Raw genomic sequence first — 144,179 nt, 5'->3', positions numbered from 1 at the left:
TAGCAACACCCATTTGGCGGCTGGGATTGGACCCTGACCAGACGTTTATTAAGCAGCCTCATAAGCTGTGGTCTCCAGAAGAACAATACCAAACTGATCAAATGCTAATAGCTTCAATCTGTTCCTCCTCCCAGCACTCCCGCCCCACCCCCCCCCACTCTGGTCTTTGCCTTTCTGCTTCCCCGGCCTCAGCTGAAAACCACCTCTGCTGCTAGCCAGCCCAGAGCTCCAGTTCAAGTCCAGATCATGAGGTGACTTAGGCAGGTCAACCAGGGAGAGACCCTGAGGGTCCAAAGAGGTGAGCCGGCTCCAGGATCGTCTGATCCAGTCGTTCTCAAAGTGGCCGCCCTTGAGAATTACCTGGGGATCATGTTTCTGAAAAAAGGCAATGTGTGGATGCCACCCTAGTCCAGTTAAATCTGAATCTCTAGGGGGTGGTCATTTGGATTTTGTAAAACCCTCTAGTGAATTCTCATATGCAGTCAGGGTTCAGAGTCCCTGAATTACTCTGACCGCGCCCCCCCCCCCCACTGTAGAGGTAGGAGTGGGGGAGCCCAGAAAGAGAGAGGGACTGGCCCAAGGCCCAGGGCTGGGGACACACCAGTCTTAGAACAGAGCCCAGACATCCTCCTGCCAGCTTAGCTGTCTGTCCACTTGCCTGGGCTACAGCATTCTGTGTGAGTCTGAAAAATGTGTCTCTCCCCTTGACTCACCATGAATCCTGCTCTTTTCTGCCTGGAGCTGGAAAGTTGGGGGGTGGGGTGCAGTACAGGGAGGGGAGGGATAAAATATATCCAAGGAGGATGCAAGGAAATGTAATTTTAACAAAAATATGGGGACCGGACATCCCCAACAGCCACACTAATTGATTTCCAGTGTCTGCCACGGTCACACAGAATTTATCCACCAAGTGACCTTCACCCAGACACCCAAGTCCCAAGCCCAAACCCTAGGAGACAACTTCAACTCACTGCCACTGCCACCTGTCACTGCCACCTGCAGTTGGCCTCCAAGCCATGAAGAGTTGACCTTGAAAGGCTACAGCCCGCACAGTCCAATTCCCTGGCTGATGCCCAAGTTCATGCCACCTCCAAAGCCCAAAGGCCTCCTAAGCAGTCTCCCTAAATAGGTGTATGTTCTCCAAGCCATCTTCACAGAGCCTTTTAAGTCCTGGAAGATGCTCTGTGTTTAGCCTTTGGATTTCAGAAGAGTAACCAACCATCCCAGTCCCAGTATACCCAGGACCGAGGGGTTTCCCAGGATGCAGCATTTGCAGGGCTAAGATCTGGGGGATGATGAAGAGGAGTGGCTGAGGATGGTTTCCCAGGTCTCTGACCTGCACTGCCCGTGTGCTTTGGAGCCACAACTTGGAGGGACTGGGATAGGAGGGAGGGTAATAAATTCAGTTGTTGAGCTTGGGAAGTTAGGGCAGTATTCAAGTGGAGATGTTGATAGCTAGGCTCCTGGTTCTACGGTCTGAAGCTAGAGGTCTTCACAGAAAGATGGAGATTTGGGAGCTATCAGCATAGAAATAGCCATTGAATTGTGGGAGTGGATAAGGTGCCCAAGGATAAAATTAAAGACAGCTCACAGGAGGACTGACATTCCAGCCTTGAGGAGTTACAGTGTTTAAAAATCTGATAGGCATGAGTGAAACCCACCAGAAGGAACAGGAAGAGCAGCCACCATGGCAGGAGGAAAACCAAGAGCCTGTGATGTCTCAAAGCCTGAGAAGTACAGGAGTCCAGAAGGACAGAGTGGTCTGTCGTGGCCAGTGCTGCAGAAAAGTCAAACCAAATGGCAGGGAAATGCCTACTGACTCAGGAACATAGAGGAAATGATGACCTTCTCAGAAGTGTTGCAATGAGGGTAGAAGCATCAATAGATCAGGCGTGAGTGGAGAGAAGGGAATGGAGGCGATAGACACAGCATAGGAAACCGATGTGGGGAATTGGCTGGGAAGGAAATTGATGGGGCAGGAGCTAGAGGGAGACATGAGGTGGATGGAGAGTTTGCTCTAAGGTGAGCGATCTGATTGTGGCTAAACACTGATGGAGAGGATGCAGGAGAAGGGCTATCACCACGTCTCACCTCCGGCTGCACCTGCCCCACCAAGGACTCCCTGCTGTCGAGCTGTGGGGTACTTTCTTTTGTCCATATCAAAAGTGACCCCACGAGGCCTTCCCCGCTCTGTGTTTACGCAGCCCAGTAAGCCCATGCACACCTCCACCTCTGTACTCAAAGTCGGGTGGTTTCCATGTCGTTGGTTCTCCAAAGACAAGACACTCATCTCAATTCTTAGCCCACAGCATTGGCTGCCTAGAGGATGTGCTCAGAAAACATTTGTGGAATGAATAAACAAACGAGCGCTGTTAGGAATGAATAATGATGAACTTCAGGGTGCACATGGGTGACCCTGAGGACAGTCTGGGCTGGCACGCGGAGGGGTCTCTGTTCTCCAAGAAGTGCAGCCTTGAGAGAATCCAGTTCCCAAGGTCCCTGCTAGGGGCGGGGAGGCTGGGTGGAGTGGACCCCTCACTGGGCCTGCCTTCCTCCCATCCATTGTTCCTGACAGCTGCATGTGGAAAGTACAGCATCCACCAGGGCCCATGTGTTCCCCCTCCTCCCCGCTCTCAGCAGGAAGGGAACAGATGGGCGTAATTTATGCCCGAGCCCTTCCCTTGGAGCCCTGGCACTGGGGAGAGGGGCTGCAGGGGCCGAGATCCACCCAGGTTCCACAAACTTCTCTCAGAATCTAGACAAGAGGACCTCAGAGGGGGCCAGATGGGGTGGGGTGCAGGAGAGGGCAGGCAGTGGACGAGGAGGGGAGAAAGAAAGGGGACCTTCATTGTGTGTGACCTTGGCATTCCCGCGCAGGAGCCACCAGGGTGCACGCGTCGCCTCAGAACAATTCTGCAACAAATGGACTCTTGCACCTGCTTCAACGGTGAGGAAACTGAGGCTCATTAGAGGAGCAGGAAGAGGTCCAAGTTCACCCAGCTGGAAACTGGCTTCATTGCCAGGATTCCAAAAATGTCAGTCAGTTTGCAAACGCTGTCCTTGCCACCAGACTCCATGCCTTCAGGCCTCCCTTCACCCTCCCTCTCGTGGGCCATCTGGGGTGACAGGCGAAAGGGACCTGGAGACAGAGGCTCCTGTACCAAAGGGATAACAGACACTGTAGAAATCACACAGATGAGCAGAAGACCAGCCTGGAAACATGAAGGGGCACCTAGAGGGTCAAGTAGCAAGCCCTTTTGGGATGGGCATTCCTTTGGCTGGCCTTTGAGGTCAGTCCGCTGCAGGGGGCTGTCCTGCAGCCAACCCTCACGGCTAGGTTGGGGCAGAGGTGAGAGTATGAGGGCTTTTGAGCTCTGAGTCCCCAAAACAAACCTCCCAAGCAGCCCCCCCTTGCCTCCTCACTCGATTCCACCTGAGTCGTCTGCCATAGAACCCACAAGTGTGGGGGTCAGTAAACATGGGTTCAGATCCCACATGCCAGCCATGTGCCCGGGGACAAACACGCCACCTCCCTGACTCTCAGTTTCTCTTTTCATAGCATGCACTTGTGAGGAGACGTTGGCAGAACCCAACCTCCAATTAGTCCATTTGGCTATTTTGGTGTTATTTGATTCCTTTTGCTCTATTGTATCAGTGGTTACTTGTAAAAAAATGAGAGACTGTCCCTCAAAGTACAAATTTCCAACCTCTTGAACTAATCAGAATGCCTGCAACTTGGGCCTGCATGGCCCATGGCCACAATTTAGAGAGACATGCACGCCTGAGTTTTCCACTGTGCCCACCATCCCATCTCATGTGCCAGTGGGATGGGGCATTTGCTACCCTTGCTGTCAAAACCATTTGCCAGAGCTCTGAAACTCTTAGCATCTGGACGACTTAGTGTCCCGCCAATTATAGTTCATCCGTATCCCCTGGAGCCCAGCACAAGGCCAGCAGATCGCTCAGCCGTTCGTTTGCTTAACAAATACCTATGTGTTGAGTTCCTGCTCTGTGCCAGCACCTCATGCAGGGCTGAACCTTGAGCAACACACAAGCCAGATACGAGTCGCATCTCACAAGAATCCATAAGACCAGCTCTGTCGTCATCTCCTCCACACAGATGAGAGAGGGAAACTGAGGCACCGAGAAAGGTAGAAACTCACACAAGATTTCATGAAAAAAATGAGGCAGAGGGAGGATTCAAGCTCGGTTCAGTGGATTCAATTTCTGAACCAGGTCTCTGCAAACTACAGCTTCTGAGCCAAATCTTGCACATCACCTGTTTTTTGTTGTTGTGGCTATTATTCTGGTTTACTTTTTGGCTGTGCTGGAAAGTCTTTGCTGTGTGGGGGCTTCCTCTGGTTGCGGTAAGTGGGGGTAACTCTCCCTTGCAGCGTGCAGGCTTCTCACTGCTGCGGCTTCTCTTGTTGCAGCGCACTGGCTCGAGCACACACAGCTTCAGTGGTTGTGATGCATGGCCTTAGTTGCCCCTCAGCATGTGAAGTCTTCCTGGACCAGCGATCTAACCCGTGCCCCCTGCATTGGCGGAAGGATTCTTATCCACTGGACCACCAGGGAAGTCCCCACCTGTTTTTATCAATAAAGTTTTGCTGGAGCACAACCAGGCCCTTTGGATTCCCTTGTCTGTAGCTGCTTTCCCAGGATAATGGCAGAGTTGAGCAGGGTGATATGGCTCCTCAAAGTCTAAGATATTCACTATCTTTGTTCAGTCACTCAGTCATGTCTGACTCTTTGCAACTCCATGGACTGCAGCACTCCAGGCTTCCCTGTCCTTCACAGTCTCCCAGAGTTCACTATCTAGCCCTTCACAAAACAAGTTTGCCAGTCCCTGCTCTGGGCCACTATTCTAAGCATCCTGCCTTGGTAACAGGGTTGTTGTTCTCATAAAATTATACTGGGGATGGGAGTGGGCATGTCAAATAATTTTTTAAAAATATATTTAAATGGCACATGCTAAATAACAAGGTCCTACTGTATAGCACAGGAACTATATTCAATATCCAGGGATAAACCCTAATGCAAAAGAATAGACTAAAGAATGCAGATATATGTACAACTGAGTCATTTGCTGTACGGCAGAAATTAACACGACAGTATAAATCAACTCGACTTGGATAAAAATAAGTAAATAAATGGAAAGGCATGGGCTGTGGTTGAGCAGGGCTCGGCAGCGCCTGTATCGAGTACCAGGGTAGGCCTTTGAATAAAGGTCGTGGGGCTGGGATCTGAGTGATGGGGAGCCAGTCACACAGAGAAAGGGGAGAAGAGCCTTGCAGGCAGGGATAAGAGCCAAGCAGAGGTTCCAGGGCCTGAACAAGTGTGGAAGGCTCCAGGAACACCGGGAAAGCCAGCACACCAGAGCCCAGAGGGTGAGGAAGAGGGCACATGGGTAGAAAAGGGTCTGGCCCAAAGGACGTCCTAAAAGTGCGTGAACACATGAGCTAAGCAGGGCCTGGAGGAGCCCAGAAAGCCCCATCTGACATGCGCTGGCTTTTTGCTTCCAGATCCTCCCTTTAAACTGGCAGGACCTCCTCTCCCTGGGCTGTAAAATGAGTTCTCACTCTGAGCCGCCCTTCTGGGACTGGTGTGGGCCAGAGGCAATTAAGACATGACGGAAAAGCCCTCAGCAACCACGCAGGGCTGCCCTGAGACCTGACGGCTGCCCCTGCCCCTGACGTGTGTGCTGAAGCGTGCTGGGACACCCTCCCGACCCCCGAGAGCTGCAGACCCAGAGACCCAGCCTTGTCCCTTCCCAGCCAGGCTGACTTGCAGTATAGCCTTGACCGACCACCTCCCCTTGACCCCGCCCTCAGCTAAAGAGGAAGGTTTGTAAAAAAGAGAGGGGGCCATTGGAGGGGGCCAAAATGGGGGTGCATGATAATATGTGACCAGAGCAAATGGAGATCTCTGTCGTTTACCTAGCTCCTGGGTTTTTGCTGGAAAAGGTACTGCTAAGCACCCATTTCAATGACTGACTTGACAAATCTATGAGTAATTAAACACTGATGAATAACATGAATGATGTCCTGTTAAAAGCCAGTTTGCCACCTCTTAGCTGTGTGACTTGCAGAAAAATCACATCCCATAATTAGAGCCTCAGTCTCCTCACCTGTCAAATGGGAATACCACCTTCTTGAAAGGGTTGTTTTGAGGGTTAACAGGAATTGGAGTGATTGTGTGAAGCAGCCGGCAAAGCGCTGGCTTCACCGTAGCTCTCCAAAATGTCAGCAACTGTCCTTCTCCTCTTAGACGCCAGGATCTGGCCACACACCTGGCACAGCTGGGTGGGGAGATCCTGAAGAGTGAGAGACAGGGCTGGGCTTCTGAAGCTCCTGTGTGTCTGACAAATGCAGAATGGGCTGGTTCTCTGGGACACATGGATGAGAGTCCTGAGAAAGTCCAGGGTAACAAATGGCCCTGTGATATTGCTTCATTCATTCACTCACTCATTAGTAACAACAAAAAAATTGTATTAAAGTATAGTTGATTTACAGTGCTTACCTGGCAGGGGCGATATCATGATTTGAAGGTGATTTTCCCAAGGCAAGGCTTATTGATTTCACTCAACAAAAACTGACAGGGCATGCCCTCTGTGCCAGACCCTGTAGGAAGACCGGGCATACAGAAGAGGAAGAGAAGAGGTGTCAAGAAGCTATTAGACCTCCAAGCTGAAGAAGGATAAATGGCACGCAGTGGGCACACGAGTTGAAAGCAATGAGTCATGGCCATTCCCAGTGTTTTCTGGGTGCTGATGTAGCTCAAACAGACAGAGTGGTCTTTCCTGCTCGTGGGAAAACATCACGTCAATCAAAAAGCAGGATAAGGGAACGACTCAGCTTTTACCCTCCAGACAGGTCTAGATTCAAATGCCAGCTCCTCTAACATTCCACTCTGTGACCTGGGCAAGCCATTCACTTTCTGAACCTCTGATTCCTTAAGAACTCAACTTTAAATAAGACCTTCCCTGGCCCAGAGGCTGGGAAGGGTGGAACAGGAGGAAGGGAAGCTTGCATTTGTGCATCGGACTCTAGTTATCTTCCACTATCGACTCCCTTCTCCTCTCTCAATAACAGAACCCCTTGACGCTGGCTGAGGACATGGATACCCAGAATAAATTTCAGCCTCTCTTGCTGCTATATTTGGCCAACTGACTAAGCTCTGATCAGTGGAATATAATTGGAAATGTTTTCTACAGCTTCCAGGAAGTATGCTGTCCTAATCTCTATCTTTCTTCCTCCCTGCTTTCTGGAATGCAGGTATAAGGGCTGGGGCTACAGCTGGCATCTTGCATCAGGTGGTGATCTTGAGAACAGCAACAAGACGAGGAGCCTGAGCCCCTAACAGCGTCACACGCTGAGGGCTTTGGAGGAAGGGCAATGTTTCAAACCTTCCAACTGAATGCAGTTCTTACTAACGAATCACATTCAGGGGGTCAATGCACTCATGTTCTCATGACTAGTGAGCTCTCAAAGGGTCAGCGCTACTCTGTAGGTGGTGGTCTCCATTTCCTCCTGGCTGAGGATCCATCGGCCTGGCACTGAAGTGCCTTCCATGAGCCCCTCCCTTGCTCCCAGTTCTCCTTCAGTGAGATCATAGGCCTCACAGGATGCCCTTCCCAGCTAACAATGGCTCTACTGCAGAGGTCAAGTGGTTGCAAGATTAAAAATACGGGCACATGTTTATAAATGCACCCAGATGAGAGTATATCCAAAAGTGGGGTCCAAATTCCTACACAGACCAAGGCCAGCCGGGTGATTCAGCACCAGCAGCCTACAAAGCACTTGTTCAGTGTGTACCAGGGAATGCCTTCTCCAGCCGAGGCACCATGCCAGGCCCTGCAGGCGCAGGGAAGGAGAGGCCCCATCCCCAAGAACCAGGAGCCAATGGCCAAATGAGGACCTAATATGTTCACACAACACAGTTCATTCATCCCATTCAGTCACTCATTTATTCAGGGACTGTTTCTTGAGCACTTACTATGTACCAGGAAAGGGGCCAAGGAGAAAATAGATACAGAAGGGAATCAGGAATCCAGCCTGGGGCTGCCCATTGAACATGAAAACATACATCCTCACCATCTCTGTCCCACAGAAGCCACATACGCCCCTACACTCCCTCATTTTTGAAGTTCAAATATTTCTAACAATGAAAAGGGCCATGGGGCTTAACAAACAGACTTGAGTTTTCAGGAGCTGACCATGGATAGGCAGGGGTCAGAAGTGCTGGGAAAGGACCAGTGATTTTCCACAAGGCCAGAATTGATCTGCATCGTGGATCAGCTGCTGCCTCAGGCGGTAAGACCCTCCCTCACCAGCCTCAGTGTGCTCATCTGTACAATGGGATGGTAATAAAGAGACAGCCCTGTCACTGGGCACAACCAAGATGGAATCTTGGTTTAGCCACCACCCAGCCATAAGCTGTGTCACCCTGGTGGATTTGTTCAGTGTTTCTCGGGACTTCCCTGGCAGTCCAGTGGTTAGGCCTCTGAGCTTCCACTGCAGGAGTCAGAGGTTTGATCCCTGGTTTGGGAACTAAGATCCCACAAGCTGTGAGGCATGATCAAAAAAAAACAAAAAAAAAGTTAATGTTTCTATAAAATGGGAACAATATGCTACCCACCTCATTTGGTACTAAGAGGATAAACTGCTCTCTGTTTATGGAAAAAAATGAAGGAGCAGGAGCCGGCAGGAGTAGGGAGGGGGTTGGGGGGTGGGAAGAGTCTAAGAGCTCCCACCCAGCATAAAGCTGTGTCCTATGTGTTATCTATTCATGTTTTAAATCTTTTTAAAAATTACTTTTGTAAAGTATGTGTCATATGCAAGCTCCCTCCCCTCTGGGCCTCAGTCTCCCCATTCAGAAAGTGAAGGGGCTAGCCTAGAAGGAGGAGAAGGCAATGGCACCCCACTCCAGTACTCTTGCCTGGAAAATCCTATGGATGGAGGAGCCTGGTAGGCTGCAGTCCATGGGGTCGCTAAGAGTCAGACACGACTGAGCGACTTCACTTTCACTTTTCACTTTCATGCATTGGAGAAGGAAATAGCAACCCACTCCAGTATTCTTGCCTGGAGAATCCCAGGGATGGGGGAGCCTGCTGGGCTGCCTTCTATGGGGTCGCACAGAGTCGGACACGACTGAAGCGACTTAGCAGCAGCAGCAGCAGCAGCCTAGAAGGATTCTGCTGTCTGGCCTCTGTTCAGGAGAAGCCGCCTGGAACATTAAACTGTAGGGTTTTCTGGACTTTCCCCTAGTGTAACTTCACAGCAGAGTTTTATATTTGCAGGGCATTTAACAGTCAGTCATCTCGAAGCAACGTCAGGTAAACATTTCAGCAGGAAGTAAAAGGAGGGGTGGGCAGGGGGCACGTGACCCAGCCGGGATGTGACAGGCATGGAGCACAGTGTGGCAAGCACGCTGGAGGCTGCATTCCAGCCCTGCTCACCAGACCAGCCAATCGGAGGGCTCCCACTCTATCCAGAAGTCTCGTTAAGTCCATTTTATAAGTCTTTTTTGACAAGTGAGGCCTTTAAAACATGTTCCTCATTGTGCAGAGGGTGAAGTTCAGTCTAAACATTTGTCTGCAGGAGACACTGGGAGGACCCAACTGCCTGGGGACCATCATAAAATCTGCTCACACTCTGGGGCCCCAGGAAGGAGGAGCTTCTTCAAGACACCCTGTCAGGGGCTCTGCAAAGAAGAATTAAATACAAAGAATAAAAAAATTGGTGCCTAAACACCTCCCAGCTAGCTATACTTTCTATGATCTTTAACCTTTAACAGGTATTTTTATCCTAGTTTATCATCCATAGTCACACAGCTGGAGACGGGCTAAGCCAGCATCCAAATTCTGGTACCCTTGGTACCAAAGTCTTAACTCTGTGTTTCCCACCATCCACTTGCCAGGACACAAGGGAGACACACTGCATGCTGGGAGTGGATTCCCTAACAGCCCAGCCTTTCATGAAGAGTCCTGCAGGAGCCTAAATCATTACACTTTGTGTCGGGCCCCAAAGGAAGACCACTCCCCAACGTGGCCAGTCTGTTGCGTATGGAGAGCAAGGCTGAGTCAAGGTCAAATTCAGCATCCATAGGATGGGGCAGCCCTGCTGGAAGGAGATGCACCTCATAGCAGTTGGGGACCAGATTTCAAAGGTCTTGCCTGGGAAGTTTCTTGGGGCAGATCAGGTGCGACGGGCCCCTCGGTGACTCCTGAAAACCATTAGAGTCACAGACACACACTTGTTAAGAGAAGGTCAAGGTGGGGAAGTTCGACCCTGAGGGATCCAGGGGACAGGACAGTGGAGGGAAAGCCCACTTTCCAAGAGCCAAGAACTGCCTGGAGAGAGACTTCTCACACCCACCAGGGCAAGTCCCCAGTGCCTGCTTTAGAGGTCAAAGTCCGGCTGCCTAGCGCAAGACACACAAGTCCTTCATGGACTGGCCTCTCCTCCCAGGCAGCTGCCTTCTGCTCACTCCCCGCCATCTGTACAGGGCCATTGCTCAGCCCATTGCTCAGAAAGGTCGAGCACCTCTGATGCTTCAGGCTCTCCTCAGCTTCACACTGAATGTTTCCAAAGTCAACTCCACCCCTGACCGACCTCTGCTCATCCCTCGAGGCCAATCCAATGGGCAAATTCAAGGGAGGTCTTTCTAAGTCCCTGGTCGCTCCTGTTACCCAGCGCTGTCTGCTCCTGTGTAAACTCTTAGGCGAGTTGATGGCTCAGTTCCCACCTTTGTAAATCAGGAATAAAAAAATAATAATAACAATTTATCCCTGGGTTGATGTGAAGATTCATGACATGAAATTCATGACATGAAATAAACCCAATGATGAGACACGGCCTGGCCAGCCTCAGTGCTGATCCATCGGCACTGCCGCTCTGGTACCAAGGGAACTGGTAGGGAACTTTCTAACAGGAGCTGCAACCTCAGAAGCAACCCCTTCAGCCTTTGCCTTTGGTGGGGACTCCTTGTTTCTATCAGAGCTCAAATTAAGCTTCTGGACTGCAAAGGCATCCTTAGCCATCCTAGCAGAGAAGCCCTCACCTGTCTGAGGTTCCCATTCAGGTGTGTTTATGCCACTGTGAAGCCCCCAGGCTCCTGTACAGCAACATCTGTTTCCATGCCTCTCTCCCATTACACTGAGATGGGGACTGTTTCTGAATCCAAATGCTCACTGTTTCCATGATGAAAGAATGCCAACAGGAGGACTGTTTTTTTCACACACCCCTGGAGAAATTCCCTATAGGCAAAACACAAGTCCGGTTAGAGAGGAGCAGCAGCAGGTAAACATTTTCTCAGGAAGGAAAAGGAGGGGTGGGCAGGGGGCACAAATAAAATCTGCAATTTTTGCCATAAGCTGTTGTCTGTGGAAGCGGGAACGAGGCAAGGATTTTGTACACACATTTACTTCACTTTGATCCCAGACTTTCAGAGATTTGCAGCATCATATTTTGGCAAAAAAACTGAAAGACTCCCATTGGAGGTTTAAATACCATTCCAAGAGCGTACCTCCAGTGACCGGGTACTCGCTACCTATCAAAATAATCCATTCCACATTTGATATCTCTGACTACTGTAGTTTCCTTTAATGTTGATCTACAGCTTTTTCCATTAGTCATCCATCTGCCCCTTGAGCCCTGTAGAATCCGTCTGCTTCCTCTTCCCAGGACAGACCTTTCAAGGCAGGGCTCCTATACCCCCAGCCCCATCCTTCCTCCAAAGCAACACCCCAGTTTCCTCTGCCAAGGCTTCAGAGCCCTCCCCAACCTGGTCATCTACTTCCACTTCAATGGATCGCCACCAATTGGCCCCGCTCACAATGCAGAACCCAGAGCTGAGGGCAGAACTTGTGGTTGACTCCAAACAGCTCAAAACAACAATTTTGACTCTCAGAACCAGAGGGCCTTAAAGATCATCCCAGAAAGTCCAGCTCCCCTACCTTACAGATGAGACCGAAGGCTATAGACATGCAGGAATTTACCCCAGGGTGCTGATATCCGAGGAGAACAATGGAATCACCTCTGTCAACAATAAACAATATCATCATTGTTGTTGTTTTCTTTGGCAGCCACATCACAGGATGAACTCATATTGGACTTCAGTCTCAGAATTGTGATGTTTTCTTCAATGATGTTAACATTAATCTTGCAATTCCTTCTAGTAAACAAATCAGTAAAAAAAATAATAATAATAAATAAATCATAGATAGGTAGAGGGACAGATAGAGGAAATCATTAGAAACAGGAAGTAGATTAGTGGTTGCTGGAGAGCTGCAAGGAGAGGATGGGGAGGGATTGCTAATTGGTACAAACTCTCTTTGGGGGGTGATTAAAACGTTCTGAAATCTGATAGGAGATGGTTACACAACTCAGAACGTACCAAAAGTCTGAATTATGCACTTAGAAAGGGCGAATCTTACGATATGTGACTTTTTTCTCACAAAAGCTGTGATCATCTGGGAAAATATAGGAATAGTTGATGTCGACTTTCTTCAGCCTTTCCGTAGAGCCCTTAGTCAACAGATCCTCAAAGGATCCCAGAGATTCAGATGACTGATATCACCAGTCAGAACAAACCTTGGAAATTCCTTCTTGGATGTTTTTTAAACTTCTGGTTCCAAGTCAGCATTCCAAGAAATGGTCTCGACCACAGTCTGTTTGGGTCTCAGATGTGAAATGCCAGCGTCCAAGTTACGAATACTCCCTGTGTGTTGAAAGCCTTAAATAATCATCTTGCTTAGTCTTCCCAGAAGTCTCTATAGGCAGTGGTTCTCAGACTTGCGAGTGCATCAGAAATGCCCAGAGGGCCTGTTGAAATACAGACTGTTGCTCTCCACCTCAGAGTTTCTGATTCAGTAGGTCCAGGGTGGGACTCAAGTTTCCAGGTGATGCCGTTGCTTCTGGTGTGGGAATCACACACGACACTTAATTCTCCTGTTTTACAAATGAGGAAATGGAAGCTCACGGAGAGTCAGTAAGGTGCCCAGAATCACAGGATGTGGCAGAGACTATGGTGAGCTGCCCCAAGAACGTTTCTCACATCTCTCCCCTCTTGCTGTTCTCAAGAAACAGTTTGAGGACGTCCCTGGTGGTCCAGTGGTTAAGACTGCACTCTCAATGCAGCGGACACAGGTTCGATCCCTGGTTGGAGAACTAAGATCCCACATGCTATAGGGCATGGCCTAAAAAGTAATTAATCAATTAATTTTAAAAAAGAATAGAGGTTGAGAGTGTTCATTATCCTTTTCCAACATTTCTTGCAGCTGGAGTTGACTAGGTGACATGATTCCAACCAGGGTCCCTCCTTCCTGTACCAAATCCTAGCAGGATGCTGGGAGATTTGTTTTCATGTCATGCTAGAGACATTGAGCAGGAGGACAAAATATCCCCAGGTTCTTGAATATTGGCAGCTGGCCCAACAATCCCAACACTACTGTACACTTTTTGCTACGTATGAAAAATAAACCCCAATTGGTTAAGCCACTATTAGTCATACATTCCATTATTTATAGCTATCATCCCTAAAGATACACGACAATGATCAATATGGGGGCGAGGATGTAAGCCCATCAACCGCTGACTTATTCATTCCATTCTCCATTCTGCCACTAGAAATGGAATTTTTTGGCTCTGAAGTACTCAACATACCTAAGAAATATCTTCACTTCCATCTAGTAATGTTCATCAAAGGGAAGTGGCTTGAGGAATTTGCCTCAATTCTGAAGCAAAGGAATTGGATGTGGTTTGAATCTAACCAATGTCTCATAACTGACCCGAGTAAGGGTGCCTTTAGAACCTTATACTCAAAGTGTGGTCCACCCACCACCAGCAGCAGCATCACCTTGGTGACAGAAGCCAAATTTCTGCCCCAATCCCAGTCATGGGAATCAAAATCTGCATGTTATCAAGATCCCCAGGAGATTCATATGCTCACTGAAGACTGAGAAGTAGAGTACTGGCTCAATGGTTCCCAAGACTGAGGGTTAGAATCACCCGGAAATCTACAACCAAATATACAAAGCAAAAAAACTGAGTCCCAGACCTCACCCCAGACCTGCTGAATCAAAATTCCGCTTCGGTAGGAACCAGAAGCTGCATGACTAGTTCTTGATACTATTTTGTTCAGGGACCTTTTTGAGAAATTCATTAAAGCTGTACTCTTTCTTGCAGAGAACTGAATGACTACATATATGCATTCTACTTCCAATTTCAGGAATTCAGTGAAGTCCACCCAGAGTCTTCCTAGGACATGTGAACTGCAAAAAAAAAAGGAAATCTCTTTACATGTCCAGGCAGTTACAGAAGTGCAAGAAGTGCATTTAGGATCCTAATAAGAAGAGGCAGCCTTGCTCCTGTCAGCTGGACCAGCCCGGTTAGTTCTCACCTGAAGATGGTTTATGTAACCAGCAAGAGCCCAAGGTCACCATTCAGTTAGCAGCTTCTGCAGCGAGCACAGCTTTGTGCTGCCTGGGCTTTCCCATCACTGCAGATTACAGAGCTTTTCATTTCATTTTCACCCAATTAACCTAATTCACATGGAGGATGACTTCCTGCTCAACCACGGCCCATGAGGATGCCATAGAGGCAGGTGCCTTGTTCAATTAAGAGGAGAGTTTGAAAAACACATGCACAACACACTCTTCAAAACAAGGTCTTCAACAGGCAGGGGCAGAGCGCCTCAGCCTCCCCCAGCCAACTGGCAGCGCCATCTCCCTCCACCCACACATTTCTACTGCCACCCTTATTTCCGCATTTTCTCATGTAATTGATTACCGGTTTTTTCAGACCTCAGGCTCCTGGAGGCAAATGATGACTTTTCATCACTCATCATTTATATAGTATATAGTAGTATATATCTAGACCTGGTAAAAGTAGGCACTGAAAAGATGATGATTGGGTGGATGGGTAAATAGAGAGATGGAAAGATGGAGGTGCTGATCTTTAAGTATAGTAAAATGAAAAGAACAGGAAGAGTCTAGAAAACTCAAAGACAGGCTCTCCTTTGCTCCAGATAGCCATGAAGTCTCAGTCAATGCATTTAGCCTTGAGTCTTGGTTTAATCCCCTGCTTCATGGATCACTGCCTTGTCATGGCAAAGGAGCTTGCTATGAACCATGCAGTGCAGGACCACCCAAGACGGACGGGTCATAGTGGAGAGTTCTGACAAAACGTGGCCCACTGGAGGAGGGAACGGCAAACCACTCCAGTATTCTTGCCACGAGAATCCCATGAACAGTATACAAAGGCAGAAAGATATGACACCAGAAGATGAGCTCCCCAGGTCGGAAGGTATACAGCATGCTACTGGGGAAGAGAGGAGGGCAATTACTAATGGCTCCAGGCTTGGGTGAACTCCAGGAGATAGTGAGGGACAGGGAGGCCTGGGGTGCTGCCATCCATGGGGTCGCAAACAGTCGGACACAATTAGCAACTGAACAACAACATCTTGGTTTACCCTCTACAAGATGGATGGAGTCACTAAGAACACACAACTGGATTTCTGTTTACTGTGACAACTGAATTAGAGAATACATGTAAACACGTTTTGGAGAGAGCAGCCCTCAGACTAGGACGTAGAAAGGGATGGGTCCCAAACTCTAGCAGAGCTGGGCTCCAGGTCTGGCTTTACCATTGCCGGGTATTTGACCTTGGGCAAGCAGTCTTAAACTCTCTGCGCTTGCTTCCTGTTTTGAGTAATGAGGATGGCAGTGATGCCCTCCCTGGGGCTCTGAAGGAGGCACTAAGACGTGGGCAGACTGCGGTGCTGGCCAAACACACATCCCCATCACTTAAGCCCCATCACTTTATGCCACGTTGCTGGATGGCATCTATGGTCTTGGAGTTGCCAATGAGATGCCAGTGGGATGTGGTTGGATAAGAAAAATTGCCATTTCAATAAATGTGATCAAGTTGTGTGGGAAAGCATAATCCAACAAGCAGATCTTTAATTAGAGGTGGGGAGGGAACAGGCTGTGCTAGAAGAATTCTCACCATGCAGGACTCACAGCTCAGCACTCTACAAAACATAAAGCTTTCAAAGCCAAGTTTCACAATTTTCCACCACATGAGCAAACTTCATTTGCCTCGATGAGGCAATAACTTCACGCTTTTATGTATTTCCCTTTTCTCCCCTTTGCCTGGCCTCCTCACTCACCCACTGCTTTCTTCACAGCCCCCTGCTTCATTCTGTTTCCCTCCCAGCCCCCGAGGTGGCCAAGCTGCTCAGCGATTTGGGGCCGGAGTCCTGGGTTCAAATCCGCGTGCATGACCTCCCATTTCAGTTCACCTCCCCGGACCTCAGTTCCCTTCATATCCAGGATCATCCACTCAGCCTCAGGGGCGGGGGCTGCTGTCAGCGGTTAGCAAAATATCACAGCTGCTATGGGGGGTGCTGGCAGACCATAGTTTCTCTCCTCTGTGTGTGTGTGTGTGTGTGTGTGTGTGTACACAGGGATCCAGCTAGAAGAAGCTCCAGTGGATCTGATTCATTTGCTCAGGAAGAAGGGGAAGTGAGAAATCCCCAGACTCAAACCAGTCTTGGATGGAAGCTCTTTGCTGCAAAAGCCTATAGAAACATCCTGGTATTTTACAAGCCTCTGGCGCCTTCCACCAGGGCTGGGAGGCTGATTCGGCCGGAAGGGCTAGCAGATCTCCTCTTGACTGCCCTGGGATTCTGCCTCTCTCTCTGCCCAGCTTCTGTCTGTCCACAGGCAGTTAGGCATCAGCCCAGGAAGGGATATTCTTGGCTCAGAATGATCCTCCCCAAACACCCAACTCAAGAACCCAGACCATGGGCAAGCTTGTGTTTAGGAAGAGCTCTCACAGCAGAAGAGCAGCGAGGAGGCTTGTGAAGGGGCAAGCCTGCGAAGCCCTGTTCTGTGGGACAGTGGTCAGCTGCCCATCCACATTGCCTGAGTTCCCGTCATCCCGGCGCGGCACTCGTCAAGACCAGGCTCACACGTATGCGGCTCTGGGAAGTGCCTGCTATCGTCTCCAGCCCCATCAGTTCTCGCAACAGGGAGAGGAGGAGAAACTGCTAAGTAGCCCTGGGAGCCTGAGCTGCTCAGTTCTCCACCTACTACACGCTGGGCTCTTTCGTAGGCACCTCAAGTCACCTCCAGTGTCCTTTCCACTCCCCAGGACATGTCAGACACCCGCATCCTATAATTTTTCAGACTTTCCACCCAAGTTTCTGGTGGCTGCAAGGCCCAGCTTGAAGGACAAGCGGAAGAAGGCACAAGGTGCCACACAGCAGAATACGCACGCTGGGGGGTGAATCGGGGCTTTCCTTCTGCACAGTCACGGGGCAGGAAGACCCAGCCTTCGCCTGTAGTAGCGCTGACCACGGCTCCGGAAGTCACCCCTGAGCAGAGTGGGGCACAGAAAGTCCGATCAGTGCCTGGAATACCCCAAAGTTCCGGAGTTCACAAGCTGTCAAGTCTGTAGCCTCCGGCCTACAAAATACTCTTCACACAGCCAACTTGGGCCAAACTAGCACCTCTCAAAGGCTGCACTTATAGCAGGGCAGAATGACGGACTGAGCAAATGTGGTTTGGACCTATAGGCTAAGACTCCAATGGTAAATAACAAGCCGGGGGGAGAAAACAATTTATCAGTAGAATGATAGGAAGCCCATGGGTAAAACCAGAACTGCACTTTCTCACCGTGCAGAGTGGATGTGAAATTTCCCCCCATTTCTCTGTAAATAAGGGGCTGGCGCTATCGGTGAAATAATTTACAACCCAGTGTGTTCCATTGTAAATGGCTGCTCTGTTTACCGGCTGTAAAAACATCTCTGAACACACTGACCTTCAGCAGGTGAGCCCTGGAGTTTATAGCACTGAGGAATTGTTTTACTGCTCTCGCGCTGGCCACGGTCATGCTGGACACCTGTTAGGGGTCAGAGGTGGGTGACATGGGCCTCCAGAATCTCAGAAAGACAAAACCCACAGAGGAGCAAGATGCCCTCACGCAAACCAACCAGATAAAACAAACCACCGGTGCCCGGCCAGAGCCTGGCCATGGGCAGGCATCCAAGTCCAGCATGAGCCAGTTAAACTGACCTAAGTGGGAATTCCCTGGTGATCCACGGGTTAGGACATGGCACATTCACTGCTAAGGGCCCAGGTTCAATCCCTGGTCGGGAAACTGAGATCCCACAGGGCACGTGGCATGGCCAAATAAACAAGTAAATAAATAGACAGACCTAGGCTAAGGAGTGTGGCCTGGTGGGCACGGCTAGAGTTGGAAGATCCTGTCAAAGGTTTCCCAGGTGGTGCTGGTGGTAAAGAACCCACCTACCAATTCAGGAAATGCAAAAGAGATGTGGGTTCAATCCCTGGGTCGCAAAGATCCCCTGGAGGAGGGCATGACCACCCACTCTAGTATTCTTGCTTGGAGGATCCCATGGAGAGAGGAACCTGATGGGTTGCAGTCCATAGGGTTGCAAAGAATCTGACAGAACTAAAGCAGCTTAGCACGCAGGCATGTCAGAGGTCAAGAGAATGGAATCCTAGACAAGTCCTGAGGGAATGCCATGGGCCAAGCTGGGATAATCTAAGTAAATTGATAATTATGAGGAGCAGGAGCAAAAGAAAGCTTAAAGGTGGTGTATTAGGGTTTCCAGAGAAATAGAGCCAATAGGATGTGTGTGTGTGTGTGTGTGTGTGTGTGTGTGTGTGTGTGTGTATACACCGCCAGGCTCCTCTGTCCATGGAATTTCCTATCACAGGGGATCTTCCTGACCCAGGGTTTGAACCCACATCTCTTGCGTCTCCTGCATTAGCAGGTGGATTCTTTACCACTGAGCCACTTCAGAAGCCCATATATGTATATAATGATATTTATAAAAGGAGATTTATCCTAGGAATTGGGTCATGAAGTTATGGAGGCCGAAAGTTCCACAATCTGCCGCCAGCAAACCAGATAACCTCTGTCAGAGGTGCTGAATGCCTGACACCCGGGAACACTGAGGTCCAAGGGCAGAAGATGGATGCTTTAGCTTAGGTAGAGAAAGAACTTGTCCCTCCCCCTGCCCCCGCCATTTTGTTCTGTTCAGGCCCCAGGGGATTGGGTGATGCTCACCAGCACTGATGAGGATGACCTTTACTCAGGCTACCCATTCAAATGCTCAGCTCTCCTAAAGACACCCTCACAGATACACCCAGAAATCAGGCATTACCAGGCATCTGGGCATCCCTTAGCCTAGTCAAGTTGACACATCAAATTAACCATCACAGATAGGGGAATTCCCTGGTGGTCCAGCGGTTAGGACGCTACCCTTCCACTGCAGGGGGCACAGGTTCGACCCCTAGTTGGAGAACTAAGATCTCACAAGATGCATGGTGCAGTCAAAAAAAAACAGAAAAACCATCACAGATGGGAACTACAGCCTGACAGTGAATGAATCTAGATTAGACGCCAACTGAGAAAAGTTTTAGAAAGTATTTATGAGTCAAAGAAGCAGATATGATGCATGGGTGAACTGAACTGACAGAAAAGAGCAGGTTCAGGGCAAATAAATATACGTTTTCTTCTTGACCTTTAAACTTGCTCTGAGAAGGTTTCCTTTTTGCCTATCAATGCCTCCATATGGAGATTTCAGAGGGGCCTCAATGTGGAGCTCACATCCCCAGAACCAATAGCCAGACTCCGGGAAGGTGACAAGTACCAGCCTCAGCTGGGCGGATATTCTTGAAGTCTTCACCAGAAAGCTAAGGCAACATTTGGCCAAACCTCTAGAGTTTCACACCATGTTGTCAGGCACAGACCCTTTGAGAACAGATAGATTATACCAGAGACTGAAGACGGCCCAGCTAAAAGCACATTGAAGGGTTCCGAGCCCTTAAAGGCGGTGATGCAACCGAGGACTGTGTACGGTTTGTCCACATGAAGAGTCCTGGAAGAAGTCTTCCCACTCCACAAGCATCCTGGCCAAATGAGGAAGAGTTGAAAGGGTTGGCTTGCAGTTGCCCAATACTCCGGGCCTCTGGGGAGAAAGAAGGCGGAAGCGGGCCATTGTGTCCAGACCAAGTTATAAAGCTAGCGGCTCCCATTCCTGGTGTTTTTAATACTGTGCCTTTGAAGGGAATTTTCATTTTTTAATTGAAAAACAAAAATTATGGTTGATGACCTGCCAGTTCTTCACACATGCAACTATCATCGAAAGCCAGAGGCCTCCAGCTTTCTGTAAATAAACAGGTAGAACAATGTCTGAGAAGACTTGCAGCTTGAGGTTGGTGGGGTTGACGGGGAGTCCTTCATTCCGGCTCTCCCGGTATGCATATCACATGTGCACTCATGTGCATGAGCATACACAGACACACACACATGCACACACTTACACACATGTGACTCCTCAAGCAAGGCTTCTGCACCATCATAACCCAGCAGTGAGCACTGGGGCTAGGCTAGTATGGCGACATAACTAATTGGCAAATAAATTATTTAATAAATAAAGGTATAAATGAGAGCTAGAAAACAGACTATGAGGAAGAGGGAGAGGAGAGAATACCAAGCAGATGTAGGTTGAAATCTTCTACCCAGAGTGCTCGGCAGTCTATTGGCAAGAGCAAAATTGCATAACACTTTCAAGACTACAAAGCCCCTCCACAGCCCACATCTCTCAATTCTCATCCCCCTGCAAGAGGTAAGGTCTTTGTGCTGATGTTATAGAAGAGGAAGCTAAAGTCCAGGAAGGTCTGCCGGTTTGTCCGAGGTGGAAAAGAACAGAGCAAGGAACTGAAACTTCTGAAGTCAAAGCTCTGGTGGCCCCTGGTCTTCAGGCTCGGAACCCCTGGATTAAATCTACACAGTGTTAAGCCTGTGACTCCATCACAGTCTAGGAAGACAGGAGAAACTAACAATGTCCATCTATTCACTCATTCCTTTGCTCAACGCTTTTGTAATGGGCACTTGATATATTCCAGGTTGTTTGAGGAGCTAGAGTCACAATAAATAGGATGGTCCCTGTCCTCCCCAAAGACCAAAGGGTGAAAAAGATAAACAAGATAATTAGAGACTGGGAGGAGTACCGTTAAAGAGAGAAACAAGGTGATGGAATAGAAAGTAATTGTGGGACTTCCCTGGTGGTCCAGTGGTTAAGACTCTGCCTTGCAATGAGGGGACACAGGTTCAATTCCTGGTCAGGGAACTAAGATCACACGTGCCAAGGGCCGGCTAAGCCCCTGCATCACAACTACTGAGCCTGCACACTCTGTAAGATCCCACATGTCACAACTAAGACCCAGCAGAGCCAAAATAAATAATAAATATATAATATTTTAAAGCTAAAGAAGGTATATTCTATTTTTTTTAAAAGAAAAGAAAAAAGTAATTGTGGGAGTCCATTTGGATGGGTAGCTCTAGAAGCTTCGGAGAAATGTTCATATGAACCAAGAGCTAAAGGGTGAGAATGAGCCAGTCTTGCTGAGAGCATTCCCGGCAGAGGGAGGGAGCATGTGTCAAGGGCTGGAGGCAGTAACGAGTCCGTAGAGTCCTAGATGAGGAAGGAGGCCAATGTGACAGGAATATGACTCAGGAAAAAGAGTCTTCCATGGATGTAAATGTCAGTATAGACTTGGATATTGATGGAGACCATTTGGTTTTGCCTGCCCAACTTCCCACTCCCTTCTTCTGGCTTCAGAATATCATTTTCCTTTGAATAATTATTCTTCCACTATTCTCATGCCATGAGGTTGGGTGGGTTGACCCTGCTCCCAGCACCAGAAGTGAGCAGGAAAAGCATGCTTGGATCATGGTTCCCTGCCTCCATCTACCCCGCATCATCCCACCAACTATCCCACCCATCTACCCCACCAGCCTGGACACCACGTTACTCACCTAGGCCAATAAACAAGACTTCCGCCAGAACTTCTGGTAAAGATGTAAGCATGAGTTGTGACTGGGGACCATCACACCACAACAGGAGGACATGCCTTAGAATAAACCACCCCAGAGCACAGCAGAGCTGAGAACGAGTCCTGCAGCTATTGTCTGAGCCCCAGAATCCAGCTGTACCTAAATATTTTGCCTATGTGAGTCATTAGATCCATTTTTTTTCTCAACCAAGTTTGAGACAGAGTTTCTCCAACTTACAACTCATGCATGATCCACCCTTACACAGCCATGCTGACTGCCAGGTGGCAAACTAACCAAGAAGGGACAAAGTAGACCCCTCGGGAGGCCATCTGGGCATCAGGAGAGCAGGATCCAAACTTCCACCCAACAGCATCCAGATTTTTGGAGCAATTGATTACACTGAAATGTTTGGCCATCTGTATACTGCATCCCGCTCACAGGTCAGGTTCACCCGATGGATAGAGGCACCCACACTTCACGTGTGTTCCCTCCATCAGCCTGGATCACTCTCATATTCTAGGTCTCAGTTCAAAGGACCCTTTCTCAGACTGGCGTCTACCCAAGTGGATGCTACCACTTCTTTATTTAAAAAATAAATATTTATTTATTTATTTTGGCTGTACCAGGTCTTAGTTGCAGCACGGAAACTCTTAGTTTCAGCATGTGGGAGCTAGTTCCCTGACCAGGGATCGAACCTGGGTTCCCTGCATTGGGAGCACAGAGTCTTAGCTGCTGGACCACCCGGGAAGTCCCCTCACTGGTTCTTTTCCATCCCATCAGTTGGCTCATGGGTTCACAGCATATCGCCGTGGTCCATAATTATCTTGCTTACTTATTTGTTTGTCCCTTTGGTCTGTCTCTCCCAGGGGAATGAAGGCAAGCTTGAGGAAGACAGGGACATGTCTCTGCTATTCAGCTCCCCTAGCTATTGCATCTCTTGCGCCTAAACACAGTCGGAATACAGCAGGTGCTCAATAAATACAGTCTGTCCACCCTTTGACCCCAGACCTACTCTCCTGACAATTATTCCAAAAAGGCTACTCAAAAGAAAACCATTTAATAGAAACACAGATAGTCCTTGCAAACAAAACTGTTTCAAAATCAAGGTCCTTAGGTGAATAATGCCATAGCCACAAAGTGGTTACTGCAGTCTGAGAGAATTCAAAAGATTTAGAAAAATGTCCTCAAATAATATCAAGTGATAAAGGAAGGACTAAAACATTATCTGGATTGTGCTTGTATTTATTTATTATTTGTGTGTGTGTGTGTGTGTGCTTGTATTTAAAGACAAACACCTACCAGTAATCAAAATCTAAACACATGTGGATAAGTACAGGAAGGGAGGGGAGGTCCAAAAATAAACAGCTGATGTGGAGGGTGTGTGGATCCAGGTCTTTTTTTTTTTTAACAGTACTGTTTATCTCCTTGCAAGTGGATTTAACAGTAAATGGGCAACATGGAATTGTGCAAAACGATCAGATTCAGGATAAAATTACAGCCCCATGTAAGACATGGGGCTGTAGGAATAGTGTCAACCACAGAACTCTTGTGAAGTTTACATGGGATCCTGGATTTAGAAGTACCCAGTCCAGGTCTGGTATAAATGTTTGTTCCATAAAATTTAGTAATAAAAGAACTACAATAAAAGCATAATGCTGATAAGCATCATTATCTGAAGGTAGGAGGATGGGCTCCACTCCTACCTGTGTGACCTTGGGGAAAATATTTAACATCTAGAAGCCTCCCTGTCCCCAGGTGTAAAAGGAGATGATGACAGTATCTACCTCGTCCAGTTCTTTTGAAGCTTCCTTGGATCTGGCAAGAACCCAGAAGAGATCACCACCATCACCGTCAGCACTGAGCAGTAAGAGTCGTGGGGAACAAAGTTTCAATCAGGCCTCTATTATTCCGTTCCTTGATCTAGCCGAGGCCCGCAATCCCTTTACTGTTGTTAACTGGGTGCAGAGTAAAAGGCTTCAATGGACACAGACGTGTAGAAAGAAATGAATCACTGACCCTTCAAGAGAGGGGATTTTTTTTTTATATTATTCCTATGTCACATCAAAAGGGTACTTGACTCTTGTAAAATGCTTTGCAATCACTTATTCACTGCTCTCTTGGAGTCAAGTGGGGGAAGCCTAAGTCATCTGCCCTCTCTTCTGCAGGCCTGCTTTACTCCTGAGCTCTGAGATCAGGCGAAGAAGCAGATGCTGTCCATGCCCAAGAGGAGCTGTCTCCCAAGATACAGAGACACATTAGGAACCACTGAAGGGGCAGGACCGCTTTGCACACGGTCTATCACTCTCTTGAGAAGCAGACAGAGAACTAATCCATCCCGTGTGCCAATGATTCGTCCTCTTAGCGTTGCTCCTAGCTGTCTCTGGCTTTCCCTGTCCTCATCCCAAGCACCTTAGAGCAGTCTCTGGGCCTCCCTGACCTCGTTGGAGGAACAGGTTTACAGTCAAACTGCATCTCTATTTAAATTCTAGCTCCGCCTCTTCCTAGCCGTGACTCTGGGCAAGTTATTTCAACTCCCCAAGGCCGTTCTCTGCTGAGACTATTACAAGGATTAAATAAGATTTGGGGATGATGCCTAGCACAAGTTCTGGACATAGAATGTGTTCGAAAAGTGACAGTTATTAGTAGCAGCAGTAGCAGTAGTACAAAGACTCGAGAGAGGATATCAGAAGCCAGTTAGGAAGTCATTAAAAATGAGAGGACAAAAGAAAGGAAGGGAGAGAAGGGCGGGGGAGGTGGGGAATGTGACCACAAGCTTCCCCAGCATAAACCCAGCCGGTCAACCCCCTTCATTTGCAGGATGAAGTCCATTCTCTTGACATGCCCCACATGAGGGGCTCCAGGGTCCAACCTGAGCCTTCCTCCCAGGATCCCCTCTTGCTGCTCTCAGCACTTGGACACTCTGCTCCAGCTGCACTGAGCCCCTGGATGCTCTTCCAAAGCATCATGATCTCTCATGGCTGGGCTAGGGGGCCTCATCTCTTGTTCCCTCAGAGCCTGTATATAGCGCTCAGGAGACACTTAGACACTAAGCTTTCGGGGGACGCCTAGCTGTCAGTCTACCCGATGAGTTCCTTGAGTCCCCTCTTGCAGACTCTCATCTGATTGATTTCCCTCTCCCATGTATCTCTCACTGAGCTCAGCCTGCCTTGGATTGAATGGATATATGACAAACTGCGCACTGTGCAGCAGAAACAATTCTGGTGGCTTCTCTGGTGGCTCAGAGGTAAAGAATCCGTCTCCTGCAATGCAGCAGACGCCAGAGATGCAGGTTCAATCTCTGGGTAGGGAAGATCCCTAGAGGAGGAAATGGCAACCCACTCCAGTATTCTTGCCTGGGAAATCCCATGGACAGAGGAGCCTGGCGGGCTACAGTCCATGAGGTCACAAAGAGTTGGACGTGACTGAGCGACTGAATACACACACAAGGAGAGAGTAAACAATTGTCAAGGAGACCCCGGTTCAACTGCTGGGTCAGGAAGACCCCCGGAGGAGGGATAGGCCACCCACTCCAGTATTCTTGGGCTTTCCTGGTGGCTCAGCTGGTAAAGAATCCACCTGCAATGCGGGAAATCTGGGTTCAATCCCTGGGTTGGAAAGATCCCCTGGAGAAGAGAAAGGCTACCCACTCCAGTATTCTGGCCTGGAGAATTCCACGGACTGTATAGTCCATATGGTAGCAAAGAGCGGGACACGACCAATCAACTTTCACTCACTCACTTGAGCAAAGGCTCTGCATTTACCAAGGAGCCTTGTTCCTTACAACTGGCCCCAGCTCTGCCCAACAGGGTGAATCAGGTCATCTGCCTTCCACCCTCGTGGGTTCCCACAAGGAGCACGCACAGGCCTCAAGTCACTGCTCTACCCTGCTGATTTTCTTCACCTGAGCTTGAAGGAAAGCAGAATGAACAGCATGTCTGCACATGCTAAAGGTCAGAATCACCACTCCCCATGCTCCAGAGGTCCTTCAATCACTTTTTTCTTTTTCCCAGCCACTCTTTCTGGGGCTCAGGGACAGAGGAAGGGGATGAAAAAGAAGGAAAGTGAAAGTGAAAGTCGCTCAGTTGTGTCCAGCTCTTTGCAACACAATGGACTATACTGTCCTTGGAATTCTCTAGGCCAGAATAATGGAGTGAGTAGCCTTTCCCTTCTCCAGGGGATCTTCCCAACCCAGGTATCGAACCCAGGTCTCCCGCATTGCAGGTGGATTCTTTACCAGCTGAGCCACCAGGAAAGCCCAAGAATACTGGAGTGGGTAGCCTATTCCTTCTCCAGCGGATCTTCCCAACCCAGGAATCAAACCGGGGTCTCCAGCATTGAAGGAGGATTCTTTACCAACTGAGCTATCAGAGAAAGAAGGACCAGATATTAAAGGGGCACGCCTCTGAGAAGCAAAAACACAAGTTCTAGAGAGTTGGAATCGAAGACCCGTGTCCTGAGAATTACACTATCACAAGAATGCTATTCGCTAGCTCATGACAAAAAAGCAGATTTATTCCCCCAATTCACATCTTCATTTCTCCCCAGAAATTGATCACAAGCTCAAATCCTTCAGGGCTTGATATGATTATCCCTATCCACCTGCAAAGAAAGATATTTTCCTGAAGATTAGATTTATTGTTATCTTCTATAAATACAGTGCTTTGCAGATAATGAGGTAGGAGCCAGTTAAAGTACACTAGAACATGTACAGCAGAACTGAAGATTATCACCACTGTTCCTGGGCTGGGTCATAAAGCTGAACAGATGCCCAAATGAACGCCAATAATCACTATGCATAAATGATCATATATGCCTATTTTATACCTCAATGTAAATGTTTTTTTTAACTATGTAAAGGACAAGATGTGGCCGTTAACATTTCCCACTGTGACCAACTCAGTGGACATATCTATTGAAAGCAATGCCATATAAACCTAGATTTTCTAATGACAGTTGGAATAAATCTCTCCTTCCCTGACACATCTCAGAAGACTTGAAAATACTGATGTGACACATGTGTGGTTGCTGAGGTTTTGAGATTCCTATAAGGGAGTTTGTGCATATAGAGCAGCCACAGTGTTGGTCAATTAGAACATGACTCCTCAGAGTCATGCCTCAGAGGCAGCCTCCCCACCACCCATTGTGTTCCCAGGGGCTGGCATATGGGAGGGAGGTGACAGGTTCGGATGAATGAATGAATGAATGAGTAGGTGGAGTAGACCATTTCAAACATGAGCCTGCTTATCTCTAGGATTCACTGTGAAAACGTAAAGTTGAATTTTAAAAACATATCCTTTCCTGTCCCTAATCCTAGGGTTGCCCCTACACCCATTGGTCAAGCAGTCACAGTTTAAAGAACATATATTAATTAGGGTGTTTTCAACAGCAAACGATAAGCCACCCAATTTAAAGTGGCTTAAAGAATTAGAACAAGTATGGGCATCCCTGGTGGCTCAGTGGTAAAGAATCCACCCACAGTACAGGGCACATGGGTTCATTCCCTGGGTTGGGAAGATGCCCTGGAGAAAGAAATGGCAACCCGCTCCAGTACTCTTGCCTGGGAAATCTCATGGATAGAGGAGCCTGGTGAGCTAAAGTCCATGGGATCGCAAAGAGTTGGACAAGACTTACTGACTAAACAACAAATGATCTCAAATACACCAACTACTGGGGCTTCAAAGGTTGTTACAGAAGAGGCCCTTCCCACCCCCACACACTATTAAGCATGAGTGCCCATTAAAGTAAGTTTTCAGTTTCATTATCCAAAGGTAGAGAATCTTATTGAACTCAGAGTAACCACAGTTACTCAGAGTAACCACACAAGGCAGGTGTAGATCAGAGCATGTGTCTTAGTGAGGCTCCCCTGAACTTACACAGCGGTGTCACTGACTTTTCTTATTCATGGCTTGTGTCACTAGACTAGAGGAATTTACATCTATGGCTTCTGTTCCAAGGGCGTATTCAAACCAATCACGAGTGAGTCCATTTCCTCACCTGCAGAAGAAAGCAGCATGTGCTCAGGAGTCCTCAAACATCACTCTGCCTTCAGTATCACAGGACACCAGAAAACCCATTTTCTCCTATTTTATTTGGGAATTTTGATACAGAATACTAGCCCACTGAAGGCAAACCCATTTTTTCCAGTTGAGAGAACATGAAGATGAAAGGCACAGGGTGAGTTTGAGGTTGATTTGACAACTTCATCAAGGATCCAGAATTTTCCCACGTCGAGTACATCAACTTTGTTCCTAGACGGACTCCCTTCATGGTCACAAAATGGATGCCAGGCACCACAGGAACAGAGAAATATCCAGAGAACAGAGACTGAATCTTCTAGTTTCCCCTTTTGAAGAGTTGAAGAAACCTTTCCAGGGAGCCTCCAGCAGCTCCCCCTTTATTCTATCTCTTAGGCCATAGTAGATGATACACCTGCCCTAAAATCCATTGCTGAAGAAGCAAAGGGTGATTATGGCAACTACGTAAATGAATGACGATTCACGTGAGGTAGATACCTTCCACTACCAAACTGAGATCCTGTTAGAAAGGGGGAGTAGGCAAAGTCCGGGCAAGCAATAGGACCTGTACAAAAGGTTCCCCATGAACTGGGGCCTTTCCGATTTGAAGCTGCCTGGGTTCTAGGCACCTCTTCAGGCAGGGAGGCTACGGCAGGGAAGGGCTTAGGCACTTGGGTCACCCATGTTGTCTGCTTCTGGCTCCTCTAAGGGCCTCAGCCAAGTCTGTGGTGGAGAGTGGAGGGGAGCGCTGGTGTGACGATTTCTGGCAGTGTGGCCACTACCGGTTGTTCACCTGTTTACACCACTTCCCCAGGCTTCCGCATCTCACAGGATATGTTAGGAAAAAATATAGTCAGGGTACAAGAGCAAAGGGAGCCACTTTATTGTACCTCCGGGACACACGGCACTTTTTTACACACCGAATCATTTAATTCTCACAGTAACTGCCAGCTAAGCTGTCACCAGCACTCTGTCATAAATGAGGAAGCTGAGGCATTATTAAACAGCTGCCAACATCCCACAGCTAGAAAGCGGCAGAGCCAGGCCTCAAGCCGCCTGACTCTAAAACCTGCAGCCTCTGAGTGCAGGCGTGTTACCCTCCAGTGGGGGACGGAGTACCACGCCGCCAATGATGAGAAAGAGACACACACAGAAACTGTGAAGTCAGTGTAGGAACATTGCCTGAAAAGCTGAAGGAAGAGTTAACAATGTTCAGGAACCCAGAGTTGGCATCACATTATGACCCCATAAATAGATCATACACACACAAGGGCCAACAAGGCACCCTGCACCCCCAAAGCCGCATCCATGGGTCATCACGAGTGGATTTCATAAGACCCCCTAAACCAGTGTCACTCAGAGAATGGTCCACGGACCCACGATGGGTCATAAACTGTTTGTTTCCAACTCAAGATAAATACAGAAAGGAAAGCGAGTAGAAACCTTTATAATGCTTTGACACAGCTGTGATGCTGAAGCCTATAATTAACAGACTCTCATGGAACGGGGTCTGTTTGAGTACTGAACGCAGGTTGCATCTCCCACAGGCTACATTCTAGCACTGGCGTGTGATGAATTTTTTAAGCGTTTACTGAAAGTAAATCAATAAATTTTTTTAAACTCCACTTCTTTACCACAGACCACTGGAAAAGCACCGCCCTAATGTTCTCTGGGTAGACATAATTACTCCCATTTTACAGGCGAAAATAATGAAACTCAAAGAGACTGAGTCACTTGCCCAAGGTCAACACCAAGAAGCAGGAAAGACAAACTCTCTCATTCAACCAACAAATGAGAACCATGAGATCTCTCAGCTCCTAACAACAGAAAGAGTGTTGGCAAAAGGAGCTGTTAAAAGGTAAAAAGGTGGGGGCTTATTTAAAAAAAAAAATTTCCTCTACCTCTTCCTTTGCCAAAAGTCCAGCTAAGATGCCTCAGGGAAGAACTGTCTATAGAACAAAAGGGAAATGAATGGCTTCATTCCTGACAAAGACCAGTCTTTTGCATCCCGATGTACAGATGGGCTTACTAATTGTTACCGCAATTGCACTTCCACACATCAGGAAGGACTCCTGAAAATCTTCCCAAGCTGGCTCTAGAACTCACCAGCCCCATTACTGACCCTAGGACCAATCTGACTTGGCCCTTCCTAGAATGTTCTACCATGACCTCTTCCTGGTCCCTAATTGGAAAAACTCTGCTCTGCCTGAAAGCATTTTTTAAAATAGATTATTGTTAAAGCAACACTCTGGGTTTCAAGAACTAGAAGCCTTCAAGGTCATTTTCCTTTTTTATATCTTTTAACTATTAATTTTTACAGATACTATATTTATTGAAAAAAAATTCACATATCAGGTAAACTTGTGTAGTTCAAACCTGTGTTGTTCAAGGATCAAATGTATTTGTGTGTATGTATAATATATATAATATACTTTTATTTATAGATCAATAAAATTAAATCTCTATTTATATATATATATTTGCTCTTGTTAAAAACTCTCAATTCCTATTTTCTTGAGTATTTTTATCTTCCATGAATGTTGTTTTTATTGAAGACCTTTTCAGCATCTATCAAATTCTCTTAGATTTTAAAATATTTTTTCTCATGGATTTTTTTTTTATTAAAGTATAGTTGATGTACAGTGTTTCAGGCGTACAGCAAAGTGATTCAATACTCCCTGATAGCTCAGTCGGTAAAGATCCGCCTGTAATGCAGGAGACCCTGGTTCGATCCCTGGGTTGGGAAGATCCACTGGAGAAGGGATAGGCTACCCGCTCAGTGTTTGGGGGCTTCCCTTGTGGTTCAGCTGGTGAAGAATCCACCTGCAATGCAGGACACCTGGGTTCTATCCCTGGGTTGGGAAGATCCCCTGGAGAAGGGAAAGGCTACCCACTCCAGTTATCTGGCCAGGAGAATTCCATGGACTGTATAGCCCATGGGGTCGCAAAGAGTCAAACATGATTGAGCAACTTTCACTTCATTTTACTTCATAACATATATATAAATCAGATTGGTTTTCATTATTCAAATTCATTTTAAAAGAGGGTATAAATAGTGGGGCTGCTCAGAGGTCTCCTAAAGATACCCCAAGACAGGGGCAAAAGTAGAGGACCACACTGGGGACTGGAAAACTGTTGCCACCCAGGTACCTCTTGCTCCCTCTCTCGTGGAAACCACCAAGAGAAGGCAGAGTCCCAGGCTTCTTTCCACCTGTCTGCCCCAGTCTCCTTTTTCTCCCATGATCTCTGCTTATCTATTATTTTCCTGCCAATCAGAGTCCTCTCCCAATCTCAACTCTACCTTGTAACTTTGTAAATGCAGTACCAGTGCCAACCAGATTCATCTCTATTTCCAAGTCAAACTTCCTGGAGAAGGCAATGGCACCCCACTCCAGTACTCTTGCCTGGAAAATCCCATGGACGGAGGAGCCTGGTAGGCTGCAGTCCATGGGGTCACGAAGAGTCCAACATGACTGAGCGACTTCACTTTCACTTTTCACTTTCATGCATTGGAGAAGGAAATGGCAACCCACTCCAGTGTTCTTGACTGGAGAATCCCAGGGACGGTGGAGCCTGGTGGGCTGCCGTCTATGGGGTCGCACAGAGTCGGACACGACTGAAGCGACTTAGCAGCAGCAGCAGCAGCAGCAACTTCCTGGAAAAGGACTCTGGTTGGCTGAGCACATCTTTGTAAGCTGGGTTGCTAATCAGTGGTCACCGGCCTACCTGAGAATCAGCTGTCCTGGGATCCAAGGTCAATTTCTGATCTCAACAGCCATTGACAATAAAGGCCAGGTGTGTGATATGGAGAATGTCTGCTTCTGTGAAGGAAGCTTTAAGAAGACAAGCCAGCACTGCTAACATGGTCTATGTCGGAATAAATGAGAAAGAAATGCATTCCTATTCATCCTTCACATCCCAACGCTGGTGACACCTCCTCTGGGAGGTCTTCCATGATTTCTCCAGGTTGGCTTTTACTCCTTACGTTCTAGCAATTCAGTGTGAATCCCTCTATAGGAACACTCTCCTTGTTAACTAGAAACTGCTTTCCTGGGGCTCTGCCTTCTCCACCAGACAATGAGGACTCTAAAGATTTGGACCATAACCTGTGTTTCCTCAGTGTGCGGCATGGCGTCTGGTGCTGGGTGAAGAAGGAGCTCAATAAATGAGCTGGGAGTAAATGAATAAATGAACACCCGAGTCAGCACCTGACTGAAAGGCTAGACAGCAAATCATGCTATTCAACTCGACAAATTTAAGTCCCTCTGCGTCTACTCTAGATAAGGGGGTGAAGGAAGAGAGGAGGAATTAAGAGGTCGGGGGATTCTACCAGGACAGGTAAAAAGAAAAGAAGTGATTAAGAAGTAGGTAAACCGCTGGCTGTGTTGCACCATCTTATTTCCAGGCGCTTCATTTCAGGGTTGTTCGATTCCTTGAAATAGCACTTGAGAGCAAAGGATTAAGGCTTGGATTCAGCTTTCCCATCTATAAAATGGAGCTAACAGTAGCTGCTTTGATGGGTGGCTGAGAGGGTAAAAATGAGGCAACAGGTGAAAAGTGCCCAGCAGATGACCTGGGGGCAGGTATAAAGTGCTCCTGGGTTCTGGGAAGGGTTTTAGATCTGCTGGGCACATCCGGGCAGTCTCTTAATGGCAGATGCTAGCTTGTACGGGGATTCTCACACGGAAGCACTGAATCCTGATGAAATTGTTCTTCACCACAGGGCTTAGGGCACCGGGGAGCTGACAGCAGGGTGTGCTGCCCAATGACAGCAGGAGGCTGGCGCAGGCCAATAACAGTGTTACGATGTTAATCATTAAAATGCTCTGTCTGTTTTTGTCTGGGGACCAGTCATGTCGATCTTTGTTCTCCCTCTATTAAGATGAAAGGTGAGGTGGTACCAAAGGTGGCGACTCTAAGCTGAGCCAAGAGGGTGGCAGGCCTGCCTGGCCACCTGCAGGGCAAGGCTCTGTCTCCCTCAGTCCCCAGCATTCTTGGGGTCCTTGGAAAAGACAGCCGAGTAGGGAGGAAAGGGAGGGAAGGCAGGTTAGTTTCTCCTCCCAAGAGGCCCAGCTCCACCCAATCAAATGAGAGTCCTCCTTGGCTAGCTAGCAGAAGACAGTTAAAAAGCAAGAATCAAAAAATTTTAAATAATGTTAAAAATTAAAATAAATTTTACAATTTTTAATTTTAAAAGACAAAAAAAAATTTTTTTGTTAAAAAAAATTAAAAGCAGGGTGAAGATTTATACCCAGGAGAAGTGAACCATATCTTCACGCAGAAACTTGTACACAAACTTTCACAGCAGTATTATTCACAAGAGCCAAAATGTGGAAACAGGCCAAATGCCCATCGACCAATGCATGGATGATCAAAATATAGCATATCCACACGGTGAGGTATTATTCAACAATGAAAGGAATGGAATACTAACACTACAAAGGTGAAGTTTGAAAATATAACACCAAGTGCAAGAAGTCAGTCCCCTCTCCCCGCAAAACACTCCACATATGCTATGATTCCATTTATATGAAACGCCCAGAATCAGCCAATCTATAGAGAGAGAATGAAGATTAGACTTGCCAGGGCTAGGAGACAGGGGACTGGGGAGCAGACCCTAATGGGTACATTAGGGCCCTTGTCAGGCACCTGGTGATTGCTGCTCCCTAGAGGCTCTGCTGCGGCCTTCTCCTCTCTTTAAGGGCCTTCCAGCTGGCTCTGAGCCCTGTTTGGCACTGATCTGAGTCGGAAGCTTGGTGAAGGAAGAAAACATGAGCAAAGGCTTTAGACTCAAGCATATCTGGATTCCAGGCAAACTTACTTCTACTTCTTCCTGGCTAAGTGCCCTGGGGATGGGGCTTCTCACCTCTAAACTCCATTGTTACCCTTTCACAGAAGAGTAATCTGAGGCTCAGACAATTAAAGTCAAGTGCCCATACTGCTAGTTGATGGAAGAACCACTGGAAGACTTGGCTTCCACTGCAGGGGACACAGATTCATTTCCTGCTTGGGGAACTAAGATCCCACGTCACACAGAAGGCAGCCCCAAAATATAAATAAATAAACCCAATAAATCTGGCTTCCAGAGCTTGTGATCTTTACCACCACACACTACAACATCTCAAAACTCTGAAATTGGACAATAATGTCTGTGTAGTACATGTTTTGTGAGAGAACTGACAGAGCCAGTGTACATAAAGCATCTTGGTGCTTGAAATACAGCGTCCAACAAATGGCACCAAGCCTGCCACACTTACACCCCTGGCGTTCAAAGCACATTCTGCTGTTGGAAGGGTTTTTTTTTCAGACTTCCAGGTGAGGTGTGTCTGGGGAGAGATGGACAACACTAACTGTCCGGTATTCCCTGAAGTTCCCGTGGGGTCCTGGGACTCCCCCTACAGAACAGACCCAAGAGAGTTGACTCATGCTTTCAAGGGAAACTGCTGGCATCAACTTCAAGGGACCTGGACCTGACTAGAGCTCTGAGCTAGATGGGGCTTCAGTGGCTAAGAGGAGGAGTGGGGAGGGCTCCCAGGAGGTAAGCTGAGGGTCCAGTCCACTTGGCCCTATCAGCAACAATGGTTCTCAAAGTCAACCTGGAGGCAGAAGGAAACTTTCAGTGAGACGCTTTCAAAGGAGCCTAGAACCCCAGCTTGGAAGTGGATGAGAGGGTATGGCACTTAGTCAAAGGAGAGCTGTATTTCCCCCTTTGGGGAGCAGGAGTCAGGAAAGCAGCAGAGAGACATGGAAGGAGCCTAAAATCATTTCTAGCACTTACCAGGAAGGAACTTCTAACTGTTTCCAGACTCCATTTCTCCATTTTCAACATGAAGCAAATAACACTGACCTTACAGAGATCAGAGCACCAGATACATACAGCAAGTATCCAGCACGGGGCAGGCACATAATAATAATAAAATTTATTTGATAATTTATTTACTGTGCTAAACTTTACAGGTACATTTGATATTCTCATTGATTCCCCACAACCACTCTATGAGGGAGATCTCATTATTAGCCCCATCTCACAGACGAGGAAACTGACTTTTAAAGAGTTACAAGATTGCATGTTCAAGATCATACAACTAGGGAGCTGTCAAGCTGGGATTTGAAACTGGGCAGTGAGATCTCCGAGCCTCCATCTGAATTGGTTCCACTCTCCCTGCCTCTTCTCAAGCGATCACACAATCAACCCAACGCCAGTTCACAATGATGAGGTCATTCATGGTAACTTGGACAGTGTGGAGGAATGGCTGAGACCATTTATTGACTTCAGACAAGACCAGCTCCTCCTTTATGGAGGAGACGTAGTATTATCTCATCAAATCCTTGCAACAGTTCTGTGCAGTCGTTGTTCGGTTGCTAAGTCATGTCCAACTCTGTGACGCCATGGACTGCAGCACACGAGGCTTCCCTTGTCCTTCACTATCTCCCAGAGTTTGTTCAAACGCATGTCCATTGACTTGGTGATACCAGCTCTGTGAGAGATGTAATATATTAACTTCACTGTGCAGATGAGGAAACAGAGGCAGAGCAGTGAAGTGAATCATTCAAGGTTATGGTCAGGCAGTAAGAAGAGAAATGAGAGCCCACTTCAGCCTTAGGTTGGGTTTCAGGGAAAGAGTTGCTAGATAATAAGTTATCTCACCTCTGGGAGGCCAGGCAGCCTTGTGTCTACACAGGAAAACAAAAGTAGATAAATGCAGGAATTCACAGCCCTATAAAAAATGAATTAAGATAAAATACATGTACCCTTACTACTTAATGAGGGAGGTTTATGAACACAAATGCATGACAATGACTCAGAGGAGCATAATTATCTTATCATAAGTTAAAGGCAATCAATTTTCATTTCTAAGTAAACATCATATTTCCTTGATCCTAAAACACACCTTTTTTTTTTTTTTTTTTTTTGGTCATTTCTGAAGTTCAGGGATAGGCACGTTGAATTTGTGTCTTTCTTCCATCCTTTAAAATCTGGTATTGAATGGAACCTGGATCCGAGAACGGATGTTGCCTTAGAATTGAAGTTCCTGCTTCTTGCTTCTGTCCTAGGTAAAGGCCCCCCTCCCCCGCCTCTTCTCCTGTCTTCCTTTTCTTCTCTCAAGTCCAAAAAGGAAAAGTGGGCATCCTTTGTAAGGAATAAGAGGTAGCTAGAGGGATCATGGAAGAATTAAGTGGTTGGGGATAGCATAAATAGAAGTCTTCTCTCCCCCAGCCCAGGACTCCCCCTATACCCTGATCCATAATGCAAAGACATGGGAATGGTTGACTGAGCCTGGTTCCACCCATCCTAGGCCGGAGGAATGTGGTCAGTGGAGAGAGGGTCTTTGTGAATCCAGATGCTGCAGACCCCTCAGCAATGCCACAGTAGAACTTGGTCATCAACCTGAGGTTCTGGGTTCCCAGAATGGATGCTTCTCATTCTCCTGCTTCTGGTTGGTTCTCTCGACATCCCTGTGGGGAAGGACCCTCCCGCTGGCCCAGGAGAGGTGGCGCTGTCCTCCCCGAGGCAGAACAGGCTGTGTGCCCCCTGGGCAAGTCAATTATCTCCTCCCAAATGCCCCCAGCCTCACCCTGCCCCAGGTTCTCTATCTCTCTGGATTAACAAGGGGCCTCCTTCAAGGGCCTTCAGTCTCAAATGTGGGGTTGACCGTGATCATGGACTCTCAAGGTTCTCCTCTCTCCTGAACTCTTAAAATAAAAGAAAGAAAGGACTCAAAGAAAGTACCCAGTCAGGAATCAGAAGTGCCAGGTTCAGTCCTGACCCTCACCCTCCCTTGTCTGTGAAATGGGCACAGCCCTGGCCTATCTCTGAAACTGATTTCCTACTTCCTCTCCAGCCTGGCATCCGAGGCCTACAGGCTGTGACCCCAGAGCTGCCGGCAGCCTCTGCCTGGGCAGGGACTTCCAATAAAGCCCCTGGGCTGTAAGCTTTGTGGGGGCAGCCTCTGGCCTGCCTTGTTAATGCGTGTTGATGAATCACTCAGAAGCCACACTCTGGCCTCCTTTTAAATAGCAGACCCCAAAGACAGGCAGCTACAACCTCAGTGTAGGCCTCTTAACAAAACTCTGGCCCAAGGAGCTTTGCCTCCACCCTTGGATGCAGAGCCAAGTCTCAGCCCAAGCTGGGGGGATGGTGTGGGGGGAGGGCAGGAAAGGGAGAGCAAGGGGGTGGGTGAAGTCCCCAAGAGGGCCCAAGGATAGGTCTCATCAAGGCGAATGGTTGGTGGCACCCAAATCAGCTGGAAGCCACTGAACCCAGCCAGCGCTCAACATGCACACAGCTCCCCGGGGGCAGTGTGTGCTGGGTGAGAGCCAAGCTACTGGATTCACTCTGCCGCCTACCACCTGTCTGACCTTGGGCCACAACTTCACCTACCTGTAAAATGGGAGTAAGTAGTACCTGCCTTCTAGAGCTGTGGAACGATCAAAACAATGCTAGCACAGAGCTAATTCTATGGTACTGTTTGCTGCTATTACCTGCCCGGAGGCTCACATACACTATTATCCCATAGAATCTTCAGGACAAGCCTGGGAAGAAATAATTGTTTTCTAGATGAAAAACCTGAGGCTCGAGTCACACTGCAGCTTTGTAGCAAGGCTGGGATTGAATGGTTCCCTGTTCTTGCTCATTTCAAGTTCCACGGTCCCAGGTCCCCTCCCAGGAGGAGGGAAGAGTAAAGTACAATGTCATGGGAAAAGGGAAAGAAAAATAATGAAGGGAAATTGATGCCACTGAGAAAGGCTCAGGGTGGGAGAAACTGGCTGGTGGGCAGGCAGATGGAGCATCTTTTCCCATCGTGAGCACTGCCTCCAATGGAGGATGCTGGCTGCAGGCTGAGGGTCTCTCAAGAGCTACAGGTCTTTCCCAGCAAGGCTGTAGTCTCTGAGGCTCAGGAAAAATCCTGCTGCCGATGATACCACGGGTCAGCATCCACAAGGGAGGAAGGAGAACAGGAGGAATGAGGGCCTGTCCTCAGCCCCTTGGTCTCCAAGGAGATCCAACCAGTCCATCCTAAAGGAAATCAGTCCTGAAGATTCACTGGAAGGACTGATGCTTTGAAGCTGAAGCTCCAATACTTTGGCCACCTGATGCGAAGAGCCGACTCTTTGGGAAAGACCCTGATGCTGGGAAAGGTTGAGGGCAGGAGGAGAAGGGGATGACAAACAACGAGATGGAATCACTGATTTAATGGACATGAATTTGAGCAAACTCCAGGAGATGGTGAAGGACAGGGAAATCTGGCGTGTTGCAGTCTACTGGGTCACAAAGAGTTGGACACAACTGAATAATAGCAACAACAGCAAAAGGATGGGCCCCAGGCTGGCCCCAGGCTCCTCGGGTCCCAGACATTTCACTCTGGAGAGGAGAATGGGGTGGGGGTGGCCACATGGGCGGGTGGACAGGCGGCATCCCTTCCCATCCCAGCCAGCAGCAGGCAGGCCTGTGGGGAGGCGAGCAGGAGTCCAGAGGGCGGGCAGCTGTGACCACAAGCCAGGCATCTTTCTGGCCACAAGGTTTGGCAAAGGGCAACCAGACTGCCTTCTCAGACTGCAAAGAGAAGGCGTCTCTTCAGCTCAGAGGAATTCCTGCCTAGTGCCACTGGTCTATTCCCAGACTCGCCAAACATTGGAGCAGGAAGGGGTTTCCTGAGGTCAGCCAACGCGACCTTCCATGTGTGGGGAGGAGAGGAAGGTCACCCAAGTCGGGAAGGTGTAAATGAGACCAGAACCTGGGTGCTCCAACACCAACGCCTAGTCCCATGGCCTTCGGGGGAAGTAGCAGAGACTCAGGTCAGGTCTCCGTGACTCTGGCTCTGTTCCCAGCTAGCAGTTCTCTAGAAGCGTCCTTCAGCTTGTAGATTCTATAGTTCTGAGACAGAGGGTGACTGGCATGCACCCGGGTGTGCGTGTGTATCTACTCATTCAACAGTAAATATTCATCAAGGGCCTTGGGCCAGGCTCCACTTCAGGCCCTGGAGATAAAGCTGTCCACAAAAGAGATGAAGCGCCTCCTCTTGGGGGGCTGACATTCCAGAGAAGAGACTTACAGTCTGCGGGGTTCTAGAAGGACCCTCGTGTATCACTGGTGCCTAGAGGCTGGTAGTTCGGGAAGGTCCCATCCATACCATTAAGAGCCACACCCTTCTCCCGGCTTCCTTGTGCATCTCAGCAAACTTGGACAAATCTTGTGAAAGCATTTCCTGGGCCCTCACCCCACACCCTGACCCCCTGCTCCCACAGCACCCCAGACTGCTTCGTCTGACAAGCCTTGCAATCATCGATTCTGTTTGCTGACTGTGTGAACAACCTGAAAAGAGCCTGCATCAGTGTCTCCTCTGGTCCCCAGTGCCTGGGAGACAGGAGTTCCCTGGAACCTCTTGTTGAATACAAGTCTGATTGAATGAAACCATTGATTCTGAGCTCTGATCGCTCATCTAGAAAAAAACAGGCGATCACTATCTGGATGACTCCTGACTGTCCCACAGATCAGATGAGACAGGAGATGAAAGGACCTTGGAACTAGCAGGCTGTTCTGCCAGCGATAGTTCTTATTATCCCCCATAAAAACGGCACCAGTTAAGTGCCTCTCTCTGGGAAAGGACTGAGAGGTGGTGCTCCTGGCACTGGTGGCGGCGTATACTGGTGCAGGAGCAGCACATGTGCACACAAGGCCCAGGGATGCTATGAGGAGGACAGGCCGCCTGGGCCAGCAGGGCCCTGCTGAGTCAGCCCATGTCAGAGGGCAAAGGGGAGGAAGGGAAAGACAGCAGGCACCGAGTCCCCATGGCCACCCATCCATCTGTCTGCTGCAGCCAGTAACCTCCAGCAGGACGGAAGCACTGCCCGGCCGTAAATGACTGCTGGCTCCAGGCTGGCCACCCGCCCTGGCTGCCTGCACGGAAGGGCCGGACTTTACCCAGCAAATCGGGAAGGAACTGGAACCTCTGAACTTGGGACTTGGGCTCCGTCGATAAGGCCAGTGGACAAACAGAGGGCAGGGGCTGAGGTTCCCCTTTATACACACAGAAGCCCGGCTCCAGGCTGATACTGCCGAGATCTTTGCCCTTTAGTTCAAACAGGAAATCTTAAAATGGAAAATGAGCTGCGTAAGGAAGGGGCGCGGCCACCAGCTCACAGGGAAGACGGAGCAGGTTGTTCCCAACAGAGCTTTGAAAGGGGAGGGATTCAGCCAGCCAGGGGTGTCTGGGGGACAGAGAAAGCGGTGCTGGGCAGGTGAGAGGAGCCTCAGACTGCCTTCCTTGTGGCATACAAGGCCACTGGAGGGCCAGGTAGAAGCAGAAGGCTCATCTGAGCCACAGTATACCATCTCTTCCTCATGGGGCTTGTGGGGCTTGAGTTCACCCATAGGAACCTCAGTTTCTCCATCCATAAATTGGGCTAGTAATGCCATCCCCATCAGAGAGCAAACAAAAGGATCCAAATGAAGGCATGAGTGTGTGCTGCAAACTGCAATGGGCTTGACTGGCATCCTGGCAGAGCCCCCCCGCCGCCCAACCACCACCAACACACACACACACCCCTGCATCCCACCAGCCCCCAAAGGTATTTCACAATTGAGAGGGGAAATCCCAAATAATATCTCCTGCTCCCCAAGCCACCCCCATCCACCCCCATGGTAGCAGTTCAAAGAAGAGAAAGTTGAGAGAAGATAAATAATTAGAGAACCCCAGCAGTCTCCCTGCTGAGGTTTCCAAGTAATTATTCATCTGTAAATTACCCCCTCTTGCCTTAATTCTATCTCCAGATCCTTTTGACAAGGTAAATTCATTTATTTACATCTCTAACTATCCTGCTTTGGTAAACATTCCAACAAGCTTGGATGGCCCATTAAAGAAACAAAAAGTTGGAAGAAGTAAGGCCGACAGGAGAGAGAGAGAGAAATTAACTCGTGGTCATTACTGGCACTTACAGAATTAACCTTGGAGGGTAATTAATGAAGACTCCAAGCCAAGGCAAACCTCATCCCCTGCCAAAAGGGAGCCCGTCGCAGCGGGGTGGGAGCTGCCGGAGGCCCCTGTTCCACTTGGCCCACACCTCCCACCAGCAGTAGGGCTGGAGGGGAGATGATTGGAAGGTTCCAGGCACTGGTGTGGGCTGCACTTTCATTTTCAGGAAGAACACTCCTTATCTGGTGAAGTCACTTCCTTCTCATTCACCGACCCCCAACCCTGCCAGACCACCCCCCGCCAAGGCCTGGCCACTTCCAGACCTGGCACATTTTAGCTGCTGAATGCATGGGTCAATGTACTGTTCATTCTGGTGTCTGAAGGCATGTCAGATGTGTTCAGTTCCACAGCTGCCCCTCTGATGAAGGCCACCATCCTCCTTTGCCTAGACCAGTCCTCTCAGCCTCCACACAGAATTATCTCCTAAAAAGCAAACCAAAAAAAATCCAGCAAGGTAATACACTTCAGTTCTGATCACCAAGGAGAAAGTCATGGTTAAGACAGGGATCCCTGGGTGATTCTCTAGTGCTTAGGTGGTTAGGGTTTTGCAGGAGGTCCAGTGGTAAAGAATCCGCCTGACACAAGAGACGTGGGTTTGATCTCTGGGTAGGGAAGATCCTCTGGAGAAGGATATGGTGACCCACTCCAGTATTCTTGCCTGGAAAATTCCATGGACAGAGGAGTTTGGTGAGCTACAGTCCATGGGGTCACAAAGAATCGGACACGACTGAGCACGCATGAACCGTATCCAGTGGTTAGGGCTCAGAGCTTTCACTGCTGGGGCCCAGGTTCAATCCCTAGACAAGGAAGTAAGATCCCGCAAGCTGTACTGCCAAAAAAAAGACAAAGATCCCTGGGCTTGAAGTCTGGGCCTTAACAGACCATCTGTGAGGCCTTGGGTAAGTTACTTGACATCTCTGAACCTTAGCTTCCTCTTCTAAGAAAATAGCAATAGTATCTATTTCTTTACAGTTGTTGTTTGTGTTATAAGTTAGTGAAGGGATGCTGAGCACTTAATAAATATTAGCTATCAGCAGCAGCACAATTATTATTGTCATCAACATCACTGCTTAAAATGTCTTCACTGTTTTCCCATTGTCTTTGGATTAAAAGTCAAGCTCTTTAGCTCAGCACCTGGACCTGCTGCCTCCCAGCCTCAGTTCTCACTCCTTCCCCACTCTTTCTAGTCCAGCCACAGAAATCCTTGTTGTTCAGTCGCTAAGTCGTGTCTGACTCTTTGTGACCCCTTGGACTGCAGCATGCCAGGCCTCTTTGCCCTTCAAGAAGTCTTTGCAATTTCCCAAATGCTCCTTTCTCTCTCCACCTCAGCTCTCTGCCTTGGCTGCTTTCTCTACCTCCCAGGACCCAGACACGCACACACAACAAACCTAGAGAAAGTAAAAGGCTCCATCCCATAAAGAGGCTCCATCCTCAGAGACTTACCCAGATTTGGGCAGAGAGTATGTGCGAAGCGGAGTTGGACCTTGAAACCAGCCTTTCTACGTTTATTGTCTTTTAAAGAGAGCTTTCCGGTTGCTTTGCAATATCCGGTAACTCTATGAAAAGAGAAGGTAGATATGACCACCTCCACCTGAAAATGAAGGGACTATGGTCCACAGAAAGCCAGTGCCTTGCCCGCGCTCACTGCTTAGCAGCTGTAGGAATAGTATTTTCAGTCATCCCAAACAGCAGAATGGGGAGAAAGAACACCCACCTGAAGGTAGACCTGAGTTTGCATCCCTAAGAAGACCATGGACAAACTTTCAGCTTCAAGTTTCTTCATCTACAAAGCAGAGATAAGAATGATTCTTTTGCAAGATGCTTTGGAAAGATGATTGAGATACCTGCTGTAAGAGAAAAGGGCTCAGCCTCTTGGAAACAAGAGCAGAAGCATGAGAGGAGAGGGGGGCTGCACGGAGGGATGTGAAAGTGGCCAGAGGAAAACAGGAGAAGCAGCCTCTGCCTCCACCCCTGGGCTCAACGACCTTCACAGCCTTCAGTTCACTCTCAAAGGTCAAGGGCAAATGGCATCCTTGGCAGAGAGGCAGGGGGCAGTTAAGACCAGAAGTAGAGGCAAGATTGGGGTTGGGGACACCAGTCTGGGGGAGCCAGCATCCACGAGGAAGCCACAGTGATGGGACTGGGTGCAACTTCCTAGGAGAATGCTAAAGACAGATGCCGCAGGCACACCTGGGGCCAGGAGGCAGGAGAGACTTGGAAAGGGCAGGGACCTAAGACACAGCAATGATTTTGGAATTGTTCCCACGACCACCAGCCCAGAAGTAGCAGTTCTATTTAATCAACATTTTCTTTCTTCCAAGTGTTTTCTAAGAGAGTTTTGTTTATTTCACTAAAAGAACAAATGATCCCACCAATGCTATGATTCATGTTAGGGGAAAGTAAGACAAGTTCACTTCACCGTCCAACTAGGACATGGATTTCTCAGGGACAAGGTTTCGATTCAGAGCCTGGCCCAATTATCTGGCCCCAACCTCAATATAGTGAATGAATGAAGAAACTAAAGAAGAGTGAACACTAGGATTAAAAGGGGAAATACCTAGAGAGCCCTTAAGTTCATATTTTCTTCGTATGAATATTATTGTAGTTATATAATAACAATAATAATCTGATTATTATTATTATTTTACCTTATTTTCCAAATTACAGAGTAAGCTATTACTTGAATAGAAAAACAGTTTTGAGTTAAACTAACCTGAATTAACTCTCGCCTTTTCTGCTTACTTCCCTGAGCCTCAATTTTCTTGTCTGTTCAATAAATATTCTTTTTTATTTGGAATCAGCATTGGGAAGATTCAAGATTATGTATATAAAGGGCCAGCCATATGTTTTTCACTTAAAACATGAAAACTTGTCTTCCAAACCATAAACCAAGTCCAACAAAATTCACAAGCACAGCATATATGCTGCATTCTCTGACCACAGAGCAATTCAGTTGAAAATAAATAATGAAAAGATGACAGAGAATCTTATGGTTTTGGAAATTTATGAGCATACTTACTTCTACAAAAGTCAAAGATCAAAGAAAGAATTAAAGTAGAAATTAGAACATAGATAGAACTGGTTGTCAATGAAGATTTTATGTATCAAAATGGATTGAACACAGCTAAATCAACACTCAGTGAGGATATGCAACCTTAAATGATTAGTTGAGCAAAGAAGAAAGGTTGAAATGCCCTGAGCTAAATACTTAATTTAAGGATTAAAAAAACAACCACAGGAGAGGAGACATAAGCAAGGAGAGCAGACATAAGAAAAATGAAAATAAGAGCAGAAATTAATGAAGTAAAAGATAAAAATAAGATAGCCCCAACAGAAATTGGTTCTTTATGAAGTCCAATAAAACTGATAAACTTGCAGTGAGAATGGTCAAGAAAAAAAATGACAAGGCTTAAATAAATAAGGTTAAGAATAATAAAAGGGGGAAATCATGGATAAGTAGAAATTAAAAAGATGAGTCAAAGCTGATTTTTTCAGTAGTCACGTGTGGATGTGAGAGTTGGACTATAAAGAAAGCTGAGCGCCAAAGAACTGATGCTTTTGAACTGTGGTGTTGGAGAAGACTCTTGAGAGTCCCTTGGACTGCAAGGAGATCCAACCAGTCCATCCTAAAGGAAATCAGTCCTGAATATTCACTGGAAGGACTGATACTGAAGCTGAAACTCCAAAACTTTGGCCACCTGATGCGAAGAACTAACTCATTGGAAAAGACCCTTGGAAAGATTGAAGGCAGAGAGACTACAGAGGATGAGATGGTTGAATGGCATCACCAACTCGATGAACATGAGTTTGAGCAAGCTCCGGGAGTTGGTGATGGGCAGGGAATCCTAGCGTGCTGCAGTCCATGGGGTTGCAAAGAGTTAGAAAAGACTGAGGGACTGAACTGAATGGAAAAAGACGAGAAATACTCTGAACAACTTTCTGCCAATAAATGTAAATTTTAGACAAGCTAGAAAAGCATAATCAGGGAATTCCAAAGCAGTGCAGTGGTTAGGACTCAGCATGGGTTCCATCCTGGTTGAAGAACTAAGATCCCTCATGCTGCACAGTGTGGCCAAAAAAAAAAAAAGTGTAATCAACCAAAATTGTCTGAAAAATTAGAAAACCTGGCTTTTCCTTTAACCATTAAAGATATTAAATCTATGATTTAATACCAACCCATAAAGAACTGACAGGCCCACTGGTCGCAAAAACAAGCTGTAACTTAATATTGAGAACAGGTAATTACAGGAAATTCCCTGGTGGTCCAGTGGTTGGGACTCTGTGCTTCCACTGCAGGGGGCAAGAATTCCATCCCTGGACAGGGAACTAAGACCCCAGAACAATATATTAGCAAGTAAACTCCAGAAATTATAAAGAAAGATCATACACATGACCAAATGTGGTTTATCTAAGAAATGCTATGTTGGCTTAAAGTAAATACTTATTATGCTGCTGCTGCTGCTGCTAAGTCGCATCAGCGGTGTCCGACTCTGTGCAGCCCCATAGATGGCAGCCCACCAGGCTCCCCCGTCCCTGGGATTCTCCAGGCAAGAACACTGGAGTGGGTTGCCATTTCCTTCTCCAATGCATGAAAGTGAAAAGTGAAAGTGAAGTCGCTCAGTCATGTCCGACTCTTCACGACCCCATGGACTGCAGCCTACCAGGCTCCTCCATCCATGGGATTTTTCCAGGCAAGAGTACTGGAGTGGGGTGCTGTTGATTTATTATGCTACTCATCATCATTAAGTGAGAGAAATCACAATATCATATGAGGAGACATAGAAAACTCTAAAAATTCAACACTAGTAAGTGTTTGGGGAAAAAAAAAAAAAAAACCTAGCAAACTAGAAATAGAAAGAAATTTCCTTAACTTGAAAAAAGGATATTTACAAAAATCCAAAATAAATATCATACTTGATGGTGAGTTATTAGAAGAATTTCCTTTACAGTCAGCAAAGAAGCAGCTTTTTTGGTTTAAATTTGATTTCTTTTAGAGGTCCTACTTCATGCAATTAGACAATACAAATTTTTTTTAAGTATAAAAATTATCTTTATTCCCAAATTATATGAATATCTACCAAAAAATCAATGAAAACTATGAATTATTAGAAATAACAAGAAACTCAGAAAAATTGTTATCAGACAAACAAAACTCAAAAAACTTCATTTAAAATAATTATACTTTTATAACCCAACACTCATCAGTTGAAAATACAATTTAAAAAATACAATTTATCATGATAGCAAAAATGATTATAACAAAAAGTGTGCAAATCTTTATGAATAAAGCTATAAAACTTATTAGATGACATTTTAAAATATTTAAATGGAAAGAGAGAGTTCATAGATAAGAGATTATGTTCACAGATAAAAAGTTTCCATAGATTGATGTCAAACATCCCCAAACTTAGATTCAGTACAATTGAAATCAAAATACCAGCAGAGTTCTCAAGGGACCTTGAACATCTCATTCGAAATGTATGACCACAAGCAAAAGGCCAATAGTAATTGAGACAATTCTGAAGAATAACAAATAATAAAACTTGCCTTTCCAAATATCAGAGCTTATTATAAAATTATGAAAGTATGGAGGGGACACATCTATACCTATGGCCAATTCATACTGATATATGGCAAAAACCACCACAATATTGTAAAGTAATTATCCTCCAATTAACATAAATAAATAAATAAAATTATGAAAGTTAAGATAGGACACTATCCACATGTGGAGAGACATATATGCCAATTGGGAAATAACAGAGCCTAGAAACACACCTATGTAGAGTGAAAAAGTTGGCTTAAAGCTCAACATTCAGAAAACGAAGATCATGGCATCCGGTCCCACCACTTCATGGGAAATAGATGAGGAAACAGTGGAAACAGTGTCAGACTTTATTTTTGGGGGCTCCAAAATCACTGCAGATGGTGACTGCAGCCATGAAATTAAAAGACGCTTACTCCTTGGAAGAAAAGTTATGACCAACCTAGATAGCATATTCAAAAGCAGAGACATTACTTTCCCAACAAAGGTCTGTCTAGTCAAGGCTATGGTTTTTCCTGTGGTCATGTATGAATGTGAGAGTTGGACTGTGAAGAAGGCTGAGTGCCGAAGAATTGATGCTTTTGAACTGTGGTGTTGGAGAAGACTCTTGAGAGTCCCTTGGACTGCAAGGAGATCCAACCAGTCCATTCTGAAGGAGATCAGCCCTGGATTTCTTTGGAAGGAATGATGCTAAAGCTGAAACTCCAGTACTTTGGCCACCTCATGCGAAGAGTTAACTCATTGGAAAAGACTCTGATGCTGGGAGGGATTGAGGGCAGGAGGAGAAGGGGACGACAGAGGATGAGATGGCTGGATGGCATCACTGACTCAGTGGACGTGAGTCTGGGTGAACTCCGGGAGTTGGTGATGGACAGGGAGGCCTGGCGTGCTGTGATTCATGGGGTTGCAAAGAGTCGGACACGACTGAGTGACTGAACTGAACTGAACTGAAAATAGGAAAGACTTTCATGGCAGGTCAGCAGATAGATATGGACTATTCAATAAAGGGTTATGGAATGATCAGATATGCATACAGAAGATACAACAAAATTCTTGATCTCTAAGTCACCGTTACCAAAAAATCAGTTTCGGGTATTTTAGTGACTAAAATGAAAGGCAAAACTTTAAAATGTTTTACCAAAAAAATATAGACTGTATTATTGATGGTTTCAGGGTAGAGAGGGAATTCTTAGATCGGATACACTAAAAAAGCATTAGCCTTTATCAAATTGATATGTTCAACAACTTCTGTCCCTCAGAATACAATATAGAAAAGTGAAAAAGCAAAAACTGGGAGAAAATATTTACAACACTAGCCAAGGAATGGTAGTTGGAGCATATACAGTACCATTATATGGTACTTTGTGTATCAAAGTTATACAACCATGCTTATCTTTAAATGGCAGATGTCTCTTTCTCTCTTTTTGTTTTTGGTAGTTTCTAATTTTCTACAATGAACATGTATGTCTTTTATAATCAAGGAAAGAAAGAATAAATACTTTATTTAACAAGACAGACCCCCTAATTGTGAGGGTAAATACCAGGCAGCTGAAAGGAGAAAGAAAAAACAAAACAAAACCCACGAGGTATAAAAATAACTTTCCCTGGGTTTGATCTTCCAGCAACAAGCTACAATCTCAGGAACTCTTTCTCCCCTGAGCTTTTCTGAGTCCCATGCAACAAAATAAGGCAAAATGTGCCTGTGGAATTATATTGTTCTCAAGTAGAAAAGAGAAACCTTTTGTGCATTTAAAGAAAAAAAGCATACTGGTCCTCCCAAGTCTTATTTTTAGTTTTACTATAATTTGGTCTCCCAAAGGCTCTGCAGCCAAGTGAACTCGGAAAGTTTGTTTCTCATTCTTGAAGCGTCATTTGTTGCTCTGCTTCGTGTGGCAGTGAGTGCCATGCAGCCTCACTGCAGGCAGGGACTTCCCTGGAGATTAGCGTGTTCCCTGGCATTCCTCTGATTTGGCCCCAGCCCCTCGCTGGCCTCCACAATTGCTACATTATTTCCTGGGAGGAGATTCGGAACTTGGAGCAGTAAGGGGCTGAGAGCAGAGGAGAAGCTCAGCTGGGACTGTGGTCCCCCTGATGCAGCCCGCAAAACCCAGACACCAAGAGGTGAGTGGTCTGCCTTTTGTCGCCCACAGGGAACCAGGTATGGAACCAAATGCCACAGGCTGTGATCAGCTTGGCCTCAAGCCTTGCCCTGATATGCCCAGATGCTGTCTTTTAGCCCCTTGGTGACATCCCACCTCCCCAGATGCCAAGAGGCCTTAAAAACCTTCTCGTGGGCAATGTATACAGAGAGGAGGAAGAGTTGGAGAAGGAAAGGAGAAAGGAGACAAGAAGAGACTTATCTCCGTAATAACAGCCAGTGCCTTCTGCGTGCCAGACTTTATCCCAGACAATTTACTCTACAGTATATCATTTAATCCTCAAAGCAACACAATGGATTCGGTAACTGGTTTTGTTTGTTTGGTTTTGCCTGTTTTTCAGAGAACAAAACTGAACTTCACAATGTTTATGTGTCCTGCCCATGTCGTTCAGTCACTCAGTCGTGTCTAACTTTTGTGACCCCATGGACTGCAGCACACCTGTCCTTCACTGTCTCCCGTGGCTTGCTCAAACTCATGTCCAATGTGTCGATGATGCCATCCATCTTGCCCATGCTGTTGCTGCTGCTGCTGCTAAGTTGCTTCAGTCTTGTCCGACTCTGTGCAACCCCATAGACGGCAGCCCACCAGGCTCCGCCATCCCTGGGATTCTTCAGGCAAGAACACTGGAGTGGGTTGCCATTTCCTTCTCCAATGCAGGAGAGTGAAAAGTGGAAGTGAAGTCACTCATTCGTGTCTGACTCTTAGCGACCCCATGGACTGCAGCCTACCAGGCTCCTCAGCCCATGGGATTTTCCAGGCAAGAGGACTGGAGTGGGGTGCCATTGCCTTCTCCACCATCTTGCCCATAGTCATGTGCTATTAAGAGCAGGAAGTAGGACTTGACCCTAACATTATGTGTTTGGGCTTAAATCTGAGCTATGATTCCTTCTACTGACCCCTCCCCAAGTACCCATCACAGGTGCCTGGAGAGTTGAGGTTTTTCCTCCAAAACAGAAAAAAAAAAAAAAAAAAGGTTATGTGTGGCCAGTTGTGTCTGACTGTAACACCATGGACTATAGCCCACCAGGCTCCTCTGTTCATGGGATTTCCTGAAAGAATACTGTAGTGAGTTTCCATTTCCTCCTCCAGGGGATCTTTCCAACACAGGGATCAAACCTACATCTCTGGTGTCTCCTGCATTGGCAGGGGGAATCCTTACCATTGAGCCACCTGGAAAGCCCACATGTGGCTTGGCTGCCCCCAAATATTCAGGGGCTCCCTGTTTCCTGAACTTATTTATCAGGATTCCATATCTACCTCTACAGTTTCTCCCCAGGATGACCCCTACCCATCTACCCAAATTCCAGGTCTGTGCAGAATGGCTGGTCCCCACCTCAGGCCTCCACCCTTCCAAGTTCAAGGCTGTCTCTGGTTTTAATTGCCAGGTAGCTTCTCTCCTTTCTCCAGTTTCCTGGAATGACTTCCTTTCAGCCCAATAAGTCAAGAAGCCATCATGGATTTCATTAAGTGCATTAACTCCTTCATTCAACCAGCAAATTTTATTAAGCAGCCACAATGTGACAGACCCTGTGATTTAAATCCTGAATAAATACTCCAGTGAAACTCATAGGGAAGTTGAGAAACACTGTTCTGAAGAACTGGTGGTTGATCAGGGATCTGAAAGTTGAGCAAGAAAAGTTAACTAGAACAATTGGAGGAGGGGGTGTTATTAAGAGGATCAGACCAAAGGAACCACCATGAAACAACAGACAGACCAGAGACTAAATGTAAACTCGCTGTGGGAATAGGGCCAAGTTATTCTACCAACCTTTATGAATCTCAGTTACTAAATGATGTGTGTGTGTGAGTTGCTTGGTTGTGTCTTACAACCCCATGGGATGTAGCCCACCAGGCTCCTCTGTCCATGGAATTCTCCAGGCAAGAATACTGGAGTGGGTCGCCATTCCCTTCTCCAGGGGATCTTCCTGACCCAGGTATGGAACCTGGGTCTCCTGCATTGCAAGCAGATCCTTTACCATCTGAGCCACCAGGGAAGCCCTACTAAATAATAGGGTGTCATTATCCAGTCAACTCCAGATCCCTGACGTCACCACCATCTGTTATCCCTGCCCAAACCTCCACTGCAGAAAGGGACTTCATTTGTCTTGCTCACTACTCTATCTGCAGCATTGAAAAAAGTGCTAAATTGGGAGTGTTTGTTGAATGAATATCTGATGGCTTTACTCATCTGCTAGACCAATGGTTCTCAAAGTCTGATTCTCTAAGCAGTGGTGGCCTGGATCTTGCTAGAAACACAAATTCTCAGGCCCCATTCTAAGCCTACTAAATCAGGAACTCTAGAGTGGGGGCCAAGGAATTTTTATTTTTCACAAGACCTCTCCCCACCCCCACCCCCGCCGTGACTCTGATGCCCACTTGACTTTGAGAAAACACTGATCTAGAGATGAGCTCCTAGAGTGCAAAGCCTGGCTTATTGAGTTCTAAGCACACAGTGCTGAGCAAGCTTATCAGCTCTAAAAATTGGTTGTCCTTCCCAGAACTCACATTTCAAGCAAAATTCAAGCCAACCTGAAGAATGTCAGAACCATACCCACTCAGGGAGCAGGGCCTCCTCCCTTCACCAGCCCCCAGAAAGATGCTCCTACCTTTGCCAAGGATGCCCTTCCCTTCTGGGTGCAATCAAAAGAAAGTGAAGTCAGTCAGTCATGCCCAATTTTTTGCAGGCCCATGGACTGTAGCCTACCAGGCTCCTCCGTCCATGGGATTTTCCAGGCAAGAGTACTGGAATGGGCTGCCATTTCCTTCTCCAGGGGGTCTTCCCGACTCAGGGATTAAACCCGGGTCTTCCGCATCATGCTGCTGCTGCTGCTGCTAAGTCGCTTCAGTCGTGTCCGACTCTGTGGAACCCCATAGACAGCAGCCCACCAGGCTCCCCCTGTCCCTGGGATTCTCCAGGCAAGAATACTGGAGTGGGTTGCCATTTCCTTCTCCAATGCATGAAGGTGAAAAGTGAAAGTGAAGTCTCTCAGTCCTGTCCGACTCTGAGCGACCCCATGGACTGCAGCCTACCGGGCTCCTCCATCCATGGGATTTTCCAGGCAAGAGTACTGGAGTGGGTTGCCATTTCCTTCTCCAGGGGATCTTCCTGACCCAGGGATTGAACCCAGGTCTCCCACATCGTAGGCAGATGCTTTACCGTCTGGGCCACCAAGGAAGTCTCCTTCTGGGTTTCCCAATGATCTAGTGGTTAAGAATCTGCCTGCCAATGAAGGGGATCCAGGTTCAATCCCTGTTCCAGGAAGATTCCACATGCCTCAGGGAAGCTAAGCCCATGTCCCACAACTACTGAGTCCTAGCACCCTAGAAACAAGACACGCCACTGCAATGAGAAACCCATGCACCACAACGAAGAGTAGCCCCTGCTCGCCACAACTAGAGAAAGCCCAAGTACAGCAACGAAGACCCAGAAGAGTCAAAAAATTAAAATATTTCTATTTTTAAAAGTCTCCTTCTCTGGAAAGACTTTGAAAGCAATTCCTAGAAATGATCTCTTGATGTGTTAGAGTAGACCCTTCATTATGGCCAGCATCCCATGGAGGCACATAAATTAATTTAGAAGCATGTCCCTTTAGACATGCACCGTCTGACATGGAAGCCACACATGTGGGTATTGAGCACTGCCAATGGGATTAGCACAAATCAAGATGTGCTATGGGTGTAAAATCCACACCTGATTTGAAAAAAGAAAATTGCAGTAGGAATAAAAGAGTGTGAATTATCTCATCAACAATTTTTATAGTGACTACATGATAATTTGGGGATATATTGGGTTAAATAAATGTATTCTCAAATTAATTTCACCTGTTTCAGTTTTCAGATGAAGTTATCCTATATGGCTCCCTTTTTTTTTTTTTTTTTTTTTTTGGCTGCTCTGGGTCTTGGATCTACATTGCTGCCTGCGGGCTTTTCTCTAGTTGCAGAGAGCAGCAGCTACTTTCTAGTTGCGGAGCATAGGCTTCTCATTGCAATGACTTCTCTTGTTACGGAATATAGACTCTAGGATGTGCGGGCTCAGTAGTTGAGGCACATGGTCTTACTTGCCCTGCAGCATGTGGGATCTTCCTGGAGCAGGGATACAACTCATGTCCCCTGCATTGGCAGGCAGATTCTTAACCACTGGACCACCAAGGAAGTCCTGGCTCGCTTTTCTAGCTCTATTGGGCAGTACTCTCTGCTGCTGCTGCTGCTAAGTCACTTCAGTCGTGTCCAACTCTGTGTGACCCCATAGACGGCAGCCCACCAGGCTCCCCCATCCCTGGGATTCTCCAGGCAAGAGCACTGGAGTGGGTTGCCATTTCCTTCTCCAATGCATGAAAGTGAAAAGTGAAAGTGAAGTCTCTCAGTCATGTCTGACTCTTAGTGACCCCATGGACTGCAGCCTACCAGGCTCCTCTGTCCATGGGATTTTCCAGGCAAGAGTGCTAGAGTGGGGTGTCATTGCCTTCTCTGGCAGCACTCTCTAGACATTCAGAATTCCACTGTGGTGAAGGCCAGGGCTCACTCACCTTTGGATCTCGACAACCATCCCCTCTGTGGCATGATTCCCCTCTGATCCTTAAGAAATGAGTGTAGAAAAGTGAAAGAATTCAAAACACCTCAAGGCTTAGAAACAACTGTTGATCTTCTTAAACATCGATGCATTGCTATCAACATCTGGGACCAATTCAGCTTGTTCCAACTCAAAGTCAAAGAAGGAGGACAAGCTTGGGAGTTTAAAGGCCCTGGTTCTGGGCTGACCCCCTAAGCAGCCAGATGATCTCATGAGCAACTCAGTCTCTTTCTGAACTCCAATAATTGCTGCCTTGCCCATTCCATGAGCTTTATGGGAGTTGAATGAGAAAACGAATGGGAGCCTACTGCAGAGCCTCTCAGCATTGGAGGCGTGTAAGACATTCCCCTCCATGCCTCCAGTTGTTGTCTGGCTTAGATTTTCTAGAAAGCTACAGAGTGTGCAGACATCGTGTTCCCAGGATTTATGGCTCAATTTACAATGTTTTGGGTGAGGCCAGAAGCTTTACATGCACTATTTTTCTTTGTTTTAAAACTAAATTTGCTTTCTCTCAAAGAGAAGAATTCAAGAAGGAGGAGGAGACTACCAAGGTGGGAAAATCTCTGGCTCCCTTCCAGTTGATGACCCAGACAACGTATTTTGGTCTATGCCTAGGAAACGGGAAAGAAACTTGTCTTTTTCAAGTAGCAGGCTTTAGCCTCGCGAGTATCAGGAAATCCAACAGTCTAGGAACTTCTCTGGTGGTCTAATGGCCAAGAACCCGCCTTGGAATGTAGGGGTCGTGGACTCAATCCCTGGTTAGGGAACTAAGATGCCATATGCCGAGGAGCAATTAACCACTAGTGTGACAACTCCCGAACCCGTGGACCACAACCAGGCTGTGTGCCACAGTGAAAGATCCCACATGATACAACTAAGACCAGTGCAGCAAAATAAATAAATATTTAAAAAAATTCAACAGTCTAATTCTATAGTTGTGGTTGGTACAATTGCCGTCAACCTTCATGATTCTCAAATTATTCCTCCTTATTTATGAATTCACCTAGCTACTAAAATTGATCTAGAACCCCCAAATCAAGGCTCACACGGCTATAGAGCTCATTCACAGATAATTGCAGAGCAGCAAAAAATTTGAGTTCCCTGATATATATGGTTGTGGGCTATCCTGGGTCCCCCCAGATTCATAAATCGAAGCCTTCATCTGAGAATGTGACTCATTTTGTGACTGTTATTTGCAGATTAAGCCTGTAAAGAGGTAGTTAAGTTAAAATGAGGTTGTTAGGGTGGATCCTAATTCAATCTGACTGGTGTCCTCATATGAACGGATTCAGGACACACAGACTCACAGAGATCATGTGAGGTTGCAGCAAGAAGGTGACCATCTACAAACCAAGTGCAGTGGCCTTAGGAGAAACCAAGCCTGCCAACACCTTGATCTCAGACTTCCAGCTCCAGGACCATGAGAAAATGAAACTCTGTTGTTTGAGCCGCCCAGTTTTTGCTTGTTGTTGTTATGGCGGCCCTAGCAAACTATTACACAAACATTCCCAGCTGGGGTCGTGTGTCAGCTCTCAGACTGTAAACAAGAGTCCTTTTCATGGTCTGTTTAGCCACGTTTTTTTCACTTTTTTTTGTGCTTTGGGTTATGATTTTGTGCTTATGATTTCACTGTTTAAAATGAGCCCTAAGAGCAGTGCTAAAGTGCTATCTGATGTTCCAAAGCACAGAAAGCTGTGATGATGTGCCTTACAGAGAAAATACAAGTTAGATAAGCTTCATCCAGGCGTGATTTATGGTGCTTTTGGCTGTGAGTTCGATGTTAATGAATCAGCACTATATATTAAGTAAGATGTTTCTGAACAGAAACACATTACAATAAGATTGTATATTGATCGATTGATGAAAATGTTGTGACCAGAGGCTTGAAAGAACCTAAGCCTGTATTTCTCATAGAAGCAACAGCACAGTTCAGTTCAGTTCAGTCGCTCAGTCGTGTCCGACTCTTTGCGACCCTATGAATCGCAGCACGCCAGGCCTCCCTGTCCATCACCAACTCCCGGAGTTCACTCAAACTCATGTGCATCGAGTTGGTGATGCCATCCAGCCATCTGATCCTCTGTCGCCCCTTCTCCTCCTGCCTCCAATCCCTCCCAGCATCAGGGTCTTTTCCAATGAGTCAACTCTTCTCATGAGGTGGCCAAAGTATTGGAGTTTCAGCCTCAGCATCAATCCTTCCAATGAACACCCAGGACTGATCTCCTTTAGGATGGACTGGTTGGATCTCCTTGCAGTCCAAGGGACTCTCGAGAGTCTTCTCCAACACCACAGTTCAAAAGCATCAATTCTTTAGCGCTCAGCCTTCTTCACAGTCCAACTCTCACATTCATACATGACCACTGGAAAAACCATAGCCTTGACTAGACAGACCTTTGTTGGCAAAGTAATATCTCTGCTTTTGAATATGCTGTCTAGGTTGGTCATAACTTTCCTTCCAAGGAGTAAGCGTCTTTTAATTTCATGGCTGCAGTCACCATCTGCAGTAATTTTGGAGGCCAAAAAAATAAAGTCTGACACTGTTTCCCCATCTATTTCCCATGAAGCGATGGGACCAGATGCCATGATCTTAGTTTTCTGAATGTACAACAGTTACTAATTCAGTTTTCATGGTGACTTCATAGACCATTAACAGAGCAAATAATGAAAATCAACTGGATCCAGCAATTCCACTTCTGGGCATTTGTGCAAAGGAAATAAAATCACTATCTCAAGAATATATTTTCATCCCTCTGTTCATTGCAGCATTATTTACAAGAGCCAAGATATGAAAACAACATGTCCATCAATAGATCAATGGATTAAAAAGATGTGAGATATATATGTAATGGAATATTATTCAGCCATATAAAAGAAGGAAGTCCTTCCATGTGCTACAACATGAATGGACTTTGAGGGCATTGTGCTAAGTAAAATAAGTCAGACAGAGAAAGATAAATAAATACCGTATGATCTCACTTATATGCTGAATCTTAAAAAGACCAAATTCATTGAAACAGAGAACAGATTGGTGGTTACCAGAGGCAGAGGAAGGGAATGGGAAAAACAAATGAAGGTGGTCAAAGGTACAAACTTCCAGTTATATGATGTTATGTACCACAAGACGATTACAGTTAACAATAGTATATTGCATATTTGAAAATTGCAAACAAAATAAATCTTTTTTAACGTTTTTTATCTATTTATTTTGGCTGTGCTTCATGGCTTGTGAGATCTTAGTTCCCAACCAGGGATCGAATCCAGGCCCTTGGCAATGAGAGCACAGAGTAATAATTACTAGACCACCAGGAAATTCCCAAGAGTAGATCTTAAAAGTTCTTATCATTAGAAAAAAAAATTATAACTGTGTGGTGATGAATGTTAGCTAAATTTATTGTGGTAATCATTTCACAATATGTACATACATCAAATCTTCATGTTATACACCTAAAACTAATACAAGTATATATATGTCAATTATACTCAATAATTTAAAAAAATGTTTTAATCAGCTATACATGTCTTTAAGTAAGTGATTTCTGAATTCTGCATTTTTCTGTGTATCGACCTCTCTGGTCTCATCTCTTTTGAACTGACAATCACCAGCTTATAACTCAGTGAAGTTCAGCAGATGTGCTCAGAAAGAGAAGGAATAGCTGATCATTTCTCACTGTTGTGAGTAGAAAATCACCCTGATTTGTTTCATATTGTTTGAGGAGGGCTTATGCTGGTCAGACATAGGCATTAGTCATGTGGACTGAAGAATGGAAATTAAACCCTTAATTGGGCAAATTGGCTCTAAATGTCCTGTTATTAAAAAGAAATAAAATGCTGTGTCTTTACCACTGTACTGGCACATGGAATCCAATACAAGATATCCAGACAGTAATAAATGAGACGGCCTAGCTCATTTACTAGCTACTTGGTATGAAAGGACACTTGCCTTGAAAGAGGGGAACCTTTGATCCTACTTCCTGAGTCACTCATCTGGCATCTCTCCTGCCCAATGGAGAGGTCAGGGGTTATGGAGTCAGACAGACACAGGTTAGAATCCTGTCTGCCCCACTCCCTGGCTGTGCAAACTTTAGCCTCAGGATCTTCATCTGTTCAGCTCAGTTCAGTTCAGTTTTCAGTCACTCAGTCGTGTCCAACTCTTTGTGACCCCATGGACTGCAGCATGCCAGGCCTCCCTGTCTATCACCAACTCCCGGAGTCTACCCAAACTCATGCCATTGAGTCGGTGATGCCATACAACCATCTCATCCTCTGTTGTCCCCTTCTCCTCCTGCCCTCAATCTTTCCCAGCATCAGGGTCTTTTCAAATGAGTCAGCTCTTCGCATCAGATGGCCAAAGTATTGGAATTTCAGCTTCTACATCAGTCCTTCCAATGAACACTCAGGACTGATCTTTAGGATGGACTGGTTGGATCTCGTTGCAGTTCAAGGGACTCTCAAGAGTATTCTCCAACACCACATCTCCTCATCTGTAAACTGTAGCTAATACAGTAAGTCCCCCACATAGGAACAAATTCCATTCTGAGAGCTCATTTGTTCAGTCCAATTTATTCGTAAGTCCAACAAAGTTAGGCCGGGTACCCAACTAATACAATAGGCTCTATAGTACTGTACTGTAATAGGTTTATAATATTTTTCACACAAATAATACATTAAACACAGAAAATAAAATGTTCTTAATCTTACAGTAACAGTACCCTGAAAACTGTAATAGTATGGCACAATGGCTGGCATACAACGGCTGGTATGGCGTTAACAGGCAAGAAGAGTTACTGACTGGAGGAGGGAGAGCGGGTGGGAGATGGTAGAACTAAAGGATCATCAGCAATAAGAGAGAGAGGGCAAGCTACAGTTCCACTCATGCCTGATGCTGGTGGAACGCACATTCGAATCTGTTCACATGCAGAGGACTTAAGATCCCCAGGAGAAAGGAATGGCAACCCACCCCCGTATTTTTGCCTGGACAATTCCACGGCCAAGAGGAGCCTTGAGGGCTACAGTCCAGGGGATCACAAAGAGTCAGACACAATTGAGCAACTAACACTTTGACTTTACTGTAATACCTATTCCATGGGTTATTGAATGGATTGAGGAAAGTTAAATATGTATTGCAATCCCTAGCACATACTGGTTTATTCAGTAAGTGAGGGTCATTTTGTGAGTGCACGTTTATTTGTGAATATCATCTCTTAGCAACCCCTTCTCCCTGGGAAGGAAGGACTCTGTGTCAAACTTTCAGTCCTTTAGCAAAGTTCTACTGTGTACCTACTGCTTACCAAGCCCTGTATGATATAAAGAAGCAAAAATGTAAAGTTCATGCAATCTGGTTCTGAAGGAACTCTCTCTAGTGTCCATGATAATACCTTCATATCTTAAATAATAATATCTTAATATCTAATATAACCCTGACAACACAAACAGCGTGATAAGGTAGTCAAGGAATCAGGTCTAGGGCTGTAAACATTCCACAGAAGATATTACTTGCATGGTGGTGGGGGTGGGGAAATCTGAGAAGACTTCTGGAGGAAGGAATGCTTCATATAAGCCTTTAATAAGAGAAGTACAGCTGAGATGAGAAAGAGGGCAGATAAGAGAAAAAGTGAATCGCTTGATTTTCATAGGAATGTTTATCAGAGCCATGAGTGGAAAACCACACAGTGAAAATACATTGGGTTAATTTCTTTCTATTGCAAGAAATTCAGCTCAATTCAATTCCTTATCTGCCATGCCAAAGCCAGTCTTACTTCTTCCCTCTTTCTTGTATTGAAGTGGGAGGAATTTTTAAAATGTATTTTCTAAATTATATAAATATTGAATGTTCAATTAGCAAATTTAGACAATTGAAACAAAAATAAAATTATGATCATCCATGTTCCTCCTCCATGAAGATATCCACTGTTAGAGATAAACCTCTTCCTAGAATATTATGTGTCTATTTGTGTGAGAGGGAGAGAAAGAGAGAGATACAGAATGATATTTCCAAATTAAGATCTTAGTGTGTGCCTATTTCAGAGATTAATTTTTATCACTTGATTAACATGTTGAATATGTTTTCAGTGTCAGTAAACACAGAATTCTTATCTTTAACAACTATGCAGCATTCCATTGAATGTATATACCATCATCTATTTAACTCATCCTTTCTTGAAGAATTCATTATGTGCCTGTGGCTTTTTTTTTTTAATTTTTGGCCACACCGTGCAGCATGTAGAATCTTATTTCCCCAATCAGGGATCAAATTTGTGTCCTCTGCATTAGGGAGCTCAGAGTCATAACTGCTGCTATTAACTTTCTTATAAAAAATAATTTTCAATCAATATAAAGTATCTAGAAATAACAAGGACCTAATCAATAAACTGATTTTACCTCACATCTAAGGCATCCAAGAAATTCAGACCTTGATAGTAATGCCTATCTGATAATGTGCACAGCAGTGCTAAGTTTTCCTAGTAGCTGACTTCATCCTCCTTTCTTTTCTTTTTTTTAAAGTATTTATTTATTTGGCAGTGTCAGGTCGTCAATGGGATACACAGACTCTAGAGCACACGGGAGCTTAGTTGCTCCATGCCATGTGGGATCTTAGTTCCCTGACCAGGGATTGAACCCAGTCCCCTGCATTGGAAAGTGGATTCTTAATCTCTGGACCACCAGGGAAGTCCTCATCCTCCCCCTTTTTAATTAAAAAAAAAAAAAACAGATACTTTAATGCAGACTACCCTAAAATTGCATTATGTAGAAATCAAGTTGTCTTAGAATACACGTGGGCTTCTCTGGTGGCTCAGATGGTAAAGAACCTGCCTGCAGTGCAGAAGACCTGGATTCAATCCCTGGGTCAGGAAGATCTCCTGGAGAAGGGAATGGCAACCCACTCCAGTATTCTTCCTGGAGAATTCCATGGACAGAGGAGCCTGGTGGGGTATAGTCCATGGGGTCACAAAGAGCCGATACAACTGAGTGACTAACACTTTCACAGGACTTTCTCCATCACCTATTTCTTTAATGCTTGCAATTTTATTCAATAAATGTGTGTTAAATTTATACCCGAACAAAGTAAAAAATTTTTAAGACATGGGAAGTTGCAAGAAAAATAAAGTCCCTCATCTTCCCACCCACTGTTAATATTTTGATGTATTTCTCTCTAATCTTTTTCTATGCCTACTTGGGAAACTAATTTTACACAGCTGGGATCATAGTATCAATATAATCTTATATCCCGCTTATTTCAATCATAACATCAGCATTTTCCATTTACGAGCTCTTCATAAACAGTTTTAATGACTGCATAATATTCCATGGAGCTGCTATGTAATCATTTACATAATGCTTCCCCTATGTTTGAATATTTAGTTGTTTCAAGCTTTCCTCTATGATACATAAAGTTTCCATCTTGATGCATAAATCTGGGTCTGCACTTTAGATTATTTCCTTATGAGAAATTCCCAGAAGAGAAATGACTAGCTCTAAGGCAATGAACATTTTTCAGGCCTGTGATACACATTGCCAAATTGCTTTCCCAAAAGGACTGTACCACTTCACACTCCCACTGACGCTGTTGCTCATTCCGTTTATAACAGCATCATGTGACTGAAATGGCCAATAGCAAGGTTTAAATAAATGATCATACATCTCACCAGTGAATTATACAGCCCATGAACTTGATTATGAGGCCTGCATAACAACATGGAAAAATAGTTATGTTGCAGCGTCAAGCAGGAAAAGCAGAAAACAGAATTTATGTAACTGCTACTGCATTAAAAATTAAAAAAAAATAATAACTCTGCATAATGATGAGAACTGGAAGGATAAAACAAAACAGGAAACATTGACATATAAGGATCAATGTGGCAGGGTGATGACTTCAAGATTTATCACTGCTCCTCCAGTTTTAATTATTCTCGTTTTCTGTGTTAATTTCACCCTATGTTGCTATAACACTACTTAATATTTCAAAAACTTAGCACACAGGCAAAATATTCAGGCTACAAGATGGCACAGGGCAGGACTTCTCAAAAGCAAGCTGCGCCTGCCGACGAATCCTAGCAGTTTCCAAGGCCAGCCCCAGCATTTTCGCAGCTAAAGGATCATGGTGGTCTTTTCTGAATTCCCAGAAATAATGAAGTCAATGAATGGAATTTTCTCGAATGTAAATTCTCCCATGTTCTTTTCCTCCAACCTCTGGCAACTGCCACCACTCTTCTGCTGGTAGATGACAAGAATGAAGACTTCACAAATAGTAACAGAAAACCACCAAAACAGCTGGTCACATTCTATGGATCCTGCCCTTGCGGTTGGACCATTTTGCTCTAGTAGGGAAGAGAGTCATATTTTCTGCTAGCAAAACTGTCCCAAATCTTGTGCTGGTGCGAATATCAATATGTTATGATGATCATTCAAGAGCACTGTGATGTCAGTGGCCAGGCCTCACCATCTGAAAGACTTGGGCAAAGCTGGGTTCTGACCTTTTCTCCGCCCTGTTCTGAGTGGGAGAAATACGGAAGATGACTTAACCCAAAGCTGATAGGGTCTGAGTCCCAAAGTTGACTGGAGAAGCAACAGCCTTCTTAAAAACCAACTCCCGGTTTTCCAGTGTCTGCTTGAACATTTGCCCGCCTCCAGTCTGTCTCTGGGCTTCCCTGATAGCTCAGTTGGTAAAGAATCTGCCTGCAATGCAGGAGACCCCAGTTCGATTCCTGGGTCGGGAAGATACCCTGGAGAAGGGATAGGCTACCCACTCCAGTATTCTTGGGCTTCCCTTGTGGCTCAGCTGGTAAAGAATCCACCCACAATTAGGGAGACCTGGGTTCTATCCCTGGGCTGGAAGATCCCCTGAAGAAGGGAAAGACTACCCACTCCGAATTCGCAGAGTCAGACATAACCAAGCGACTTTCACTTTCAGTCTCTCTCTGCATTGGCCTACAGTGACTTGAAGAACAGCTACTTAACATCTTTCTACTTTAAGGGTGTTCCAGGGACCAGTAGCATCAGCATATCCTTGGAACTTGTTAGAAATACAGAATGACAGGCCCCGCCTCAGACCTATGGAGTGGGAATCTGCATTTTAACAAGAAACCTAGGTGATTCACAGACACAGTACATTTGAGAACCACTGGGCTAAACCACAGGACTGATGTCATTTCTTCTGCCCAGACACTTTTAGTGGCTCCCTGTGGCCTGAAGGAAACCATCCAAGCTCAACAATTTCATCCCAGCCTACCTACTCAGCCTCTTCTCAATTAATTAATTCCCCATATTCAATACTCTCTGAGTACATAAGGCTTTCTCAAGCCCAACACAGCACAACTCTGTATATGTAGTGTTCGCTGCAAGAATGTCCTTTTCATAAATGGTGAAATCACACTCAGTCTTCAAAGCCCAGCTGAAAACCTCTTCCAGGAAGCCTTCTGGGACCCCTCCTCCCAAGACACTCCCTACTCATCCTTCCTCTAATCTCTGAGGCCCTCAAGCATGTGCTTAGTCACTCAGTTGTATCCGACTATTTGCAACTCCATGGACTACAGCCCTCCAGGCTCCTCTGTCCATGGGATTCTCCAGACAAGAATACTGGAGTGGGTTGCCATGCCCTCGTCCAGGAAATCTTCCCAACCCAGGGACTGAACCCAGGTCTCCCACATTGCAGGCAGATTTGTTACCATCTTAGCCACCAGGGAAGCCCAAAGCCCTCATAAGCTCAGTAATCTGTGTGCATACATGTGTGTGGCAATTTCCTATGGGTACCTCAGTAAAGACCCTGATGCTGGGAAAGATTGAAGGCAAGAGAAGGGGGCAACAGAGGACGAGATGGCTGGATGGCATCATCGACTTGATGAACAGAAGTTTGAGCAAACTCCACCAGATAGTGATGGACAGGGAAGCCTGGCGTGCTGCAGTCCATGGGGTCTCAAAGAGTCAGACACGACTTAGCGACTGAACATCATCATCTCAGTAGATGTCTAATCCATGTTCCCAAAATGAAAATGGATGAATGAGTGAATGAATGAATGAATGAATGGTGCTACCTCTGGTTCCACCACAGAAGTGCTGATGTGACTTTTCCCTTTGGAAAGTGCCCTATCTCACAGGGACATTGTGAAAATCAAATAAGCTTTGTTCTAAACCCAGCACTTCCCAAGGGCTCTGCCTGGAGCTACAGCCCCATCAGCATGACCCAAAGGGATATTAATACAAACAGATTCCAAGGCCCCACCCACAGAGATTCTGATTTGGGAGGAATTCTGCCTTTTAACAGGCTTCCCAGGTATGTCTGTTGGTAAAGAATCTGCCTGCCAATGCAGGAGACACAAGAGACACGGGTTCAATCCCTGGGTCGGGAAGATCTCCTGGAGTAGGAAGTGACAATCTGCTCCAGTATTCTTGCCTGGAGAATCCCCATGGATAGAGGAGCCTGGAGGGCTACAGTCCATGAGGTCACAGAGAGTCAGACACAACGGGGCACTTGTGTGCTGTATTTTAACAAACTTTTCTGGTGATTTCAGTAGAAAGCCCCATCTGGAAACAGCAGGCCCGTGAAGCTTGTGAAGTTCAGCTCACACCCCTTGACCCAGGTCAGGAATAGAGTGAAGTAAGAGTGTATAGATCAAGGAGGCCCTCACATTCAAGGTCAGGGAAGTACAGGGTCTGAGCCTGAGAGGGAGAGCCTGTGAACCTTAAAACTATGCCCTGTGCCTCTCTGGCTGCACCCAAGTGCTGGTCCTGCCCTGACCACCCAGAAAAGCAGGCCCAGGTCCAACGTGTACCCTCGCCTGTACCCAGCCCTCAGGAGAACCCAGCCGCATGGGGAGCTCGGCCACTGGCCACAGGCAGACCCAGGGAAGCCGAGGACAAGGTGTTCTCACAGCTTTGGAATTCCAGGTCCGACCACTGCAGCCCCATTGACAGTCTGTTTTCCCTGAAGTGAGGAAGAGGCAGGCTGATGCCAGCCTCATGCCCCAGGAAGTCTGACCACCTCGGGGCACCAGGGTCCTTTGAAGAAGCTGGGGCTTGGCACCTCGAGTAAGATTCCTTGGTTCTTCAGACCTGAAGCCCAGCCTTGAGGATTTCTTCTGGTGGCACACCATCAAGTGGGAATGTCCCCAGGGTAGCTGCACATGGGGGCAGGTGAAGGCTAACTTTCCAGGCTGCTCACTTTCCCTTCGACTCCCCAGAGCACGTAAAGCTTGCCCCCTGATCTCCTTCTTTGTTTCTCACAGGCTGTGTGAGGACTCTGTGTCAAGCTCCGTGGAAGGCACATCACACGTGTATTTCTTTAATATCATCACTATGAACCCGCTATGATGCTGCAGCTGAAGCTCCAATACTTTGGCCACCTGTTGCAAAGAGCCAACTCATTGGGAAAAACCCTGATGCTAAAAAAGATTGAAGGCAAAAGGAGAAGAGGGCAGCACAAGATGAGATGGTTAGATCACATCATGGACTCAGTGGACATGAATTTGAGCAAACTCCAGGAAATGGTGAAGGACAGGGAAGCCTGGTATGCTGCAGTCCATGGTATCGTAAAGAGTCAGACATGACTTTGCAACTGAACCCACCAGGTAGAAACTATTTCACAGATGGGGACACTGAGGCTCAGAGAGGTGAGGGAAGTTGTCCAAGATCACTAAGCGAGTCCATTTGTGGGAGTGAGATTTAAGCCCAGGAGCTCTCCCTGCTCCTCCCCCTGCCTCTCTGAATTTACTTTTTCATCTTTTATGCCCCTGCTTTGTATTTCCGAGCTCCTTCCTCTGTTTTCCTGGATCTGTAGATAACAGCAATCAGCGGCCTTGAGGTTTGGCAGTTTCCCTGGAGGGTATTTCCTGGAGTCTAAAGCTGGATTCTTAGGAATTCCCTGGCTGTCCCTGGATTAGGACTTGGTGCTTTGCTTTCACTGTAAGGGCCCTGGTTCAATCCCTGGTCAGCAAACTAAGATCTTGGAAACTGTGTGGCACATCTAGATTCTTTAGACGTTGTGGTGGGTGTGTGTATGTGTGTGTGCAGGTGTGTGAATGGGTGCACTGTGGTCTCTGGATATCTTCTCAAAATCATGTCCTGCCACTGAAGGAGACATAAGAGATGTGGTGTGGGTTCGATCCCTGAATCAGGAAGATCCCCTGGAGAAGGAAATGGCAACCTACTCCAGTATTCTTGCCTAGAGAATCCCATGGGCAGAGGAACCTAAGGGACTTAAGTTCACGGGGTTGCAGAGAGTCAGACATGACCGAAGTGACTTAAAACACATGCAGTAAATTACCTTTGACTACAAAGGAAAGCAATTGTGCAATACTTCAATTATCAAAATATTAAAGAGCAAATTTGTGATGTAATAATACAGGCTTCTTTATTATTGCATTAAATATAAGCTCTAATGTGAATCTAATTTCTAAGTAGTGATACCATAAATGATTTGGAGAAATCTGCAATAATTATCATTTGAAATGAAAAATAGTCTTATATCCAGATATAGCACATATACACATTTGTACACAACTACCACACATCAGCAGAGGCCAAACGGAACGAAATCAACTACCTTCCAGGAGGCTAATAGGAATACAAAAGGGGCTGCCTTGAGTTCCAGCCCAAAATTCTCCCTCTGATATCACCTTAATGCTTTTTCATTTAAAGTGCTTACACGCAAATTGTCACAAGGTCTCCAGGATTGCCCAGAAGGAGGGGAGCGTGACCCTCTTCTTGAAAAGGTGGGAAATGAAGGATCTCATTCAAGGTCACAGCTAGTGAAAGAAGGAACCAATGATTTTGCAGACTTCTCCTGCCCTTTCCAGCATCCCTGCACCTTGTCAGCCCAGAGCCAATAACACAGCATCACGTTTGAGCGGAGAGACGAGAAAGTATATGTAAGTTTCCCAGGTTATGCATTCTGATTCTCCCAGAACTGTGCAGAGGCTGACACTTACCCAGGCAACCTATTTCACAGGCATCACCGAGAAAAACTAGCTTCCAAAAGCAAACTGAATGGGAGTGAATCACATACCAGTCCAAGACACGGTAAGAGAAGACAGGAATCCCCTGAGTAGCAGGCTGGCTGGCATGGGGGCCAGGGATCAGACAGGTTAGCTGAGTGTGAGCTCAGCTAGTAGATAGACAGTGGAACATCTCAGATAGCAGAGAAGGAGGTTGGCAATTTCTCTGATTCACAAAAAATGGGGAGCAACTGAAGGCTTTGTGGGAAAGGAGAAATCCCTTGAGCACTGGGTTTCAAGTTCACAAAGCTCAGCTCAGGGCAGTCAGCACCTACGGTCCTTCACGGGGCACTGGTCAGGGTTTGAGGCGGGGAGCTGGGCGTGGACGGTTGAGGTAGAGAAAGGAAGAAGACAGAGCCCCCATCACCAGAGAGCAAACAATCCCCACAGTACCTCCAGTCTAAGGACAGAAAGGAGCTCCAGGAAGGCTTATTGGGAAAGTCGAGGTCTGAATAAAGGCTGCTGCTGCTGCTGCTAAGTCGCTTCAGTCGTGTCCGACTCTGTGGGACCCCATAGACGGCAGCCCACCAGGCTCCCCCGTCCCTGGGATTCTCCAGGCAAGAACACTGGAGTGGGTAGCCATTTCCTTCTCCAATGTATGAAAGTGAAAAGTGAAAGTGAAGTCGCTCAGTTGTGTCCGACTCGTAGCAACCCCAAGGACTGCAGCCTACCAGGCTCCTCCGTCCATGGGATTTTCCAGGCAAGAGTACTGGAGTGGGGTGCCATTGCCTTCTCCATTGGTATTCTCTATGAAGAGCTACATATACACAGCATGCCACAAGATAATCAATTACTAACCTCCTTCGTTTTTTCTAGTTCATTCTGCAATGCTTGCTTTGCTATCTCAACTTCTATGAGCTGTTGCCTCAGTTTCTCATTTTCATCTTCCATTGTTGTTCGCTTTTCTTCCACATTTTCCAATTCATGGTGCAGTCTCACAGATACATCCTTTGCAACCTTGAGGTCTTGCTGAATAAAAGACTAGATGATAAGTGGGCATCACTGATTCAATGGACATGAGTTTGAGCAAGCTCATGGAGATGGTGAAGGACAGGGAAGCCTGGCCTGCTGCAGTCTTGGGGTCGTAAACAGTTGGACACAACTGAGCAACAGACAACAAAGGGTGGGGGCAGGGCATTGAGAGCAATGGGGGTCTCTTTGGAGGAGAGAGATCACCAAGCTGCGTAGGGCTGTGGTGCCAGACGCTTGCCATGCCCCAGGAGGCACAGCAGGAGGCTGACCTTTACAGGCTACATCAATGATAACATTGACTCTGACTGCTGTTTGGGTTCAGCCTATAGAAGACACTGGCAGGAGGCTGGAGAGGATGGGGAGAGAGCCTAGTTAACTGCCTTCCTCCTCTTGACCCTTCAGGTCTGGGGGAGTAGGCAAGACGCTCCCTGCTATTAGACATAAAGTACTGCCCTAATAGCTGCTGGGTTTCCCCAAACCCCACCCAACTCTTTGTAAAAGTCATTTTTTAAAAATACCCTCCCTGGACTTCCCTGGTGGTCCAGTGATCAAGAATCTGTCTTCCAATGCAGCGGACACAGGTTCGATCCCTAGTCAGGGAAGATCCAACCTGCCCAGGAGCAACTAAGCCCTTGAGTCGCAACTTCTTAGCCTGTGTGCTACAACTACTGAATCCCGCATGCCTAGAGCCCACGCACTGCACTGAAGAGTAGCCTCTCCTCGTCACAACTAGAGAAAACCTACTTGCAGCAATGAAGACCCAGCACAGTTGTAAATAAATAAATATTAAAAATATGTATGTGTGTATAAAAAGTAATACTCCCAAATTCATTATGTCCTGTGAGGACCATGCGAGATACAGCAGACCTGGAGGAGGCCCATTATCTAGAGGCCTTGTGATGAGAGCCTAAGCCAGGGGAGAAGCAGGGTTGCTACTGTATGAATGCTCAGTATTCTAGAGTTAGCAAAGTCCTTTCCCAGTCATGGATTTCGTGGTTCACAACCACCCGGTAAGCATCAGACAAGTTTGAGCAACCAACTCCACCTCACAGAGGCAGGAATGAGGCCCAGGAGTATGTGGAGACTTGACCAAGAGGCTCAGCTAGTCAGGAGAGAGCCAGAGCCTCGGCTTGATTTTTAAATTGCTAAGTCAGTCCATTTCTACCAAGGCAATTTAAAGCAGGCCTGGGATGGAGGACGAAATTCAGGAGACCTTATATACACACACACATTCACCAAGAATTAGTGATTCATTCAACAAACATTTATTGACTGAGTTTCCAGACTTGGATTGGAAACTGACAGATAAAAAAGATTAGATACAGGGAGAAGGAGGATGAGTCAGAGCAGAAGGGGTGGCCATGTGGAGCGGTGGACAGACGGCAGTGGCCCTGGGGTCAGAAGACCTGGCCTCCAGGCAAGTCTATGAGGTGTGGCCCTGACATTGTCCATTGCTGAATTCTCAGGGAGTTTGCAGGGGGCAACAACGGCTCCTGGTTTTAGACAAAATAGTCAAATCCATTTCAGATGGCAACTGCAAGGTTGAAATCCCTTCAACAGCTCCAAATGTCTTAGTATGATACCCAGGACCTGTGCTGTTGTGCTCAGTCGCTGAGTCATGTCCAACTCTTTGCAACCCCATGGACTGTAGACTGTCAGGCTCCTCTGTCCATGGAATCTTCCATGCAAGTATATTGGAGTGAGTTGCCATTCCCTTTTCCAGGGGATCTTCCCGACTCAGAGATCGAACCTGCATCTCTTGCATTGGCAGGCAGATTCTTTACCACTGTGCCACCTGGTTCTCGCTTATCTCTCCAGTCTTGGCTGCTGGAGGCTCTGGGATTCTTGCTACCTTGACACTGGGAGCCCCACACAGTTCCCCATAATTGCACTTCCTCTCTTACCCACAAGACTTTGCACTAGATGTTCTCTCTGCCTAACAAGCTTTCCCCTATCATCATTCCACTTTCCTCACCTGGAAAATGCTCACTCAAACTTCATGACTCAATTCAGGCAGTTACCATATCCTCAGGAGTAACCAGTACATACCAGGTACCGAGAAAGTCTCCAATTTTTTTTTTTTTTTTGAGGGGGGGAGTTAATGATTTGATTGATTAATAAAAATAAAATAGCTAGCATATTGTGAGTATATTCTGTCTCCATGGCATAATAATAGAAATATCATACAAACTTTGTGGAACTAGAATCTTGAAAGTGGTTGAAAAGTAAGTGGCCGCACGTTCGAATGGATGAGTGCGTAGATGGATGGATAGGGGAGCTGAGGAGGGGTGAGCAGATGGATGGTGAATTAAATGAATGGCTTCATGGATGGATAGCTGGGTGAATGAAATAACTTGCTTGAACCTGATCAAGTTCAGTCATCTTAAGGCAATGAGAAAAGGCAGAAGTTGAACTCGGAAGACTGGGACTGTAGAGCTTGGTATTAAAAGCACATTTGGAACCTTGCTAGCCAACGTAAAATGTTCTCGTGGGCAAGGAACCATTTGTGCAAAGGCCTTAGGAAATTCAAATCTGCTGTTCCAGGTGAATCACTAAGGATGATGCCCGTCTTCAAAGAATGACTGACTGACGGGACTTTACTTAATGGAAGCACAGCAAGGTTAGGTCAAGGAATAGAAATATGACTTTGAGACTTCCAGGAGCTGACAAAGACATTTCTATGACTCCTGTGACAAGACAACAATGAACAAAGAGATGGAAGTACAGGGAGCATGTATGAGGGGATGTTAAACCAAGGTGGATCAGCACTTTACTATACACCTGAAACTAACACAACATTGTAAAAAAAAAAAAAATTGTAAAAAACATTGTAAAAAAAACACTGAAAAAATATTGAAAAAAAAAACTGTAAAAAAAAATTGCATAAAAATTTTTTAAAAAAGCAAAAACCCCAAGGTGGCAATTCCTCGCCTAGCGTCAGAGTTTCAAGACGAAATTTGTGCCCACAGCATCAGGTCCTAAGCCAGCCTGCCTCCTCCTCAATCCCTCAACAGGCTCCCTCTACCATGGGTTTGCCTGAATCTCAGAGGCTTCTGACAGCTGAGTCCCACATTCCGCAGCTCCTTGGAAACCCGCAATTCACATTACTCCCCTCCCCCAACCTTTAAGTCATCTCCTTTTCCTTCCCCCGGTAAAGGGTAATCAGTAGCTTGTCAAATCCGTGCCTCTAGACCTTGCCGTGGGCTGGAGAGAGCTCCCTGGAGACCCATCCAATGCACTTGGCCCAGGATTACTAGGGTGGGGCTGGATTTCCTTTGGAGCCAAAGATGAAGCATCAGCAAGAGTCTGCTTTCTATGATGGCCTGCGTGCTGAAAGAGGAATCTTTTTTGTTTTTTTTTTAAGTATAAGAATGACTTTCCTTTTAAAGTTAAAGGGAGTGAGAATTCAGACTTAGCATGGAAAGCCAGTGAGAAGGTTTCTTTCCAAGGTTACTTCCGCCTTGATCAAGTTCTTTCCCATAGTTTTTGTTTTGATCTCTACAGGAGCCTTCTGAGTAGTCTCTCCCCCTTTGACTGTACGATAGGGTTACCTGGAGAGTTGTTGTTTTAACCTGGAGTGTTTTTTAAAACCCTGATGCTTTGGTCAGACCCAAGAACAATTTACACAGGAATCTGGGGGATGGAATAGGTCCAGGCTCCAGCTAATTCCAATTGGGCCTCCCTGGTGGCTCAAATGGTAAAGAATCTGCCTGCAATGCTGGAGACCCAGGTTTGATCCCTGAGTCAGAAAGATGGCTTGGAGAAGGGAATGGCAACCGACTCTAATATTCTTGCCTGGAGAATTCCATGGACAGAGGAGCCCAGCAGGCTACAGTCCATGGGGCTGCAAAGAATCAGACACGACTGAGCGTCTAACACAACACAATTCCGATATCAGCCCAGGTAAGGACAGGTGCTCTGGGTGTCAGCAGCATTTTGCCAAGGCTTGGGAGCCTCCACAGGGCCGAGATAAGCTGGTCTGAGATATCACCACCAGTCGGGGGAGCTTCAAAGCCAGGACCTCTGTTCACTCACAGACCATCAGTCACTCTGTGTTCTTCGAGGAGCGGCTCTCAGGGGCACGGGAGACAAGAAGTTACTGACAAACACAGCTGACCCCTGAACACCACCAGTTTGAACTGCGCAGATCCACTTATATATAGTTTTTTTCAGTAAACACATACTAGAGGACCATAACACCCATAGTTGGTTGAATCTGCAGATGTGGAACCACAGAAGTCTAAGAGCCACTGAAATGATACATTCCACACAATGAACCATAAAAATAATTATAATAAAAATAGGCTGTGTGAAAGTCTTTAAATCTTCCAGTTGTTATCAAATCCCATTAAAGTCATAGAGCAAGGAAGATGAAGGGTTTCTTCCATCAACAAAGTGATTGGTAGGCTCTTTGTTTTTGAGTATTCTATTCTACCAAGTTTTGCCTGTTTCCCCAACATTATTATATCTGATAGGTAACTGAATGTATGATTTTGTGCTTGTCAGCCCTTGCCAAAGACCCAGCTGAGACAATTGATACTTGAAACAATCTAAGACAATGCAAACACTTCTTTTCCCTGAGGTCTCTTGAAGCTATTCCTACATCAAATAGAATACCAGAAAGCCACACAGCTTAACTCTGACGCTTTAATTCATCATGTAGGGACTTCCCTGGTGGTCCAGTGACTAAGACTCTGTGCTCGCAATTCAGGTGGCCTAGAATCAATTCCTGATCAGGGAACTAGATCCCACACCCTGCAACTAAGGGTCCGAATGCTGCAACTAAAGATCCCTAGATAAACATATGTATTTTTTAAAATTCATTGTTTAAGTCCATCAGAGTCTGTCATTTCTCAGTGCTGGAGAAAGCCACAAAAGAACACTCCTATTTCTTTGGTAACAGTTTTTTCCAGGGGGGTACTTTTTATTTCAATGTTCCTTAAAGTTTTATCTTATAACTTTTCAGAGTTTACATTGAAGGAAAAGAAAATGACTACTGAAAATGAGCTGGTTCACTCTTATTTATTGTCCAATGTGACCTATAATTCATCCTTTTGCATTTCCCCTTGATTGCTAGGGATCTTGGTTCTAACTTGTATGTAATAACACAACAGATACTTTCACACTATGGATCTGGACCAACTTCCTTCCCCACTACATTTCATTGCTTTTGATCTGCCTTCCTTATTTTGACAGCTCTAGTTCATACCATCTCAAATCTCTTTTAGGAAAAAAAGTAATAAAGCAGAGCATAATAATTGAGTAATGGATAAAGGAGGATACCAGTACCCAGGCTTAAATGTAACCGCATCTGCTTTCTGAATTAAATAGAGGATTCAAAACTAATTGCTAATTTTGAGTGCCTGAAACTTAACAAAAGGCTATTGAAAGCAGATTAATGGCTTTACTCACATTAGAGATAATTATCTTCAACAAATACTTTCTCATTCAAAAATTTACAGACTTTAGCCCAGTACCTGACAATACTGTCAGAACTCAGTAAATATTTGGTGAATAAATGAAGGCAAGGACAACAGCCTTCAAGGTCATCAAAGAAGCTCAGTTGATAGAAAATTTGAAACAATAAAAATCTTTCAAAAAGATGATGATTATGATCATTAGTTGTTGGTGTATATTGTAGGCTTCCCAGCACCAGTTCTATACAAAGCACTGAACAAAGCAGCATATTAGAGCTTCCCTGGCGGTCCAGTGGTTAAGACTCCATGCTTCCACTGCAGGGGGTTCGATCCTGATCAGGGACCTTCCCACATGCTATGAAGGGCGGCCAAAAAAAAAAGTTAACAAAAATCCAGCATAATTGGGACTTCCCTGGCGGTCCGGGGGTTCAGACTTCACCTTCCAGCGCGCGGGTTTGATCCCTGGTCAGGAAGCTGAGATCCCACATGCCTCATGGGGTAAAAAAAAAAAAAAAGAAGTAAAACATAAGCAATACTGTAATAAATCTAATAAAGACTTCTTAAAAAAAAAATAGCATATTAGTACTCCACAAAGCCTGTATCATTATACCCCTTTCATGATTCAGAAGCCAAGGCTTAGAGTAGCTAAGCAGAGCTAGGCAATGTTCATGTTTGGATTCTAGTCTGTCTGATGCCACAGTCCACAATCTTTATCACCATGCTGTACTTCAAATATTTTTGAATATTTTTTACCACCTCTGTAACTTGGTCATGCGTCAGGACACGAGATTGTAAACAAAACTAAATGTGGCTTTTTTTCACCTTGCTGATTTTTTTACACAGTTTCTTGCATCTGCATCCACAAAACAGGAGAGGGAGTAATAGAGGGGAGGATATATATGTATATATATGATATATATATATATACGTATGATATGATATATATGTATATGATATTATTATATATATGAATGTGTATGTTGCATAAAGCTTGAAAGTCTTCATTCAATCATAAGTTCCTCCTCCCTTCAAGTGTATCAAGTGATTTTTCACATCCATTATTTGAAGAAGGGAATAGTAAATCACTTCAGTATTCTTGCCTCTAGAGCCTCATAAGCAGTATGAAAAGGGAAAAAGATACACCATAGATGAGCTCCCCCGCCCCAGCTCAGTAGGTGTCCAATATGCTACTGGGAAAGTGTGGAGAAATAGTTCCAAAAAGAATAAAGAGCCTTCACCAAAGCAGAAATGATGCTCAGTTGTGTGTGTGTTTGGTGATAAAAGTGAAGTCCAATGCTGTGAAGAACAATATTACATAGGAACCTGGAATGTTAGGTCCATGAATCAAGGAAAATTGGAAGTGGCCAAACAAGAGATGGCCAAGAGTGAACATCAACATTTTAGGAATCAGTGAATTTAACTCAGTGAACTAAAATGGACCATTATATCTATTACTGTGGGTACGAATCCCTTAGAAGAAATGGAGTGGCCCTCACAGTCAGCAAGAGTCCAAAACGCAATACTTGGGTGCAATCTCAAACACAAAAGAATGATCTCGGTTAATTTCCAAGGCAAGCCATTCAACATCACAGTAATCCAAGGCTATGCCCCAACCACTAATGACAAAGAAGCTGCAGTTGAACAGTTCTATGATGACCTACAAGACATTCTAGAACTAAAACCAAAAAAAGATGTCTTTTTCATCAAAGGGACTGGAATGCAAAAGTAGGAAGTCAAGAGATACCTGGAGTAACAGGCAAGTTTGGCCTTGGAGTACAAATGAAGCAGGGCAGAGACTAACAGAGTTTTGCCAAGAGAACACACTGGTCACAGCAAACACCCTATTCCAACAACATGAGAGACAACTCTACACATGGACATCACCAGATGGTCAATACCAAAATCAGATTGATTATAGTCTTTGCAGCTGAATATGGACAAGCTCCATACAGTCAGCAAAACAAGACCAGGAGCTGACTGTGGCTCAGACCATGAACTTCTTATTGCAAAATTCAGGCTTAAATTGAAGAAAGTAAGGAAAACCACTAGACTATGGTATGACCTAAATCAAATCTCTTACAATTGTACAGTAGAGGTGAAAAATAGATTCAAGGGATTAGATTTGGTAGACAGACTGCCTGAAGAACTATGGATGGATGTTTGTAATATTGTAGAGGAGGTGGTGACTGAAACCATGCCAAAGAAAAAGAAATGCAAAGAGGCAAAATGGCTGTCTGAGGAGGCCTTACAAATAGCCAAGAAAAGAAGAGAAGCAAAAGGCAGTGGAGAAAAGGATAGATATATCCATCTGAATGCAGAATTCCAGAGAATAGCAAGGAGAGATAAGAAATTTTTTTAAGTGAACGATGCAAAGAAATAGAGAAAAACAATAGAATGGAAAAACAATAGAGCTCTTCAAAAAATTGGAGATACCAAGGGAATATTTCACGCAAGGATGGGCAAAATAAAGGATAGAAATGATAAGAAAATAATAGAAGCAGAAGAGCTGAAAAGAGATGTCAATAATACACAAAAGAACTATACCAAAAAAAAAGTCTTAATGACCCAGATAGCCAGGATGGTGTGGTCACTCACCTAGAGTCAGACATCCTGGAGTGTGAAGTCAAGTGGGCCTTAAGAAGCATCACTACAAACAAAGCTAGTGGAGGTGATGGAATTCCAACTGAGCTATTTCAGATTTTAAAAGATGATGTTGTTAAAGTGCAGCACTCAATATGCCAGCAAATTTGGAAAACTCAGCAATGGCCACAGGACTGGAAAAGATCAGTTTTCATTAGGGTACTCAAAGCTGGTGCACTGGGACAACCCAGAGGGACGGGATGGGGAAGAAGTTGGGAAGAAGGTGGGAGGGGGGCTCGGGATGGTGGATACATGTATACCTGTGGCTGATTCATGTCAATGTATGGAAAAAACCACCACAATATTGTAAAGTAATTAGCCTCCAATTAGAATAAATGCATTACGTTTTAAAAAATCTGTTTTCATTCCAATCTCAAAGAAATGCAATGTCAAAGAATGTTTAAATTCCCATACAGTTATGCTCATCTCACATGCTAGCAAGGTAATGCCCAAAATCCTTCAAGCTAGACTTCAACAGTATGTGAACCAAGAACTTCCAGATCTACAAGCTAATTCAGAAAAGGCAGAGGAACGAGAGATGAAATTGCCAACATCCGTTGGATCACAGAAAAAGCACGAACATCTACTTGTGCTTCACTGACTATGCTAAAGGCTTTAGCTGTGTGACTCACAACAAACTATGGAAAATACTTAAAGAGATGGGAATACCAGACGACCTTACCTGCTGCCTGCAAAACCTGTATGCACATCACGAAGCAACAGTTAGAATGGGACATGGAACAATGGACTGGTTTAAAATTGGGAAAAGAGTACACTAAGGCTGTATATCATCAATCTGCTTATTTAACTTCCATGCAGAGTACATCATGCAAGATGCCGGGCCAGATGAAACACAGGCTGGCATCAAGATTGCCAGGAGAAATAACAACAACCTCAGATATGCAGATGAAACCATTCTAATGGCAGAACGTGAAGAGGAACTAAAGAGCCTCTTGATGAGGGTGAAAGAGGAGAGTGAAAAAGCTGGCTTAAAACACAATGTTCAAAAAACTAACATCATGGAATCTGGTCTCATCATTTCATGGCAAATAAATCGGGGGGAAAGTGGAAACAGTGGCAGATTTTATTTTTTTGGTCTCCAAAAGCACCACGGACAGTGACTGAAGCCATGAAATTAAAGGACGATTGCTCCTTGGAATAAAAGCTATGACACACCTAGACAGTGTATGAAAAAGCAGAGACATCACATGGCTGACAAAGGTCCATATAGTCAAAACTATGTAGCTATGTTTTCTCTATTGGTCATGTAAAGATGTGAGAGTTGGACCATAAAGAAAGCTGAGCACTGCAGAATTGATGCTTTCGAATTGTGCTGGAGAACAGTCTTGATAATCCCTTGGACAGCAAGAAGATCAAACCAGTAAATCAACCCTGATCAAACCCTGCCCCAACCAAACCAGTCAATCAACCTTGAATATTCATTGAAAAGACTGATGCTGAAGCTGAAACTCCAATACTTTGGCCACCTGATGCGAAGAGCCGACTCATTGGAAAAAACCCTGATTCTGGGAAAGATTGAGGGCAAAAGAAGGGGGCAGCAGAGGATGAGATGGTTAGATAGCATCATCGATTCAGTGGACTTGAATTTGAGCAAACTCTGGGAGATAGTGAAGTACAGGGGAGCCTGGTGTGCTGCAGTCAACAGAGTTACGGACACAGCTTAGCAACTGAACAACAAAATGTCATTTAACTCTGAAAACCTATAGGGTTGGTTCCATCACTTCTGCCTTCCAGGCGAGGAACCCAGTCCATGGAGATGGAAAGATCATGATGGAGCCTGGACAGTCCCAAGCCAACCTGGTTCCAGAGCGCAGGTGCTAATCCTTTCTCACAGCTTCCTCATGCTCTCAGCCTGGTGTCATAAGGACTCACAAGATGCCATGTGTGCTGTGCTTAGTCACTCAGTCATGTTCGACGTTTTGCGAAACATGGACTGTAGCCCACCAGGCTCTTCTGTCCATGGGGATTCTCCAGGCAAGAATACTGGAGTGAGTTGCCATGCCCTCCTCCAGAGGATCTTCTCAACCCAGGAATCAAACCCAGGTCTCCCGCATTGCAGGCAGATTCTTTACCACCTGAGCTACCAGGGAAGCCCAGATGGCTTGTAAACCATGAGAAATATATGTGCAACCCAAATGTACAATCATAGACACATTTTGGGCAGAAGTGGAGGCTTTAGGTATGCAGAGGTCAAGAATATTTTGGAACAGAGATGAGCCAAAAGGAGCTGGGCCTCTTACACTGACCTGGGCTGAGCTGAGGATGTGCAGATGTAAGGAAGGAAGGGCCTACGTTGAAAAAGCAACTGTGTTTGGATTCAAGCAGAAGGGCTATTTTTATACGATATTAACCTGTTAGCTAAATTTTTGTTAACTAAAACCACCAAACTTTGGGACCTCCTTGGCAACCCAGCTATTAGGACTCCACATTTCCACTGCAAGGGGCCCGGGGTTCGATCCCTGGTTGGGGAACCAGACTCCACATACTGCAACCAAGACCTGGCACAGCCAAATAAATTAATTAATTGAAAAAAAAAAAAATACCACCAAGCTTTTACTTGCAGCTCACATAGCAGAGCACACCCACCCCACCTTCAGATTTCCAGCCTTAAGCAGTTGAGTTTAAGATCTGCTGCACACGTGTAAAGCCCTCCCATCCTTCCCAGGCTCCTGAGTCTCTCTTTCAACACCTTAAATTCCTCATCTCCCCTTCTCCTCTTAATCACCACCCCAGGGAGGCCTTGAAAAGAGTGAAAAGGGGCAGACCAGGGCTCAGCTTCCCTCACACTTTAGGGGGGCCAGCTGATGAATTAGGCCATTCCTGTAGATTTTCTGGCAAGTTCCCCAGGGAGCCTGCTGGTCCATGCCCCGATGCCGTTCTCTCTGCCGTGAAAGCCTTTCTTCCCTCCTCAGCCTGTAATTCACTCTCTCAGAGGTCAGCTCAGTCACCAAACCAGAGTCCATCTTCCTCCTCTTGCGCTCACAGCGCTGACCACATTCAAGTGAAATCACTGCTTCTCACCTCTCCCGCTAGCTGGGTATGTTTCAGGTTCTGAGGTTTACACCTTACTGTTTTTGCCTCCCTAGCCTGGGGCCTTGCACAGTGGGCAGATTAAACAACCGGGGTCCACAGCTCAGTTCTTGAATGTGTGTCTATACGTAACAGTAGTCCTCACTGATGAGAATTCATGTTGACAATGGGTATCTTAATGTGCACATGACTTCATATGACACCACCTGCCCCGATGCTCAGCGCAGCCTTAGGATCTGGGTATCACCAAGAATGATGTCAGGTGAGGAAACAGAGGCTCAGAGAATGACGGTGGCCCCAGGTTACACAGTAAGAAGACGTAGGACTGGGATCTTGGCCTCCTGGCCTTTCCTGGCCCCCACCCCTGCCCCCACACACCACTGGCCCTCCAGGGACGTTCACAAGTCTGTGCTATGCGCTGTTTCTCACATGTTGCCATGGACATCGCTAGTCCCGTCTAGGTAACATATACAGCTCACTCTTACGAGAACAGCCTCGCCCTCCGTCTGCTGTTTCTAACTTGATGTCACCAATAGACTCTGTTCCTGGACTGAGCTCATCTCTTTTCATAAAGCAGGACTGTCTGGACTACTGCTCTCTCCTTCCACCCAAGCCCAAAGCAAGTCCTGGGGAGTGAAGGATACAGATCTCCTGCTAGAGAAGGGAGATTCCAATTCAGAAAAAAAAAAAAAAAAAACCCTCCCAGGAATTCCCTGGCAGTCCAGGGGTTAGGATTCCGAGCATTCACTGACAAGGGTACGGATTCAATCCCTGGTCCCATAATCCCGGGTTTTTTTGTGTGTGGCATGGCCAAAAAGGAAAGAAAACCACCTTCCTGCACACATCTGAGCCTAAGACCCTCACTCTAATCTGCCACCTGAGGGAAGTGAACTGTCAGAGGGCTCCCTGCTTGCTTGTCATGCCCAAGAAGTATCCCTGAAACTGGCATGCAGACATTAAAATCCTAACTCAAATGCACGAGGAAGCTTGGTATTTAGAGGAGGCCTGCTGGTATTGATTAAACTAATGGAAGATTCCTGCTATAAGTAGAATCCCTGGCCCAGAATAGTTCATTTATACCTAACGGGTTTGCTTCAAAAAGGGCCCACCAGCTCCCACTTCCACGCTGGGGGTACTAGGACATGTGATCTTTCTCGGGTCCCTGGAATCAGAGCTTCATTTCCTCACCCTGCTTCCTTTTGCTCCCCAAACGTCCGTGCAGATCTGAGGTCCTGGCCTTGGAGTTGAGGAGGGGCCTTGGCGTGGTACCCCTTTGGGAAAAATAAAATCATACGGCTGGCAAAGCCTGTAGTGGATGATACATAGGGAAAGAAAGACGTGTCTACATTTCATCATGGCTCCGTCTCTAAGATCAGTTTCATTTTTACATCAGGGACAGAATCCGGTGGCTCTTACTCATGGTTGTGTCACTGAGGGCAATGATTGTGTTCCCTACACTGAGTGGCCCTCACACATGTGTTGGACAGGGGAGGGGAGTGACGGCTCTGAAGCGTCATTCAGGACAGCCTCTTCCCCATCCCTGGTTGACGAAGCTCCCACCCCTACTTCTCTCAGCAGCTGGTTCTAAATCTCTACCCCTTCCTCAAACTCACAGCTGCATCCATCCCAAAAGGCTCCCTCATCCTCAGCAAAGAAGACATCCAGTCCTGGATTCTCATGGTTCCTCAGCTACCCTTCCAGTCCTGTCTCTCTTCTTCCACCTGAGCCTGCCACCTCCCCAACCGTCCCCTCGGTGAGTTTTATCCTCTCCCTGAAGTGTCTGGAATGGATTCCTTTCCACCAGCTCTTCCCATCAATAGTCAACCAAGCTCACATCTCTCACAGGACAAAAGTAAATATCCCTTCATCCCAATTCCCCTCCAGCTAGTTCCTCAGCTCCTGCTGCAGTTGGTTCAACTCTCCCACAACCCACAAGCTGGCATCAGACCCATTCTGCTACCGAAACAGTTCTTACGAACGTCACCGTGATCTTCTGTTGGCCAAAGCTAGTGGTCAGTCTAAGGACCAACCTCCTCCCCACTCACAGCCACTACTCCTTCCATCGTATTCCCTAACACTTTATCCTCAAATTCCTAATTGCTCCCGCAGATGCCTGGCCTCAGCGGCTTCTTGAACAAGACCAGCAGATGTTCTGCCTATAGACACACCTGCCCCTGGGAAGGCACAGTAGAATCTTGGAGAGTCCCAGACACAGTCATGTGACCAGAAAGTTTAGCAGAGTTGAGTCACCGTGTCTTAGAGCATCCATCTTCAGTTCAGTTCAGTTCAGTTCAGTCGCTCAGTCGTGTCTGACTCTTTGCGACCCCATGAATCGCAGCACACCAGGCCTCCCTGTCCATCACCAACTCCCGGAGTTCACCCAGACTCATGTCCATCGAGTCAGTGATGCCATCCAGCCATCTCATCCTCTATTGTCCCCTTATCCTCTTGCCCCCAATCCCTCCCAGCATCAGAGTCTTTTCCAATGAGTAGACTCTTCTCATGAGGTGACCAAAGTACTGGAGTTTCAGCCTCAGCATCATTCCTTCCAAAGAAATCCCAGGGCTGATCTCCTTCAGAATGGACTGGTTGGATCTCCTTGCAGTCCAAGGGACTCTCAAGAGTCTTCTCCAACACCACAGTTCAAAAGCATCAATTCTTCAGTGCTCAGCCTTCTTCACAGTCCAACTCCCACATCCATACATGACCCCAGGAAAAACCATAGCCTTGACTAGACGGACCTTTGTTGGCAAAGTAATGTCTCTGCTTTTGAATATGCTATCTAGGTTGGTCATAACTTTCCTTCCAAGGAGTAAGCGTCTTTTAATTTCATGGCATCCATCTTCACATACCCCTAATAGAGCAAGCTGCCAACTCTGATGTTGAGATCCTGGGAGTCTCTGCAGTTTCCACTTTCCAAGATTCCAGGAATGACACAATCCTCCTTTAGATATGTTAAAATTCCAGAAAGCCTTGCCCTGGTCAGCAGCTTTATCTCTTTTTTGATTTGCATATCTCTGGTCCCATTCCTACTTTGCTAGTTTATGTTCTCCGGTTAGAATGTGACTTCATTTACAAGTGCCCATAACACTGGCATGCTGGTGTTCTGGGTATCACCAGCAAGGGATCTGTGACTGGTATGAGGTCATCCACCTGTGGTTAGTGATGTTTTCACCTACTGACTCTCAAACTGTCCCTTGATCCCTGCTCCATCTCCCTCCTCCAGTTCTTCTCAAAAGCCTCCTCAGCTCTTTTCCCATCCTATTAATACAAGGCCCCAGCTTCAGTTCAAGCAGAAAAAAATGGGTCACCCTCTGGGTTCCTTCCCATAACTATAAACTTTATCACACTTGAGTATTGATTACTCTTGACATTCTATTAGGGCCATTTAGGGCTTATTGTCACATTTATTTTCATTTTAAAACAGAGTGTTAAAAAGCAATCTATGACTGACTGATACCTACACAAACATCCAGAGCCATTATGTCAATAACCTGGTAAATGTTTCACTCACTGGTTTCCAGCTGCTATGGGGAGAGCTCTTACCATTTGCCAGATGCTCAGATGCTGCCTGAGAAACAGATCTATAAGATGCATTTGACAGGACAGAAGGGTGCAGTTAATCAACAATTTTAGGGCTGTTGAATGTTTCATATTTATTTTTTTTTAAAATAAGAAAAGTATGCTGGATAAAGGGTGAATTAAACTTGGATTCATCTTGGACAAACTGGACTCTAGTCCTGACAGTACCACTGCCTGGCACTGTGCAGTCTCTGGGACTCAGTTTACTCATCTTTACAATGGGCACAAATAACAAGATTGCCTGTCTCACTGGGGATTGTTGGGCTAATAGATGCAAAAGGCTTTCATGAGCTATAAACTCGGACTGAGAATCAAACACCTTTGCCTTCACCCAACTGGGTCACTTAAGACACAAGATGCCTGCATTATGTCACAGAATTCCTTGGGGTACAGTCATATAGGAAATGACAAATAATTTTGAAAAGGCAGGAATGTGGGGCAAGTCTTGGGGCACTCAATAGCAGTAACCCTTTGCGCTGCTGCTAAGTCACTTCAGTCGTGTCCGACTCTGTGCGACCCCATGGACTGCAGCCCACCAGGCTACTCCGTCCATTGGATTCTCCAGGCAAGAACACTGGAGTAACCCTTTATACAGAAGCAAATTGAGAACATATATTTCTACCTCCCCTCCCCAGGAAGATTCACAAACAAGTAAGAAAAAAACTTCACTATCTACTTTGAGCCTAGGACCATCCCGGCACACCCTCAACCTCCTGGCCTGGCAACGCAAGTCTCCTGAAGTATGGATGACCTTGGGGTGGTTACTTAAGCACTCTGCCTCATCTCATCTGTCAACTGGATATACTGAGAGAGCCTTGCCACATGTCAGAGCATTAAGTGAGATCATATATTTGAAAAAATGCTGGTAAACATTTAACTATCTACAGAGCTGTCTGCATGTTAACGATCAGCATATTTACAGTAAGTGTGTGGGATGAATATGAAGGAAACCCCACTAGGCAGAAGCAGAAGTTCTTTTCAAAAAACCTGATTTGGAGTAAATCTCCCTATAATGGATGGAGCTGCAGGGAAGGAACATGGATAAGGGTCAAGAAAACAGTGGCTTTGAGATTTTAGGCTTGAATCCTGTCTGTCACTAGTGGTGACAATTTGCATAATCTTAGGCAATTTATTTAATCTTTCTGAGCTTTGGGTTTCTCCTCTGTAAAATGAGAATAATAATAGTACTTACCTCACAGGATTGTCATGATGATTATTCAAGATTATGCGCTTTAAACAATTCACACAATGTCTGGTTCCCTGTAATAGTTAGTTTCAGTCAGTAGGTGGGTTGGAGAAAGGAAGACAGACTATTAACTGGTAAATTATTTATATCTTGTTCCATACTGTGGCTCATTCTCACCTAATGAAATATATAAACAGTATACATATTGGCAAGAATTAAGCGATCATACTGGTCTTCCCTGGTAGAGCAGATGGTAAGGAATCTGCCTGCAATGTGGGAGACCCAGGTTTGATCCCCGGGTCAGGAAGATCCCCTGGAAAAGGAAATGGTAACCCACTCCAGTATTCTTGCCTGGAGAATCCCATGGATCAAGGAGCCTGGCGGGTTACAGTCCATGGGGTCGCAAAGAGTCAGACATGACTGAGCAACTAACCCTTACCCCCTAAAGAAATATTGTCTTGCTTGTAATGATGGAGAGATATGGAGTGATTTTTTTTTTCCTTTCTTCAGTTCTTGTCATAATGTTGTTTACAAAAGAATACAGTTTTGACATATATACACATATATGTATATATGCTGTGCTCAGTCGCTCAGTAATGTCCTACTCTTTGTGACTCCATGGGCTGTAGCCCACCAGGCTTCTCTGTCCTTGGGACTTTTTAGGCAAGAATACTGGAGTGGGTTGCCATTTCCTCCCCCAGGGGATCTTCTTGACCTAGGGATCTCTCCTGGATAGGCAGGTGGATTCTTTACCACTGCGCTACCTGGGAAGCCCATATATATACATATATATATATTTAATAATTGTATTTTATTAAATAATTATTTTTGGCTGTGCTGGGTCTTCATTGCTACATGGGCTTTTCCCTGATTGCAGTGAGTGGAGGCTACTCTTGGGTGGTGGTGCACACGCTTCTCATTGTGATGGTTTCTCTTGCTGCAGAGCACAGGCTCTAGGGCACATGGGCTTCAGGAGTTGTGGCTCCCAGGCTCAAGAGCACAGGCTCAATAGTTGCAGAGTACGGGCTTAGTTGTTCCTTAGCATGTGAGATCTTCCTGGATCAAGGATCGAACCCTTGTCTCCTGCATCAGCAGGTGGATTCTTTACCACTGAGCCACCAGGGAAGACCCTATATATATTCTTTTTTTTTTTTTTAATTTAAAAAGAAAAAATAAACCTTACCCTGAAATGTTGTGGCAGTTGGCTCTGAAGATGCCTTCAAGACCATAAGTCTTAAGTAGGTAGAGACAGAAATCTACAACATGCAGGGAGAAAAGTTAGAAAGTGTTAAAGTATTCGAGTCCCAGTGCATTTGGCAAAGCATCCATAGGGGTCTAAGAGCACCTTCTTGAACACAGAAGGTACTCAAGGACTGGGCTGTCTCCTTTCTCCCCCATGAGCACCTCCACCAGCATCACAAGCTAATCAGCAGCTGACTCTCCAGCAGGCTCCTTTAATCCAGGGCAGATCTTAGTCTGTTTGCAGTTCAGGTCTCTGATCAACATTATCTCCCTCCAGAGCCCAGCCCGGATCATTCTATCTCATTATCCCTTTTTCTTTTATTCATAACACTTCTACACTATCTAGAATTATCTCATTTGTTTACATGTTTATTATGTACCTTTCTTTCTCTAGAATATAAACACCATCAGATCAAGGACCTTATCTGTCTCACTTGGCCACTGTATCTCCAGCAATGGAACACTGGCAAGGCACTCACTCAGTATTTAAGAATAAAGGAACAAATGAACACGTGTGTTGATTGCTAATGATGAGGGGATGAGTAGGGGACAGATAAGCAATGCCCCACCTCCCAGCTGACTGACATGCACACATACCTGGGCAGAAATCCAGGCATTTTAGCCAAAGAGCAGATGGGAGCCAAGGCCAAGGTATAGGTAGCAATTGGCACAAGAGGCTCCGGTCATAGAAACCTGTAAGTTTCAGCAACATCAGCTTTGTGTAACTTTGGACAGAAATCTGCTGGTTAGACACAGCCACATAGACCTGGTGTCTGGGCTTTGGTGCAGGCGTGGATACGAGGCCAAAAGTCCATGTCCTTCCTTGAATTAAAAAAAAAAAACAACAAAAGACAAAATCTGGCTCAAGGGAAACAAATTCCTGGGAAATAGCACAAGCTTACTTTGATTCAACCCACATTTACTGGACCAAGTTCTGTAGCAGGAAGAACAAGATTCAGAGTGTATGTCTCATAGGGTGATAGGCCTAGAATGGGAATAACTAACAAAGCAGAATAAGGCGAGAGTACTAAAACAGCCCTTACTTCTCCTGGAACACCGACCAAGGATTCAGAAGCTCCATCTAAAGCTAAGTCCAGGCTCCCCATTCTTGTAGAGGTGCGAGTGCCATCAGTAGGCAAACCCACAACAAAAACAGCCCTTGAGAACCTCGGTCGTCCTTGCTGTCATTGCAGACTGTCCCACAAGTTCTGACATCCTTCTCCAGCTCTGCAAACAGTGGCAGGCCTGGGGGGCAGATTGACAAACCACTTCCCGCTATTGGCACAAAGCAGGACAAGATCTTGAACCACGTAGTTCCTCGGAAAGAACGGCCAGTTCTTCTGACCACAGCCTGGGCGGTTCTAGGGGCTGCTGCTTAGCCCTGGCAGGTGAAGGCAGGGCTCTGTGCTTCAGGAGAAAAATATCCCGGCATCTCCTTTAGCAACAGGCCTGCTTCCGAAAGGTTGTACCTAGGGGCCTTTGTGGATCTTTTTTTACACATTATACAAAAAAAAGAAAGAAAGAAAGAAAAAGTCCCTCCCAGCCCATCGTCTTGCAAGTACACACCTGGTGCAAAGGTTTTTAGAAAGAGCTTTGGGGTCGATACATCTGACTTCAGTTCTGTTTCACCCACCACTTTTCTTAGGCAACTACCCTTCCCCTCTCTGTATCTCAGTTTCCTCATTTGTAATCAGAGGGACCAGTGGTGTTTTTCAAACTACAAGTTTTAATCCAATGATAAGCAATAAAATCAGTAGAGTGGGTTACAACCAACATGTTTTTTTTGAAAGGGAAATAGAAGAGTTTAGAATATAAAATATCTGAATGCACTGCAATTAATAGGTAAGTATTATCTTGTAGAACTTTTATTTCATCTATCGACATGCTTACCCTGAGATCAAAACAAAATGTGTTTCACACTGTGGGTTACTGTTTTGTTTTGTTTTGTTTTTAAAGTTCAAAACATACTATTTGAGTTTTCAAGGCTAGGACCAGTAGGTTCAATTCTACTCCTGGCCTAATTGCCAATTTCCCATTGTTTGCCTGCAGACCGAGCCCAGCTCCAAGTGAACCTGTGATTTGGCTCATGAATAGATATACCTAATCTCCAAAGTGAATGAGGGTGCGCTCTTAAAAGGCCTGCACCATGACCCATCCTCCCCAAATGACAGGACTTTTCTGACTTCTCACAGTGCACGTTAGCTGGGTTTGTTTTTCGAACTTCATATAAATGGAATCACAGTATGAACCCTAACTGTGGACACAGTGACCTAGAAAGGAGATGCTCAATGCTGCGTTTATTGTCCAGCATGACATCAGCCAGAAAGCATTGCGAAAATAATAATATTATGATTATTGAGTGAAGGCCTGTTGGGTGCCAGACTCTGTGCTAAGGGTCTTAAAAACATTCAAGTTCATTCTCACAAGGTCTATGGGATTTGAGGTGTCTGCTATGACCCTCGTGTTTCAGAAAGAGAAACTGAGGCACAGGGAAGTTGCAATGTGATGTCCTCAAGGTCATGCAAATTGCGGAGCAGGGCTGGAGCCCTTATCTGACGCCCTTAGACCCCTTTCCACTAGCACTTTTCCACGGGGCTGGGGTACTTCGCAACAAAGTATCTTGGAGACTGCTTGGAATCAGTCCTGTGGAGTCCTCTCCTACCTGGCTCTCACCCTCATTTGGTGGAATCCAGTTGGTTTACACTGCTGAGGAGGCAAGCAAACTACCCTTCACGAAGCCAGGGGGTTCCAGAAGGCCTGAATTAGCCAAGAGGTTTAATTTGGGGATATTCTTACTACACGAAATTTCTTTCAGAACATTTGGTCCTTTGGGACTTCCTCAAATTGCCAAGGATTAGACAGAAAATTCCATCTCCTTCTCCTTGGTTGCTTCATAGTATCCAGCAGTTCCCCTACCTTAACCTACAAGTGATTGCCTTCTTTGGCAGCTCCTTACTAACCAGAGAAATTTGACTGTTTTTTTGGGTGGGGGGGGATGGGGAGGGGGTAGAGGAGGGGAGTGCTTTTGCTTCCTTAACAAATACATTTCACTACTTCATTGGTGAAGCCACATCTAACCAATGAGATTGGTTGGTAACTTGTTCAGTCTACTCAAGAATAGAGGATAAAAGGATCCATGTATCAATTTTCTTCATATTAGAGATTTTTAAGAGTCATTTTTTTGGTTGTTTTTTTTTTTAGTATTAGCCATCCCGATTACAACATACCTACTACTCCAGAGTTCCAAGGAAATTAGTCAGGCCTTAAAATTAAACTTTAACCTTGATTCAAATTAAAAATACAATTTGCCACATTAGTTTCATATGTTTGTATTTCCTGGCCTCAAAAACACTACTGGCCCTTGACTACAGTAGTTGAAATCCTACTTAGCACTCAATAACCAACAAAACTTCCTGCACCCCCAGGCAAACCTAAAAGAGTGGTCCTTTGGCTTCCATAAGGTTCTGTAAAATAGAGGCCTGCACCTCCAGCTCCTAATCACCACCACCACCCCCAAACCCTGAACTCCCCTCAGGGCAGTAACCACATTGTATTTATATTTGTCCTGATATTTACCCCTAACGCTGGCAGGATCAGGTTTCCCGCACATAGCAAGACTTCAGAATACATTGTCCTTGAATTGAATCAATTTCTAAAGAAACTTTTTATTGAAATATAAGATGCATATGAAGAGGCCCAGGATCATAAGTGTTTCAATGTTCCCAAAGAGAAAGAACATATAGCAAGTGCTCCCAACCCCCCCAACCCCATCCCCCCTCCCACCTCCCCCACCCACCCCAGAAGGTCTGCACCATGGCCCTTCCTCCAGCAAAGATAAGACTTTCCGGACTTCTAAGGCCCTACGGTAACTTTGCTTGCTTGTTGTTGTTGTTGTTTTGAACTTTGTATAAATTGAATCACAATGTGAGCTCTCTCGGTTTGGGCTTTTTATATTAAACATCGTGCTTGTGAGATTTAACCTCACTGTTTTGTAGCCTGCTGGTTAATTTATTCCCATTTGCTGGCCAGCATTCCACTGTGGCTGTGCAGTTATATATTTATCCATTCTACTGCGGATGGACACTTCGCTTTTTTCTAATTTGGAGCTCTTCTGAATAGAGTTACTATGAACATTCTTGGATATTTCTTTCTGTTAACCATTTATCCAGGAGTCCTATTGTTCGGCTTTGGTGGATGCTGCCAGTTTTTAAGGGTTTTGAGGTGGTTGTGGAAACTGAAAAGCTGTTTCTAAAATTTACATGGAAATACAAAAGGCCAAAAATATTCAAGACAATCTCGGACAAAGCTGGAGGTCTTACACTACGACATATTATAAAACTACAGGAATTAAGACAGGGTGGTTTAGGCACAAATAGGCCAGTGGCTTGGGGGAGAGAATTCAGATACAGATGCAAGCATAAATATTACTTGATTTATGATACAGGTAACACAGCCATGTAGAAAAGACATAGTGATGTTTTCAATAAATGGTGCCAGATCAATTGGATAAACACATGAAAAAAAAGCTTACCCACACGTAAAAATCAATTCCAGATGGATTGTAGATCTAAACGTTAAAAGGAAAACAATAAGGTTTTGTAAAAAAAAAAAAAATGTATAAAATTCACTAGAATATGAATATGACTGGAATACTTGAAGTAGGTAAAAAATTCTTATAAATAGGACATAAAAAGCTCTCATCATAAAGGAAAAATTTGATACACTGAACTACTTCAAAAATAAGAATGATTCCTCAAAAGATACCATTAGGAATTGAAAACACAGCACTGATTAAGAAAAGATGTTTGCAAACATAGACCCAACAAAGGACTTGTAAACAGAATGTATACTGAACTCCTACATGTCAATCATAAAAGAGAACCAATAAAAAAGTGTGCAGAAGGGGAAAGAGGAAAAGGAAAAACTTGAATGGGCACTTAAACACACACACACACACTATGGCCAAATGGCTAATAGACATATGAAAAGGTGCATCACGTAAATGCAAATTAAAACCCTCAAGCGACATCTCTGGACTCAGGAAAACTGCTAAAATTCAAAGTCACGTGATACCTGGTGTTGGCGAGAATGTGCAGTAAGCAAGCTCTCCTACACCGCTGAGGTTAAGGAGCAAATACTGGTCTGTCCACTGAACTTTTATCAGGATCTGCCCCAATTTTTCCCTCTCCCCAGGTCCCAGGAGAGTGGGCTGGAGTGAGCGGGTGGTGGTTGGAAAGCATGTACAAACCTCTATTTACGCCTTTTCTTCGTTCTGTGTGTTGACCCAGGCTTCACACACTCCCTGAACCGTATTTTCCCCTAGATCCTTTGCTAGAGCCCACGCAGACATTAGAAGTAAGATCCACTTTGGACCAGGGTGGCCTCCCTCAAGAGCTCCTGAAACAAACAGGCACATACTACAAACAACATGCAATTCTTATCTCATCCAAAGACCCAAAGCTTTCTGATAACTCTTAAATATGTCCCCAAAATGAATTCCTAGAATTCAAAGTTATGCTTATTTTTATTTCCCTACAGGTTCAAGTTGCAAAATCACCCTCCTGAAAGGTTGGATCAACTTTCACTCCCACAAGAGGCAGACACATGCCCCATTTATCAACGTGCTAGGTGAAAAACAGTATTTTGTTTCATTTAGCTCTTTGATCACTAAAAAAGCTGAACTTTTAAAAGCTGTTTATGGGTCATTTTTATTTCTTCTTTTGTAACTAGAAGTTCACATATTTTGTCCATGTTGTCAGTAATTTTGTCTTATAATTCTGAAAGAGGGCTCTATGTAGCAAGGATATGAACTTTTCACTTGTTACATACTGTACATATACTGTGGATATTTTCCCCAATATTTGGTGTTTCCTCCTTTAATTTTATTTATAGGGTTTGTTCTTATACAAATGAATTTTAAATATTTATATAGTTAAAAAAAAAGAAAAGTATATCCGTTATAACCTTTGTATTTTTGCAAAGTATTTAGGAAATCTCTTTCCATTTCAAAATTATAAAAATGGTTATACATTTTTCTAATATGCTTACATTTGTTATCTTTAAATATTTGAATCACTTGGAGTTCATTTTGCATCAGTTAATGCTCCAGTCATGTGTGTATGTACTTTTTTTTTTTTTTCCAGAATGGCAGCCAGTAGTTCCAACACCATTTATTGAAGGATGTATACTTGACCTGGTCATTTGTCTGTTTTTTGGGTAATACAGTTGAATAGTAAGGTTCACTATCAGAAGGATCTCCCTGGCCTTCCAGCTGGCAGATTGACCCCAAGCCACCAGAGTGGAGATGTGGACCAGTAGGAGGCTCAGTTGCAGCAAACAGTGGGGAACAGGAGAGTGCTGGAATTACAGCAAGCAGGGGGCGAGGTGAGGAGTGAGGACTGACTGCCCTCGTTCCCTCCCTCTGGTCCCCTATATTCACTTCATCTAGCTGTCTTTCCGCATCTGGAAGCGTCAGCAGCTGTCAGGGGAGGGAATAATTAATCCCGGTAGCCAATCCTGGAGAATCTGGAATCAGGTTACTGTATTTAAATCCTGACTTCGCCACTTACACCAACCTTGTGATCCCCACTTACATCAACCTTGTGATCTCAAGCAAGTGTCTTCATATTTCTGGTCTTCAGTTTGCCCCTGAGAAGTGGGGATCATAGTAACACCTATTGCAGAGCACATGGAGGAGGGTTTTAAGGAACTAAATCATACGCAGCTCTTAGGTTGGTGACTGGCACAGAATAAACTCACAGAGTCAACATTGTTATCAGTTAACTTTTAAAGAAATTCGTGACTGTCTAGTAGAACAAGACATTAGTCCTCCCTTGGGCTGGGTCTGAGCCTGAGCAGAGCAGTTAGAGGAGTAGGTGGAATTTCAAGCCGATGGGACGGTTTTCAGGTCAAATGGTTGAAGGCACTGGTCTAGAAGATGTTTTCTTTAGGGAGCCTCTATTCTTTAAGGCATACTTATGCAATAAAGCTTACAAATGAAGGACTAGCATACTAATTAATGTTGCCATGTCTTGGGGCTTCCCTGGCTCTGACAGTAAAGAATCCACCTGCAGGGAGAATGGCATTGAAACATGCATATTATCATACGTGAAACGGATCGCCAGTCCAGGTTCGATGCATGATACAGGATGCTCAGGGCTGGTGCGCTGGGATGACCCAGAGGGATGGTATGGGGAGGGAGGTGGGAGGGGGGTTCAGGATGGGGAACACATGTGCACCCATGGCAGATTCATGTTGATGTATGGGAAAACCAATACAATATTGTAAAGTAATTAGCCTCCAATTAAAATAAATAAATTTATATTAAAAAAAAAAGAATCCACCTGCAATGCAAGAGGTCTGGGTTTGATCCCTGGGTTGAGAAGATCCCCTGGAGAAGGAAATGGCAACCCACTCCAATATTCTTGCCTGGGGAATTCCATGGACAGAGGAGCCTGGTGGGCTACAGTCCATGGGGTCTCAAAGAGTTGGACACGGCTGAGGGACTAACACTAATAGTGTATTCCGCCACCCTCACCCCACTTTTAAACATAACTGCTAATTAGTTTAGGTAAAGTTTTGGTCAGAAGTAGAGCCACTGATGTTTGTCTTTCCTTCTCATATTTTTCAGAGAATGAGATAATAGCTATAGTTGATTGATTCCATCATAGGCAGACCTTTAACAATTATTTCATATAATACTCTGTAATATATTCAAGGTTGTCATTATCATCCCCAAGGTCAAGAAGAGGAAAGGGAGCTTCCTCGAAGTGAGGAGGTAACTTGCATGCAGTCTGCCATAACTAAGAACCAAGATTCAACCCAGGTCTCTCTAACCCCAGGACTCAAGCTCTAAACTCAATGAAGAACACATGGATATTGAGCTGGAATTTTGGAAGCTGGGAAGTCCAGCTTGGCAGATGGGAGAAATTACTTTCTGAAGGATTTAGTGCCTTCTATTTATTTACAAAATGGTCATGCCTGGAAGGACTTCGGAAGGAATCTATCCAGAGTCTTCATCGTACAGATGGAAAACCTGGAGCCCACAACAGGATGTGTCTGAGCCGATTACACAGGGAGCTCTCTGCTGAGTCTTGGTCTCCTCACTCTGTACAGTAACCTCCATGTAACCTTCATGTGGCCTCAAGATAGAAGGGGAAACATGCTTGGTGCTACACAGACTGTATATCATCCTGGCCCAAAGAAGCTTGCAAATCATCAAGGGAGAAAATTCATGCCGACAAATAACAGTCAAAAAACGAAGATCATGCCATCTAGTCCCATCACTTCATGGCAAATAGATGGAGAAAAAGTGGAAATGGTGAAAGGTATTGTTTTCTTGGGCTTCAAAGTCACTGCAGATGGTGACTGCAGCCATGAAATTAAAAGATGCTTACTCCTTGGAAGAAAAGCTATGACCAACCTAGACAGCATATTAGAAGGCAGAGACGTCACTTTGCTGACAAAGGTCTGTGTTGTCAAGGCTATATTTTTTCCAATAGTCATGTATGGTTGTTAGAGTTGGACCATAAAGAAGGCTGAGCGCTGAAGAATTGATGCTTTTGAACTGTGATATTGTAGAAGACTCTTGAGAGTCCCTTGAACAGCAAGAAGATCAAACCCAACAATCCTAAAGGAAATCAGTTATGAATATTCATTGGATGGACTGATGCTGAAGCTCCAATACTTTGGCCACCTGATGTGAAGAACTGACTCATTGGAAAAGACCCTGATGCTGGGAAAGATTGAAGGCAGAAGGAAAGGGGACAACAGAGGATGAGATGGTTGGATGGCATCACCGGCTCAATGGACATGAGTTTAAGCAAGCTCCAGGAGATGGTAAAGGACAGGGAAGCCTGGCGTGCTGCAGTCCTTGGGGTTGTAAACAGTTGGACACAGCTTAGCGAATGAACAACAACAAGTAAAAAGGTGAAAAACACTTTGGGGTCTTTGGAGCACTTTATCCCTCTGACCAGAATCAGGAAAGACTTCTTGGAGGAGTTTGCATAAGAGCTGGGTCTGCAGTAGAAATGACAGGAAGGGCACTCCAGATGGAGAAGGGACTGCTAGTAATGAAAGCTAACATTTATTGAGCCACAGCATGCAGACTCCATGATAAACACTTTATACTTATTATTTCCTTTAAATCCCACAGGACACTAATAAGGTGGGTACCGTAATTATCCCCATTTTAGAGAAGGGGAAATTAAGACACATAAAGGATAAATAGCTTGTCCATGGACATATGGCTAGGAATTGGCAGGTTCCAGGATGAGAATACCAGCCGGAATGACTCCTCATTTCTTGATGCCTGAGGGGAGGACCCAGGGAGGAGCACTGGAAGAGGACACAGGATGAAGGAGTAGGATATAGGTTCTTTTTCTAGGACAAGTCAACTTCTAATTGACCCTTGGATTTTCCTACCATCTAGGGACTTCCTGAGATAGGCAAGGCATACTCAGTTAATGAGAATCAGGAACCCAGACCCATTGGCCTCTCTGGACCTTCCAGAAGCTACCAAGACTGAGCTCAGAGACTCTGGTCAAAGAGCCACAGAAGCCATCTGGCTCACTCTAGGGCCACAATGTCCAAGAAACCATCCTGACTGATGTTATACCAGCTCCAGGGGTTTTCCTAATGCCAACCATAGCTGTGGCTCAGACCCCCTGGAGACAGCGAGGTTTGGAGATAAGAGCACAGAATACAGCAACAGCCCGAGTCCAGCACTGAGAGCTGTGTGACCTTGGGCCAGCTCTGACCCTGGTTGGATTTCCGGGAGCATCTGGCAGCGGGGATCAGCCTGACTTCTAGGCTTCTTGGGAGGAATCTGTGAAAAAAAACTGATGAGGGCGTGCACAATGCCTGGCTCCCAAAAGTGCTCAGTCAATGCTAACTTCTTGCCCTTGACCTTGAAGCTCATCATCTTCTTGGAGAAGGCTAAAAATTGGATAGACTCACCCCATTCCTCACTTTCTTGTTGTCCCTTAAAACAGATCCACAGGCCCTTGGAATGTTGACAATGTGACTGCTAATCACTAGAAACAGGAGACAACAGACACTGCCATGAGAGGTACCAAAGGTCTCAGCACCCATGTACATTCCCCCATCAGCATCTCCTGCTCCAACGTGACAGCAGCCTTCCTTGGGCAGCACCCACTTCTTCAAGGCAGGAGTGGCTTTCTTCAACTCTCTTCCACCCCAGAGCTTCTCAAGTTACCATTCGAGTTCCATTCATCATTAACTGCTCATGAACACCTATCCAATATTCTTGACATGAGCTAACTCAGAGGCAAATGGGAAAGCAACAGCAGTGTCCATAGACAGATGACGGATAAACGAAATATGCTATATACATACAATGGACTGCTAGCCTTAAAAAAAAAGAATGAAATTCTGACACATGCTGTAATACAGATGGACCTTTATGAAGACAGCAGGCTCCATGAATAACCCTAATGCAAGAGGACAAATACTATATGATATCACTTACATGTGGCACCTAGAGTAGTCAAATATATAGAGGTAGAAAGAGGTTACCAAGGGCTGAGAAGAAGGGAGGATGGGTAGTTAGTGTTTAATGCGTACAAAGTTTCAGTCTGAGAAGATGAGAAAGACCTGGAGATGGAAGGTGATGGTTTCACAACAAGGTGGATGCACTTAATGCTCTTGAACTGCTCACTTAGAAATGGTTAACATAGTTTGACATCAATAAATGAACACCCACAACATCCTTTAAAAAGTGGTTAAAATGGAAGCTCTATGTTATATATATGCTGTGCTGTGCTTAGTTGCTCGGTCATGTCCAACTCTGCAATCCCATGGACTGTAGCCCACCAGGCTCCTCTGTCCATGGGGATTCTCCAGGCAGAATACTGGAGTGGGTTGCCATGGCTTCCTCCAGGGGATCTTCCCAACCCAGGGATCAAACCCAGGTCTCCTGCATTGCAGGCAGATCCTTTACCATCTGAGCCACCGGGGAAAAGTGAAAGTGAAGTTGCTCAGTCATGTCTGACTCTTTGCACCCCCATGGATTGTAGCCCATGGAATTTTCCAGGTAAGAGTACTGGAGTGGGTTGCCATTTCCTTCTCCATGGGATCCTCCTGATCCAGGGATCAAACCCAAGTCTCCCACGTTACAGGCAGAGGCTTATCTCTGAGCCACAGGGTTACTATCTGAGCCACCAGGGAAGTCCATTATATACATATTTTACTACAATTTTAAAAATATGTGAGCAGATTAACAATGGGTTAAACAACTGTGGTACATCCAAACAATGGAGTGCTGAAAATTATTATTACTATTATTAAAATTATTATTCAGTGCTGAAAATTAATAAGCTATTAAGCCATGAAAAAGCATGGAGAAAACCTAAATGCATATTAACTACGAGAAAGAAGCCAATCTGAAATCTACATACTGTATGACTCCAACTATATGACATTCTGGAAAAGGCAAAACTGTGGAGATACAGAAAATGAATTAGGGGTTACCAGGGGTTGGGGAGGGGTGGAGGGATGAACAGGTGGAGCACAGAGGATTTTCAGGGCAGTGAAAACACTCTGTATGATATCATAATGATGGATACATGTCATTATGTATGTCATTCTACATATATTCAAACTCACAGAACGTGCAATTCCAAGGGTGAACTCTAATGTCAACTTTGGACTTTGGGTGATTATGATGGGTGAATATTGGTTCATCCATTTTAACAAATGTACCCCTAGATGTTGATAATGAAGCAGGCTATGCATATAGGAAGTATACAGGAAATCTCTGTACCTTACCCTCAATTTTGCTGTGGCTTCCCTGGTGGCTCAGCGGTAAAGAATCTGCCCGCCAATCCGGGAAATGCAGGTTCGATCCCTGGGTCTTGAAGATCCCCTGGAGGAGGAAATGGCAACCCACTCCAGTATTCTTGCCTGGGATATTCCATGGACAGAGGAATTGTGGGCTACAGTCCATGGGGCTGCAAAGAGTTGGACATAACTTAGCATCTAGAAAACAACAACAAAATTGCTCTGAAAAAAAGTCTTTACAAAAATAGGGGGCAGAATGCAAATGGAAGTTTCCTGTCCCCAGAGGTCTCCTTGTCTGGTTGAGACACAAAGAGATAAGCCATGTGTTAAGAGATCTCGATGATGCAGGCAGCCTCAGATGTCTCAGACTGGCCCTTCTGCTGCTCAGAGTATAGAAGGTTCTCTGGAGGCAGTGAGTCCCTTCTATATGGGGAGGCCTGCAGCCTAGGTGTAGCCATCTCAGTGGGTCCCCTAACCTTTCCTGGAGAAGTCCCTTCAAGTTGGGCCACGGGGCCCAAGAAGTCCTGCCGTCAAACCACACCAGCTTCAGTGCTCTATGGGAATTCATTCTGCTAAGTGGGCTTGGCCTTCACAGAAATGGATGTCGTGGACTCGGCACTCCCCAAATGACACCCCCTGCTGCTCCTGAATTTTTCACCCATCCCAGCTCCATATTATTCAGCTCTCCTCTTTCTACCCCATCTCCCCCACCTTCTTTGAAGAACTCATAGCCATCCTGACCTCTCAATACCCACTTGCAGAGCCCTAGGTGGGAAGGGTTGTGTTGGTGCCAGAGGGCAGCCTCCACTCACTCGAGCCAATCCCAGGACTGGAGTTAGAGCTGACAGTGAGATGTCCTAAAGCATCGGGACAAAGACGTGCAAAGCTGAACAGAGACAGGATGGCTCTTCCAGAGCAAAGCTGAACTGGATTTAGGATAAAGGAAGGAAACTGCCCCTCAGAAGAGGCTGGAGGCAGGAAAGGAAGGCATGTCAGCCTCAAAGTCAAAGCGTGAATCGCCCAGTCAACTCTGACTCTTTGGGACCCTAAGGTCTCTAGCCCGTCAGGCTCTTCTATCCATGGGATTTCCCGGGCAAGAATTCTGGAGTGGGCTGCCATTCACTTCTCCAGGGGATCTTTCCAACTCAGGGATCAAACGCTGGTATCCTGCATTGCAGGCAGATTCTTTACCATCTGAGCCACCAAGGAAGTGTCAGCCTGCAGGTGCAGGAAAAGTAGAGTCATTCATTCATTCATTCATTCATTCAACAAATAACTTATAAGTCCTTATCAGGTGCCAAATGCTGAGAGATATGGGTATAGATATGAGAACACAGAGTGAAGGAAGCAGCCTGGAGTCCTGCTCTTGTGTAGCTGACAGCTATGACATTCTAGGGAGACCATAAGAAAGATAACCAAGACAAAGAAAAGATATGTCAGACGGTGACAAGGCCACGAGCTCGGCAAGAGGAATGGAGATTTCCAGGTGCGGGAAGGGAAGATCGCAGCATTTTAAAGGCCAGTTATGCTGAGAAGTCTGGAGAAGGCAATGGAACCCCACTCCAGTACTCTTGTCTGGAAAATCCCATGGATGGAGGAGCCTGGTAGGCTGCGGTCCATGGGGTCCCTAAGAGTCGGACACAACTGAGCGACTTCACTTTCACTTTTCACTTTCATGCATTGGAGAAGGAAATGGCAACCCACTCCAGTGTTCTTGCCTGGAGAATCCCAGGGACGGGGGAGCCTGGTGGGCTGCCGTCTATGGGGTCGCACAGAGTCGGACATGACTGAAGCAACTTAGCAGCAGCAGCAGCATGCTGAGAAGTCAGTACCTGAGCAATGACTTAAATTGAGAAACTGCTATTTGGGTGCCTGGAAGAGCATTCTGGAGACAGGATAGTGCAGATGGAGAAGACTCGAGCAGGGAGGATACCAGGAGTGTTGGAGGAGCTCCTAGGAAGCCAGGGTTGGAAGGGAGTTTTTTTGCAAGTGGGGACCAGGAGACGAGGTCAAGAAGGAAACAGGGAGCTGGGTTGTCTCAGGCCTGGTAGATGATGGCAAAGACTTAGTGAGACATAACGGTTGATCCCAGCACTGTTCAGTGGGGAGGGGGGCCTCACCAATGCATTTTTAGCCTTCCTCTCACAATGGCAGGATGCTTTTTTTTATTATTACTATAGTCCTTTAATCTGTAAGTGAGCAAGTGACTGAAGTCGCTCAGTCATGTCCGACTGTGCAACCCCATGGACTGTAGCCTACCAGGCTCCTCCATCCATGGAATTTTCCAGGCAAGAGTACTGGAGTGGGGTGCCATTTCCTTCTCCAGAAGATCTTCCCGACCCAGGGATTGAATCCAGGTCTCCTGCATTGTAGGCAGACGCTTTACCGTCTGAGACACCAGGGAAGTCCTACAATGGCAGGATGGATGCATGGGGTCATGAACCTGCTTGAATTCCTTGCCCACAAGGTAACTTTCTGGTCATACCCTGGCTTCCCACAGACAGGTCCTCTAGGGCGAGAGCCTGCTGGCAGCCAGGGTGTTGTCCTCACTGTGACACCTCTCTTTTCATTGTAAATCGACATATAATATGGTGTGCTATGGATGGTATGGTACAGTATGGTACAGTATGGTATGGTGTAAACCAATATGATACAATGCTGCAGCTGCTGCTGTTTTGTCGCTCAATCATGTCCAACTCTTTGCAACCGCATGGACTATAGCCCACCAGACTCCTCTGTCCATGGGGTTTCCCAGGCAAGAATACTGGAGTGGGTTTTATGATATAATACACAACCATATCTCAGAGCTTGTATAACGTGACTCCAGCCCCCAGAGTTGAAGCCGCACTGGTGGGTGGACTAATCCAATCTCTAAACCGACCAGGCTCCTGAACTAGGTCCCAGGGTCACAGTGTCCTCTCCACGACTGTGCCACTTGGTGAGGCCACTCGACAGCCAGTCAGCTGCCCTTCTCTTGGCACTGTCCTGATCTCACCACTCAACTTTTGAACCAAACCACTGAGCCTCAGTTTACTCAGTTGTAGAATGGGCATGATACTTTCAGCCTCCAAGGGTGGCTGTAGGAACTGAACGAGATAAAAACCTCTGAGAGCCAGCAAGGCTCCTGGCTTCCCCTCTCACCCTCCCTTCCCTGACACTCACCCCTCTTTTGTTGGAGCACTCTCAGCAAGGTCTCTCCAGCCTCCCAGCTTTCGTCTTCATGCCCGTCGGTGCATGGTAGACATGCAGGATGCTTCAGACTCCCTAAACATCTCCCTCTGGTTAGAATGCCCTTCCTGTTCTCTGCCTGATGAGCAGCCAGAGGTCCTTCAAGTTCTAGTTGCAATGCCACCTCTCCTTTAAAGCCTTCCCAGGCTCTTTCTGGGGCTTCTCAGGTGACGCTTGTGGTAAAGAACCCACCTGCCAAAGCAGGAGATGTAAGGGACGTGGGTTCAATCTCTGGGTCGGGAGGATCCCCTGGAGTAGAAAGTAGCAACCCATTCCAGTATTCTTGCCTAGAAAAATCCCATGGACAGGGAAGCCTGGTGGGCTACAGTCCATAGCATCACAAAGAGTCAGACACAACTGAAGAGACTTAGCACGCAGGCCCCCAGGCTCTTTTTGTTCTTCCTGCCTGGTTGATTCTCCTGACTGCTTACAGCACCCAATGCTTTCCTCTATCACAGCACTTAACTGCTGCACTGGTTTAACTACCTGGGTTGTTGGTATTATTTTTTTAATCTAAACTAAAGCTCAAGCTCCCTGTTGACAAAGAAGGATCATCTTCTCTTGTTTCATTAAGTTTTGCCTGCCAACAAATTTTTAGATTCACCATTATTTTGTGTACCATTAAGAAAGAAAAATATGCACCACTTACATCTTGACACCTTGGCTTCTTGGGATTTGTATTTTATGCATCGTGAAAGAATTCTTCTGAACTTACTTACAAATAGTGTAGATATCTTTTATCACTTCTGTGCATATCACATGTATTTGTACATGAAATCAATTGGTTAAGGTATTACCACTTGCATTGTGACTAGTACCTGTCCAACAGCAACTGTAAGAGCCATTGATTGTAACACCTACCCCAGTTTTAAAGATGTTAAAAAAATGAAAGGAAAAAACATGTGCTACAGATGTGAGAGTTGGACCATAAAGAAGGCTGAGCACCGAAGAATCGATGCCTTCAAACTGTGGTGCTGGAGAAGACTCTTGAGAGTTCCTTGGGCAGCAAGGGTATCAAACTAGTCAATCCTAAAGGAAAGCAACCCTGAATATTCATTGGAGGACTGATGCTGAAGCTGAAGCTCCAAGACTTTGGCCACGAGAAGCAAAGAGCCACCTCATTGGAAAAGACCCTGATGGTGGGAAAGACTGAGGGCAGGAGAAGGGGGCGACACAGGATGAGATGGTTGACTGGCATCACGGACTCAGTAGACATGAGTCTGAGCAAACTCTGGCAAATAATAAAGGACAGGGAGGCCTGGCGTGCTGCAGTCCATGGGGTCGCAAAGAGTCGGACATGACTTAGGGACTGAAAGACAACAAAAAACTTGAGGAAATACAGATTATCCCTTTCTCCTAGACTAGTGTCTGGCACCCAGCTGATGTTCAATCAATGTGTGTAGGCTTGCTATAGCTTTGTGACATGATTCAGCCCAATCTACAGCGACAGTGGTCATTTCTATACAGCCCTGGACCTCTCAAGTGTCCAAGGCTTCTGGAAGGACAGGCTTGCACCAAGGCGTACCAGAGGTCATTTGAGGAGGAGCTGGAGGCAGGGGAACCTCTGCATAGTTCCTGGTTTCCCAGTGGACGATTGGACCAGGAATGGAGTGTTGCTGGGCAGAGAGGAGTCCTTCAAACCCCCAGAAGTTCAACAGGGTCAGGCTGAGACTATGAACTTTGGAGCACAAAACCTTAGCTGTTAGAAATACATTTTTATCTATGCATAAAGTTTGGACCCCGTATCCATAAACAACAATAAATCTTAGGCTCTTTCTATCTCCTGCTGCCCCACTCTCAGTGATATACAAGCTGGAAAAGATTTTTTATTTTTGGATAGTGAGAGACAAGGCAACAGAAAGTTATAACCTAAGGAAAGTAATAACATGTTCTGGCCAGAAATGCCCCACTGTGTCTCCATGTGAATGTCACTGTGTTTGAACAAGTTGAACTGAATTTTATCTGCTGATTTTGAATGTGCAATGCACAGGCACATACAGAAATTACATGAGGGAAGAACAGAAAAACCCCCATTGCTTGGCATCATATTTTAAGCTTAGACAAACTTGGAAGGCTGTTCTCAAGCCTCTGACATTTGGCTACCCCGAGTCTCACTCTGTGCACAGAGGAGATTGTCAAAACTCAGGTGGGTGCAGTCAGACCACATGCTTCACGTCACAGAGAATAGGAGAGCCAGGAGGAGGAGGTGTGACTGTGTCCTGGGAAGAGACCCGGAGGCATAGGCAGAGCCGTCCCATGCCTGCTGGGGGGCTGGGTTTCGAGTGTAAAATGGGGCCTGTGAAGCCTCCCTTCTGGGCAGAGTTCACCAGGCATTTAACAACCCATGTGGCTGGAGGACTGCAGAGGGTTCCAGGGGGCCCCCACGGCACCTGGAGTTAATCCTTTAGTTGCTGGATCACAGGAAGGACCAGGGAACAGTGTGGTGGGGGACACTAAGGACAGCTGCTGTTTATTTACAATATTGACAAAATATTGTGACAAGCAACTTGACTGTATCTGTGTGTGTCATATGAAGAGCACCCTATCGGTGAACTTTCTGCGAAGATGAAATCAGCAGATGAATGAATGAGTGAGTGAATGAATGAATGAGTGATTGGGCACCATGCACTGTGCTTGTGAGTCGAGAATGTTCTCTCATCCAGTAAATATTTATTGAATGTCCATAGTGTGCAGTTTTCATGTCAGATGCTGAGGATGAAAAGCTGATTCAGAAAGAACCCTTCTTTGGAAAGTCCTTCTTGAGGTAATAAGTCATGGGTGGGAAGGGCATCTCTTGTGGGGCGAACAGTATGAGCAAAGACACAGGGACAAACGCAAAGGAGAGCAAATCAAGCAAGCAAGCAAATAAAAAGCACCTTATCTTGTTCTGAAGCAACAATCTGTCATTGTGATCAGTATAAAGTTTGGGGCCAGAAGCAGCAAGAGATAGGGCTCTTGGAAGCCAGTCTGCGAGGGTGAACATTGTTGTGTGGGAGCGTCAGGGATGAGCGGCAGCAGGTCACTTTCACACTGAAATAGTCACTGCACAGCAGGGTGGGTCCTGGCCTCCGAGGGCTAAGGCTGGAGGCAAGGAGGCCCCTTAGGGAACCACTGCGACAATCCAGCTAAATGAAGTGGCAAAATAGAAACTGGGAGGATCAACTGAAAAGATTAAGTTTGGTTTATTTTTCTCTTCTAAGTTGAAGAGTGAAAGAAAGAAAGAGGGCCAAAACTTGATCAGCAAACCTAGGGTTGAAAAGAAAGTGACATATGACCAAAATATAGTCAATCCTTTATGATAACTTGGTATGGAGTGTGATCTATCAAAATATCCAATTATTATGTTGCACACCTAATACGGGTTATTCCTGGTGGCTCAACTGTAGAGAATCCACCAGCAATGGCAGGAGATGTGGGTTCCATCCCTGGGTGGGGAATATCCCCTGGAGGAGGAAATGGCAACCCACTCCAGTATTCTTGCCAGGGAAATCCCATGGACAGAGGAGCCTGGTGGGCTACAGTTGCAAACGAGTAGGTCACGAATTAGGACTAAACCATCACCACCACCCACACCTAATATACTATTATAATGTTGTATGTTATATAATAAACATTGTAACAAAATATAGGAGTAAAGTAATGCTCAAAATTCTCCAAGCCAGGCTTCAGCAATACATGAACCGTGAACTTCCAGATGTTCAAGCTGGTTTTAGAAAAGGCAGAGGAACCAGAGATCAAATTGCCAACATCCGCTGGATCATCAAAAAAGCAAGAGAGTTCCAGAAAAACATCTATTTCTGCTTTATTGACTATGCCAAAGCCTTTGACTGTGTGGACTGAAAGAGATGGGAATACCAGACCACCTGACCTGCCTCTTGAGAAACCTATATGCAGGTCAGGAAGCAACGGTTAGAACTGGACATGGAACAACAGACTGGTTCCAAATAGGAAAGGAGTACGACAAGGCTGAATATTGTCACCCTGCTTATTTAACTTATATGCAGAGTACATCATGAGAAACGCTGGGCTGGAGGAAGCACAAGCTGGACTCAAGATTGCCAGGAGAAATATCAATAACCTCAGATATGCAGATGACATCACCCTTATGGCAGAAAGTGAAGAGGAACTCAAAAGCCTCTTGATGAAGGTGAAAGAGGAGAGTGAAAAAGTTGGCTTAAAGCTCAACATTCAGAAAACTAAGATCATGGCATCTGGTCCCATCACTTCATGGGAAATAGATGGGGAAACATGGAAACAGTGTCAGACTTTATTTTGGGGGGCTCCAAAATCACTGCAGATGGCGACTGCAGCCATGAAATTAAAAGACGCTTACTCCTTGGAAGGAAAGTTATGACCAACCTAGATAGCATATTCAAAAGCAGAGACATTACTTTGTCAACAAAGGTCTGTCTAGTCAAGGCTATGGTTTTTCCAGTAGTCATGTATGGATGTGAGAGTTGGACTGTGAAGAAAGCTGAGCACCGAAGAATTGATGCTTTTGAACTGTGGTGTTGGAGATGACTCTTGAGAGTCCCTTGGACTGCAAGGAGATCCAACCAGTCCATTCTGAAGGAGATCAGCCCTGGGATTTCTTTGGAAAAAATGACGCTAAAGCTGAAACTCCAGTACTTGGCCACCTCATGCGAAGAGTTGACTCATTGGAAAAGACTCTGATGCTGGGAGGGATTTGGGGCAGGAGGAGAAGGGGACGACAGAAGATGAGATGGCTGGATGGCATCACCTACTCGATGGACGTGAGTTTGAGTGAACTCCAGGAGTTGGTGATGGACAGGGAGGCCTGGGGTGCTGCGATTCATGGGGTCGAAAAGAGTCGGACATGACTAAGCGACTGAAGTGAACTGAACATAATATTATAAGTCAACTATACTTCAATTTTAAAAAAGAAGAAGAAAGAAAAGAAACACTTAGAGGGTACATAAAGTAAGACCGGGTTCACAGAGAAGGAGTAGCTAAGGGAATTCCCAGGTTCCTGGACTGAAGACCCAAAGGTGATAGTGTCCCCAAGACCAGAGCCGAAGAACAGGTGGGTCTGAGGGGAAGACATGAGACAGGGTTAAGGTGGAGGAATCTAGAAGGTCCAAGAGGAGGGCTTTGGTGAGCAGGTTTTCCTCAGGCTTTCCCACAGGTTTTCACAAGGTTTGCTTTGACTCACACTCTCCGAGCCTCAGCACGAGAAAGAGAAGTCTATGGATTCCAGTCACTTCACCATCATCCTCGAGCTGACATTTTGTATTTTAAAAAGTTGGCTAAGGATTCTGCCCAGTATGTCTTTTTTCCCCCTTGATTATTGAGGTGTAGCCTACATACAGAACAGTGAGTGAATCAGGGGGATGGGGTGGGAGGGAAGTTCAGAGAGAGGGGACATATGTCTGACTCATGCAGATACATGGCAGAAACACACACAATACTGTAAAGCAATTGTCTTCCAATTAAAAATAAATAATTTTTTAAAGCTAAAAAAAAGTATACATCTCAACAAGTATGTCATTTGGATTGTATTAAAGACCTTAAAAATACTCACAAGTGCACACACACAGAGATATATATGAAAATAGAAGCCAGTCTCCTAAGAATTTTCCTTCCAGAGGGAAGGACTCTGAGCAGTCAATGGGCATGCAAACACCATTAAGCCCAAACACCCTACTTCACATGGAATGCAAGACCCTCCGTCATCTGACCCCTGCCCACTTCCCCTCCCTCACTTGCCAACACCACCACCATTCCCTCCCTAAATTAAGCTCTGGCCTCACTAAGCCTCAGTGTCCCGGATCCCAACCGCGCATCCATCCATCCACACCCACTATGCTTCCCCTGCCTTTTCCCACTTACTCAAGATCCAGCCAGCAAATTCTCTCTTGGGCTTTCGGGCCCTTCCAATGCTTGCTCTTCTCTGAAGGCCTCCTCCACTAGTCTCCAATTTCTGTCCCAGTTGCAGTTCATTTCCATTGCTAGTTTTTTTTTTTTTTTTTCTCTAAATTCTATCAGTACAATTCCAAGGCTGTATCTCCAGACTGACGTTGAACACACCTTAACTCTGTTTGGATGCTGTTACCATCACTGAGCTCTCAAAAGAAAAAAGAAAAAAGTCTGTTTTGAAACAGACTCACAGACTTAGAGAATGAATTTATGGTTACCAGGGGGGATGGTTGGGGAGAAGAATAGAGAGTTTGGGACTGACATGTACACACTGCTAGATTTAAAATAGATAACCAAAAAGGACCTACGATAGAGCAGAGGGAACTCTTCTGAATATTCTATAATAACCTAAATGGGAAAAGAATTTGAAAAAGAATAGATACATGTATATGTGTAACTGAATCACGTTGCTGTACACTTAAAACTAACACAACATTGTTAATGCTGATTAACATAACTGATTGTTAATGCTGATTAACATACAGTCCAACATAAAATAAAAACTTTTTAAAAAAAGTCTGTTTTGACTTGTGGTTGCCAAGGAAAGAGGAATGGGGAGAGAAGGAGTGGGGGTTGGGGATTAGCAGATGCAAAGTGTATTATGTATAGGATGGATAAAAAACGTTCTAATGTATATCACAGGGAACTCTCCTGTGATAAACCATGATGGAAAAAAATACAAAAAAAGAATGTATACGTAAGTATAACTGAATTACTTTGCTGTACAGCAGAAATTAACATGACATTGTAAGTCAACTATAGATTAATAAAATAATTTTTTTTTAAATGTCTCTTTTGAAGAAAGCAAGAAAGGAAAGAAGACAAGGATGGAGGGAGGGGAGAAGGAGGAAGGGAAGAAAGAGAGAAAGAAAGGAAACAAAGGAATGAGGAAGGAAAGAATATACAAGAGAATTCACTTTTATTCTCAGTTCCGAGCCTGGCAAAAATGTGTTGGCTATGAAAGACCAGGAATCAGAGGCCCAGGCTGGAGTTTGAACTTTACAACTGACCAACTGTGGACAATGCACAAGTCAGTTCACCCCTCTTCCTGATTCCTTCCACTTTGCAAATGTCCGTGATCCTCAAGCCAGGAATTTAAAATCATAATAAACAGTATGTTTAGTGATCTCATTTCTCTGCTTCCACCATTCCTCATTCGGTCTCCACTCGTGTGAACAGAGACTGATGCAAAACATATTTCTTTTCATTTTTACCCTCTGAAATATAAAACTGGGACAGAGAGGGAGAGAAACAAGAGGTGCTGAATTCTTTCTACACGCAACACAATAAAGTCAAATAATATACGTTTTAGTCATCCTACAAGGGAGCCAGATCAATAGCTTGGTTGGCAACACCACGCTGGCCCCTCTCTCTTCACAAGGGCAGGAAATGTGTACATTCTCAAGGGCCAACTGGCCAACCACCCCCGCATCAGCCATTCTCTTTAATGACGCTCTTCCATCAGACCCCTTTCTCTCGAAGACAATTCATTTTATAAAACGGCTGCAGCTGCCATTAGAAGTGGGCGAATCCAGGCATGTGTTTGGGTTCGAGATCTGTCTTGTGTGATGTTTCAAATACTTTAGGTTTGGCAGAAGCCAAGACACATTCTGTCAAGTTCTTTTTCCCCTTCGTTTTTTAAGCCCGTGTGGATTCGAGAGAAATGTGGCCATCTGATTCTCATTCGTTTTTGCCTAACTCAACAACAAAAATTGTCTCAGAAGAACTAGAAAATGTCCAAGTGGCAAATATAACCTCTTTCACAGAAGCCTTCTTAGGATCTCTGTCGGTCCACCCCAACCGCTTGACATTCTCCAAACAGGCCAAGCATTTTCACTTCTTTGTGCCAGCTGCACTTGCTCCCTGAGCCTGGAATGTTCTTCCCTTTCACCCTCTCCTCTGCTCATTGACTCCTGCTCCCCAAGTCCCATGCAAAGACGATCTCCTTCGTGAAGGTTTTCTCCACCGTCCAACTTGTAAACGCTCCCACAGTCCCCTGAAGTCTCGCAGGACTTCACCTGGAGCCCTAACGACCCTCTGTTCTGTGCTGCTTCGTGTTATAGTGGTTGTTAAACCACATGAATCAAGCCCTCACTGATGTCGTCCTGGATGTGAAGCTCTCAACCTTAATTAAAGGCCTTCACGAGAAAAGGCAGACAAGGACTGGCATTTGTGGGAAAACTGTTGCCAAAAACATTAATTATTGTGTCTATCAATGTCCATAGGTGGGCTTCCAGGTGAGAAGTGAACTTGAGGCTTAAGGACCAGAAATAACAATGGGCTTCTTCCTCTATGATAATGAGAGCTATGTTCCCTTTTTCTCCTGGCTGCCAGGAAGCTAAGAAGCAGCTCCAATGTTTGTTCATAGCAACTGTATCTCATGCCAACTTCCTTTTTTTTTTTTTTTTATTTTGTGGACCTGTTTTTAATTTCCACATTATTAACGTATAAAGGGAAAGAAAATCTATCATCCACCATCCATCACTTCAAAGTCTCTGTAGAGTAGCCAAGTGAAAATAATAAAGAGCTATTTGTGATGGTTTCATCTAGAAAATAGCTCTAGTACTTAGAAAAGATTTTGCTTTCAGTTTTAGGTTGGGCCCTTTTTACCAGGTGCAGTCAGTCAGTCAGTTCAGCCGATCAGTCGTGTCTGACTCTTTCTGACCCCATGAATCACAGCACTCCAGGCCTCCCTGTCCATCACCAACTCCCGGAGTTCACTCAAACTCACGTCCATCAAGTCCCTGATGCCATCCAGCCATCTCATCCTCTGTCGTCCCCTTTTCCTCTGCCCCCAATCCCTCCCAGCATCAGAGTCTTTTCCAATGAGTCAGCTCTTCGCATGAGGTGGCCTAAGTATTGGAGTTTCAGCTTTAGCATCAGTCCTTCCAATGAACACCCAGGACTGATTTCTTTTAGAATGGACTGGTTAGATCTCCTTGCAGTCCAAGGGACTCTCAAGAGTCTTCTTCAACACCACAGTTCAAAAGCATCAATTCTTCGGCGTTCAGCTTTCTTCACAGTCCAACTCTCACATCCATACATGACTACTGGAAAAACCATAGCCTTGACTAGACGGACCTTTGTTGGCAAAGTAATGTCTCTGCTTTTGAATATGCTATCTAGGTTGGTCATAACTTTCCTTCCAAGGAGTAAGCGTCTTTTAATTTCATGGCTGCAATCACCATCTGCAGTGATTTTGGAGCCCCAGAAAATAAAGTCAGCCACTGTTTCCACTGTTTCCCCATCTATTTCCCATGAAGTGATGGGACCAGATGCCATGATCTTCGTTTTCTGAATGTTGAGCTTTAAGCCAACTTTTTCACTCTCCTCTTTCACTTTCATCAAGAGGCTTTTTAGTTCCTCTTCACTTTCTACCATAAGGGTGGTGTCATCTGCATATCTGAGATTATTGATAGTAGTTAATAAAAAATCAATTTTTAACTTAAAATTAATTGTTAAAAACATAATCATTTATAATTCTGACTCCCCCAGAGCACAGCCCATGTCATTCATCTCCTATGAATTCTCCTACATATCAGAGCACTCTGTATATAACTGGCATTCACCAAATACCTGTTAAGTGGACGAGGAACAAAGTTCTCCCAAGTGAATTTCTGAAGCCAAAGAGAAAGCTCTGGACTCTGTATCTCTAGACTCTCCTGGTTTCAAAGCCCAGCTCTGCCTGACCACAAAGCCTTGAGACAGTTACTTGGATCCATCTGAGCCTGTTTTCTCATTTGTACAATGAGGCTTTAACTACTTCTGTTTCAGGGTTGTTTTGAGCATTGATTGGAAGATGAGCGGCTTAATATTGCTAATTCCCTTCCTTTTATGTACAGGTGCTCCTGGGCAAGAAAAACAACATTGTATGTTTTAAACAGGAAACTGACCACTGGAAGTTGCACTACTGGGGAACACAAGAGGAGATTACATGGGCAGTTGTCATTAGCTGGATAATGCATGCACTTCAGTTCAGTTCAGTTGCTCAGTCGTGTCTCTTTGAGACCCCATGGACTGCAGCACACCAGGCCTCCCTGTCCATCACCAACTCCTGGAGTTTACTCAAACTCATGTCCATTGAGTCAGTGATGCCATCCAACCATCTCATCCTCTGTCATTCCCTTCTCCTCCTGCCCTCAATCTTTCCCAGCATCAGGGTCTTTTCAAATGAGTCAATTCTTCACATCAGGTGGCCAAAGTATTGGAGTTTCAGCTTCAACATCAGTCCTTCCAATGAACACTCAGGACTGAGCTCCTTTAGGATGGACTGGTTGGATCTCCTTGCAATTCAAGGGACTCTCAAGAGTCTTCTCCAACACCACTTCAGAAACACAGAAATGGGGAAAAAATGAGATACAAAAGACAAGCCAAGCTCTTGGGCTTCTTCCAAAGGAGGCAGTGGCCCTTACTTGCTAGTCATAGAAAACAGTTTAGACAGAAGAGATTCTGCTCAACCATTAAATGTGAGACACAAGTGACAGAAGAAAAAAATAATCTTTTGGTTTTTAACATCTAAATTGCTCTGATAAACGTCAAGGGCCTACTGTCTAGCACAGGGAACTATATTCAATATCCTGTGACAAACCATAAGGAAAGAATATGGAAGAGAATGTAGATCTATGTGTAACTGAATCACTTTGTTGTATAGCAGAAACTAACACAACATTATAAATCAACTAAACTTCAATAAAATAATTATTTTTAAAATACTAAGAAAAAAAAAGAAAGAAATTGCCGTAGAGTTGTGGTACAATGGTTTTCATCAAAATGGAATACAAGTACCACTGATGGGATTCAAGATGATTTTATATGGCATGCTGCTGCTGCTAAGTCATTTCAGTCATGTCCGACTCTGTGCGACCCCATAGACGGCAGCCCACCAGGCTCCACCCTCCCCGGGATTCTCCAGGCAAGAACACTGGAGTGGGTTGCCATTTCCTCCTCCAATGCATGAAAGTGAAAAATCAAAGTGAAGTCGCTTAGTCGTGTCCGATTCTTAGCGACCCCATGGACTGCAGCCTACCAGGCTCCTCCGTCCATGGGATTTTCCAGGCAAGAGTACTGGAGTGGGGTGCCATTAGAGAAGCATTTATTCTTTTAATCATGTATTTATTGTATATTGTGTTATAGAACACTGAGCTAGTACAGCCAAACTTTGATATTATACAAATTATTATGGAGTGTATTTTAAAGTTTTACAATATTTTCTAAATAAGTGGATGTACAGAAAAATACTGAACGTGTCACAGCTGGCAGAACATATCTATGCTAAACAATTTTAACATAGTTCTAGAATTACTGGAAGTGTGGAAAATACAACTTTAACCTGTGGGTCTTCCTGAGCAGCTATTTGGGCCCCTCAGTTTTTGCCCCAAAAATGACTTTTCAAATATTACCAGTCGCATCTACCCTCTCCACGTTGACCCCACTGGACTTCACACCAGTGCATCCACAGACCCTGCAGTCTCCCACCTCCATGTCTTTCTTTGCCTCCGTGCCCCTCCCTTCGCTCCCTGGCAGGCCAGCCTCCAGCAGGATCGGTCCCGGTCTCCTCTGGGCGCTCCCGCAATCTTGTGCACAACGCTTGCTATTGTAACACTCAGTACTTTGTTTTACAATTTCTTTCAGGGGTGGTCCTAGGCAGTGTCTTGGGTTTTTGAAATTATTTTTTCCTTTATTGCAACCTGGTTGATGTGCCATATTATGTCCGTTTCAGGTGATTTGACATTTGCATACCTCATGAAATGATCACAATAAGTCTGGTAACCATCTGTCTCCATACAAAGTTATTACAATATTATTGACCATATTCCTTATGCTGTATATTACATCCCTGTGGTTTATTTATTGATATAACTGGAGGTTTGTCCCTCTTAATATCCTTCACCTATTTTCCCCAACACGCCCCTCGGGCTTTCTATATCTATGAGTCTTTTCAGCTTGTTTTGCTTTGGGTTTTAGATTCCACATAGGTTATACCATTTGTCTCTGTGCCCTGAGACCCTGGCCTAGAACACTAAATAACTCAAAAAATTAATAACTTAGAAATATCATTGAGGCTATGCTAGGTTCAGAAATTCAAAGGCATAAATACTTCTAATTGTCAGGGATCATAGTCCACAGGAGGACATGACTTTCCTCTCCCCACTGTACTCCTTATATACCCCAACTCGGCCAGTTTCCTTTTAAAAGCTTTCCTGTCCCATGCCTCCTCTTTCATAGCAGTGTTTGCACTTTGCTATTATTTTTCCTTCTTGTTGTTATTTGATTAACATCTTTTCCCAACAATAGACTATAACCTTCCTATGGGCAAGATCACATCTACCTTTGTTCACCGTTGGCCTTTCTTCTTTTTTTTTTAATATTTATTTATTTGGCTGTTCTGGGTCTTAGTTGCTGCATGTGGGACCTTTGTTTCATAGCGTGGGATCTATCACAGCAGCACATGAACTACAAGTGGGCTCAGCAATTGTGGCCTGTAGGCTCAGTTGCCCAAAGGCATGTGAGATCTTAGTTCCCTGACCACAGATCAGACCCGTATCCTCTGCATTGCAAGGAGGATTCTGAACCACTGGACCACCAGGGAAGTCCTCCATTGGGCTTTCAGTCAATGCCCAGCACCGAGTCAGACACATAGCTGGTGCTCCCTAAACATCAACTGTATGAGTAAATGAATGAGCGTTTCTCCCTACACACATACACATACAGGTTTCTAGCACCCACATTGTTGTATACATCACTGAGTAGGCAGATGGGTGACACAAAGACCAGTGTAAACTCTACTGTTTGTTTTTCAGACAGGTTACAGAGGAAGCACAATGTTTGCCAACTAGACGGGGAGAAAGTCAAATGGTAAACGGAGCGTTCTCGTTCACAGGGCTCCATGAGCGCTTGACAAACAACACGAGCCAAAATAAATGTGTCGAAAGTATACTCCAGCAAAAGAGTATTGACCGTGTCTTTTTAAGAACTTTCCCAGCCAGCAAGAAGAAAAGCCGTAAGGACTGGACTTTGAAGAGGACTCAGGCAACTAGGGAATGTAGTCTCTATGCTGACGACTTCTCAGAAGTGGGAGGACACTGGGGCCACAGCGAAAAAGCAGAAGAACTGACGTCCTATTCAAATGAAGAATTGCTTTTGTCCACATTGACAACAGATTTTCTAAAAGGATCAAAGTTACTTGAGCAGCACAGCTTTCAGCAGAGTTGTGTGGAGGGTGAAGAAGAAATGTCTCAGCTTTGAGAGCCACCAGATTTACTGCTGTTTTTTCCTTCTTACTTGAGAATATCTCGGCTGAGACCATCCAGAAAAAGTCAAGAACGGACCCCACCATCCCAATTAATCCTGATGCTTCGGAGCCACGGGGGCCTTCCTCTGCTCGCTCTCTCGTGCGCAGCTGAAGAGCCCACATGCAGACAGAGCCAGTGACTGACCTCAGCCCACGTGTGTGCATAGCAGGGCCTGCACTGGTGAGTGAGCGAGTGACAGCTGCTCAGTCGTGTCTGACCCTGCGACCCCGTGGACTGTAGCCCGCCAGGCTCTTCTGTCCATGGGATTCTCCAGGCAAGAATACTGGAGTGGGTTGCCATTCCCTTCTCCAGGGGATCTTCTCAACCCAGGGATCAAACACAGGTCTCCTGCATTGCAGGCAGATTCTTTACCCTCTGAGCACCAGGGAAGCCTGTGGACTAGAAGCCAGCCCATCAGTTTTGTGGTCAGGCTCAGGTCCCTCTCCATCCTGTTCTGTGACTACCTCAGACCAAACACCAAGCCTCCATCTGCCCCAACCCTCGTGACTGGCTGCAAAAATCTGCTTTAAGATCAGCCAGTTGAGGGCCAGGTGTTAGCTCATCTGTGGTCTTTGTTGCAGTGCTTTTTCTATCCCAGGACATCCCCACTCAGTGCCGCCAAGTAAACAAGCAGTGAGCCTCTTGGTAGTATCTTCTCTTAAATAACTACCAGTTTCAGGCAACCTAATCAGATCCCAGCCGTCTAGAATACAAGACAACATATGTTGACTGGTCCTGGAGCTCCTTGAGGGCAGGAACCATTTTTACTTATCGGTGTAGCCCCAGTGCCCAGGCTAACATCTGGCTCATGGCAAGACAGCAAAATGGGAGGACGCCCCAAAATCGCACAGAATCTGAAATTGAAGCCAGAGAGAATCACATAAGAATCCTTGGCCAGAAGCTTACAAAGATGCCTAACCTCTGTGGACTTCAATTTTCTCATTCATAAACTAACACGTAAAATGCCAACTACCTAACAGAATTGCTACAAGGTAAGAAGACGATGTGTGTAAGTGTGCAGAGCATCAAGCCACGGGATGCTCCGTCAGTAGTCCTTACAATGACGTCCTTCATCATTGTAGGTGCAAGGAAAGGATGAAGTAAGGCAAATTGTAATTGGTTCTTTTCTAGGAGACAAGCAAGTAATAAAGAAAAGGAACCAACAAATGAGTTACTCACCCTGTGAGTGGTCAGACTTTCCTCCGCTATTTATTGTCAGAGCCCAGGGCCCTGCTTTAAAGCCAGCCCTGCCTCATCCCAGCTTCTGCTTCATCTCCCACTGAAGTCATAACGCTGGGCTCACTCTCTGTCTATTGACACAGAGAGCCTGTGAGTCACAAATTCAACAGGATGACTTTGCTGCTGTGTGATTGACTGGAAAATGTTCCCTCATCTGAAAGACTTTTTCTTTTTTTTTTTTTTCAAGCAAATGGACATGCTTATTTTTGCAACATGGAGTGCAAGCCCTGTATTTATTTGACATTGGTTTCTGTGACATTCCAGCCGGCCAAGGGAGGACTCAGGACGTTCACAACCTGCCTTGCAAAGTGACACATATTTTTCCCTCTCCCTCTCCTTCTCCCTTCCTGCCGACTAGTATATCTAAAGCAAACAGTCCCAGCACAATAGTTAGACTGCACTTCAATTTGGTGTTTACTTGACATTTATACATGGGGCATGCTGGACAGCTCAGTCATTCCAGAGGGGACCTGGCCAGCAAGCATTGGGTTCCACTTGTGCTCAACCCCTAGCAACACAACCCCTGAACCAGCTAGACGATGTCTTGAGAGGTGCTTGTGCTGCTGGGTTTTACTCTTACACGGGGATGCAGAAGACGTGGTTTCAATCCCTGGGTCAGGAAGATTCCCTGGAGGAGGAAATGGCAACCCACTCCCTCCTTCTTGCCTGGAAAATCTATGGACCCAAAAGCCTGGCAGGCTACAGTCCATACAGTCACACACAGACACACACACACCCCTGGGGTGAGGTGTCAGAATGTCTTTAGTCATCCCAGGAAACATCTCCATGATCCATTTAGGGCAGATGGGTCTTGCTGATACCACCCTTCCTCGCTTTAAACCCAGCACACACTTTGCCTCCTCATTCACTCTAAGACAGATGTAATCTAGTTCCCCGTGCTAAATCTCCTTAGGACTGGGCACAGGTTACTCGTTTGATTAACTTCATCTCCCTTTTGTTCACTTCTTCCTCTGTAGAGTGAAATGAATAATACCTACCTCACAGGATTATGGAGGGCCCAACATAGGCAGAGTATCTGGGGTAGGTGGGAGTGCTTAGGAAGTGCACTGAGGCACTTCCCTGGTAGTCTGGTGGTTAAGAATCCGCCTGCCAACGCAGGGGACAAGAGTTCGATCCCCGGTCTGAGACGATTTCACAAGCCACGGAGGAACTAAGCCCATGCACCACAACTACTGAACCCATGCTCTAGGGCCTGCAGCTGAAACCACTGAGCCCGTGTGGCACAACTACCGAAGCCCACGCGCCTAGAGCCCGCGCTCCACAACAAGAGAAGCCATCTGCAACGAGAAGCCTGAGTACCGCAACAAGGACCCAGCACAGCCAAAAATTAATTAAGTAAAATTTTTTAAAATTTAAAAAGAAAGCACACTGAAAATGTTGGTTCTCATCCCCTACTGAGGTCCACACTTCTGGTTGCAGAAGGGAAAGGGGCTCAGGGAAGGGCAGGTTTTAGGGGTTCCTGTCAGTGCGGTATGATGCAAGCAAGGAGCTGGGACTTGGCTGGGAGTCATGACACATGTTCTGCGGCCCCACCTCTGCCAGTGTGTGGCATGGGCATCACCTCTGCTCCCTAGGTCTCTGATTCAGTACGTGCAAAGTGGAAGCCTCTGATTGCATTCTAACATTGTCTGATTTCCACACCCTCAAAGTCTGGAAGCAATCCAAACCAACTGCCCTACAAGGTTGACTAGCCTCAAAGCTGACATATGTAGATGCCTGGATTTCAAAGGAGCAGCAGGGAACTGTACTCAATATTTTGTAATAACCTATAATAAAAAGGATCTGAAAAAGAATATATACGTATATAACTGAATCACCCTGTTGTACACCTGAAACTAACATAACATTGTAAATTAACTTTACTTCAATTAAAAATAAATAAAAGCAAATGAACTTATTTTACAAGCAGAAACAGACTCACTGTCTTGGAAAACAAATTTATGATTACCAAAGGGGAAACGTGAAATGAGGGTAGGGATAAATTAGGAATCTGGGAATCACATATATACACACTACTATAGGTAAAATAAATAATCAACAAGTACCTACTGTATAGCAGACGAAACTCTACTCAATATTTTGTAATAACCTATATGGGAAAGAATCTGAAAAAGAATGGACATACGTATATGCATGACTGAATTATTTTGCTGTACACCTGAGCCAAACACAACATTATAAATCAACTATACTCTAATATAAAATAAAAATTAAATTGTAAAAACAAAAACAAACAAAAAAGCATAATAATAAATCAAAGAGTAGCAAAAGAGTAAGATGCCAATACTCGGTGCTGGGCAGCAGGTAACATTGTCATGTAGCCCGCCCTTTCGTCATCCTTGTTTCTTTCTGTCCTCAGCTGTGCCAGGCTTCCCTTCATCCGAGTTCTTTTAGATCAATTTCTTCAGCAAATAAAGTTCTAATCCTTGGTTCAAGTTGGGGGAAAAGTAGTCACACTGTTATATGGGGTAGGGGAGGAATCTTAGGGCTTGATTGGATGGATGGATGGATTAGTAGGTGGATGGATGTAATACACCTTGCTAATGGGAATGGAAATGCTGATGGGAATGTAAATTGATGGAAACATAACTTTTTGAGGAACTATTTAATAATGAGTAATAATATCAACCTAGTAAAGCAATTGCTATAAATCAAACCTAATGAAATAAGCAAATCTGTGTAAGATTGCAAAAGGAAGTTCTGGAATAGTGAAAAATTGAAACAATCTACATGACCATCAAAAGGCAATTGACTAAATACCAAGATTAGGAACTACTATGATGTGTTTAAATATAAGAGGTATATCTATGTATTAACATGTACAGCTATGGTAAATTGCTAAGTGAAAATAAAAGCAAATTTGCAAAGCTGTGTGTAAATGGTAATTGGTATTTTAAAAATAAATTTTACTACTTTTATATATGCATAAAAATCTTGAAACTTTGTATACCTGTTAACTACAGTCATATCTGGATAGGTACAATGTGAATTCATTTTTCTTGAATCTGCATTTATTGATTGATTTTGTGAGTAAGCAGGCATTACTTTTTAAAATCAGAAAAAAAAAAAACCTTTAAAAATGAAAAAAAAAAAGGAGCAAAGGGTTTTTTAAGAATCAAACATGGTGTATTCAACAAAAGTGTTTTCTGATGCTCCTTCTGACACCCCATTTAGGTGACAGTAAAGAATTAAAAGACAAAACCTACCAGGGCAAAGACAGTGGGAGCTGGGAAGCCACCAAAATATAGCCACAAACTTAGATCAGAGGAAGTAGAAAACCAGGCAGATTGATTTCAAGGTGCAGGACCCTTGGAAGGCTCAGGAAGTGGAGACACCAAGGTGTTACTCAGAAGTAGGGAGCATCTGGGGATGGAAATGGGATTACTGATTGAAAGCCTATATAAGTAGTTGCTGGGAAATCCATTCATCTATCCATCCATCCATCCACCTACTAATCCATCCATCCGTCCAATCAATCATGTCCTAAGATTTCTCCCTTACCCCATACAACAGTGTGACTACTTTCCCCCCAACCTGAGCCAAAGGTTAGAACTTGATTTGCTGGAGAAATTGATCTAAAAAAACTCTGGATGAAGGGAAGCCTGGCACAGCTGAGGTCAGAAAGAAACAAGGATGACAAAAGGGCAGGCCATATAAGGAGAAGGGATACCCCAGGCCTCTTTCCATATGTGGACTCCAAGAACACTGGCTTCCTCACTCACTTAGCTGTACAAGCCTGAGCTAGTCACTTTGCCAACTCGACTTTGCAGTTTCTTAAACTGTAAAATGGAGTTCACTTATTAAACAAATGTGTGTTGAGCACCTGTTACAGGCCAGCAAACTGCATTACATTCTGGAATAACAGTAAGTCAGTCAGGGTCCTTATCTCTTGAAGCCTGCATTCTACTGCATCAGTGGCAGTGCTAACCTCAGAAAGTTTATCAATGGGGATAACTATGTTAGTTTCCATTGCTAGAGTGGAGAAGCTAACCCCAGCGGTGCCTTTCACACCTGACGTCTTGGTGCTCATAACAGCTTTGGGAGGTAGGTGCACTCACAGCCCCATTTCACAGGCATGGAAAATAGAGGGCAGCTAGATAACATACCCAGAGTCATCCACTAATAAGAGGCAGCACAAGGTCTAGGAATCCAAATTCTTGGGTGGAAGTCCCAGCCATCTTCCTTAGCATGTTTGCACTCTCATCACAAGCCATTCTTTCATCTCTAAGACAAGGAATTCTGTCCAAGACCCCTCCTTCACTGAGTTGAAGCAAGAGGGGGCAAAGAATCAAACTTAGATAATGACACTCTAATCCACATTCACATAGACCAAAGAGTCTGACCTGTCTTTAAAGAAACTCATATCAGTGTTGAAAAATTACCAGTTATATTTGCTGTTTATAATCTATTTGTAGATTAGGATTAAAATGGATTTAATCCATTTTTAAAGCTGTGTGAATTTTTCTAAACAGGAACAACTATTTGCAATATGGGTTTTCATTAAACCAATTATAACTTTTATTATTAGCAGTTGAGAAGCACATGTTCATATAGCAATGTAAAAATATGTTAATGAGTATTTGGTAAATTCCAACAGGCTTTTCCCATTAGCATAATTTTGTGTTGTACAATTAAGTTACATCTATAATTTTGGATAACATTCATTGATTAACAATAAAGTGACAAAAGCTCAAAAAAAAAATAAAAAAATAAAGAAAGAAAGAAACTCAAATGAGTTTCTATTTTAATAGAAAACTGAGTTTGCTGAATGAAACACAGAACACCGAAATTCAACAGTTCGGTGTTTCCCATAAACACGTGACTCTGAGAACTCTGTTGGGTAAGTGTAGCAACCCGAGGGCTTCCCGGGTGGTGCAGCGGTAAAGAACCCACTTGCCGGTGCAGGATACACAGGTTCCATCCCTGGGATGGGAATATCCTCTGGAGTAGGAAATGGCAACGCACTCTAGTATTCTTGCCTGGGAAATCCCATGGACAGAGGAGCCTGGCAGGCTTCAGTCCACAGGGGTCGTAAAGAGTCAAGACATGACTGAGCGACTGCACACAACAACAATCTGACAGCATAGACTGAGTGAGTCTCTGAATAGTTTAACTTGTTGAATCTCTATAATGCTGGGAATTCCTGCAAGATTAGGTAACTATTCTAGGGCTTTCTCTTTCAAGAAGCTTCTGATCATCCCTGGATCTAAGAAAAGCCTGTGTCTAGATTTGAGCTAGTGACTTTGAAAAACACACCAAGCACACTAAGAGATATGCGAGTGCTGCCAGAAATTTATTTTGACCTTTGTTAAAAAAAAAAAAAAAAATACGGACACTGGCCATCCTCCCAGCACTCTTCGCACCAGCCAGGACATTAAAATTGATTAACAAACACAATGTCTGTGAGAAAGAGTCAGCTGCAGGATAATCAAATGTATTGTTATTATTATTTTTTTAATAATTTCTTTGGCCAGGAGTACATAATATCAAATTGGCAAAAATAACTTATCCTCTTGTCCAGCCCACAAACTGAGATGAAAATTCAGCACAGAATTGTTTCTTGTTTGCATTTCTCAGGGTGTGAAGCATTTGTTTTCAAACCCTCAAAATCTCTACACTTTCCATAGTGCAAAAGATTGCCCTCCGCCTCAAAAAAAAAATGCCCTCCATTCTGATTTAAACCAGGGAATCTTGTTTTCCTCAGAAGGGCGATATTGTATTAGTCTAAGAATCTGAAGTATAGAGACCTTTTTCCTCAGAGTTGTATTGAGATACAATTGCCATACAGCCCACAAAGGCTTCTAAATTAAGGACACAGAATCTTCTAGAGTATAATAGGCTTCTCAGGTGGCGCTAGTGGTAAAGAACCCGACTGGCCATGCAGGAGATATGAGACTTGGGTTTGATCCCTGGCTCAGGAAGATCCCCTGGAGGAGGGCATGCCAACCTATTCCAGTATTCTTGCCTGGAGAATCCCAGGGACAGAGGAGCCTGGCAAGCTATAGTCCACGGGGTTGCAAATAAGGGGACACAACTGAAGCTACTTAGCATGCAGAGTATAATAATGTTCTGCTTCTCTTTTCAAGTCCAAGTTCTCTTGGACTTCCCTGGTGGCTCAGACAGTAAAGCGGCTGTCTACAATGCGGGAGACCTGGGTTCCATCCCTGGGTCGGGAAGATCCGCTGGAGAAGGAAATGGCAATCCACTCCAGTACTCTTGCCTGGAAAATCCCATGGACAGAGGAGCCTGGTAGGCTACAGTCCATGGGGTCGCAAAGAGTCGGACACGACTGAGCGACTTCACTTCACTTCACTTTCTCTTTTCAACGCAATTCTACGTGAGGAAATTGTTTTTCAGGCCAGGGAAATTTGGTGAACCAAGTCAAGGAGAAAATTCCAGCAATGGTTTTCTCTGCTGATTTGCCTTTGTGGGTTCATTTACCCCCTTTTTTTTTTCCTTGGCTACAGCATGGGGCATGCGGGATCTTAATTCCCCAACCAGAGACTGAATCCGTGCCCTCCACATTGGGATAACAGAGTCTTAACCACTGGACCACCAGGGAAGTCCCTGATTCGTTTACTTTTAAGTGCTAGATTTATTTTCAAAAGCACGTAGTAGCAGAAGATTCTTCTTGTGGCCTTAAAAACATAGTTTTTAAAAGATGGTAGATGTTAGACCCTAATTATTTGTTAAGAGAAATAGTACTACTATGCACCTTGTTTTAAAAGATATTACTTGCTGTACTTAGGCATTTAAAAATAACCTAAACAGAGATTTGGGTTTTTTGTTTGCATTCTCTTAATATATCAGAACAAGCTGAAGACACTGAAAGGCTGAATTTAACATATTGCTGTCAAAATAGCTCAAGTCTTTTAAGATAATCCCATTAAGTGCAGATTTCTTTTTAAATAGCTTAAACCCGGCCTCACATTTTTGGCCTAAGAATGTAGCTTAAGTGATCAAACCTAAAGGTTCATGAAAATGATTTTAATTAAATTTCTGAGAATTGATTTTTAAATGTCTGTGATTCATTTTCTGCTCTAAAAACTTCAAAACCCAATGTTTGGGTTTTGAAAGGCAATGGATTTGGCTCCAGAAGAGTGGCCGCGCTCTCTGTTTGGTTTTGGTTTGGCTTTTGGTTATTTGTTTTTGTGTTTTCTAGTTTGTTTTATTACAATGCCTTGGGCCGAGCTGTTCCCTCGCTTTTTGTCCAACTGCTTTGAGAGGACATAACTACGAAGGACTTTATTTTCTCTGTCCTTCATAGAATTTTTCAAAGAGAAGCAGGTAGAGGGAGAGAAGGGACTGGAAAGCAGAGGGCTGAGCCAGTGAACTCTCCACCAGAGACAAGTTATTGACAAGATAAGGGCAGGGCTCAAGGCAGGCTCCCAGATGAGTCCTTTCACCAGGGCAGTTTTGCTGGCTTTCTTCATGCTACAGAGAACACTCACTGGGCGTTTGTCCTAAAGATGCCCCAGCAGAACAGGAGCCACAAACAAGTAACCAGATCATCGCAGTCCACTGGGAAATGGCATGGCAGAGGCCACATGGCTTCATTAGAGCTCAGAGGAAAGAGGATGACTCTAGACAAGGACTAACAGACCAAGGGACAATTAAGAGGGACTAGGGAGTCTGAGCCCGATGAGAGCCTGAGGGGAGACAAGGCATTTCAGACAGGAAAAACAGATGAGGAAAATACACATTGTGTATTCAGACTTGAGAGAACATCCAGTTAAAGTTGAGGGAGGGTGGAGTCAGTCTCTGGAGATGATCCTGTTAGCTTGTCTAGGGCCAGGATAAGTTTGCTACTTTAGGCTAAGGAGTTTGGTGTTGCTCTTTTAGGCCAAGGAGGGTAGTTGGGCAGAAGTGATTTGAACAAAATGGATTAGATCTAATTCCAGAGAGACTATGATTTTTAGGGGGGGGGGGGAGGGCAAGGCATGTGGGATCTAAGCTCCCTGACTAGGGATTGAACCTCTGCCCCCTGCAATGGAAGCACGAAGTTTTAACTGCTGGACTGACTGGCAAGTCCCTCCAGGGAGGCTATGGAGGAGGTTGAAGAAGAGGACAGCAGTTTGGAGGCTTACAAAAACAATTAAAAGTGAGAGATGAGCCTACGGGCAACTAAGATGTCATGCAGCCAAATAAAAAAAGAAAAATGTATACATATGTATAAATGAATCACTTTGCTGTACAGCAAAATACATTGCAAATTAACTATACTTCAACGGAGTAGGAAAAAAACCCTTTTTCTAAAATTAAAAAAAAAAAAGTGATAGATGAGGAGGGCTTGAACCAAGGCAGCCCCCCCTGACAGTAGGGAAAAAAAATGACTGAGATATTTAGGAATAGAAAGGGCTGAACTCTGTGCAGATGCCTGAATGCCCAGGTCAAAGAAAATGAGGCATGAGTTGAGGGAAATAAGAGCTTGGGAAGCTGGGGAAGAGTGATGAAATAAGGTGGGAAAAATGATAAGAGTCTGAGTGGATTAAGGTTCTTTACAATGAAGGGGATTAATGAGCATAAAGTTGAGACTTAAAGGGAAGACAGGCTCTCTGTTGATGGACTGCTGACAAAAGTACATTATTCGTTCAACAAACACTTAAAGAGTACTACAGTATCACTGTACTAGAATTTGGGGAATATGGTAATTAAAAAACAACAGCTCCTGTCCTCATGCAGTTGAAGGTGCCCTGGAGAATCCTGGTGGTAGAAACACATACCTGTGTTGAGTGTTAAGTCCTGCACTAAACACCTTACTTGGATGATCCCGTTTATAATCCTTATTATTTTCAGCAGTAGATACTATTAATATACCCATTTTGTAGAAGAAAAAAACAGGGAAAGTGAAGTCAAGGAGCTTGCCCAGCTAGAAAGCAGCAGAACCAGAACAGAAACCCAGGAAATCTAGTGTTACAGCTTACTTTCTTAACCTCTGCACAAGACTGAGGTGAAAAAGAGACCGGGAGTTCACCAGGACACGAGAGTCACTCAGAGGCTGGGAAAAGATTTGCCACCCTGAGAAAGTTGTAAGACCCTTTCCCAGTCATTTATCTGTAGGGATTTCATTTCAAAGCGATGGGTACTTCAAAGCATCTCTTACTTTCACCTTCTGAAAAAAGCAGCTTTTCCTGAATCCCATGGCATTTACGTACAAGCTAGGGTGCTGTCAGATGCCCAGATTCTGGTGCCCAGCTCTGGGTGCCAGGTCCTTCCCTTGAAACACTGATGTAGCCTCTTCAATCTATCACACTCCTCTGTGGCTCCACATTAATCCCTTAACACAAATGGTTTCCATCACATCTTCTGCCAACTAATGCAGTTTGTGCTGGAGGAAAAAAAAAATCTATTTTATAACTCCAAAGACATTAATAATTAACTTCCATACCACAAAACTTGTAATATCAGTTTGCTGAAATAAAGTCACCAGTAAGTATTTAATTCTTTTTTCAAGGGTGTCTTCCATTATTATTTCAGAGTGCAATTTAGTCATCAAACGTTTACTCAGCCTCATGTTTATAAATTATATAGGCCAGGGATTTAACTCTTCTGGACCTACCTGTTCTGAAAAGAGGCATGGTCATAACCCTGATGTCACACCAGGCACCTGCCTTGAAAGGAGATGACTTGTGAACTTGAAGTTCCTTACCTCTTTTAGAAATGCTGGAGCAAATCTAGAGAGTTCCCTTTATGATGCAATCAGAGGAATAACCAGAAAGCTGCCTGCCACAAAGAGGCACTGGCTTTCCTCCTCCAGAAGGCTGTTAGGAAAGTCTGCCTTTTTTAATTGAGTTTCAGAATCTTGTCTTGATTATATGACATAATAATAGTGGCTTTCCTATTCATCTGTGTAATATTGTTTTTTCACTGTGGTGGTTACTTTTGTTGAAGGGGAAGGCCTACTGCCTTAGATAAATAAGAGAAAAGCAGAAAGCTCCTCACGGCACTGTTCCCTAACTAGAAAATGCCAAGTCCTGACTTACATATCAGGAGGGTGAGGGTTGCCAATCAAGGACTTATCCAAGTTCAATGCAGTTTAAGAATCTTGGCTTTGATGGTAAAGTGGATTAACTTTTCCATGTTATCTTCAAGCCCCAGTATCCCAAGAAATGTTTGCCATCACAATGAAAGCAACAGGGGGAGGAGGTTGCAGGTATCTTTCTTTCTTGGTTCCTCCTTTTGAAAAAGGCAATATTTTCAGAGTTAAAGTAAACTGGCTGGCTCCTATGGGGTGGGGTTGAAACTCTCCAGGCTGCTGGAGGAGGGTCGGGGGTTTCCCCGCGAAAGCCTGCCCTCCCCTCTGGTTACAGGCCCTGGCAGCCATTGGCCAAAGACCGGCTGGAGGATCCGCAAGGGCTTCCCAGTCTCCGAACCAAGCGGGATTCCTGGGCTTGGCATAAAGGGCTGAGTGGATTCATTCGGGGCGCGATGCATTCCAAGAATGCTTCTGTGGTTGGCAAGGAGTAGGAAAATCAAGGATAACAAATATTCTAAGGAAACCTAATAGGTACCAGGAGCGTAGGACTCAAACAGGTGACTTAAAGTACGAGGTAACTGGATCTCAGTGAGGGTGAGTGCACACTGCCTAGGGCTGGGGCTTCGACCTTTCCGCATCTCCTTTTTCTCTCCTGGGCTGACACCCGGCCGCCTTTACAGACAAGGGGGCTTGGTGCAGAGGGCGGGCGGAGCCCAAGGCGCGCCTGAATCCAAACAAAACACCTCGCAAGCCTACGTTTAGAAAGCGATACCGAACACCACACTCACGTTTAAAAAAAAAAAAAAAAAAGGCACTGTTTGCAGAGAAGATGACGGCGAAAACATTTCCCGGCTGGAAAATTACTGATCACAAACTAAGGGGGAGTGGGGGTGGGGAGGCCGAGTTATAAGACTGAAATAACGATTGCCGTTTCCTCTTCTCTTCCTGGTGGGCAGGGACGGCTGCTGCGAGCTCCGTGGGCCCTTTTCCAGTACCTGGGTCCCACCGCTTAGTTCTACTTTCTGGCACGGGGCCACTTTCCAGCTGAGACCCTTTGGGTGGGTTTGACCGCTCTAGAGCCTGAGTCAAGGGAACTAGTTGCCGTTTGACCTTTACCTCGCCACTTCACCTCTTTATGACTCAGTTTTCTCATCCATAAAGTGGAGAGTTGCGTGCTTTGCAAAGTGCTTTGAGATTCCCGGTTGAAAGGTGTCCCCGCGCCTCATGCCCCTCCCTTCTCTCCCCACCTCACATAGCGAAATTTCTTTCAGTCCCTTCCTCGCTCCTTCAGCTATCAAAACCGTAGCTCCATTTCCCATCCCGGCCTCTTTCCGTCCCTTTCAGAAGGAGAACACCCCTCCCGCTTTCTCCGTCTCCGGGTCCTCGCCACGCAGTTGAGGGCGCCCACCTCCCTTCTACTCCCAACCCCCACCCGGGCAGACGAGCCCAAGAAGGACCATGCGAGGCCAGGCCAAATGCCCGCACTGGCGCTCGGGGACTAGAGCAGGGCTCCTGCGTGCGTATGACGGACCCGAGCTGGATGAGTCACGCGGATAATCGCGCTCTTCTCCAGCGCGCAGACTGCGCGGCAAGCGCGCACAGGAGCGGGGGTGGGGTCGCGCTACCGTCCCCCTCTCCCCTACCGACCCCTCCTGGCCGCGAGCTTCGAACTCAAGGAGCGGCCCGTGGCGACGCCGACTGTCCCGGTCGCCCGGCGACCGGACCTGCGCCCTGTACCCAAATCCCCGCGCCCGGCCCGCTGCCGCCGCCGCCGCCGCCGGCGTCAGCGCGGCTCCTGCCCGCCAGCTGCCGGGCTGGCGTCACGGCCCACCGGGCCCCGCCTGCGCCCCTCCCTCCTCCCCGCCCCCACGTGCGCTGAGTTTGTTTATTTAGCTGCCATGGCAACGCGCGGGGGGGCCGCTGGAGGGAGGGGAGAAGAAAGGGAGGGGCGGGGCCTGGCGGCGGGCCCCTGCGCGCAGCGGGTAGGAGGCGGGGGGGAGGGCGGGAGCGAAGAAGTTATAAGTAAGGAGCGCGCGGCGGCCGCCGGCAGTTCCCCGGCCTGAGAGAGCGAGCGCGGCTGTGGGCGCGCGGGGAGCAGAGGCGGTGGCGGGCGGCGGCGGCACCGGGAGCCGCCAAGTGCCCCTCCCCGCCCCTCCGGCCCCCCACCCACCCACCCACCCGCCCGCGGCCAGCGCCCATGGCCGCGCGCGCCCCGCGCAGCCCCCGGGACTCCGCGCCTCGCGCCGCCGCCCAGTCCGCAGATCCGCGCCACCGCATCCAGTCTCACCTGGCGGCGCCGCCCGCCTGCCACCCCGGCCACAGCCCCAGCGCTCACGGCGATAGCCGCGGCGACCGCGACAGCGGTGGGGGACGCTGCTGAGTCGAAGAGAGCGCAGCCTGGCCACCGGACCTACTTAATTCGCCTTGCTGATTGTCTATTTTTACGAGTTTACAACTTTTCTAAGAACTTTTGTATACAAAGGAACTTTTTTTTTTAAGGCATCTCCCTTTTATATTTAATCCAAAGAAGAAGGATCTCGGGCAATTTGGGGTTTTGGGTTTTGGCTTCGTTTCTAAGTTTTTTTCCTCTTCGTTGGCTTTGGGGTTCGGGTACCCCTACTGCATCGGACTCCCGAGGACCTTTTGGGCCCCCACATTAATGAGGTAGGTGCGGCACGGGGTGCAGGGTGGGGTGAGGGCGGATGGGACGCGCCAGAGCGGCGGTCGAGAGTGGCCCCTGACTTCTGCCTCTGCTCCCTACCCGGTCCGAAGGCAGCCACCTGGCGAGTCTGACATGGCTGTCAGCGACGCGCTGCTCCCGTCCTTCTCCACGTTCGCGTCCGGCCCGGCGGGAAGGGAGAAGACACTGCGTCCAGCAGGTGCCCCGAATAACGTGAGTGTCGGCCCGGGCCTTTGGGGCCCTCCGGTGGGCTTCTGTGGGTGGGATGGGGACGGGCGGAGCCCTGGGGTCACCGAGCACCACTAGACGGGCAGGAGTGGCCCCGCACGGGCTCCTCCGCAGGCTACCCGGGATGGCTTCCGCGCCCTTGGCTCAGCTGTACATGCGTGTGGTCCCGACGCGGTGGAACCGCCGGGGGCGCACGCCGGGTCCGCACACGTCCCGGAGCGCGCGAGCGGCAGGGCGGGCGCGCGGGCCACCGGGCGGGAGGTGTCTGTGTCCCCAGACACTGGCTGGGCCAGAGTGAGCTTGGCGCGTAGGCGTCCCCGTGGCGAGGGCGCACCAAGAGAACCTCGGTGTCCCAATTTCGGGGGCGGCGGGAGCGTCCCCGGATCCGGCGGGGGAGGGACCCAGGCTGGCGAGCCTCGGCGCTCGCTCACACGCAATCGGGCAGACACAACCTAACATCCTCCATATATCCACGCACCGCCTTTCCCCAGACCCGGGTGTGGGCCATGATTGCAGCACTGGCACCCACAGACCCCGGGGCCCTTCCTGCCCATCCGGTCCCCGTGTCTAGGCGGTGTAGGCGCGGCGGGCCCACCACTAACATCGAGTGGCAGTTAGGGACAACACTGACTGTCTCTCTCGCGTCCTGTCCCCACAGCGCTGGCGGGAGGAGCTCTCCCACATGAAGCGACTTCCCCCGGTGCTTCCCGGCCGCCCCTACGACCTGGCGGCGGCGACCGTGGCCACCGACCTGGAGAGTGGAGGAGTCGGCGCGGCTTGCGGCAGCAGCAACCCGGCTCTCCTGCCGCGGAGGGAGACGGAGGAGTTCAATGATCTCCTGGACCTGGACTTTATCCTCTCCAACTCGCTGTCCCATCAGGAGTCCGTGGCCGCCACAGTGACCTCGTCGGCATCAGCCTCATCCTCGTCCTCCCCGTCGAGCAGCGGTCCAGCCAGTGCGCCCTCCACCTGCAGCTTCAGCTATCCAATCCGGGCCGGGGGCGACCCGGGCGTGGCGGCGCCGGGCGGTGCGGGCGGCGGCCTCCTGTACGGCCGGGAGTCTGCACCGCCTCCGACGGCTCCCTTCAACCTGGCGGACATCAACGATGTGAGCCCCTCCGGCGGCTTCGTGGCCGAGCTCCTGCGGCCCGAATTGGACCCAGTGTACATTCCGCCGCAGCAGCCGCAGCCGCCAGGTGGCGGGCTGATGGGCAAGTTCGTGTTGAAGGCGTCGCTGAGTGCCCCTGGCAGCGAGTACGGCAGCCCGTCGGTCATCAGTGTTAGCAAAGGCAGCCCGGACGGCAGCCACCCGGTGGTGGTGGCGCCCTACAGCGGCGGGCCGCCACGCATGTGCCCCAAGATCAAGCAGGAGGCTGTCTCCTCGTGCACCGTCGGTCGGCCCCTAGAGGCCCACTTGGGCACTGGACCTCCTCTCAGCAATGGCCACCGGCCGCCTGCTCACGACTTTCCCTTGGGGCGGCAGCTCCCCAGCAGGACTACCCCGACCCTGGGTGCCGAGGAACTGCTGAGCAGCCGGGACTGTCATCCTGCCCTGCCGCTCCCCCCGGGCTTCCATCCCCACCCCGGGCCCAACTACCCTCCCTTCCTGCCCGACCAGATGCAGCCGCAGGTCCCACCGCTCCATTACCAAGGTCAGTCCCGGGGATTCATAGCTGGGGCTGGGGAGCCCTGCGTGTGCCCGCCGTCCGGGGCACACAGGATGACGCTGACCCCACCTTCTTCACCCCTAGAGCTCATGCCACCCGGTTCCTGCATGCCGGAGGAGCCCAAACCAAAGAGGGGAAGGCGGTCGTGGCCCCGGAAAAGGACGGCCACTCACACTTGTGATTATGCAGGCTGCGGCAAAACCTACACGAAGAGTTCTCATCTCAAGGCACACCTGCGCACCCACACAGGTAGGAGGACGGGAAGCCGTGGAGGTGGGGGGAGCGGCTGGTGTCCAGCCTCAACACTCCTCAGGGCCTCCCTTGGGATGTGGGGTGCAGTCTATCTCCTCCATCTCCTGGATCACAGGAGAGAACAGCAAACTGGCGCCTACTATTTTGCCCAGGAGCCTTTTGCTGGGCGGATGGTATCAGTGCTTGAAAGTGCAGTTTTGTTAGGCCTTTGAAAGGCAGGGAGATTCCAGGCTGCAGGTGGGCCTCTTCTAGCTTGAGCAAAGTATTGCCCTTGTAATCAAGAAATTATGCCTTGCTGTGCAAAGTCATGATAAGTTTTTTAAGCAGTTCTGTATTCTCCACTATTTTTATTGGTTGTTCCCTTCCCGGGGTTCACCCCTCCCCCTCTCTAGTCCTAACAATTAGGTTTTATTTAAATCTCAAGGACTTCATGGTTAGGCTTGCTGAGATTCTGATTTAAGATTGTCACCACAGAGAATCTGTGTAAGTAGGCACAGAAGGTCACTGAAGTATAGCTTTCATTAATAATATTGGTACAGGAAAAGTAGTAGTCTCCTGTCACTTTTTAGAACCAGTTGTAGTGGGATAGGATATTATTGCTTGGTTTGGGTTAGGAGAGACACCAACAGTCATAATTTCTAAATTCATTTCTTGCCCCATCTTTGCTCAAAAGAATGAAAACGTTAGTCCAGCAGAAGTATAGTTTTAAGTGGTTTTTGTGTTTTCTGCGATTATCTAATTTCTCTTAAAAAAAAAGAGCAAAAAAAAAAAACAAAACCCCGTAAAATTCCTGTTTATGATCTGAAATGTAATACAGCCTTGAAAAGGTATAAAGACATTTCCTGGATCCTTTCGGAATGGAGTACTTGAGTTGGTTTGATGTCTGGCCTCCAAGTTCTTAAAATTTCATCCTTCAGGAATAGCTTCCAACAAGTTTATTTTCCTTTTCTAGGTGAGAAACCTTACCACTGTGACTGGGATGGTTGTGGGTGGAAGTTTGCCCGCTCAGATGAACTGACCAGGCACTACCGCAAACACACCGGGCACCGCCCCTTCCAGTGCCAGAAGTGCGACCGGGCATTCTCGAGGTCGGACCACCTCGCCTTACACATGAAGAGGCACTTTTAAACCCCCAAACAGTGGATGTGGCCCACACTGCCAGAAGAGAATTCAGTATTTTTTACCTTTCACACTCTCTTCCCGGTGAGGGGAGGAACCCAGCTGGAAAGCACTACAATCATGGTCAAGTTCCCAACAAGTCAACTTGTGAATGGATAATCAGGAGACACAAGGAAACCAAAAGACAAACTCAAGAAAAAAAAAAAAAATGGGGTCTGTGACTGGATCTTCTATCATTCCAATTCTAAATCCAACTTGAATATATATATTCCTGGACTTACAAAACGCCAAGGGGGTGACTGGAAGTCGTGGATATCAGGGTATAAATTAGATCTGAGAGTTGGGGGGGAGGGAAGACCAGAACCCCTTGAGAATTGTTTTGATGCAATATAAGCCTAAAGATCACCTTGTATTCTGTTTGCCTTCTAAAAGCCATTTTGACGATCTTAGAAGAAGAGGAAGAAATTCAGGTACAGAAAATGGTGTTTAATAGCCTAAACGATGGTGCTTGGTAAGTCTTGGTTCTAAAGGTACCAAATGAGGCCAAAGTTCTCAAACTGCTGCATACTTTGACAAGGAAAATCTATTTTTGTCTTCCGATCTACATTTATGACCTAAGTCAGGTAAATACACCTGGTTTACTTTAATCTTTTTATGCAGACAGTCTGTTATGCACTGTGGTTTCAGATGTGCAATAATTTGTACAATGGTTTATTCCCAAGTATGCCTTAAGCAGAACAAATGTTTTTTTCTATATAGTTCCTTGCCTTAATAAATATGTAATATAAATTTAAGCAAACTTCTATTTTGTATATTTGTAAACTACAAAGTAAAAAAATGAACATTTTGTGGAGTTTGTATTTTGCATACTCAAGGTGAGAATTAAGTTTTAAATAAACCTATAATATTTTATCTGAGCATTGTTTTTGTTTTGCGTTGTTTTTCCCCGGGAAAAGCACATAACAGAAATTTCAGTTTAAACCCAGTGGGTAAGGCACAGGAAAAGCACCCCCAAAAAACCGACTTTATCTCAACAGATTAAAAGAAGACTTTTAAAAGACTACTTAGCTTTACAATGAGTACTGTCTAATGTTGTGGGGTGAAAGCTCTGAGGATTTATGATCATAGAATTAAACTTACCTAGTTCAGGTTTCTCTTTCAAATGTTCATTAAAAGATACAGGAAAGCAGTTTCCCCACCTGACTGAACTTCAGGTAGAAACAGCTCAGTGATTCAGTTGGCTCAGTTTACTATGAGTAGTCATTAAACATACATGTTTCAGTTTCACATTTTTGAAGATCTTTATGGTTTGGTCTTTAAAATCAAATGAAAATGTAAAAGTCTCTCCCAGGCCAGGCCTTGCACTCGGAACAATCTGTATAACAAAAGAACCTCCCCACAGCGGACGATATCAAGAACAGTTCCACAGTGCCCTCATGAGGATTAAAGGATTCACTTAGGTTTTGTGTGTAACAGATATATTACTTTTAGAGCACCAAAAGAGGGTAGAACCAAAGTTTCTAGCAAATTTTTAAAACTTCATCAGTCCTCAGATAAGCCAGCCCCATCGTTTCAGTCCATTGAAACAAAAGAGGCAAAAATGACTCAGTCACAAAACCAAGGGTAATGTAAATTTGAGTACGTTTTAAACCATGTTTTTGTAAGTTGGTAACGTATTTCTTGAATTATTAAAGCTTAAAGCTTTTTTTACGGTGGATACCCAAGAATCTGAAGTTCGTTTGTGGCTGTCACAGAATGGAAAAAAGCATTTGTGACTCCTGTTGACATTATGTATTTGTAATGGTGATGTGGGTGACTAATTAACATTGTCAAGCGGACAGAAGCTGACTGGCATTTTCTTTAGACTGCTTATTACCTGTCCATTATAGCTGGTGTTCAGAGGTGTGTTGGCACTGTGGGTACATTTTATAAATGGAATGAAAAACAGAAATTCGTAAGAGGCTCATGGTGGATCAACACAAAGTATTTTCCTTGGCTTTTAAGAGTCCAGCATGGCTGGAAAACGTGGCATGTGTCTTAGCTTAAAAGAAAACAGGTGCATCAATAGGATGGAATTTTATGTGGCCAAGAACATATTCAAAGCATATTTAATGACATGGAAAAATGCTCACGGTATGTTAAGTGGAAAAAGCAGGATATAAGACTATAAACAGAATGATTCCAATTGTGTAAGTTCAAATGTGTGCATTGAAGGAGAAGAAACAAAATTAAGAGTAAAGATCGGAGGGAAACATCAAGATACTAATACTGGTTTTCTTGGGTTAAATTTTTTAGTTTCCAGCTATTCCAAAATAAGTACCTATTTTAAATGGAGAAACTTTTTAAAAAAGGGTATAGGTGCAACTATTTAGGCTTTATTTTTAAAAGAGCAATTTAAGTTATTTAAACAGAAAGTCTACATTCTGTTACCCTTTTCTTTGTATTAAATTATGGTTCCTGCTCTTGGAATCCACCTTTCTCTTATACAGAGGTTTCTGGCACGTAGTTTGTGTATAAAAAGTGTTTGTCAAAAGCTTGTTTTACCATTTTCCTGTTTACTAAGAGCCTATCATCTCAGGTAGAAGAAACACCATAAAATACCAAGACGTATTAAATGTGTTTAAATTTTCTTATGTCAAAGGCAGGAAATATTGCATTAACTTTTTCTAACCTGAAGAAGAAAGCTTCAGTATCTAAAGTGAGATTTTCTGAAAATGTAACAGGACAAAAGTATTCAAGATGCACGAATAGCTAAACTATTGACTTTAGTACCTCTCAGTTCTGAGCTCCTGGGTGCGCTGTCATCACTGCATTACAGAGCCGTTTATACTGTATAATAAAGAGTACCCAATAATTGAGATGCCTGCTTATTACATTTTCCTCATGACATTTAATTTTATATGTCCTAGATTTTAACTTGTGTGTGTGTGTGCGCGCACACACACAGGATTAACAATAGTGTTTCCTACACATCAACAGACTTTTCAGTCTCTTCCCTTCCAACAAAATGCCTCTTCCAGCAAAATTATTCTTTGAATCTGAGAACCTGTTTGACTCCTACAATCTTGTTTGGGTTTGTTAAAACAGGAAACCTCACCATCTCAAGCAGGACAATCGGGGATTAATCCTTTCTTTTAAAAACTGTCCCCGGTTTTTAGAAATCAGCAAAGTTGTTTCAGATTTGGAGAGTCACAATTTTTGCATATAATTTTTTTTACATATAAGGAAGTTGAAGGGAGACAGTCTTTAAGCCATGGAAGCAAGTCTGCAGGGAAAATATTAAGCATTGGTGGGACCCATTGTACTTTGATCTATGGGAATATCTAAATTTAGCAGCCTATGTAGCCACCTGTTCTATTATATGTTCTGGCTTCTGAAGCTCCATTCAGCATAATACCACACACGCAAGTGAATTCATGGTCCTTATTCTCTTTCTCCCCACCTTCACCTTTCTCCCTGTCTTGTAAAACACACAGACGCCATCCAGACCTACCCAAACCTTTTTTGTGTGTTTATCATTTTGTCCTTGTACTTATTATTATATATTAGCCTTTTACGTGTTTTATTTACTCGTCTTTCCTAAGCACATTTTACACACTATTGTAAAGTGACATGTTTTTACAGCACTAAGCTGAAACTATTTCTGCTTCTTAAAAGTTGTTTAGGAAACTCACTCACTGTTCACATGCAGAGCACTCAGTAATATTTCATACAAAACTACCAAGAATGCTCTACATAACGAATGCTGTGGAATATATCACGGAATGTTCTATATTCCATGAAAATGCAAAGATAGTACTGTTCGAATCGGAATGCTTTTGATTGCATTTGATTGTATAATATCTTTTTTCCCCCCACATTAAGTGAAACTAAAACACAAGTTGAGAACAGACACCCTTTGGAAAGCTTTAACTTAGACCAAAAAAATTAATTTTAAGTAAATTTCTCACCATCTCCTAAAAAAACTAATAAATTCTTAAATCCTTCTGAAGTACCTAGGGATTCAAAGCCCTGGTCACAGTCAAAATGCAAAGGAAACCATCTGCCAAAATGTTAGCATAAACACATAAAATCTTTCAGGCTGCCCTCTCGGCTACCATAGGCAGCTGACTTAGTTGCGGGGGAGGTAGGGCATGGTGTAGGAATATCAGTCAAGTTGCTTCTCTGGAAACACAAACATCCGGAGCCCATCTTTCTAATTGTTTTCCCCGATGCCTGTGCTATAATATCACTTTTTCGAATTGTTTCAGTCTTCTCAACACCCTAAATGAGTCAGCATGTTGCAACGCGTCCTCCCAAATGTCATTCGCCACTTGTTCTTAAAGGAAAAGGAGGAAATAAATAGAATTCTAATTTAGTAACAACGACAGGAAATAAATTCACACTTCTAGAATCCCTCTGACATTTGGGTATGCCTACTAGTACATTTCTCATTGATACAACACAATAATTATTATGTTCCAGAGTATGAGGGCCATTTGCCATCCTTTTTTGTTTCTTTCCACGTGTATGTTACATGTTATCATCGAAACAGAAAAAGAAAGGAGAAACAGCTGTTTATGGAGAGACAGATCAATAGATGGGTGGATGAAGCTGCAGGTAGAGATGGGACAATTATCTAAAATCAAATAGGGAAAAGAGTCAAGGATGTCCAGTCCAAGGTATCTGAGGCTGAGAGGTTGAGTGGGGTTACAACACCTGTCTCAGCTATAATATTTGCATCTGTACTCTCGGGTACTCGATCAACATATTACTAAATGGTGACCAGATTATCAAGGCACAAAGCAAATGCACTCACACTCTCTACCTGCATTGTTGTTGTTGTTTAGTCACTAAATCATGTCCAACTCTTTGCAGCTTCATGGACTGTTACCCACTGGCTTCCTCTGTCCATGGGATTTCTCAGGCAAGAATACTGGAGTGGGTTGCCATTTCCCTCTCCAGGGGGATTGAACTTGCATCTCCTGCACTGGCAGGTGGATTCTTTACCACTGAGCCACCAGGGAAGTCCAACTCTATCTGCATGACCTCTTAAAAAAGCTAAAATGGATAAGCCACTTTACAGGGAAGTTGAAGGAACTCTAGATACACTTGCTGAAAGCCAACAAGAAGCGTGAATTTGTGAAAACCATAAGCAGAGTCTCTTTGTCATGACACACGGAAGGAATTTTTCAGTAAAGACAAGCATACCCCTTTTCTGATCCTGGTCACTTTTGTTGATAGTCACCTCTTGTTTCTGCACAACTGTCTGAGTTGTCTGAAGCATGTACATGCTCTATCACCTCAAATAATCCTCAGAACAAAAGGTAGGGGTGGGATTTCCCTCTCTCATCCCCATTTTATGGACGAAGAAACCAAGGTTTCCTTTACAGGTTAGTGTTTTGTTTTTGTTTCTCATCTTGCTGACATGCTCAAAGCGTTTCTCTTCTAATGCTTTTGTCCTCCATCTGCTGGGCTGGTAGGGCTACAGGCAAAATGGATACACCCCAATTCAGAAGGATTTACTAACATCCAGTTTCTTCCAGTAAACCTGTTTAGGAGTCAAAAGCCCCAGACTTTTTGTCTCCCAGTTAACATGAGACTGCCTTTGTCAAGGTAGACAAGATGGGGAAGTTTCCTGCAGAAGTTTCTGGAGCTGATCACTCTGCCATGAATATGATTTACACTTTTAGTGTGAGGTGGAAGAACAGCACCTGTGTCTGTCTCAGCACACAGCTTTCCTGGTCAAACAGATCTGGTCAAGCCCCTTCTCTACTCATTACCTTCCCAATGTCCCTAGGATCTAGTGGGTAAAGATTTAAATTGTGGCCCCCCACTATTTGTCAAGCTTCATCTCCTTAAGTGTCCAATCACATTGTAAGTGTGCCAGCCAGGCAAAACTACTCTGGACACCTCAGTGCATGATGTTTCAGCCTTTGAGCCTCTGCTGGCAGATGCTGGCCTCTGCTGCTTCTCAAAAGACCCATATTCCCCTGACAAGCACTCATATATCCTTCATAGGTAATTCTTAAAAAGCCCTCCCACCCCTTCAGTCTAGATCTTTCCTTAAAATCATTTCCTTATAGGTCACAAAATTTTATACATACCACAATATAAAATAGATAACCAACAAGACCCTCTCTATATCATTCTTTATTTCTATCTTATAAAAACCTGTAATGGAAAAGAATCTATAAAAAGAAAAAATTATATATGTGTGTATATATATATATATATTTGAGTCATGAGTCATTTGTTGTATATCTGAAACTAACACAGCATTGTAAATTATCTATATTTCAATAAAAACTTAAAAAAAAAAAAAGATTTTATGGGCTTGGCTCCCCCAGCAGACATGAGCTCCTGAAGGGCACTGGAAGCTTTCCTTATGTGCCCTTGAATATACCTGTAGTTACTGGATTTCATTGAATACAACTAATCATTTATTGATTATTTAGCCTCCAATCCTGGCATTTCTTTTTAAAGGACTCCTCCTTGCTGGGTGTTTTTGAGTATTGATTCTGTAAAGAATGTTGTTCATGGCTGGATGGGAGAGGGGTGGTGTTGATGTGTATTAGGGGAAGCAGATGGGTTCAGGTGACCCACTGGAAGTAGTTAGGAGACTATTGGGCATGGCCTTCAGGAAGCCAGAATTTGGGGAAAGGAAGTATTTTTTTCTTCCCTTGGGATACCCATTGTGCCTCCTCTCAAGGGTGAAAATATAAGTAAGTGAACTGTGAACATACGACAAACAAACACTTGAAAAGCTTTAAGAAGCTACTTTCCATTCTAGGATCCTGGATGGGCCAGTCTGCCCAAATAAGGGAGGATCACCTATTCTTCAAGTTTGTTGTTCTTCAAGCTTGAGACTCTCCTTGCTGCCTGGATGACAGTAATTTTCTTAGTTCTGAACATGTCTAAACTGTTCTAGAAAACTGACTCTAGAAAACAGTGCATAGAATTGACAAATGTTCCTCCCTGCCTTTGAGGCATTGTTACTACCTCTCGGAGGAATTAAAAACAGACTGTAAGCATTGAAAGCTATAAAACTACACAGGCGGTCTGAGCACCAAAGGGTCTTCAAGACCCTTCAACTCAAGGAGAGAACTGAGGCCAGGATAAAAGACTTGAACTTGCCCAAGGTCACATCAAGTGGGGATCTGAACACTGTTGAGGACCTAGGTCTCACTGAAAAAGCCAAGAGCTGATGGCTCCAGCCTGAGAACCCAAGGCGACAGTAGAGGAGGATGCAGATTTTTTTTTTTTTTACAATACATACATCATTTTTTTAAAAGGTAAGTTCTAAATTCAATGTGATGTGCTCTGATGTCCCAAAATTGTTTCATTATTCTCTGTTGTGCTTCTATAGTATTGTGTTACCAGCTAAGATGGGGACTATTCACTCACCACCATGCTCCTCACTGGAGAACATAGGAACCATTTCCTAAAAGTATAAAAATATAATTCTGACTTGTTCTGCTTTCTGTTTCCATGCAACTTCATTCAAACATACATAATCTGTTCAAAACCTACCTTACCAGCAACTGTGCAAAAAGGGATGGAACCAAAAATGAATCAGTACATATAAATGTGCATGTCTACAGATATTTTTTCCTAATGCAATTGCTCTATCCACACTGTAACCCAGTAAAAATTGTTTACCTTCCTTGGAAAAGTGATTGGATAGTTAGTTCTTTGAGAGACTTAACAACGTTGACTGCAACCACATGAGCCATTTTTTCCCTACAATTTTCTTGATTGCTTATTATTTTAGATACCTCCAACTTGTTTATCAGGCACATGTTAAAGCATGTTGAAACGCGTTATTCAGGTTCAGCATGAAGGATTTGGCATTATTCAACAAAATATCATAAACTTCTGTTGAAATGAATGATTCCAGCAACATGGAGCTTCATCTGCAAATCCAGGTACCTTCTGTCTCTAAAGTTTGGAGACTGTATATCTAGACCAGGGGAACAACCTGATTTTGCTCTAAGCACAATTAATTTTATGATTATGCAGCATAACTGACTTCATAGGCTCTTTTGGTGCCTGGTGCCAAAGCTTGTAGAAACAGGGGAGGCTTTGCCTAAGGGATTCTTTGCATTAAAGACTTTGTTAGGCAAAGCCAGCCTGGCATGGGAGTCTGATTTGCAATTTGTGTCTTTGTAAAAGGATTAGAAGATCCCTATTGTTTAATGTTTGGATCTCAATTTGCATTTGGAAGCACATGACCTCTTCTAGGTTTAGAGTTTTTTATTTTCATTTTCTTGTTCTGATATACAATCAATACTGCCTGTGAAAAAACTGATAATACAGCACAGCCAAATGTTTGCACTGATTAAGTCAGATCAGTTTTCTCTATGAATGGTGGAGTCTACTCAGGCTCCAGCAATACTGAGCCAGTGATCTATTTAGCAACTGACAAATAACTCATAGGAATAGGTACGCACACATTTTCATTTATTATTTCCTTAATTAGAATGTGTGGCACTCTGGGCTTTTTTTTTTCAATCTTTCTAAAGCACTACAGATGGCTGATGAGGCAGTAAATCTACAAAAAGAACAGAAAGGAAAAAAATAAATCTTCTGACTACCTCAGGACCTATTTGAACACTTCCGTCCAATGTCCTCCTTTATAAAGAAAGGTTTGAGAAAAATTATTGTAGGTTTGCGATAACAAAATTCTCAGCTGTACGTGATATTTAACTACCTGTCCTTTGGTAAACAATTTTTAACTAACATTTGCTTTGACAATGTTCCCAGATTGGCCACACAGAACTTGGAACAGAAATTGCATGAGGAGGAACAATTTCTTAGATGCTAGGTTTAAGACACATGGTTTATTTGTTTGTTTGTTTTCTTTTTAACTCTTTGGTTTCTCCATCCTTGGTCTTTGCCATTGACCACAAGAAAACATTTCTTGCATGTATGGAGGAAGGTCCTGGGAACCTGGAGTTGCTGGTTGAGCGAGCTGGAGGTAGATGGAAAGCATTCACGTTCACGGAGTACCCATGGTATGCCAAGGACTTGGCTAGATGTTTACTGTTTTATGATTATGCCCATTTTGTAGTAGAGAAGACTAAGGCCCAGAGGAGGCAAGTGACTCACCCAAGGTCACATAGCTGTGATGGGAAGTTAGATCTACCTGATTCCTAAGCTGAGGCTTTTTCTGCCACATCACACCACCTCCCAGGTAAACTCAAGCTAACTTCATTTGGAGGTTATTCTGTTCCTCACCTCTGTGGAATGTGTTAGTTTTTAAAACTAAACGGGTTAATTTTGGTGTACAGGAAGCTATAAGGACAAGACTAACCTAATCTACTCTTCTTTCTAATAGACACAAGTAATCTTATCTGTCATTCCATTAAAAATACACCACATTCTTCTGTGCTCCAGTTTGGATAATGACTCAAGAAAAGGCAGTCCGTTTCTGCATTGCGGCACCCCCACAGCTTCTATAAAATCATCAAAAGTAAGTAAGCCATGCTTTTTTCCTGGGTATTTCATTCACTGATTCCAAAAGTACTTGACACATGTATTCAATCTGTTAGAATAAAGACTAGCATTTGACAGTTAGGCCAGTTGGAGGCTAGCCTAAGAGAGTGTCTTGTGCGGAAGATCATACACTCCAAGGCCCCCCCTGAATGGAGAATGCCCAACAGGAAGTCAGCCAAAAGGAGTGGCACGCTGGAGGGTTGTACTTTGAGCCCACATTTCTCAGCCACGTCCCATGGGAAACACTTTCACCGCCATCTTCCAAAATGCTCTGCTAACATTCTCCTAATGCTCCCAATATCTGAAGATAATCCCTTTTCCCCTAACCGGGATCTTAACCTAAAATAGATCTGGGTCTGTGCCTCGGGGCATGGACGGATGACTCATAGAGCCATTTCTGATCTCGGAAGCAGGGGAGGTTCTGCAGAGCACGGGAGCACAGTCTGGGAGCTGGTTAATACTCAAGGAACACATGGCCGTCAGAGCCAGAGGGAGTTCCAAGAAACGTGTCACCTGAAGAAGCAGAGCTCCCACCTGAAGAAGCTGAGGCCCCCAAGTTTCCACATTTAACGCTGCTGTAGAATCTCATTCCCGTCTAGGACTGTTTAGACCCTCATCCTCAGTCTACATCAGGCCATAGACTGACCTGCTCGGCAAAACCCAGAGGTCCCTGAACTTTAAGCGTACGTGGCAAATGGACAGATTTTTAATGTGAGAGTCTGATTCAGCATTAGCAGCAGCAGAAAGAAGAGTCCCTCCTCAAAAAATGTACTGATGGAACTTCCCTGGAGGTTGAGTGGTTAATATCAGGCTTCCACTGAAGGAGGCACAGGTTCCACCCCTGACTGGGGGACTAAGATTTCACATGCCGTAAGATTTCACATGCGGCACAATCTAAATAAATAAATAAACGAATAAATATTTTTCAAAAATTTTAAAAATTCTTAAAAACTTAAAACGTGCTGATTTGGCACGTTTCCTACAGTTGAGTTTGGTTTCATTTTATTTTTCTCCTTTAGCTCATTCTTATTATCTGAGTTAGGTTTGCATCCAAATCTTTCTGTCCAGCAGCACAGTGTAGGTAAAGTAAGTCCTAGGGCACCTTAGGCTTCCCGGGTGGCACAGGGGTAAAGAATCTGCCTGCCAATGCAGGAGATGCTAGGAGGGAAGAGCCTCTGGAGGAGGAAATGCCAACTCACTCCAGTATTCTTGCTTGGGAAATCTCATGGACAGAGGAGCCTGGTGGGCTACAGTCCATGAGGTCGCAAAAGAGTCAGACACAACTTAGTGACTAAACAACACAAAAACATCTATTAAGGTTTACTACATGCCCTCCTCGTACTCAGTATTTGACATGTATTTTTCTCATTTGGTCTCCTCAATAACCCTTAAGAGGCAGACATAATTATTTATCTCATTTTAAGGATGAGGGTTCTGAGGCCAAGAAAGTTTAGGGAACTTGCCTAGAATCACAAAACCAGTGAGGAGTGAAGCTGGAATTAAACTTGATTCCACCCAGTCCCAAGTTCTCAAGCCATATGCTCTTTAGATACAGAAGAATGTTCAGGAGCAGTTAACTGGAGGGGGAGACACCTATACAGTACAATCCAACTTGATAAAAATATATCTACATTAATGTGTTTTGGGATATATTTGCATTGGGAAAGTTCTAGAAGGACCACTCAAATGTCAATTCCTTGGAGCAACCTTCCCTGGCTGAGGGGAAAACCCTCCCACTCTGTCCCTGGTATTTTTTATCTTTTATTGTGCTGGATTTTTCCACAGGGCACCATTAGCTGAGGTGTGTCATATACTAGATACACGTATTGTCTAGCTCCCCTGTAGAGGAAGGGGTAACAATGCCTAACAAATTGCTTGGCATGCAGTAAATGCTTAATAAATATTTGTTGGCTGGAGCAAATGTACTAAACCCCTAATGTTGATTTTTTTCCCCCTCTCTCTTGCTGTCAAACAAAAACAATTTAGATTCTTCTTCTTCTTCTTTTTTTTTTTAATTTAGATTCTTGATCTTAGATATTTTCTTTTTTTTTTTTCATGTTTCCTCCGAAATTCTATAAGGAAAAAAGGAAAAGAACATATGTATCCCTGTGACTGATTCATGTTGATGTTTGTTAGAAAGCAACACAATATCGTAAAGCAATTATCTTTAAATTAAAAATAATTTTTTTAAAAAAACATAAAGAAGCTGCTTCCACATAAGGACAAGAACCTAGATCGGTTTACTTGAAGATGCAAAAGGATCTCCTCCATGCAGGACATACACCTTAAGAACAGAAAGTTCCTAGAAGAGGAAACCATTGGAAATCCGCTTAGGTTAACTTGCCTTGAGTCAAAAAAGGCTCATTAATGTTTCAACTGCTAATCCATTTAGTGTCCTATTCACCCTGATGACTTCTAGGAGCATCCCTCTGATGGTTTTAGAAAGATAACCCTTCCAGTCACTAGGCTCAATTGAGCAACAGGGAAGGACAATAGACTGCAGAGAAAGGGGCTGATTGAAGTGTTTGGGATGAATGGAAGACTGCCTATCAGGACAACGAGAAAATGAAAGGAACATCTGAAATGAGCTGATATGAGTTGAGCAGGTTTTATCCCAATAATAAACTCTCCTTTCTCCTCTCAAAAGGATTAGGCCTCCCGTGAACGGGAGTATCTTGTCTTCAAGTCCCATGGCCTTGATCTTCTTTTGTACTGTTCAATTCACTTTAAAACCAGCGGTGGTATTTGTTTAATTTTTCTTTTTTTCCATTCCCAGCCATGTTCTTCTGAAGGAGGACTTTTACCCCATCAGCAGCTTCAAGATCCATTGACAAGTCAGGAGCACAGTATCCCTGAATTCCGGGCAGAGGAGGGGGCTGCTTTGGCTCACTTCCTTCCTCCTTCCCCAAACAGAATCCAGCTCCTATATAAAATTCATAAATTCTTGGCAGGAAAGAAATCCTCCCATTGGAAGGAACAGATGTTCTACGAGTAACTTTTGCCATCATAACTCTGTTCCTAATATCATACTTTTAAAGTGTGGGGGGATGTTAACTTTTTTTTTTTTTAAATGTCAACATGTTCTGGGCAGCTTTTCCATCTCCATCTGTGGCATACACATCACCAACCCTCCCACCGCCCTTTTTTAAATTTCCAGAGACTAGTTGGGAATTGGAAAGATATTAAAAAGTGAAAGTGGAAAATTCAATTCAAGAAGTATGCTAATGTATAACCTAATGCAAAGTAACATGATATTTCCCTCCCAGTGGTAAATCTCAGAAACATTCTTTTCCTTGTCCTCTTAGAACTTGGAGGGGTCTGCAAGACCTTTAACAGGCAGAATGACCAATTAAATTCAGGGGTGATTACTGGTAACAGAATTCCTTGAAAGTAACCTATTCATAACATTCCCCTTCTAAAGAAAGCCTCAATTGGTGCTTCAAATTCAAGAGGCTACCAGGCCATTTTCACTTAGTTATCACCTCGTTAAACTGCCCACCTTAAATGCCCGTATCCCAGGTGACCGCGGAGAAGGGTCAAGGTCAGTGGATGCCTCTTACCTCGCCTGGATATAACTTTGGAAAGCATGACCCCGCCTCTGTGGGGTTCCCTTGCCCAGGTACAGTGATGCCCACTTGCAGCTGCTTTGGCGAGGGCCAGAGCGCCTGCTGGCTGTGGCCTGGCCTCAAATACTCCTGAACACGTTTCGGTTCAAAGTCAGAATTCGGTGAGCAGGCTGGGTGGGGAGTGAAATCTTCAGGGCAGAGGGAGAGAAAGGTGACAGCTTGAGCAGGGTGGGGAAGCAGCGGCCCGACATTCAAATGCGCCGGGGATACTCCCGGAGTCCCAGCTCTTGGTCTGGGTTTCCCCTCCTCGGTCTGAACGGAGCCAGTGGAGTCCAAATCCCCCGAACCCCAGCAGGGCCCGTGCTGAGCCTGCCGCGTCCACCCCGGAAGACGCGGTTCCTGAAACTTTTCTGTGCCCAAGTGGAGGTGTAAGTGAGAGCGTGCAGGGCGCGGGGGGTTGTCTCTGGGGCCCGGATCGGCGTTCTCTGCATCCCGGCGGGAAGGTTGGTCTGTGCTTAGGGGCCAGGAGGTAGCGGGGGCCAAGGCTGGGGCGAGAGCGGCGCACCGGGGTGCCGCGGCCCCCGGGCGCCGGGAGCTGGAGGCGGGAGCAGTGCCGCGAGCGGTCTGCAGTGCCCCCAGCCGGCCGGTTCGGCTGAGGTCCGCTGGCGGCCTCAGGGCCGGGTGCCGAGCCGCACCTCTGCGTGCGAGACGCGTCCCTCTTCGTCCCTGCGGAGGCTGACCCAGTGTTAGGAAATTTATCATCAATTCGAGGTGGATTCTCAGTCTGGTTCTGTCACTTACTGGCTTCTTGCCCCCTGGTGCTCTGGACATCTGCCTCCCTTTGGCTAATGTGTATGATACCCTAGACAAAGTTGATGAAATAGTTGAGAATGCGCCGTCAAGTGCCCAGTATATAGTAAGTGAAGTAAAAGTCGCTCAGTCGTGTCCGACTCTGCGACCCCATGGACTGTAGCCTGCCAGGGTCCTCTGTCCAAGGAATTCTCCAGGCCAGAATACTGGAATGGGTAGCCTTTCCCTTCTCCAGGGGATCTTACCAACCCAGGGATCGAACCCAGGTCTCCCTACATTGCAGGCGGATTCTTTACCAGCTGAGCCACCAGGGAAGCCCAAGAATACTGGAGTGGGTAGCCTATCCCTTCATCAGCGGATCTTCCCGACCCAGGAGTCTAACCCAGATCTTTGCATTGCAGGTGAATTTTTTACCAGCTGAGCTACTAGGGAAGCCATATATATACTATATAGTATAGTATATGTATATAGGATGTGGGTATATAGTAAGTACTCATTAAATGGTGACCCTCACCACCACCACCGTCATCATCATCATTCGCTGGCTAGGCTTTGGAAGGGGGTCTCACCGAAGTCTCTGCTCTTCAATGGTGGGTCTGAGGGGAGGACAGGGAGTGATGGTTTCTGCCTCCCCTCTGAAGTGGAAAAGGAACCTAAGCACCCAGCTGGAGTCCT

General features: G+C 45.4%; 1 protein-coding gene and 4 long non-coding RNA genes across 12 annotated transcripts in view; 3 read left to right on the top strand and 2 right to left on the bottom strand.

Moving 5' to 3' along the window:
- Nucleotides 1-34,829: 34,829 nt before the first annotated feature.
- Nucleotides 34,830-42,394, bottom strand: LOC129650611 (uncharacterized). The gene is made up of 4 exons (XR_008713877.1): nucleotides 42,310-42,394; nucleotides 41,130-41,289; nucleotides 35,541-35,610; nucleotides 34,830-35,370 (listed from the first exon to the last, which is right to left on the bottom strand). It is a non-coding gene; the product is annotated as an uncharacterized LOC129650611 (long non-coding RNA).
- A 29,619-nt stretch (nucleotides 42,395-72,013) lies between these two features.
- Nucleotides 72,014-84,538, bottom strand: LOC129650610 (uncharacterized). The gene is made up of 3 exons (XR_008713876.1): nucleotides 84,155-84,538; nucleotides 82,978-83,045; nucleotides 72,014-73,002 (listed from the first exon to the last, which is right to left on the bottom strand). It is a non-coding gene; the product is annotated as an uncharacterized LOC129650610 (long non-coding RNA).
- A 41,291-nt stretch (nucleotides 84,539-125,829) lies between these two features.
- Nucleotides 125,830-130,568, top strand: KLF4 (KLF transcription factor 4). Of its 2 annotated transcripts, XM_055579242.1 has the most exons (5): nucleotides 125,845-126,369; nucleotides 126,478-126,598; nucleotides 127,272-128,265; nucleotides 128,365-128,529; nucleotides 129,485-130,568. In XM_055579242.1, the coding sequence occupies exons 1-5, from the start codon at nucleotides 126,365-126,367 to the stop codon at nucleotides 129,658-129,660; spliced, it is 1,461 nt and encodes a 486-aa protein (XP_055435217.1). In that variant the 5' UTR covers nucleotides 125,845-126,364; the 3' UTR covers nucleotides 129,661-130,568. The 2 variants fall into 2 exon arrangements, with proteins under 2 accessions (XP_055435216.1, XP_055435217.1); XM_055579241.1 differs by having other exon boundaries at nucleotides 125,830-126,369; nucleotides 127,272-128,529.
- Nucleotides 130,569-136,495: 5,927 nt separating this feature from the next.
- LOC129650607 (uncharacterized) lies at nucleotides 136,496-142,041 on the top strand. Of its 7 annotated transcripts, none has more exons than XR_008713870.1 (6): nucleotides 136,496-136,925; nucleotides 137,405-137,558; nucleotides 138,568-138,610; nucleotides 138,704-138,826; nucleotides 138,971-139,105; nucleotides 141,905-142,041. It is a non-coding gene; the product is annotated as an uncharacterized LOC129650607 (long non-coding RNA). The 7 variants fall into 7 exon arrangements; XR_008713868.1 differs by having other exon boundaries at nucleotides 138,544-138,610; XR_008713872.1 differs by lacking the exon at nucleotides 137,405-137,558 and having other exon boundaries at nucleotides 138,544-138,610.
- A 963-nt stretch (nucleotides 142,042-143,004) lies between these two features.
- LOC129650608 (uncharacterized) overlaps nucleotides 143,005-144,179 on the top strand; it is a 12,960-nt gene continuing 11,785 nt past the window's right edge. The window contains exon 1 of the long non-coding RNA XR_008713875.1: nucleotides 143,005-143,122. This is a non-coding gene — a long non-coding RNA (uncharacterized LOC129650608). The remainder of the gene's footprint in view (nucleotides 143,123-144,179) is intronic.

This window comes from Bubalus kerabau, chromosome 4 (assembly GCF_029407905.1).
Source record: "Bubalus kerabau isolate K-KA32 ecotype Philippines breed swamp buffalo chromosome 4, PCC_UOA_SB_1v2, whole genome shotgun sequence".
NCBI lineage: Eukaryota > Metazoa > Chordata > Mammalia > Artiodactyla > Bovidae > Bubalus > Bubalus kerabau.
Note: the sequence above shows the minus strand (reverse complement) of the source record. Positions and strands in the feature narration are given on the sequence as shown.

Coding starts and splice junctions, on each gene's coding strand:
- KLF4 (XM_055579241.1), top strand. Junction 126,599..127,271: donor CAGCAGGTGCCCCGAATAAC/GTGAGTGTCGGC, acceptor CTGTCCCCACAG/CGCTGGCGGGAGGAGCTCTC. Junction 128,530..129,484: donor ACACCTGCGCACCCACACAG/GTAGGAGGACGG, acceptor TTCCTTTTCTAG/GTGAGAAACCTTACCACTGT.